At 45.5% G+C, this 144,179-nt stretch overlaps 1 protein-coding gene and 1 long non-coding RNA gene across 2 annotated transcripts; both read right to left on the minus strand.

Moving 5' to 3' along the window:
* Nucleotides 1-5,051: 5,051 nt before the first annotated feature.
* On the minus strand, nt 5,052-96,585 carry DAP (death associated protein). The gene is made up of 4 exons (XM_003821951.5): nt 91,380-96,585; nt 78,561-78,657; nt 13,907-13,949; nt 5,052-6,990 (listed from the first exon to the last, which is right to left on the minus strand). The coding sequence occupies exons 1-4, from the start codon at nt 91,432-91,434 to the stop codon at nt 6,877-6,879; spliced, it is 309 nt and encodes a 102-aa protein (XP_003821999.1). The 5' UTR covers nt 91,435-96,585; the 3' UTR covers nt 5,052-6,876.
* An 8,275-nt stretch (nt 96,586-104,860) lies between these two features.
* LOC134730418 (uncharacterized) lies at nt 104,861-118,417 on the minus strand. Its single transcript, XR_010112177.1, has 4 exons — nt 117,179-118,417; nt 115,665-115,799; nt 107,192-107,289; nt 104,861-105,829 (listed from the first exon to the last, which is right to left on the minus strand). It is a non-coding gene; the product is annotated as an uncharacterized LOC134730418 (long non-coding RNA).
* Nucleotides 118,418-144,179: the final 25,762 nt, after the last annotated feature.

Raw genomic sequence — 144,179 nt, forward strand, 5'->3', positions numbered from 1 at the left:
ATGTTATGAAGAAATTTATCAGCGAAAACATTCAAGGCGCTGTGCTTTGTGCTGGGGCCACCTGAGTCCAGAGACTGCGGTGGATGGCATGCGGGAACCAGAGGCATGCACGCGCCGCTGACCTCTGGGTGACAGGTAGCCCCTGGAGGGTCCTTAGGGCCCAGCACCCTCCTGCCCATCCCTGCTCTGCCAACACTCACCTGGGCCCCTGGCCTCCTCTCCATCTCCTCATTGTTTCTGAACACAGTCTTGATTGGCATTGATCCAACCATTCCTTTCTGGAATCTTCTTGCCAACTGCAAATCTCTGTACCCCTCTAGCACCCTTTGTCCATACTGGGACCCCTGTCCTCATGATCCCAGTCACGCCTCTCATTTACTGAGCATCTGTATTAACCATGAGGTTAGCGTGTATGACTTCTTTTCATGCTCACAAAACTGAGAATGCAGAGGTGCAATTGGGTAGGTGGAGACTGGGGTCCAGAGACGCTGATGGAGGAGTCTCTTGCTCTAGCAGGGCTGAAGTTTGAGCCTGGGCAGGGGTGACTCTAGAGCCTGTGCTTGCCCCGGTGCAGTGCCATCCCCCCTCTCCCTTCCTCAAGCCTGCCATTCACCATCTGGCCTTTACCACACATAGGTGCTCACGACCCTGTCTTCCCTGGCTCTGCACAGCAGAGGACAGCTTGTCCCCTACACTGTGTCCCTAATCCAGGGGCAGCAGCTAAGCAGAGCTTCTTGCTCCCTGTGGGGGTTTTTAGGTCACCATTTGTCCTCCTTACAGGTCTCCTTTCTCCGTGTTTTATGCCTTCTGTTTAAGCTCAGCCTTTCCCGGTCCTTACTGCTATCATCTAATCACCCCTGGGATGTGCTGCTTCCCTGAGGATTTCAGTATCAGTTTCATAGTCTCTGGGGTCTCAGCATCCACACTGACCCTTCCAGGTTTTCTCATTTCCTCGACTTTCCTCAAATGGCTCCTTGCCATCCTGCTGACTAGCTCCCCTGAGTTTCTCTGACTGCCAGTCTCTCTTGCCTCCTTCAGACCCCCGAGCTGCCCTTTCCATGATATCTGTCCCTTCTGGGCTAGCAGGTGATAACGTTTGTTTGGTAATTGAACATAAGCCTTTACGGTGACACTGCCTGCGTGCAAGTCCCAAGTCTTCCAAGCCTCAGTTTCCTCATCTTGTAAATGGGTATGACAATATGGGGATCCATCTCCTGGAGCAGATGGTGCGCGTCTATGGCTCAGACAGTAACGCACGCCTGCACAGAAGGAGCACCTGGTGTGAGTCAGCCATCCCTGTCCCCTGGGCTGGGTCCCGGGCTCAGTGATTCTGGGCACTGTGGGAAGCGCTCTTGATCCTTCGGCCCATGGCCATGCTCTGGCCCCGTGTTAATCCCCACACTTCACTGCAGGCAGCCTCTACCTCTTCCAAACTCCCCTGGTCATGGCTAGAGAAAGTCCTAAGACTGGATGCATCACTTCCACTACAGATCCACTCTCCTGTCTCAGCTCAGTCTTTCCAGGCTCAGTCATCTTTCGAATCATCCGTTAGTGGCCTTGCATCTCAAACAACCTGATCTTCTCAGCGCCCTATTCTGCAGAAGCTTTCTCATAGGTTTGTTGAGAAGGCTGGCTGTACATCTGCAGTGGGTGCTCTCTGCTGTCCTCTTCCCAACCTCAGTGTGACTTTCCTGCGTCCACATTGACTTCTGTCCCTCTCGCCTCCCCTCAAGGGTGACCTTCCTGCTCTGGCTCATGAATTCACCCTCTGTGGGGCCCCAGGACCTCTGCTGTCAATGAACATCATGCAGTTGTTCTCTTTCTTATGCCTTAAATCACTCTGGGGCCTTTCCCCACAACCATGTCCAAGTCTCCCTGTAGCTCAGGCTAAAAACAACTTTTCTTCTTCAAACCTACCCTCCCCTCCAGTGAAGGTCTTACCTATAGGTTCCCATTATAGGCAAACTTTTCCATTCCTAATTTTGCGAAATCTGGCTTCCATCTCTCCACTTACCAGAAGCCCCTGCTCTAGGGTCACAGGGTGATGGAATGCAGTCACCTGTCTGCAGCTCCCTGTGTCCCATCTGCCAGAGCCCCTGGCACTCATGACCTTGTGTGTGCTGGTGTGCCTCTCCAACTTTCCCTCACCTGGCACCTCTGCACTCACGCCTTCAGTGTGTCTCCATGGCCTCTCCGTCACTGAGTCCCTGCCTTTATCAGCATCTCCAAGCAGATGGATCCCAGATGTCTCTCCAGCCCTGGCATCCCTCCAAGCAGTGGTCTCACCTTGTCAAAGCCCTGCACAGTAGCTCTGCTTGGAGGCCACGTGGGCACACTGGAGTCTGCCCAGAATGGTCTCTTGCTTCCCACGTTAATTCCTCCTCCATTCACGCTGGCTTTTCTTAACACCTTCGCCAACATCCTGGCCATCCAGTCTTGAAACCGCAGCATGCTCTTGACCCCCTTGCCCTTCACATCAAACCACATTCTGTGTTTTCTGTTATTTAGTCCCTAGACCATGGCAGGGTGAGGTGTGATGTGTTGTGGGATCAGAATGATCTGGATTCAAGCCTCAGCTCTGCCATTTGCTAACAGTGACTTTTAAAAGAAACATCTTTATTGAGATGTATTTCCCATACCACACAATTCGCCTAAAGTGTATAATTCAATGGCTTTTAAAAAGCATATTCAAGGTTATGTGCAAGTATTAACATGGTTGATTTTAGAATATTTTCATCACCTCAAGAAGAGACTCTGTACCCTTTGGCCATCACTTCCCTACTCTCCCTGCCCCCCACCAGCCCTAAGCAAGCACTGTCTCTACAGATTTCTCTGTTGTGGACATTTCATATGAATGGCATCACAGAAGTAATCTTTGGTGACTGGCTTCTTTCATTTAGCATGATGTTTTCAAAGTTCATCCATGTTGTAGTGTGTATCAGTCCTTCATTCCTTTTCATGGCTGAGTAGTACTCCACTATGTGGCTATACATTTTGTTCATTCATTCTTCAGTGGATGGACATTTGTGTTGTTTCTTCCTTTTGGCTATTATGAATAATGCTGCTATAATCATTTGTTTACAAATTTTTGCATGGACATGTTTCATTTTTATTGGGTGTATATACCTAGGAGTGGATTGCTGGGTCATATAACTCTATGTTTAATTGTTTGAGGAACTGTTTTCTCACTTGAGAAACTGTTTTTCTGTTTTTTCACTTGGGACTGTTTTCCCAAGTGGCTGCACCATTTTGCACTCCCAACAGCATTGTACGAGTTCCAATTTCTCTGCATTCCTGTCAGTACCCTTGTGCCATAGACTTTTTGGTTCTAGCCATCTTGGTGAAGTGGTATTTCATTGTGGCTTTGATCTGCATCTCCCTGGTGACGAAAGACGTTGAGCATCTTTTGATGTGCTTATTGGCCAACTGCTAACAGTGGCTTTGACACTGGATGCTGAACTTCAGTCTTTCCTCCTGTAAAATGGTACAACCACCATCCATGGAGCACAGTGGCAACACCGCGACTCTCTGGGCTAAGGACACATGCGACAGCAAGTAATCCCACAGCCACTGGACCCAGGGACAGGCAGCCTCTGCAGCCAAGGGTCCTGTCCCTTCATGTCTCTGCTTCCAGTCTTTTCTCTGTACATCCTGCAGCCAGGCTTGGGCTGCTGCACGGCTAGAGATGCTTTATCATGAAACCTGCAGCAGGTGAAGGTTCTCCCAGCAAAATTTTTGCAGAAAAGTGATGCACTAAGTGAACTGTTCTTCAAATGGTGTGAGCTGGGAGTGAGGTTTCTGGCTTTTCAGCACATGGGTGATGTTCTTGGGTGAACGATGTTTCCCCAAAAGATATGTGGAAGTCCTAAATCTCAGTGCCTCTGAATGTAACCTTAATTGGAAACAGAGTCTCTGCAGGTGTAATTAGTGAAGGCGAGGTCATAGTGGAATAGGGTGGGCATTCATCTAATGACTGGTATCCTCAGAAAACAAGAAAGATTTGGAGACAGACACACAGACAGGGGATGGCCATATGACAGCGGAGTCAGAGACCAGAGTGATGCTGCCCACAAGCCAAGGAACGCCAAGGATGGCCACAGCCGCCAGGAGCTGGGTGAGGCCAGGTACTCCCACTGAGTCTGCGGAGGGCGTGTGGCCTGGCCAACACACTGATTTCAAACCTCTCCCGAACTGTGAGAGAATACATTCCTGTTGTTTTAAGCCACCCAGTTTGTGGCTTCATTTGTGGCTTTGTTAAGGCAGCAATAGAAAACTGACACGGGATAATGATGTTCAGGAATGATGTGGAGAGCCCTGGGGGTGGTTCTGTTCCATGCTTGTTGGATGCTTGGCATTTCTGGCCACCACAATGTATTTACTGAGAATGGACTCTCTGCCCAGTGACAGAAAATGAGTATGGCCCTGGTTCCTGTCCTCAGCTTAGCATGGGAGACAGGAGGCAGGAATACAAGCAGCAGCTTCAGAGGCAACACCAGGCAAGGCCAGGGTTGTTGGAGGCGTGGGCTCCAGCCACTCCCAAGCCGGGGCTCTGAATGTGGCCCCTGGTGCTCTCTCTGGTGCTCCCTGACAAATATGGCCCTGGGTGAGAAAACCTTAGGCCCCTCCCACTCAAATTCCGATTTGATTCTGGATTGCCACTGTAATAGTTGTGATTATTTTCTCACAAGGGTTACAGGAGACCTTCTGATTAAGGCAAACGTCTTGTACATCAAAAGCTGCTCACTGTCACCCCTGGGCTTACTATTCATCATTCTCTCTTAAATCTGTTCCCAAAGGGCCTACCTGGCACAGGCCAGCTGCTGGGCCCAAGTAATATGTTTTAATCAATGGTATTAAGCTTTTTCCATGTTCTGACATTTTAAGTAGATAATTAGACTCCAGTCACCAGGTGTCCAACAGTTCTACTTTTCTATCTGGAAAATAAGTTTTGAAAATACCTATCATGTACACGTTTGTATTTCTACTGAAACCATCTGGCAACCCTGGTAAAATGTAAAAGGGAATCTCTGATCTATAAGAAAAAACAAAGCTGGAGAGAAATGCAGGAGCTTTATTATAAATCATTAATATTCTTGAAGTTAACAACTGATAAACTCATTTAGGCAAACATTTTGGATTTAATGATCTAAAGCTCACAGATGCATGCCACATCTAGCTAAAAGTACATAAAAAGCGCACCTCTGGAAATAACAGCCCTCCCTCCGGCTGAAGTCTGCGAAGCATTAAGGATGCTTCTGGATTTCTGCAGTGGCAGGGCAGGGGTCTGCACAGGCCTGACCTGGTGTTGCTGGAGTGCGGCATCCCCTCCTGGGTGCTGCTCCAAAAGGCAGGCTGGGAGGTGCTTGCTGGGGTGTTCCATGGCAGCGCTGCCGACCAAGTCTGGGTCTCTAAAAGCCACCCTCAGTTTATACCAACTGATCAGGAAATAGGTGGTGACAGGGCCTTGAAGGGTACATGCCGGCTTCCCTTAAGTTGATTAGATGGGAAACCAAACACCGTCTTTCAAGTGTGAGGCTGTGCCATGCTCCCTCAGGGAGGAGGGGCGCTGGGTCTGACCAGGTCTGCCTCTGCCCTCACCAGCTGGCAGACGTGAACTGGAGAACAGCACCAGAAAGGCTGGTGGTTGGCAGCTGCTCATGACACAGTTGCTGACCTGCAGCAGATCGGCTGTGGGTGAGCAGGACAGTCAGGCCCTCCACAAGCACTGTTCTGGAGTTTCGTCTGACTAGGTGAACCCTCTGGCTTTTCGAAGACGCAGGGTACCCTACTGCCACCAGCCAGTGAGCAGACTAGGACATCTCTAGACAGGAAACTCATCTAAAAATCAGAGGACAACCTGATGCACCCAAGTGACAATGGACCCAGGCAGCTGTGCACACCGGGTGGGAGGCGTTTGGAACAGTTAGACTCATCAGTGGATAGGTTTTTCTAGCACAAATGGAATGTGGTGTCTCATGTCCCTAGGGAGACAAAGGGCAGGTTTCTTATCTGGTCTTTCCAAGCTTTCAACTCTCTGGCTCAAGTGTCCCAGAATGAACTAGAAGTCTATTCCTCCACCCTGGTCCGTGGTCACTTCCAGAACTCTGAAGTGGCTCAGGAGGTGACTCCTGAAAGGCAGCCCTTGCTTGATCTCCTGGTGGAGCCTGTCTGGGCTGAGGTGATGCTGGGCTTGCCGTGCCGAGATCTCATGCCAGAAGTCCTCCCTCGGAGCTACCTGTCTCCAGCCTCATTCTTTGGCATGTTGACTTCTGGAATTCAGGGGCTATTTCTAAGATGCATGCTTTTTCGGCTTTTCACATGGGTGCCTCATCAGCCTGCACAGGATCCCCCATCTCACGAGAGAGGGAAATTTGGCATTGCTGTTGCCTGCCTCTAAGGTCCTTTCTGAGGGGCCGGCCAAACTCATTCCCTTAGTTCTTACTCTCCCACAGGTGTTAAGATTTTATTGGCCCATACTAAAAAGCATGTAATGACTGAGGTTTTCTCCTAACCTTAATCTCATCTTCTCAAATGTGTGCCTTCTTGTTTTGAAGACCATAGACAAGGACGTCAGGTGACTGCTGAAACAGAACTAAAGCTAAAGTTTTTCTCGGATCTTGGCAAATTCTGCTAATGGCACCTCTAGGGGCACAATGATCCTCAAATGACATCCAACCGGACTCCCCATAAACAAGGTTTGGGCTGGAGCTGTTTCTAGTTTTAAATACGGAAATGTAAGGCAAAGGACAGAGCACTTGGTTTTGCCTTAGATTTCCCAGCAGAGTAGGATTTGGGAGAAACTGCTGGTTCTCTCTGTCGGGGAAATACCAAGTGCAGCAGAGCCGGGGCTGCGGGGCAGGCTGGTGGACTCCAGGCTCACTTGCGTGGCTGCTGGATGTGCTGGGTTCTTGGGGAAGGATGCTTGTCCATGGAGGCATGCGGCTTCTGGTGAGCCACCTGCGCAGCCGCCGGGGGGAAATCTTTGTCACCCTGTCAGGAAACACGGAAAGCTCAGGTTAATCAATAAGGAAGCATGGGGTTTGTGGGTGAGGAAGCCCCAGGCCAGAGCCCACCAGCGTCCCTGCAGGAAGGATAGCAATTCTGTGTGAGGAAGCCTCAGGCCAGCATCCACCAGCGTCCCTGTAGGAAGCATGGTGTTTGTATGTGAGGAAGCCCCAGACCAGCGCCCACCAGCATCCCTGCAGGAAGCATGGCGGTTGTAAGTGAGGAACGTCCAGGCGAGCGCCCACCAGCGTCCCTGCAGGAAGCATGGGGTTTGTATGTGAGGAAGCCCCAGGCCAGCGCCCACCAGCGTCGCTGTAGGAAGCATGGGGTTTGTATGTGAGGAACCCCCAGGCAAGCATCCACCAGCGTTCCTGCAGGAAGCATGGCGGTTGTATGTGAGGAAACCCCAGGCCAGCGCCCAGCAGCGTCCCTGCAGGAAGCATAGCGGTTGTAAGTGAGGAAGCCCCAAGCCAGCGCCCACCAGGGTCCCTGTAGGAAGCATGGCAGTTGTATATGAGGAACCTCCAGGCCACTGCCCACCAGCGTCCCTGCAGGAAGCATGGTGTTTGTGGGTGAGGAAGCCCCAGGCCAGCGCCCACCAGCGTGCCTGCAGGAAGCATGGCTGTTTTATGTGAGGAAGGTCCAGGCCAGCACCCACCAGCATCCCTGCAGGAAGCATGGGGTTTGTATGTGAGGAAGCCCCAGGCTAGCGCCCACCAGCGTCCCTGCAGGAAGCATGGGGTTTGTGGGTGAGGAAGCCCCAGACCAGTGCCCACCAGCGTCCCTGCAAGAAGCATGGGGTTTGTATGTGAGGAAGCCCCAGGCCAGGGTCCACCAGGGTCCCTGCAGGAAGCATGGGGTTTGTATGTGAGGAACCCCCAGGCCAGCATCCACAAGCGTCCCTGCAGGAAGCATGGCATTTGTATGGGAGGAAGCCTCAGGCCAGCGCCCACCAGCGTCCCTGCAGGAAGCATGGGCTTCGTATGTGAGGAAGCTCAAGGCCAGCGCCCACCAGCGTCCCGGCAGGAAGCGTGGGGTTTGTATGTGAGGAAGCCCCAGGCCAGCGGCCACCAGCATCCCTGCAGGAAGCATGGCGGTTGTATATGAGGAAGCTCCAGGCCAGCGTCCACCAGCGTCCCTGAAGGAAGCATGGGGTTTTTATGTGAGGAAGCCTCAGGCCTGCACCCACCAGCATCCCTGCAGGAAGCATGGCGGTTGTATGTGAGGAAGCCCCAGGCCACCGCCCCCCAGCGTCCCTGCAGAAAGCATGGCGGTTGCATATGAGGAAGCTTCAGGCCAGTGTCCACCAGCGTCCCTGAAGGAAGCACAGCAGTTGTATGTGAGGAAGCTCCATGCCAGCGCCCACGAGCGTCCCTGCAGGAAGCATGGCGGTTGTATGTGAGGAAGCCCCAGGCCAGCGCCCATCAGCGTCCCTGCAGGAAGCATAGGGTTTGTATGTGAGTAAGCTGAAGGCCAGCAGCAACCAGCCTCCCTGCGGGAAGCATGGTGGTTGTATGTGAGGAAGCCCCAGGCCAGCGCCCACCAGCATCCCTGCAGGAAGCATGGGGTTTGTTTGTGAGGAACCCCCAGGCCAGTATCCACCAGCGTCCCTGCAGGAAGCATGGCGGTTGCATGTGAGGAAGCCCCAGGCCAGCACCCACCAGCGTCCCTGCAGGAAGCATGGGGTTTGTATGTGAGGAAGCCCCAGGCCAGCGCCTACCAGCGTCCCTGCAGGAAGGATGGTGTTGGTATGTGAGGAAACCCCAGGCCAGGGCCCCCCAGCATCCCTGCAGGAAGCATGGGGTTTGTGGGTGACGAAGCCCCAGGCCAGTGCCCACCAGCGTCCCTGCAAGAAGCATGGGCTTTGTATGTTAGGAAGCCCCAGGCCAGGGTCCACCAGGGTCCCTGCAGGAAGCATGGGGTTTGTATGTGAGGAACCCCCAGGCCAGCGCCCAGCAGCGTCCCTGCAGGAAGCATAGCGGTTGTAAGTGAGGAAGCCCCAGGCCAGCGTCCCCACAGAAAGCATGGCGCTTGCATATGAGGAAGCTCCAGGCCAGTGTCCACCAGCGTCCCTGCAGGAAGCACAGCAGTTGTATGTGAGGAAGCTCCAGGCCAGCGCCCACCAGTGTCCCTGCAGGAAGCTTGGCGGTTGTATGTGAGGAAGCCCCAGGCCAGCGCCCATCAGCGTCCCTGCAGGAAGCATGGGGTTTGTATGTGTGGAAACCCCAGGCCAGGGTCCACCAGGGTCCCTGCAGGAAGCATGGTGTAGGTATGTGACGAAGCCCCAGACCAGCGCCCACCAGCGTCCCTGCAGGAAGCATGGCGGTTGTGTGTGAGGAAGGTCCAGGCCAGCACCCACAAGCGTCCCTGCAGGAAGCATGGGGTTTGTATGTGAGGAAGCCCCAGGCCAGCATCCACCAGCGTCCCTGCAGGAAGCATGGTGTTTGTGGGTGAGGAACCCCCAGGCCAGCACCCACCAGCGTCCCTGCAGGAAGCATGGGGTTTGTATGTGAGGAAGCCTCAGGCCAGCGCCCACCAGCGTCCCTGCAGGAAGCATGGGGTTTGTATGTGAGGAAGCCTCAGGCCAGCGCCCACCAGCGTCCCTGCAGGAAGCATGGGGTTTGTATGTCAGGAAACCCCATGCCAGCGTACTCAGCGTCCCTGTAGGAAGCATGGGGTTTGTATGTGAGGAACCCCGAGGCCAGCACCCACCAGCGTCCCTGCAGGAAGCATGGTGTTTGTGGGTGAGGAACCCCCGAGGCCAACACCCACCAGCGTCCCTGCAGGAAGCATGGGGTTTGTATGTGAGGAAGCCCCAGGCCAGCGCCCACCAGCGTCCCTGCAGGAAGCATGGCGGTTGTATGTGAGGAACCCCCAGGCCAGCGCCCAGCAGCGTCCCTGCAGGAAGCATAGCGGTTGTAAGTGAGGAAGCCCCAGACCAGCGCCCACCAGCGTCCCTGCAGGAAGCATGGGGTTTGTATGTGAGGAAGCCCCAGGCCAGAGACCACCAGCGTCCCTGCAGGAAGCATGGGGTTTGTATGTGAGGAACCCCCAGGCAAGCATCCACCAGCGTTCCTGCAGGAAGCATGGGGTTTGTATGTGAGGAAGCCCCAGGCCAGCACCCACCAGCGTCCCTGCAGGAAGCATGGTGTTTGTGGGTGAGGAAGCCCCAGACCAGCGCCCACCAGCGTCCCTGCAGGAAGCATGGCGGTTGTATGTGAGGAACCCCCAGGCCAGCGCCCAGCAGCGTCCCTGCAGGAAGCATGGGGTTTGTATGTGAGGAAGCCCCAGGCCAGAGACCACCAGCGTCCCTGCAGGAAGCATGGGGTTTGTATGTGAGGAACCCCCAGGCAAGCATCCACCAGCGTTCCTGCAGGAAGCATGGGGTTTGTATGTGAGGAAGCCCCAGGCCAGCACCCACCAGCGTCCCTGCAGGAAGCATGGGGTTTGTATGTGAGGAAGCCCCAAGCCAGCGCGCACCAGGGTCCCTGTAGGAAGCATCGCGGTTGTATATGAGGAACCTCCAGGCCACTGCCCACCAGCGTCCCTGCAGGAAGCATGGTGTTTGTGGGTGAGGAAGCCCGAGACCAGCGCCTCTCAGCGTCCCTGCAGAAAGCATGGCGGTTGTATATGAGGGAAGCTCCAGGCCAGTGTCCACCAGCGTCCCTGCAGGAAGCATGGCAGTTGTATGTGAGGAAGCTGCATGCCAGCGCCCACGAGCGTCCCTGCAGGAAGCATGGCGGTTGTATGTGAGGAAGCCCCAGGCCAGCACCCACCAGTGTCCCTGGAGGAAGAATGGGGTTTGTATGTGAGGAAGCCCCACGCCAGCTCCTACCAGCGTCCCTGCAGGAAGCATGGTGTTTGTATGTGAGGAAGCCCCAGGCCAGGGCCCACAAGCATCCCTGCAGGAAGCATGGGGTTTGTATGTGAGGAACCCCCGGGCCAGCGCCCCCCAGCGTTGCTGTAGGAAGCATGGGGTTTGGGGGTGAGGAAGCGCCAGACCAGCGCCCACCAGCGTCCCTGCAGGAAACATGGGGTTCGGATCTGAGGAAGTCCCAGGCCAGCGCCCACCAGCGTCCCTGCAGGAAGTATGGTAGTTCTACGTGAGGAAGCCCCAGGCCAGCGCCCACCAGCGTCCCTGTAGGAAGCATGGGGTTTGTATGTGAGGACGCCACAGGCCAGGGTCCACCAGGGTCCCTGCAGGAAGCATGGGGTTTGTATGTGAGGAAACCCCATGCCAGCGTGCTCAGCGTCCCTGCAGGAAGCATGGGGTTTGTATGTGAGGAAGCCCCAGGCCAGGGTCCACCAGGGTCCCTGCAGGAAGCATGGGGTTTGTATGTGAGGAACCCCCAGGCAAGCATCCACCAGCGTTCCTGCAGGAAGCATGGCGGTTGTATGTGAGGAAACCCCAGGCCAGCACCCACCAGCGTCCCTGCAGGAAGCATGGTGTTGGTATGTGACGAAGCCCCAGACCAGCGCCCACCAGCGTCCCTGCAGGAAGCATGGGGTTTGTATGTGAGGAAGCCCCAGGCCAGCATCCACCAGCGTCCCTGCAGGAAGCATGGTGTTTGTGGGTGAGGAACCCCCAGGCCAGCACCCACCAGCGTCCCTGCAGGAAGCATGGTGTTTGTGGGTGAGGAACCCCCCAGGCCAGCACCCACCAGTGTCCCTGCAGGAAGCATGGGGTTTGTGGGTGAGGAAGCCCCAGGCCAGCACCCACCAGCGTCCCTGCAGGAAGCATGGGGTTTGTATGTGAGTAAGCCGAAGGCCAGCAGCAACCAGCCTCCCTGCAGGAAGCATGGTGTTTGTATGTGAGGAAGCCCCAGGCCAGCATCCACCAGGGTCCCTGCAGGAAGCATGGTGTTTGTATTTGAGGAAGCCCCAGGCCTGCACCCACCAGCGTCCCTGCAGGAAGCATGGGGTTTGCATGTGAGGAACCCCCAGGCGAGCGTCCACCAACGTCCCTGCAGGAAGCATGGCGGTTGTATGTGAGGAAGCCCCAAGCCACGGCCCACCAGGGTCCCTGTAGGAAGCATGGCGATTGTATATGAGGAAGCTCCAGGCCAGCGCCCACCAGCTTCCCTGCCGGAAGCAAGGGGTTTGTATGTGAGGAAGCCCCAGGACAGAGCCCACCAGCGTCCTTACAGGAAGCATGGCAGTTGTATGTGAGGAAGCACCAGGCCAGCGCGCACCAACGTCCCTGGAGGAAGCATGGCGATTGTATATGAGGAAGCTCCAGGCCAGAGCCCACCAGCGTCCCTGCAGGAAGCATGGGGTTTGTATGTGTGGAAACCCCAGGCGAACGTGCCCAGCGTCCCTGCAGGAAGCATGGGGTTTGTATGTGAGGAACCCCGAGGCCAGTATCCACTAGCGTCCCTGCAGGAAGCATGGCGTTTGTATGTGAGGAAGCCCCAGGCCAGCACCCATCAGCATCCCTGCAGGAAGCATGGGGTTTGTATGTGAGGAAGCCCCAGGCCAGCCCCCACCAGCGTCCCTGCAGGAAGCATGGGGTTTGTGGGTGAGGAAGCCCCAGGCCAGCACCCACCCGCTTCCCTGCAGGAAGCATGGGGTTTGTATGTGAGGAAGCCCCAGGCCAGCGCCCACCAGCATCCCTGCAGGAAGCCTGGTGTTTGTGGGTGAGGAAGCCCCAGACCAGCGCCCACCAGCGTCCCTGCAGGAAGCATGTGGTTTGTATGTGAAGAAGCCCCAGGCCAGCCCCCACCAGCGTCCCTGCAGGAAGCATGGGGTTTGTATGTGAGGAAGCCCCAGGCCAGCGCCCACCAGCATCCCTGCAGGAAGCCTGGCGTTTGTGGGTGAGGAAGCCCCAGACCAGCGCCCACCAGCGTCCCTGTAGGAAGCATGGGGTTCGTATGTGAGGAAGCTCCAGGCCAGCGCCCACCAGCGTCCCTGCAGGAAGCATGGCAGTTGTATGTGAGGAAGCCCCAGGCCAGCACCCACCAGCGTCCCTACAGGGCAGGCGTGGACTGTGAATGTGTAAAGGAAGGTGGAAGTCTGTCCCTTGTGGGTGTTAGGGGGCCTGGGCAATCAAAACCAGGGAACGGCAGGTGGCACTGAGGCCCACACACTGGCAGGACAGCAAGAATGCTCACTGGCTCTGCCCCATGCCGTGAGACACAGGAACATGCGACTCCCACAGAAGTGACTTGGATGCTGCAGGGTTTCTTCTGCTACATCTGTATTTGTGACTATTTAAATTGGCAGGACAGAACCAAATCCAGGATCTTAAGTTCAGATGTGCCACCACAGCTGTGAGCCAGGCCTGGGACGCTGGCTGGGAAGGAAATGCACAGGGTGCCTACGAGACAGAGCCAGGTTCGGCCTGTCCAGTCTCAGGAGGGACTCCCTGTTTTCCAGAGGGATCAATGGGCTTCTGTGCCAACTGTGGGTGTTGCCAGGGTGGGGTCCACATGGGCAGGCTGGAGCCACACTTCTCTGGCTGGCAGGTTGGCTGGCTGCGGTCACAGCTCCACCAACAGTGGGCTGTCCCGAACACTGGCACTTTCTTCAGGCATCCTCTGATAAGAAAGTGAATGTTCTGAGAACAGCAGCCCTATGGACGGCAATAGTGTGGGGTTCACTGTGGGGGTTCGCTGGCGGGGGTTTGCTGATGGGAGTTCACTGGTGGGAGGTCTGCGCTTAAGTCACAATGTTGGGTCTCACCAGACGGCGGCTCTGGAAAGGTAAAGGATGCGCGTCTGGCCTGCGGTCTGCAGAAGCAGCCTCTGGGGAAACGCGGCAATGAAGAGAGCCATGGCCACAGAGGAGATGAGCAGTGGTGCTGGGTTATTCCAGGTAGAGTTTAACAAAACCAGAAGCAACCAGGAGACTCCATGCTGCCATGCAAAAGCCTCAAACCCACCGCAGACCCTCCCAGACTTACCCGGGCGATGACCCCAGAGATGAACACAGTGGGTTTAGGTGGACTGGAAAAAAAGAAGGGAAAAGGCAGATTTAACAAAACAGTCCACAACAGGGGACACGGTGGCAGACAATGTGTATGTGGATGAGCCAGGCTGGAGGGCCTGGAGGCAGAATGGGAAGCAAACCTCTCCTCTGCGTTATTTGTTGTAATGATCACACTACGGGGCTTGGGAGCCTCCTTCTCCTGAGGCTAGTTCAGCCCCAAGTACGAGAGAGAAACAGACTGCAGCCAACTGCAAGTGAATTGCCTTCAACCACTTTCTATTTGTGTTTTTTTTAGGGACAGGGTCTCTGTCACTCAGGCTGGAATGCAGAGGCACGATCATAGCTCACAGCAGCCTCTACCTCCTAGACTCAAGTGATCCTGCTTCAGTCTCCCGAGTAGCTGGGACAACAGGTGTGCAGCATCATACCTGGCTATTTTCTTTTATTTTTGTAGAGACAGGGTCTTGCTATGTTGCCCAGGCTAGTCTCAAACTCCTGGCCTCAAGCCATCCTTCCACCTTGGCCTCCCAAAGTGCTGGGATTACAGGGATGAGCCACCGTGCCCAGCCTATTTTTGTTTTTTGGTTAAATCAACACATTTTTAACTATGGGCAAGCCCATTTATTTGGATTTAATGAGATCGTGAAACAGGCGCTTCCCTAAAGCAGGGGAGAAGTAGCTTTACATGGTGTGGACTTGGAGACTTTCTCACTGCCTCCTCAACCCTAGGCTTCCCCTTCCAGCGTCCTCACAGGGGAGATTCCAGAGCCAACACAAACCTCCCGTCCCCATCAATCCCTGAGCATTACAAATATAAGGTCCTTGGGAAACATGTCACCTCTTGACATGTTAACTCACACTGAGCTCACCCAAACTGTGGAGTATTGAGGGAATGGATGCAGTACAGCTCAGTGTGAAAAAACAGACAAGCCCAAACAGGCTCAAATCGCCAGCAGGTCTACCACCTGGAAACACACACTGTTAACGTGGGGCTATCCTCCCAGGCTTTCCTTCTATGGACAGATGTACGTGCTTGTCTTCTTATTAACTGTTTTCTTACAAAAATAGTTATACTGTTTTGTAATCTGCCTTCTGAACTAAGGCTATGGCAAGCATCTCTCCATGTAATTATATACTCTTCTGTACACTTATTTTTTATGGCTACGTGTGCCATAATTCAAAAACATCAGGACACAGTTTGAGGTAGTGGACAAGGTGTGTGCACTTCCAAATGCCTCCACCAAGAGGTACAGACACCCAAGACCAGGAGGTGAATACAAGGTCAGCCCAGCTGGGACAGCGCGATCGATCGGGGACACTCATGGAGGTGGGTGGAGGGGAAGCATCTCCCTCTTAGTTCAGTTTTGCTTAAGGCCAGTCCTGCTGGGCAGAGGGGGTAGAATTTATCCCGAGCTCACCAGCCTGTCTCTTCCCAGCTCTGCTTCTCCTCTGCTGCCAGTGGTCTTTTTAAGGAATCCACTTGTCTTAGCTTTGTTTTGCTGCAGGCAAAAGTCCCAGCATTCCGAAAGTTCACTGACTGTTTACTTCCCCAAAGAGTTTACCAAAAACACCTGAAATTCCCCCAAGTAATTTCTGTTACTTCGCGACATTAAGAAACTTCAAGTTTTACTAAGCAGCACAGAGATGCCCCATACATTACCTTGGTTTTATTTAGTGTTTGTTGTGTGGTTACCCAGGTTGGATTTTTTTCCCCTTCCTTTACGTACATGATTTAGCTATAGGATTAATAGCCGGCCAGAAATGAGTAAGCTCAGCTCAAGTTTAAAAGTCCCGCCACGTGGTATAACTGAATTCATTTGGATTCTTAAAGCACATCCTGCTGTGATGGCTGATACCATCCACAGGGGAGGGCTTCCAGGGATTCAGGGCCAAGGAGTTTGCATCCAAAGCTCAGGAACTGTGGTCTGAATTCTAACATTTTAGAAAAGATTTGGAAAGGAATACACAAATGGCAGCACAAAGTTTCTTAACGTCGTTTGGAATGTTCTTTTAAACATCTAGGAACAGCCTGAAGCAGGGATGGCCCCACTCTGGTAGCGAATCATATAGTATCATCTTCAACAAGGCACAGCCGTCTTTCCGTAGCAGGAGTGCACAGTGGCTTCCACTGTCTCCATGTCTTATTTGTTTTTTAACCTGTTGAGGCTCTGAAAGGCGGAAATGCAGGACATCACCCCACTCCAGAAACTTGATATAAAATGTCATCCATAGAGAGTCAATCTAGTAAGAATACATGCATAATAAAGGGAATTAGCTTCCTCACCAAACTGAGCCCTAAAAGGTGGCTGAGGAAGCTTGAGTAATTATATACATATATAAACACCCTCCCCTCTACAGACATACACACACACAAACACCTTGTTTTATGGCATCTGCTTATTGCACTTCACAGGTAATGTGTTTCTTTAGGAATTGAAGGTTTGTGGCAACTCTGCATAAGCAAGTCTATGGGTGTCCATCTTCATTATTATTATGTCTGTTATGGTGATCTGTGGTCATTGATCTTTGATGTTACTACTGTAATTGTTTTGGGGCACCATGAACTGTGCCCATATAAGATGGTAAACTTAATCAATACTTGTCGTATGTGTTCTGACAGTTCTACTGACCAGCCATTCCCTGTCTCTCTCCTTCTCTTCAGGCCTCCCTATTCCCTGAGACATAGCAATATTGAAATTAGGGCAATTAGCAACTCTACAATGGTCTATAATGGCCTGGAAGTGTTCAAGTGAAAGGAAGAGTTGCATGTCTCTCACTTTCAATCAAAAGCTAGAAATGACCAAGCTTAGCGAGGAAGACATGTCGGAAGCTCAGACAGGCTGGTCTCTTGCACCAAATAGCCAAGTTGTGAATGCAAAGGAAGAGTTATGGGAGAAAATTAAAAATGCTACTCCAGTGAGCACTGGAGTGAGTGACAAGGAAGTAAAAGAGCATTATTGTTGATATGGAGAAAGTTCGAGTGGTCTGGATAAAAGACAAGCCACAACATTCCCTTAAGCCAAAGTCTAATCTAGAGAAAGGCCCTAACTCCCTTCAGTTCTATGAAGGCTAAGAGAGGTGAGGAAGCTGCAGAAGAAAAGATGGAAACTAGCAGAGGTTGGTTCATGAGGTTTAAGGAAAGAAGCCATCTCCAGAAGATAAAAGTGCAAGGTGAAGCAGCAACTGCTGAGGAAGAAGCTGCAGCAAGTTCTCCAGATCTAGCTAAGATCATTGATGAAAGTGGCCACACTAAACAACAGATTTTCAATGTTGACAAAACAGCCTTTTATTGGAAAAAGATGTCATCTAGGACTTTCACAGCTAGAGAGGGAAGTCAATGACTGGTTTCAAAGCTTCCAAGGGTAGGCTGACTCTTAGTAGGGACTAATGCAGCTGATGACTTTAATTTGAAGCCAATGCTCATTTACCATTCCAAACATCCTAGGGCCCTTACGAATTACATAAAATCTACTCTGTCTGTGCTCTATACATGGGATGACAGAGCCTGGATGATGGCACATTGGTTTACATCAAGGTTTACTGCTTATTTTAAGCCCACTGTTGAGACCTACTGCTCAGAAAAAAAGATTCCTTTCAAAGTATTACTGCTGATTTATAATGCTCCTGGCCACCCAAGACCAAGTATACAAGGAGATTAATGTTGTTTTCATGTCTGCTAAAACAACATTCATTCTGCAACCCATGGATCAAGAAGTAATTTTGACTTTCAAGTCTTATTATTTAAGAAATAAGTAATTCCACTGGTAGATTTGGGCAAAGTAAATTGAAAACCTTCTGGAAAGAATTTACTACTATAGATGCCACTAAGAACACTCATGATTCATGGGAGGAGGTCAAAATATCAATATTAACAGGAGTTTGGAAGAAGCTGATTCCAACCCTCATGGGTAACTTTGAGGCGGTTCAAGACTTCACTGGAGGAACTAACTGCAGATGTGGTGAAAACAGCAAGAGAACTAGGATTCGAAGTGCAGCCTGAAGATGGAACTGAATGGCTGCAATCTCGTGATTAAAATCCTCAGGGATGAGGAGTTGCTTCTCATGGATGAGCAAAGAAAGTGATTTCTTGAGCTGGAATCTACACCTGGTGAAGATGCTGTAAACACTGAAATAACAACAAAGGATATAGAATATTACATAAACTTAATGGATAAAGCAGTGGCAGAGTTTGAGATGACTGACTCCATTTTTGAAAGAAGTTCTACCATGGGTAAAATGCTATCAAACAACATTGTATGCTGCAGAGAAATCTTTCCTGAAAGGAAGAGTTGATCTATGTCACAAACTTCATTGTTGTCTTTTTTTTTTTTTTTTACAGAGGGAGAGGGTCTCACTCTGTTGCCCAGGCTGGAGTACAGTGGTGTGATCTCTGCTCACTGCAACCTCTACCTCCCAGGTTCAAGTGATTCTCATGCCTCAGCCTCCAGAGTAGCTGGGATTACAGGCACACACCACCATGCCTGGCTAATTTTTGTATTTTTAGTAGAGACAGGGTTTTGTCACGTTTGCCAGGCTGGTCTCGAACTCCTGGCCTCAAGTGATCTACCCACCTTGACCTCCGAAAGTGCTAGGATTGCAGGCATGAGCCATCACACCTGGCCTGTTGTCTTATTTTAAGAAACTGCCACAGCCACTCCAACCTTCAGCAACCACTACCCCAATCAGTCAGCAGCCATCAACACTGAGGCAAGACCCTCCACCAACAAAAAGACTGAGCCTCACTGAAGGCTCAGATGATCATTAGCATACAGAATTTTTAAATTTTTAAAATTTTAAATTAAGTTATGCATTGTTTTTTAGACGTAATGCTACTGTACACTTAATAGGCTACAGTGGAGGGTAAACATAACTTTTATATGCACTGTGAAACCAAAAAGTTGTGGGACTCACTTTATCACAATATTTGCTTTATTATGGTGGCCTGGAGCAGACCCTGCAATATCTCTGAGGTCTGCCTGTACATATTCATTATTGAAACGCAGACAAGCAAAACAAGTTAAAATCACTTGTACTTCTGTATTACTGTATGTGTGTATTTATAAAGATTGACACACACACACAACTACTGTCCCATCACAACTGCTGAATGGCCATGGAGACTCTGGAGGCTAAAGGAGATCCCCAGCAATGAGGGTGGTCTACCCTGTGAGTACGCCACCCTTTGCAGAGGTGGAGTGGAACTCCAGGACGCAGAGGCGCCATCCAGCAGCAGGGCGCCAGCCTGGAGAGGCCTCCATGTTGGGTGTTCCTGACAGGCTCCTTGGTTGAGCCCAGCCCCACTGTGTAGTAGCTGCCACGTGAGGCTCTCAGGGGACCTGGCTATCAGGAGTCTGTCTCCAGCACTGGTCCCCTGTGTGCACTGAGGACGGGAGTCTGGAGCCCAGGGGCCTGCCACAGTCCTGCCCTTCCTCCCTGCCCTCGGTGCTCCTCAGAGGTGGTGTCCTCTGGGCGTCTCCTGCATTGATCACGACAAGGGTGGGGTTCTATGCCTCGAGTATGTACCCGGAGAAATGTGTGTGAACAGTGATGATATGAGATCATGACAGCTCTGCTCTAGCCTGAGTGCTGGAAAGCACACACGGAAGCTGAGGCCTAGAAACCAGCCTCTGACTCCCGGGGCACGCTCTTTCCTTTCCTAAACCCACATTTAGCACCTCACTCCCATGTGAGCTGCTCAAGACACTGTCCCATCGCAACTGCTGAATGGCCATGGAGACCCTGGGGGCTAAAGGAGACCCCCAGCAGTAAGAATGACCCTCCCCCCACAGGCCCAGCTCATTCCAGGAGTGTCCAGGGCCATGGTTGCAGGTTGCAGAGTCTAAGAGTCCACAGGAGGCATTCACAGATGGCGCTGTCCTTGTGAAACCCCACATTCACGGAGATAGCTCCTTTGTGGTGAGTCATGACTGAATCTGCTGAGCTTTAGTGGCTTGGTGGATTCTGCTTATAAAGACAGAGGATGTCAATGAAAATCATGCTAGGCTCAGCATAAGAAATGTGCCTCTGCCAACCATTGGGTGGCGAGGGGTGAGGTGAGGCCCGCCGGGTGCGACGATGAGCCAGGGACTGGTGTCCTTTGTGCTGCATCCTATACAAAGTGGCTAGTCATTCTGCTGGATGTGGTGCTGGCGACTTGGCTGAGTGATGGCAAGACTGAGGGTCTGGTGCCGCAGTCAAAGGGACTCACTCAGGATGGAAAGGCCGTGAACTTGCCCTTGTGCACACCTTGAGGGCTGACTCTGAGCTGAGGAGCAGGGACAGGGAATGTCACTCAGTGGCAAGCTTAGGTCAGAGCAGTCTTTTGGGGCACAACCAAAACAGTGTGCATTCCACCTAATTAACCTGGGGAAGGACAACATGAAGGCCTGAGACTTCATCCTGCACTGCTGTGCTCCAGCGCCCCCATCTGTTTGGCACTGGTAAGAAATAAGGCACTGAAAGAAAAGAACCCCATGTGTCCAGCACTTCCGCAGGCGAGGTCCTTGCTTTAAGACTGCACTTTTTACACAATATTCAAGAATTGTGTTGCATGAGAAAGTCTTATCGAGCCTCAAGAGGCGACTCGGCGGGAAGTGACAGGACACCAGACTGAGGGTCTCCTTTAGCTCTGGTCTGCTCAAGGCAAACGTTCTTCCTAAAGACAGTCCAAGCTCTCCCTCCCTTCTAACTTCGCTTTGAAACCCCAGCCAGCTCAGCAACTAATTACAAAAAAATTATGTACCATTTTAGCCATTTTTAAGTATACAGTTCAGTGGCATTAAGTATATTCATATTATTATGCTATCATCACCTTTATCTATTTCCAGTACTTTTTCATCATTCCCAACAGAAAGTCTGTCCCCATTAAACACTAGCTCCCCATTCTCTCCTCCTCCCAGCCCCTGGCCATCACCGCGAGTTTAACTGCCCTAGGGATCTCATGTAAGTGGAATCATACAGTACTTGTCTTTTTGTGTCTGGCTTATTCCATCTAGCATAATATTGTCAAGGTTCATTTATGTTGCAGAATGTGTGGGAATTCTGTTTTGAGGCTGAATAACATTCCACTGTACGGACAGACCACATTCTGCTTATCCATTCATCTGCTGATGGACACCTGGACTGCTGCGAATGGTGCAGCTATGGACGTGGGTGTATAAATATGTGCTCGAGTTTCTACTTTCAATTATTTTGTGTGTAACTCAGAAGTGGAATTGCTGGGTTATATGGTAATTCTGTGTTTAACTTTCTGAGGAATCACCAACCTGTTTTCCACAGCGGCTGTTCCATTTTAGATTCCCACCAGCAACGCACATGGGTTGCTATTTCCCCATATCCCTGCCAACGCTCGTTGTTTTCTGTTTTGTTTTATTCTGTTTTTTTGGATAAAGGCTCTATTCTAATGGGTGTGAAGAAGTATCGTACTGTGGTTTAGATTTAGCAACTAATTTTAAGAATAAGCTTCCCTGCCACAGAATAATAAATATCAATCTGTATTGATCATTCATTAAAGGTCTTTATGAACCAAAAGTCGCCCCCAAAATTCTTCTCTAAAACTGAAAAGGCCATAATTGGCTGTAAGGACATATGGCAGCTGCCCATGAAAAGACGGCAAAAGGCAGGCCTCTTCCAAAATGTCTAACAGCGATATGTATTTTCATGTAACTTGTCCCGTGACAGAGCGTATGTTGTGTTGAAGGTTTTCATCAAGTTTGGCCCAAAGGCTTCAGAGCCCAATCCTTTTTTCCAACTATAATTAACAGCAACTTAAATTGGCAAATAATTATTTATGACGTTTATAAAGTAAAAACAGTTACTAAACTCTTTGAGATGTGGTAGCTTGAACAAAATCTCACAAGCGAGAAACCCCAGTCAAAGGTCTGGGTGTAAGGCTGTACATGCAAAACACACCTATTTTAAATGCCATTAGGCTTCCATGCAAAGTATAACCTACATTTCTCCAGTCTAAGAAGTATGATAGCTGCTTTGAGGATTTATTTAATCTGATGAAAATCATTCTGACAGATGCTGTTTTGAAGATGCAACATTATTTTCTCTCAGGAAACAGAGAGTGAAAACTATCAACCCTGCCCGCCCCATATCCTCAGGCCTTTCCAGACTTTAAAAACTACACTTATTTAAATTGAAAAGAACTGCAAGCCAGGCAGAATTAGCCAGGATTAGAATCCAGATAACACTTCCTATACACTAGCAGAAACTGCAGCTTTTTCACACCCAGACTAAGCAGCCACCTGATGTCCGTGCACGTGGGTCTCTATTGTCCATCTGGCAAGGACCACATCAAACTCTTAAAACGACCCTTTGTCCTTAACAGAAGTTTGCTATTACTTATTTTCTAAATTTTCTTAATGAAGATTTATACCTTTTTGGCATTCTGTGGAAACTGCAGACAGACAGGATAAAATGCCAGAAACGCTCAGTGACTGAGTAACCCTGTGGAATGCAGATATCATCAAGACTGAGTTTGATGGTCTCATCTTTAAAGGAATGTGGAAAGGGCTGAGAAACCCAAATTCATAGTTTTAAAACTTCCCTAAACTCCCAAACAGCAACTATTTAACTCTACCCCAACATGTAACTCATATAAAAATTGAGAAGACTTAACATTCTTTTGTGTTCTAAGGCTTTACACCCTCCCTCATCATCGCGGTGCTCTGACAGCCTGGTTTCTGCCCCAGTTCTGAGAGGTGTAAAGCGATGCACTCTGTGAGTTAGGGCTGGACAGGAGGTTCCCTACCAGGCAGACGGCTGCTGCAATCTATACCTTCATCCTTTCGCAGTTGAAAGCTTAAGGGCCTTCAGTGGGGGCCGCCTGGATGTCTCCCAGGTGGGCCGGATTCTGTCTCCCTGCACTTAGTCCAGCGCCCATCCCAAGTCTAACGCTCTTCCACAGGACAGTCCTTTGGTATTTGAAGAAGGCTACCACAAGCCCCCAGAACATCCCTTTCCCAGACTCAAAGGCATGATTTCAAATTCCTTCACTCTCTCAGCTATTCTCCCAACTGCATTCCAGTGCGGTTTCTAGAGTTTTGCCTAGAACTGTACGCGACACCCCACATGTACCTACTCAGTCCCCACAGGACACCGATATTGCAGTAATACTTTCCCCTGGGCTACAGAGAGCAGGTCAGCCAGGAAATGAATCCGGGCTCCCCAAAAGGACCGATTGCTAATAATCTTCAAATAGGACTGCTACTGACAGGCAACTTGTGAACAAAGTAATTTGTATCTGCTGCCCTGCTCCAGCCTGGCTCACCACAGCTAGTTTTGTGGGGTCCTTACCCTTCTTCCCTTAACCCTGGAGAGCTTCTGCACTCTTAGAAAAATGCAGTGCCCTTCTTCACCCCAAAATAGGATTCTGTGCAACAGGGAGGGTCCGATGTGCATCTGACTGGTCAGCCTCTTCCTTCCCAAGCATCCTGGTAGGGATTAGGGTCAGCTTAGTTACCACGAAGGTGCATTCTGGGATGGGGAGAAACATGCACACACACACACACACACACACACACACACACACGTGCATAGTAGTAGTGAAACTGGGAATCTGGTCAAATCTCTGATCCCACTGAAAGTAATCAAAATGGCAGCAAAGGCATTACTGGAGAGTTGTATGTAACAGAATCATTTTCATGTTAGTTTTGACCTGGGTTCATGGAAGTCTACTCAAGTTATCCTCTGCAAATGCTGTCTCCTTTTCATGTAAATGTACTCTATCAGCAGGAAGCGTGTACACAGAAGGCAGGGACACATGGCCTTTAATAAGCCACTGGTGCTCTATTTTCCCTAAAGGATAGAAATGATCTCAGGTTGATAAAAGCTACTGTTTATCAATCACCACTATGTGCTATGGACCAGGTGCTGAGTTAGGCGCTCCCCTTAGAAGTGCTGTATCTAACTCTCTTGGTCCTGTGAGGCAGGAACTGTCCATTTCACAGATTAGAATGGTAAATCAGAAAGGGCCAGTCATTTGCCCAAGGGTTGCACAGTAATAAGTGCTGGGAACCAGACTTGGAACGAGGGCTGTATAGTGCATGTAATCTTGGCTCCAAGCCCAGTCCCCTCATTTTAAAGGGCTCAGCAGCCTCGAGTTTTAGCTTGTCTTCTGTATACGATTTAGAGATGCAGAGTTTTAAGGTAAGCAATCTAAATGTAACCTGAGAGTCCTTTATTCAACCAGACAGTACAATATATTCAAATCTACCTAAAGATTTACTTTCTGACTTGATAGTGGATTTTTTTTCCTGAAAAATGATCACTTATGTCTCTAGCATTTAACTAGCATACAAAGCACTTCCACATAAATCATTAGCTCATCTGAGTTCCTTCGGCAGGTGATGTTCTATTTTACGGAGGAAGAAATGGTGCCTCAGAGAGGCTGGAACCTTGCTTGGGGTCCTGGGGGTGGAGCCCGGGAGGAAGCGCAAGGGCTGTGCTCTTCAGTCGGGTTGTCTGAGATCTCCACCATCTCAGACGACTCTGTTCCTCAGTCTCGGGAACAAAATGCAGGGGAGGCTTCAAACCACTCAACAGATTCGAGGCAGCCGACAGGGCCAGAGACGATTCAGAACCAAAGAAAGGATGGACCGTGGCAAATGGACACCATGAGTGTGGGCTAGAGTGTTGGATGATCCCGGTTCAAATCCTGACTCTGCCAGGGACAAGCTGGTGAGCTGGTGGTTGACTTTTCTGAGGCTTAGTTTCCTTGTCTATAAAACTGGACAGCAACAGACCCTACCTTCTTAGGTGACTCTATATAAATGTGCATACACACACACACACACACGCACATACACACAGCAGAAAGCAACAGATTCTAAACAGGGTCGAAACAGAGTTTCCGAATTTGCTTCTAGGCTGCCTGGCGGGCTCTGTGCTTTCCTGAGGAGGGTGGGCAAAGAGACTGCTTTTCCAGGGTAATGACCTTGAGAACTGGGCCGCACCTCAAATCAAACCCTCTGTCAGTGCAGAAGAAGAGGCCCTTGGGCCTCACCCACTGTGTGCTGATGAAAGGTAGTCACAGTGTGTGCTTAGCACTTGTGTAACAGAGAGGACACGACACTAGAGCACTGCAGTGGGAGGACGGGGTACCCTCGATCAGCTTCTGCCCATACAAAGTGAATGGGGCCGGGGGCTCTTCTCATGCACTGATGAAGGGGGTGACATAGGTTGTGGCCCAGCACATGCGCTCATTGACCGGGAAAAGCAGTCTCCTCAGGAAAGCACAGAGCCTGCAGGGCAGCCTAGAAGCAAATTCCAAAACTCTTGTTTTGACTCTGCTCAGAATCCATAGCTTTGTGCTTCCAGAGTTTACAGAAAATATATTCCCAGCTGGGGTGACTTTTTAAACATTTCCCAGTAAGTCGATGGAAAACAAATCCGTTCCTGCCATTTTTAGTTCTTGAAATACCTTCTTGGCTTGGTCTTAATTTATTTGGGCTATTAATTTTCTGGACAGCAAAATAATAATTAGCATGGCTGGTGAGCAGAGGGAAACGTCTCACTCGACTGCACCCAGACATTTCTGGATAACGTCATTCTTCAGAGTGTGACAGTCGAGGCTGTCTCCCTTCTTCAGCCTGGCTTCAGCACTGACAACATTTCCACAAGATGGCACTGCTGGTCCTCTCAGCCCGCGAACGCTCCGGCCAGCTCAGCCACCTCAAGGAGAAATGGAAGCCGGCCAGGCACTGCAGGCGAGGGCTGCTGGCACCTGGGCACGAGGGTGCCCCTTCTCCCCAGGAGTGGCTAATTGTCACGAGTCTGACCAAAGGCATATAAAACTCAACTCCAGTGTCGTAAACACAATTCTAAACCCGAGAGAAAATAATCTGGAAACTAATTCCTTCTAAATTTGGCATAAGAAATTTATAACATTTTTCAAAAGGGCACAACCAGAGGTGCTTTTCTAGGGGAGAATGCTTGAGCCCATGTTCACGTTGGTCTAACAGCACCTTCTTTGCAGTGAGATGCTGGTTTCATACAACTGGAATCAGCCGTCAAATCCTTCAGTGAAGAGGCTGGGACGGCAATCTGCCCCTTCCTCAGAACTACTGCTTCCAGGACACTGTGATTTCAGGACAAAACTTCATCCCAACCTGTTCTTCTGGGTCTGGGCCAGGTCTGGGTCTGTGTGGGAAGGATGCTCTCATTTGGGGGTTCTGAAATATTTCTCTCCAGGTAGCATTCCACCCACAGATATTTGGCTAATTGTTGATCCAGATGTCAAAACTTCACAGAGATTTTTTTTTTTTTTAGTTAGGAAAGGCTAAACCCCCAAGTTCTGAGTGTGTTGGGTGAACAGGGCTCATCAGTAGATGACATGTTCCACACTCTGCATGTAGTGTGAAAGCCACAGACTGGGAGTCTGGTTTAAACAGGAGGGAACCTTCATTTTCCCTCTAGACACAGATCCAGAAAGCTCCTGTGTGCCCAGAACTCTTCCCATTCCAGACCACTTCAGCTTCTGGCGTGTGGATCTTCCCTCCCCCTCCTCCTGCTCTTCCTTATTGTACCTCTTTCCCTGGATGCAAAGAAGGGGAAATAACAACAGGAAGTGTTAATTACCCTTCTCACATCTTATGGATTTAATACGTAGTGATGGTCCTGGGCCACTGAGAGTCTCAAAATTCATCACATATACAGAAGCGACCACATCTGAGGGGCACAGCCCAGGCACCACTTCCTGAAAGTGAGCCAGGGAATAGGGGGTGTGGCGGGGGGGAGGCCTCAGCCTGGTGTAGAAATCCCAGACATTCTGCTGCCATCTCCACAGGAGTCATAGGCGATTCAGAACCACAGACAAAAGCAGTGTCATGGCACGTTTGAGGGCTTGGGCTTAGGAAATAGATGGTTCTGGGGTTGAATCTCAGTTCAGATGAGCAGCCTCTCAAAGCCTCAGTGTCCATCTGTAAGATGGGAATGATTCCTACTTTGTAGAATAGGGAGTTTAAAGAAAATAATGTATTCACTGTGCTTGGAATAGGCCTCCACTGACAAGCTCATGTTTAGTGGCAATAAGTAATGAATTAGTTTCCTATGTAAAGAGAGTCTAGAAATTGCTTTTTGTCTTCTAAAGCATAACACTTCCTTTCTCTCTCTCTCATTTCTTTCAAGACTGGGGAATTTCAGAGTTTCTCAGGGCTTCTTTGAAGAATGCCAGCGGGCCCACCTTGAGTTTCCTCACTCCTTTGTTCTAAGCATTGCGCTGTGCCATGGCGCAGGGTTTCAGGGCATTACTATGAGAAAAGGTTCCCCCAGCACCAAAGAGTGGGAATCCGTGTCCACCTCCACTGCCAGCAGCCTGAACAATTCAAACAGTATAAAGCAGCAAAAATGACTGCTTCCTTTCCTTAATGAAATGTTCCAGAGAAGGTAACTTTTAGGAAGAATGTAGGTTATCATTAAGGGCAAGGGGCAAATTTTAAAAAAAGGGTGCGTGTTTAACTACATGGCAATGTGGAACATACTGGGGGGAAGCCTGCCTAGGCTTAGCTCTAAAGCTACATTGTTGGGAGACCTTGGCTGTAGGTGGGCCATCTCTAAAGACGCTAGATCAGGCATTGGACATAGTCCTTTGCAGTATTCAGAAAGGCTCCTGGCACTGCCCTAGGAAGTGCCTGCTCACCGTGCTTTATTACATGGTTAGCTCGTTACAAGACAGATGCGCGGCTGTCCAGCAGGGCCTGAGGACAATTGGTATGATTATTAGTCTGTATAACGATCATCTATGTATTAAAAACTTTACATGTTGCTTGATTTCAGTATGTAACATTTACCCTAAAAACCGTTCCATCTTTGATTCTGAACACGTCCACGCTTTAGAGTCATTCTTTGGAATTTCAATTATGGGGAGGTGCTGGTGACTGCTTAATGCTGATTAGACAGGTGCTTTAAAAATCACTCTATTTATTGTCTATATTTTGAAATGCAATCTTCAGGCTCAAGGGTCATGTTATAAATGGTTTAATTTTTGGGAGGTGGGTGTCCATGGTTCAAAGTACAAAGTATTTTAAATAGGATAAAACTATGGTGGCTCTAAAAAGGAAAATGATCATGTAGGTAGAAAAAAATCCAACAAGACAACTGTCATTGGAATTCCTATTAGAAAGAAGTACACATTAATCCAATACAGACACCAAAAAACTCATCTGGTCTGAGTCTACTTCCATCTCCGGAAGCACAGGTGGCTGACCTTAAATGGGACCAGCTGTCACTAGGATGTTTTTGTGTCGAACCCAGCAACAGAATTAGAGAGATGCCAGAGTTAACTTGCACTGAGGATACTTTCCAGCCAGGTGTCTGGCTGGAAAGTCACGGAGCTACGCATCTAGCAAGAATCAAAGCCTGGCCTGTGAGAACCACGCACAGTGTGGACTCAGGTCAGGGACACTGCGTGATGGACAAGGGCTTTCTGAATTCCTGAATTCACCAGGAATTATGTCCTTAGTCCACCTTTACCACACACAGCAAGGGAGGGAGTTGGTGAGCTGAGAGCACAGCTACTCACCAGCCAGCCAGGCTGATGCAGTAAGTGTCCTCAGTGGTCTCTGGATCTGCAAATTCAACTGCTACCTGACTGGAAATGCTAGCTCTGGGGACCCTCCTAAGGCCCTTCCTCAGATCATACCAAGTACTTGGGCCTTTTCCAGACTTAGCAAATAAAAAAAAAAAAAAAAAAGAGAGAGAGCAGGGTCAAGTAGACAGAAAACTAAACTCACAACCAATTCTGCTTACTTTCCAAAACCAGCTAGTGAGTTGGGATAACTTACATTCAACCCAACAACCCTACCTTCACCCACGTTTATAGCAAACACCGCAGAGTATTAGAATAGAATGGGAGCACAGCAGGGCAGGCTGTGGTATAGACCAGCATCAAAGGCCCCTAAAGTTTGGGTTTCGAGAAATGCACTGTGAGCCACTAATTAAAGTCTTCACTCACTCCCTGATACTGACTATTCATGATGCCCTGATCTCTAGTAACTGGGTCTCTCCTGGGTAAATTAATATTCAGGGCCCTAAGGTTTATTGTGGTTTATTTATTAGTTGGTTTCATTCATTTATTCACACACATACTATACATATATATGCAGAGTGTCATCCTATCTATCAATCATCTATCTATCTGTCAACAAAAGTTCTCTGAAAAAGGAATTTGGAGGAAAGAGACTTTATTCCAGTGAACAGTTTGCAAACCAGGGAGACACAGCCTCCAATATAAAATGAAGGTATGTTCCAAAGAACAAAGGAAGGCTTGGGTTTTAGAGCAAAAGTTCCCACCCAGGTTCCCAATCAGGTCTGTTTATTCAAATTTTAAAAAATGAAATTTGCTTAGTTCTGGTTGGCTGATACGGCTGAGTACTGGTTGGTTGGTTCAGGTGAGCTCTAAAAGTCCCAAAGATAAAAAGGTGCAGGTTTGGGGGCGATCTCAGCATACCTGTATGACCCCTAGTCGGCAAATGGCCACTTGGCTCTATTTCAAATCTGGACCCAGTGAGCCACTAAGGATCTATATTGGAAGACTGGCCTTCCAGGTTCACATTTGTTCACATCTACCTACCTACCTACCTACTTACCTATCTGTCTGTCTGTCTACGGTGTTTATAAGTATCAAGCATACCTGAAAATAAGGAAGCATTTGCACAATCTCTGGAGCATCTCCTACTTTTTCCTGCCTGTCCAGTTGCTGGAGGGACATAGGAGCTTGTCTCCGCTTCTTATCACTGTCACCTTCTTCCTCCTCTCCACTAACAGGCATTTGGTGTTCACACACTGTATAGGATGCTGGGTTAGGGACTGAGGTGAAGACTGGTCCCAGAGGGCTCCCTAAATAGCAAGAGGCCAACAGGCCACACCTGTGAGGTTTACCAGAAGCTAATGCGAAAGCAGGTCACCATGGGTTTCTGGAAAAGTGGGCTGTCTCTATTTTCATGTGGCCGGTCTCTGTGGCAACCACATGAAAACTAAGAATGTCCTTATTGACAGGAAGGACTTCCACAAGACTGATCCTCCATCAGGGATGAGAATTCCCCCAGAGCTATTCCTGAGGACCTGCAGGGAACCACAGAATCTCTGTGAACTTGGTTAATGAGCCTTTCCAGAGAGGAATGAAAGGGCAGGGGCAGGAAGCAAGGGGAATGTCCAGAGTGTGCTGCACTAGGCCCCAGGCCCACGGCTCTCACTCCTTCCTGCTTCTCCCAAAGGTTCCCTGGGGTGTCCCCTGCCTTGAGGCAGCTTCCTTTGCTTTCCATGAGGACAACCAGATAATATGCTTTACCACCAGCAAATCTCACCAGTGAAGATATCTATGTGCCCTGTTATTCACAAAGTGAGGAGGCAGATGCTGGATGATGGACAGAGCAAGCTGCGACCCTGAGGGCTCCTCTCTGAGCTGAGATGCACCTGGAGGGCACAACCTCGAGCATGAAGAGGGTAACCAGAATGGGGCCCTGGGTGGGCCCCTCCGCGGGCAGGACGTGACATATTTCTAGGGAGCATTAGGGCTCAATGGAAACTTTGCACTAAGACGTCAGAGGGGTATTGATGTGTAGTGTATAATCCTCACTTTGAGGTGCTATGTACGCGTAGACATCTACATGAGAGCCTTCCTTCTTCCACATGGCTGGGCAGATAAGTCCACCCACCTGACTTCTGAGGCCCACTGAGAAGTGACAGAGAGTGCAAGAACAACACAGGTGCATTTCAGGAGAAATGCCACCACCATCTATCTCTAAGGACAGCTGCAAGCCACTCTGCAAATGTTAATGAATTAGAATGCAAACTAAGGTTGGGGCCAAAGGAGGAACTGGAGGCTCTTTATTCTCCTTTTCACATCTGCTGGGACCTGTAGGAAGGGGAGTCGTTAGGGATGGGAGAAGGGAAGGACATTTTCAGCTGAGGCACAGGTTCTGGTGGGGAGTTCTCACTGGCACTGTGGAGCCCCAGGGGCAGCGTGGATGTGTGGGGCATGGTAGTCAGCGTGCATGGATCTGTGCTCACCACCACTGTGCCTGGGCGCTTCCATCAGGTAAATATTCACTGAGCAACCACCCAGTGCCTGCCCAGTGCTAGGTGCTGGAGACCCAGGAGCAACCACCCAGATGGGGCCGGCCCTGCTGCGGCACGCGGGTGCTGGGCTCTCTGCAGCATTATAGGACTCAAGGCTGACTTGACCTGCTTTGCAAACTAACCCAGGGCCCTTGTTTCTCTGGGTCACGTGCTATAGGTAAGATGGCCCTACTGTTTTACATTCTGTTATCTCAAACCAGAATACATTGGCTGACCAGCACAAGGCAGAATGTGTGAAAACAGAACTTTCCCAGAAAATCTGGGCCATGGGGCCCCTGCTCTGAATAGACGGGTGTGAAATGCCTGTGTCTGTGCTGTTCCATGCATCTGATGAACAAGCTGTCACCTTAGAAACCAGAGGGAAGAAGCCCACAGAGAGGTGAACACCCAGGAGGCAAACCATGGCATCTGGCTGGGGCATCCGGGTACTTGGTCAAGACCTGAAGCAACCATTGGCTATGAGGGCTTATTTCCCAAGGAAACAAAAAACGCAGTGTTTAAAGTGAGATACATGCATAAAGCACCCAGAGAAGTCATCTGCCTCTGTGTTGCTTGTTTAATAAAGGCAGGTGAAGATGGAACAGGAGCACTAACTCACAACACCGATTTAAAAGAAGTCAGCTGTATCATGGAGAACGCAAGTCAAAGAGGAGTTCTTTTCAAGCTCAAGATGCAATCTGCTGCTTTTCCTCAGCATTTGCCTCAATAAGGAACCAATTTGAATATTTTTAAACCCAGCATCTTTATGGTTCAGTAACGGGGCTGAGAGCCCTAAAATGGTTTTCAAGGATATAAGTACAAACATACTGTGCATTGTAGTTTCCAATAATGATTGCAATGTCAGATGACATTGTATTTGTCTTCTATCAGTTTCTTAAAATAAATAAATAAATAAAAAGGTTGAGGGGGGCGGGGGGGCAGTGGGTGGTGCAACCAATCCCCTGCCATCTCATCTCTGACCAGTAGAGGGAGAATGAACTTCATTCAGGGCAGCAAATTAGGCCTCAAGTTATCCCTAGGATGATGGTTATGTCCCTGATTCCCTGGGACGGTCTGGGTTCAGGCATTGGTCCTGGTGTTATTACTAGCAGTGCTTTCTTTCACTCTCAAAGCATGTCAGACTAAATATGCTGCATGGTCACTCCAAGCTGAGACACAGAATTCTGGTATGATCCTCAACTTTTCCGGGACTCTTAAGTTTCATTTTTCATGGAAGAAATGCTCGGATTGCCTATGCTTGGTTCCACCTTGATACTTGAGCCAGCTGATAAACAGCAACTTCAAGGCTGGCTCATGTTCTCTTTCCATCACTTTCCTTCCCCTCCAAGGGCAAGACTTACACTTTCCCAGCTGTGTTGCCGTAAGAACTTCCCAACACGGCTTTAGGCTTATCACAACACGGCTTTAGGCTTCTGCACGCATGGCTCCCCTTCAAGGTCAAGGACCATGGTGGAATTTGTTGTGTGCCCAGCGCCTGGCACATGGTCTGGTGCGCACACATACTCAACAAATGCTTTGAGCACCAAATGACATCACCGGTCAGCGACCCTCAGCTTAGCACAAGTTTGTGGTCGTGGCCAGGCAGTGAATGAACCAGGGTGCTTAGCTGGAACTGTTTGTTGCTCATTTCTTAGGAATGAGTAACTCTCATGCCCTACCCGCCTCAAAGGCTTGCAAAAGAGCGATTAGAGATAGTGGATTTATTTTTGTGACCCGACAATCTGGCTGAGCTGGATCTGCTGGCCATGGGTTGATATCTGGAGTCCCCAAGCAAATGGGCCCTTCCTCCAGCTTTTGCCAGACTGACCTGGAAGATTGGCTTTTCTCCCTCTTTAGAAGGAGCTCAGGCTAACAGGTACTTCTTCAGATCTTTTCAAGGCAAACTTGAGAATGGTGATAGAGCCATGAGCTGAAGCTTAAATGATAAGCACAGTTAGCTAGAGGCGGTAAGGAAAAGAGGGATGGGGTGTTATCAATGACCACATTCATGAGCCTGAATTAACGAATTCAACAGGAAAAACTCCATCTACCTTCTTTATGGCAACTCCTGGCAGCTGCCAACAACAGCTGGATGGCTTTGCAGGACTCTTGCCTAAACCAGAGAAAGACTAAGGATCAAAGGTAGCTCATCTTGTTAAGAAAGCATGTCTTTTTAATAAAGTGCGACGTCACTCATGACCAAAAAAACCCTTGCAAAAGGGACAGTAACATGCAGACAGATGTGCACCCTTACCCTGAGCATAAACGATCTGGCATGCCTTGCCTCCTCAGCCAGAGTCTCAAATGCCTGAAGAATCTGGGTCTTAAGTTTTCAACTTTCGTCTCCTTACCTAAGGTTACTCCACAATTTCTGGGTTTAGTCATCTGCAAGTGAGTGCTGGGAAACAGCCTGTTTCTGTTGATTCCCCTTATCACCAAGCACCTAGGAGCAGGAGCCAGCTGCAGGCTTCTGTGAGGAATGACTCACTGTGGGCAGTAGGACACACCTTACAAAGCAGGGGTGCTCCCAAAATAGGGAGCTTACTTGTTGGGACACAATAAGATGTTTTTCCCTTTAGAAACAATATGGATGATGCTTAGGTTCCTAAACTGTCTCAGAAGACACGTAATCCAAGCGTAGGCTGTGAAATGCTAGTGTGCTGAGTTGGGGCTGAGAGCTGGGCCTGGCTGGCTGTGGGCTTCTACAGAGTAGTTGCAGCCCTGTGCACAGGCAGGGGGGGTGTCACCGACTCGCATGTGGGCAGGTCTGTTTGCTGCGCATCAGGTGCTTTAAGCTTTGGAACAACTGTGCAGGATTCTATTTTAGTATTCTGGAAGCATCATTGAGGAAGTAGTCCAGTGAAGTTAGCTCTAAAAAAACTCTTTACTCTAACAATTAAAAGAAATATACCAAAGGATCCATAAGGGATGAATAAATTATTAAACTATTAAGAAGTTGCTATAAATATGCAGTGTTAATTCAATAATTCATAACGGACTGGTACAACAAGATTTTTTAAGGCTCATAAAATACTGCTGGCTTTGGCAGTAGCTAGTGTCCTGAGGCTCATGCCAATTGCTTCTTTACACAGCAGCCTGGGTGTGGGGGGCACAGGGAGCCTTCCCCTGGCTGGCTGCCCAGGGACTCCAGGTAGAGGACAGCGCAGGGCGTGGCTGTGGGGATGTGCCTTCACTGCCTCTCCAGCCTTGCTGGGGGCCAGGCACTGGCTTGTCTCTATGGCTTCACAAAAAATGCAGCAGCGGTGAAGAGGGGGAGAATTCACAGCACCATGCTGTGGCAGAAAGCAGCATCCCGAGGGCTGGGCAACCTCTTGCCTGAACCCGGGAACAGGGCGTCCTGCCTGTCAAATACCAGCCAGCCTGGTGACCTTCATCTCCACAGGTGCCTTTGTACCCCAGAGTTTCCTTTATAGTCCCTGATGTCTTTTACCTGGAGCTCTTGGGGCTACATAGGTTTCAGAATTCAGGATTTTTCAAGTTTTATAAAGGCAATATGTTATAAAAATCATATATAGTGAACAGTTCTGGAGGAGCTTGGGCAGCACCCCATATTCAAACCCATTAATTTTTCTACAGCAAAATGTATGGATATTACACTAAGTAGGATTTAGGGACCATAAATATCCTCACATCAGCTCAATTTTTGCCACCATGAGTTTCAGTGTGAAAACATAAAGCCCCCTGCAGTTTTCTGAGTGCTCTGGAATGTGTATTTGCCTTGGAGACATGGGCACTTTCCGCTCACCACTTCCTATGTGTCTCTGTGCTGTCGCTCAGTCTGCTGCCAAGAAAGGGAAATGGATTAGAAACAGGTAAGACGGTAAAACTGTCAGGAGGTAAAAAGATTACTCCTGGATTACATGGAGATGCCATGGTCAGCTCTATACACTTATCTGTATAGAGTAAAATTGGATTCATTCAATTAAGTGAAACTCTTGGCAAAGCAGAATAGAACAAATGTAATCAGGGAATTTTCCCCAAATTGTATCTTGGCCTTTTCTGGGTTAATAGAACTGAGCACCAACACCTGTCTTCTGTTTGTGTGGCCTTTCACTGATTCTAGAGCCCGTTGCCTGTGATCCCTCAGTCTTTCCTGCGCAGTGTACAGGGCCAGGAGCCCACAAGCATCACTGACCTCCTTTTCATACAGGTGAGAAAGCAGCTTAGAGGTAGACAGTCCCTGTGGTCGAGGGAATGGGAGGAAGTGGAGCCAGGACAAGCACCTGGGTCCTCAAACTTTCTGGCTAGCTCTGGTCTTCCTACACCTGTCGGATGCAAAACCTCAGAACTGTGGCCCAAAATACATTCTGCCTGGCTCTCATCCTGCAATGCAATTTGAGTAACCTGTGGTCAACTAAATTCTGGAAACACTACTTCCTGTATCCTCCTCTGAGAGACTGAAATGCCCCTTAGTGTACTGGGGCTCTGAGTCATCTTAAGGAAACCAGATTAACTTCATTTCACCCATTTCCTGAGTGCATTTGAATCGGGAAGCCTTTTGGGCAGAACTTCCATTAGCATCAACCCACCGTGGCCCACACTACACACGGTTGTGACACATGTATTAAAGGCTGAGTTTCAATTGTGTTCCATATTTTATGTAGAGGTGAAGGTGGTTTACACATTTTGGAAAGAGTTTTACCTCGGAGGCTAAATAGGGGTCACAGTGATCTAGTGGGAGGCCCAGGCTAGGGAATCCATTTCTCCATCCTCCTTTTCTCCACCACTGGGTCACGTGCTGTTTGGTCACTGGAAGGACAAGTCTGTGTGGCAGAAGCCTGGGCTCTCTCCACTGCTGTGTGAGAACAAGGCTGTGCATTTGGCCCCAGCCTTTCAGCTGCCTTGTCATTTGTGATGAAACAGAAGCAGTTCCATGCAGGGCCACATGCCCTCATGGTGTGTACTATCTGGGCGAAACCTGTCAGACAACGGGCATTTTTCACAGAGAAAGGAGAACTCAACTTTGGTCTAAGATGCTCTCTGCCCTCCTGCAGTTTTCCTTTCCTACTCAGTATCATCTTTCATGGGGACAGAAGCAGATTTAAACGTAAGGTGCAGTCATACCTTTGAGTGCTGATTTTCTTTTGTTATGATTTGATATACCTATGTGTTGGAAAATTCCAGAAATTATGAAATCCTTGGTTAGGTGGGTATGCTGGACCAGGTGTGCTTGGTGAGACATTAGTTCCATGAGCCATAAAAAAAGTGACATTCCTTTGGGGATTTACTGCCCCTGAATCATGTGAGAGCCCTAGAAACAAAGCATTTCTCAAATATGCATCATTTTAGGTAGATGAGAAAGAAGCCACAGTCACCTCCGCCCTCTGGACTGCAGAGAGCTTAGCTCACGTCGGCATTTGCATCCAACAGCACAACATGGAAAGCAGTACACAACAAGAACAGGCAGAAGTGTCTTCATAAACACATTTTGCCTAAATATTCTGTATTAACCACAGCCATCCACTTACAGGGTGTTAGGATAACTTTTAGTTCTAGGTGCTTGACTATAAAATGATGGCAATACATCAACTACTAATGAACATACTACTAATAATAGCTAGTATTTCTTTCTGACTCTGGGCCCAGAACTATTCTATGTACTGGAGACACATTAACCCATGTAATCTTCACAACAGTCAGCTTAGGTAATATTATTAATAATCACAGTTTACAGATAAGGACACATGCACAGAGAGGTTGAATAACCTGCCTAAGGCTACACAGTGAGTAAGAGGAGAAGCTAGGAACCAAACTCACAAGTGTGACACCGAAGCCTGGGCTCCTAACTGCAGCTGATGCTTTCAAATCCAAAACTCAAATGCATTAACGCCTTATATGGCTTGGGCACAATCTTGAGAATTTATTCAAATGTTACCTGGTTTGTCAGAAAATCGGACAGAGACGGACTTGTTAAGACAAACTCACTTTACTAATCAGTGACGAGGCAGTTGAGAAACATTTTACCTGGAAGAATTTCTTGTCTCTTGTTTATGAGACAAAAATGATGATGGGATTTGATAAGGACACACTTTTACTAACCTAGAAACAGTATCCAAATTTAATACATTAAATTGTACCTAATGAAGAGGCCAACAGATGTGTGCACCTGATCCTATGCTGTAGGTGGGAGCACTGCCCTCGAGAAAAGGGCTCAGCATTCCAGAAAAGCCCAGAAAAACCCGATGCACATGGCATGCTTCAGGTCCATCTTCATGAACAACACGAACATCCTGTGTCCTCCCCTAATTAGGTAACCTGGTCACGCGCTTCCTCCTTTCTTGATCTGAATTCCCACAACTATAAGAGGGAAGGATGGCAGGCTAAGTTCAAAACCCACATGGAGAAGTCAGAGGGGACTGGCCTTAAAAAAAGCCATGGGTCTGTCCTCAAGTCAGTCGGCCAGTTTGCAACGTCTGAGGTGGGTGGGGCTCAATGTCAAATGAATAATGAAAACTCAACTGGGCGTTTACATTTAAGCCAAGTGCTATGAAGGGGAAGGCCAAGGTGCTAAAGGAGCACACAGCAGGGGTTTAAACTGGTTTGGAGGGCCAGTGAGATTTCAGCTGATATCTGAAAGGTGTAGCTTAGTCAGCTGAGCAAGTGTTGAGAGGCAGACATGTGGGTGGGTTCGGGAATGGGAGAACTGTCCAAGGGTGCATTCTGCCTTTTCTCAACAGCAGCATAAACTTGAGTAATTTAAAGATTCATATTCAAAACCCCGTAACAATGTGGCCCCAGCACTGAGCTGAGGGCAGGAGAGCTGGTGGTGTGATGCACAGGTGACGTGGTACATAAACTATGTGGTGCAAAGGCAGTGTGATGCATAGGTGACGTGGTACATAAACTATGTGGTGCAAAGGCAGTGTGATGCATAGGTGGTGTGATGCACGGGTGCTGTGATGCATGGGTGGTGTGATTTGTGATCAGTGTGGTGCACAGGCAGTGTGATGTACAGGTGGTGTGATGCACGGTTGTGATGCAGGGGTGGTGTGATTTGTGAGCAGTGTGGTGTACAGGTGGTGTGATGTACAGGTGGTGTGATGCATGGGTGCTGTGATGCATGGGTGGTATGATTTGCGATCAGTGTGGTGCACAGGCGGCATGATGTACAGGTGGTGTGATGCATGGGTGGTGTGGTGTGTGGGTGGTATGGCACACAGGTGGCGTGGCACAGAAATCATGTGATGCACAGGTGCTATGGTGCAAGGATGGTGTGATGGATTGGTGGCACTGGATGAGCACTGGCTCTGCTCATCATCCAGTTCTCTTTTAGATTAAATTCTCCATGAATCACATTAATTTGGTGCCTCACCCCATGCTGTCGCTACCTCCAAGTGGCTCTAATTCTTATTTAGGCTTGAAATTCTTAAGAGTTGGATGCTACACTGAAGAGTTGAATCATCCTTTAATATTAAGTACAAAGGAATTTCATGGGCAATACAAACTTGAGCATTGTTACAACTCCAGGCAGATATACCAACAGGCAGATTATAAAGGGCATATGCTGTCAGAGCAGAGAAATAACTTGGGAGAATATAAACTGAAATGACCACTTTGAGGAGGAAAATTTTAAAACCAAATTATTAATTCTTCTCTACTCTGGAATTGCTTAAAAGATTTTCTATCAAATGGCTTTCCAACATTTTCAGTATGACCCACAATAAAAACCTGGATCATTTTACATTGTGATGCAGTGGGCACAAGTGCACACACACACATAGAGACACACAGACACAGACACACACATATACACACACAGATACACACAGACGCACATACACAGACACACATGCACAGACACACATACACACACATGCACAGACACACACATACACACACATGCAGACACATACACACACACAGGCATACACATATACACATATCAGACACACACACACACACACACACACACACACATATCTCCCTAAACAAACAATTCTGCCCCTTGTATCCTGGGATGCACTAATCCCATGTAATATGGGATCTGCATGGTCCCATCCCTGCTGATCTCCATCCACTCAACTGACTTCATGACCCACCATCGGGCTATAGCGTACAATGTGAAAAGCACAGCGACTCTGAAACCATGTTATTAATGATAACAGTTTCCACACTTCCACTTTTCTTTGTCATCGTAAGCAATGGGGGAAAGTCCTTGTGCGGTTGTGCAGGTGGACTCCTACACTGCAGGCCCATATAGGAATGCGTTTGGGGTCAACAGATAAGGCTCTGGACGCTGTGAAATGTTCTCAGCACCTCTAACTAGGGTGCAAGAGCACAGGAGCACAGCTGTGCCTGTTGCTGGGTGAGTGATTTTTCTGACAGAGTAAAACCTTATTTCGTTGGATTTCACTAATTTGAAGTTCATGTTCATTGGGTCAAAGGTTATAAGCAACATAAACAAGATAGTACAAAGAATATTAAAATCAAAAGATCCTCAATCTACAAATAATTGATACGTTCATTATAAGTAATCCTCCCTTGTGCTTTCAGTCACATCTCCTCTACGAGGAATTCACCTGGCACCTCTGGAATAGACAAGCATGTGCCATGGCTTGATCATGAAAGTACCACCATATTTCTTTGTATTTAATAATCTGGATTTTTAAAAAGCACATCTGACTACCATTCACTATAATTAACACAAACAGCTGAAGTTCTACTGTATGAGGTATGCATTATAAATGTTTTTAGGTTTGCTATTCAGGACGTGTACATGCATTCCTATAAAAACCCAGGTGAGTTACTGGGGAAAGAAGATGAATAAAAGTCTGACTATGCGATGCTGCAGCCGTGGAGCTCACACAGTGTGACTACTGCATGGTGTGGTGTGCCAGACCCAAACGCAGGACACTCCCAGAGTAACGAGGTAGGTAAGGGAGCCCAGTACATCAATCCCACCACTGGGGAGAGCTTGGAAAGGATTTTCAATTCCAACCTCATTGCTTGGGTGTGTTCAAAACATCCCACTGCACTGCCCAGAGGGTTGCCTCGTGGTCAGATAGGTTTGGCAAATGGTTAAACAGGGCTGTGTGGCTTTCTCCGAGGCATGGTCTCCAGGCCAGGTCACAAGCTAAGGTGCATAATGAATTTCCAGGAGAGAATCCTAGAGGCTGCTTGCCTCCGACCACATGACAGGAAGCCAAGGAGCAGGCTTGGAACTCTGCTGCACAGCAGGGCTCCCACCCTCCACAAGGGCATTGAAAATGCGGGCAATGAACCAGAGGCTGACAGTTACCCACCTGGAACATGTCCCAGGGAATACCCCCAAAGGGAAGAGTGCTGGGCACTGCAGCCCCTCTTGTATTCTTTAGGGCAATGATGTCCTGGGACCCAGGGCATCGGTATGGATTCACCTGGGACTGGTCAGAATGCACATTTCTATATACTACATAAGCCTTCCTCAAACACAGAGGCCCAGCGATCTGTGTGTAACCAGCCCCAGGTGATGCTGGCGCTGCTCGAGGCTGATTGCCAGGCTCTGTGATGAGGGAGAAGTGCCCACATAAAGGGGCTGCCTGGGAGTTTCCGTCACCTCCACCTTCAGAAACAAAACAGGGAAAAATCACTTCCTCAGCAAACGACCCCTCCCCTTCCCTCGGCTCCAAAACAATCCAGCCCCGAAGCCTCAGGGAGAGGTGGCTAGGGCCCTTCTGAGGGCCTGCTTTTGGCCGGGGGCCATAAGGAAGCCTTCACAGCCTCAATCACACCAAATCCCCTGAAAAGTCCTGTAAACGGATATCACAGGCCCACCTCCAAGATGAGAAGCTGAGGCTCAGGGAGTTGCAGTTATCTGACCCAAGCCACAGAATGGCCCTGGCAGAGGCAGGTTTAGCTCCTGTTCTCTGTGTTCACCCCACTGCACTGAGAGGCCTCCTGGGAAATGTGTCCACAGCCCCAATACAGACAGAACCATGAGGGGGCCACAGAAGCCTTTCATGGGGCTTAGAGGCCACAGAGCGCTCTGAGTGAGGTCAGGAGGCCTCTGGCATCGGGCCTGGAAGCATGGTGGGATGATGGGTGTGCTCTGGAGGGTGCAGAGGAAGGCATGGGGGTCCACACCAATGGAGGGGCTGGTGGGAAGCACAGAGCCTGGGAGGGTGGCTGGAGAAGGTGCCCTGAAGGCAGGACGTGCCTTGACTTCTGCGGGTGACAGGGCAAGCAGGCTGGGAGTGTCCTTCAGCACTGCACCTGTGCCTGAGTCCCAATCACCGGGTGTTAAGGGACACCGGGGAGTCAGTGAGAAGCAGGTATGAAAGGGAGGGGCAAATGGAATTGTTTGGGACAACTGAAGGTATCTCAGGCATCTGCATCAAGCTGCCCAGTTAGCAATACCAAGCTGAGCCAGGGGAAGTGGTGAGGGCTGAGGGGTTGTCCACAGAGGCACGGTGTGAGAAACTGTGGCTGAAATGAATTTACCCTGGAGTGTGTTGTGTGAGGACAGAAGAGACAAAGAGAAAAGGCAGTGCAGCTAATAAATAACAACTGAGGTCTTTAATTAAACATCAGTGAATCTAAGACTTGAAATCTTGAAACATCTGAAGTTGTCAACATGAAATAAATATGGTCATGGGGTCCACACTTCCATGTTTTGAAACGACGGGAGAGAAAAGGGTTTTGCTCTTCTGTACACAGCAAGGGGAAGGTAGGTGTGAACAGACCTCGGGATCAGCAGGGCCAAGAGCAGCGCATGGCTCCCAGTTGGTGGCTGAAGTCCACCCACCCGGGGTGGCCTGGGGGTTTTACCTTCATCAGAATTTCATTTGAACTTTGCCCTGATGCCAAGCGATCCATGTCTGCATCCACCCTCTATGAAGGCCAGCCTCAGACAGGGTGGGACTGGAGACAAAGGTGGTCTCACCGGGGCATAACTGCCCTGGTTTGAGGAAGGAGCAGTGTTTACAGGATTCTCCTAATGACTGCCCCCACACTGGTCCTCTGAGGACACACGCGCACCTACCTCCAGCGTTTATGCTCTGTGAGAGCCATAACTTCTACGCTCTCTTACTCTATCGGCATTAAAAATCCTCTGAACTCTGACAGCGCTTCCTGTGTTTCCTGGAGTCGGTGCTTCTCACCACCCTGCCCTCCAACTGTCTATCCCCATCTTCCTGATGAGACCTCAGCCACCTTACTCTGGGTGGGACGTCTGTTTACTCTTTCTCACACAGTGCTCTGAATAGAGCCTCAAGAACTGCTGATTCGCTGGCTTCATTAAACCCAAGTTTGGGACTCAAGAGCAAGTCAGTTTTTCATTGAAAAATGACATGTGTCTAGCATTTGCAAGCACTGCGTGGGTGCAAAGTAATATACTACATAATCCTTCCTCAAACGCAGGACCAGGCAGGGCAGGAAGGACTTGAGGCAGGCAACCACTGTGTGCCAAGTGAGAGGCTGTTCTGGCTGAATTTCACCCCCGTCCTTCCCAGCAACACATTCCTATGTTGAAGTCCTAACTCCCAGAATCTCTGAGTGTGACTCTACTTGGGGACAGGGCCTTTAAAGAGGTGATTAAGTTAAAACAACATCATTAGGGTGGACCCTCACCCAATATGATTGGTGTCCCTATAAGGGGAGAGCAGGACACAGACAGGCAGAGAGAGGACTGTTTGAGGACACAGGGAGAAGACGGCCATCTACAAGCCAATGAGAAAGGCCTCAGAAGGAACCAACCCTGCTGACACCTTGGTCTTTCAACCTCCAGAACTGTGAGACAGCAAACTTATGCTGTTTCATCCACCCAGTCTGTGGCACTTTGTTAAGGCAACCCTAGCAAACTAACACAGCGACACACACAGCATGTGCAGAAAGAATTCGGATGGGGGAAGCTCCTGTGGGCTGGGGTCATAAGGGTGGGCTGGGGTCATAAGGGAAGGCTTTGAAAAAGCCGCTTCAGTGGGGCCTGGAAGGACCGGCGCAATTCAGGGTATGGAGGGACTGGGAGACCCCTCCACACAGGAAGGGCAGGAGAGGTGCGGAGGAGGACTGAGCACGGTGTATTCTGCCGAGTAGATTCCGGCCTCTCAGGTCCTGATTCATGGAAAAGGTAGACATTGATGTCTGTGAGGAGGGCTGGATGGGGTGGGGGAGACTGGGCAGGGCCTTAAATGACCGGTTACAAAGGGCAGGAACCCATAGGACCAACATGGCACAGGGGAGAGAGTTCTAGACTAGGGCAAGGGAAGCCCTGTGGGTCTACACATTAGCCTTGAAGCTGGCGGGAATGCCCTTAGCTTCTCAGGGCTTCTGTTATTCAGTTGCAGAATGACTACGTTGAACTCTTTCAGTGGTTATCAACTTCTCCGTCTGTAGCAGTAGATCCTGTTTTAAAACATCAAATCTGAATGGAACCTCAAGATATCAAATGGATCTAGGTGGGGCTCCTATTGAAGTGGGGGAGGGAGAAGCCTGAGGTGGACCCCAAGGCATCTACTCATTAGTGCAGGCCTCCATACGACACATGTACCCATGAACTAGGCTGAGGGAAAACCAAACCAGCCGACCAACCAGCCAACCAATCTGCCTTACATCTTTATCTCCGTTGACATCTGACTGATACATGCCCTCTCAGGATGAACTCCACAGGCAACCTTCCCAAGCCAAAGGCTCCATAATCGATTCCTAGGAAGCAAAGGTTACAGGGTGGGGAAACTGGAATCTCAGCAAGACAACCTAACATTGGAATCGAAGGTCAACTGACTAGGGCAAGACTGAGACAAGGTGACCAGTAAGAGGTTCTGTGGCTAACCAAGTCTAGGATCTGTGGCAGTCAGAGCAGTTCCTTGTGGGAGTTATGTTCCAGGCACGACAGCAGGACTGGGCTGGGCAGCAGAGGAGGAGATCACAATGACTGATTTTCAAGCCCAGGAGGAGCAGGGAATGAGGGAGGCAGAAGAGTGAAACAGAGAACCACCACCAACAGCCATTCATAACGTGCTTTATCTTGCTCAAGGCTGGCATCTTCTCATCTGAGAGGGGTTATTGTTTTACCCCCATTTTCCAGCTAAGAAGCCCCGCTGAGAGCTGAAGTGTTTTCCACAATCACACAGGCAACAGGTCCCAAAGCTGGTACTCAAACCCAAGTCTCCTGCCCCAAGCCCTGTGCACTCCGTCCACTAGAGGCTGAGGTAAAGCTGGACCAGCAAGGAGCCATCCCTCCAGCCAGCAGGCACGCCTGGTGTGCTCTGGCGGGGAAGCGGGGCTGGGCAAGTGCTGCTGTGTTTATTCCTCATTCCGGTGATGACAAAGGCGGGAACATGCAAGTTCTCTAATGGACGGTGAACAGAAGAAAGCAGAGGTCTGAGAACTGAACGTCAGGGAGCAGTCAAGATCCCATCAGGCTTCCCATGTATTTCCTCTTAATATTTGACAATGAAAAGGGTAATTAGGACTCACAGCAAAGCAGGCTTGCAATGGAATCACTTAAACTAGGCCATGGGTTCTTTCCACATGGAAAGGGCATATGGGGTGTAGAACCGTGAGAGTCACGCTGAGATCCACACCTTTGGAAAGTTGTCTGATGTAATAAAAAATTGGAGTAGACATACATGTTTTGACATAACACAGATCTAGGAGGTATAAGGTAAAGATTCTTAATCTAATGGGCCCAGAAATAAAATTCAGGACACCCATGAACTAGGCTGGGGGAAAACCAACCAACAAACCAGCCAACCCCACATCTTTATCTCCACTGACATCTGACTGATATTTAGCCGGCCTTCTCAGGGTGAACTCAGCAGCATCAGCAGTGCCTGTAACTTTTTCATCAATAGAAATCACAGATATTAATAGTTTTATATCACATTCCTGTTGTTGCACATACCTAGAATTACGGTTGACATTCATCACTACTCTAAAGTGATGGCAGTGATCAGACCTATCAGGAGACCTTGTTATTAAATCTTAAAAAAAATTACAATTTAAAGTAATATTTTGATAACTGTACCTCATACTTCTTACGGCAAGAAAACAGGTAATACAAATAAAAACAAAGTCAGGAAAAATATACAGAAAAAAATTCAAAAGGATTTGAAAAGTGAGGAAGCATAGATATGCAGATACATGGTGATATGGGGATCTGTGTCCCGCCAAATCTCATGGTGGAATCATAATCCCTAATGTTGGAGGTTGGGCCTGGTGGGAGGCGACTGGATCATGGGGGTGGATTTCTCATGAACGGTTTAGCACCACCCCCCGGTACTGTCCTCACAGTTGTGAGTGAGCTCTCGTGAGAGCTGGTTGTTTAAAAGTGTGTAATACTTCCCCTCTTGCTCTCTTGCTCCTGTTCCCACCATGTGAGACACCTGCTCCCCCTTTGCCTTCTGCCTGATTGGAAGCTCCCTGAGGCCTCCCCAGAAGCACAAGTTGCCATGTTTCCTGTTCGGCCTGCAGAACCATGAGCCAATTCAACCTCTTTTCTTATAAATTACCCAGTCTCAGGTATTCCCAGGTATTTGCACTGCTATAGGGCAAAAATGGACTAACACATATGAATATACAGATATGCACGCCATAAGGGTCTCTGTGTCTTCCAGAGTTGTGCCACAAATGTGACTTAAATTTGCTTGTGCCCAAAGTGCAGGGAGTTATATGGACAGTTGCTGAGTTCCTGTTTTTGGAGGAGAGGAGGAGGCCCCAAATGTAAAATGTTGGAGAGGTTAAAGACACAGTAGCCTGATGTCCCTTGGGTTTGGTCCTTGGAAGGATGCTGCTGTACTTGCACTAGGGAGTATTTGTGAAGTAATAGGAATGGCAGCCAGATTACAGGGCCCAGGACAGCAACAGGAGCAACTTCCAACCCATCAGGCTGATGCCCCACCCACCTCCAGGTGCCACTCACTCCAGTTCTAAACAGTGCCTGGCCACACCTTGCACCACTCCACCCTTGGGGACATGGAGTAGAAGCCTGAGCTGCCAGGGGCTTCCTACAGCAAAATCCTCTGAGCTTGAGAAACGCAGGCAAACTGGCAATGTCTTGTGGGTCAATTACCAGGCAGTTCCTGAAGACCCAGCAAAGGTACTTTTGAAGAAGCTGCTGGGTCATTTCTAGGTATATAGCACCTCTCAGAAGCAAAAGAAAAATGCTAAGAAGAATTAACACAGTTGTTAGGAAGTGAGTGAGTTAACTAAGGTCTCAAGGAAAACAGGGGTGAGTCTTCCGATGCCACGGAGAGAACGGGCAGGCTGCTGTAGGCAGGGAGGCCGTTAGCCTCATTTATCATTCATGCCCCCTGGCCCTGGGAACTCACCATGGAATTCCAACAAGGAGCTGGCACTGAGGTATTTATTGCTTTCTTTGCATGTCCGCTTGTCACATGTAACAATTAATTTGATGATCCCCAATTGGACCTGACAGGAAACCTCTCGATGATACACCATGCCTAGATTTAGCAGAGATAAACACTGCTGTTAAATTTCTCCAGCAGAGGATGTGAGTATCAACCCAGGGCTGCTTTCATTAATTTCCATCTCACACAATGTGGGCCCACCTCATATTGGCATTGCTCCTTTTAGCTGATAGCTGTGGCCAATTTTAGAAGTGTGGTGTCCTAGGGTTGCCTGCCAATCATTTCCCATTTTCAAAGTGATGAGAACGTGACAGGGGACACAGACATTGAGCTCCATCGGTGAAGAAACAGCAGGCAGAATGAAGCTGGATAAGCCCTGAAACTGCTGGTAAGAAGATAAAATGCGACTAAGAGAAATTGTGCTTTCAATGAACTTTTCAGGAACACATCTATCGTGCAAAGTAAACTCCTTTGAAGTCTAGATATCTGTGGGTAGTAAGAAAAAATAATATTTTTTCTCTCCCTCCACCCCTATACTAACTGTGATGGTTAGTACTGAGTGTCAACTTGATTGGATTGAAGGATGCAATATTGATCCTGGTGTGTCTGTCTGTGAGGGTGTTGCCAAAGGAGATTAACATTTGAGTCAGTGGGCTGGAGAAGGCAGACTCACCCTTAATTGGGTGGGCACCATCTAATCAGCCATCAGCAAATATAAAACAGGCAGAAAAACATGAAGCAAGAGACTGGCCTAGCCTCCCAGCCTACATCTTTCTCCCATGCTGGACGCTTCCTGCCCTCAAACATTGGACTCCAGGACTCCAAGTTCTTCAGTTTTGAGACTCGGACCTGGCTCTCCTGGCTCCTCAAGCTTGCACACAGCCTATTCTGGGAACTTGTGATCGTGTAAGTTAATACTTAATAAACTCCCCTTTATATGTATGTATCTACCTATTAGTTCTGTCCCTCTAGGGAACTCTGAGGAATACAGATTTTGGTACCAGGAGTGGTTCTAGAGGAACAGAATATTAAGGATGGAGTTCTTTCATTGGTTTTGGGGTTTCTGGAGTTGGTTGCTTAATATGATCAGACCCCAAAATGCTAAGGACTCTGCTTCTAATAGTATGGAGAACACTGATAGTCCTAGGCAGAAACTGTTTAGACTTATGCAAAATAAACGCATTTGACACTCCTGATTCACCGCTTGTGAGAAGCAAGGAGTTCACTGACTCTATACATAATACCTTTGACCATATGTGGAGAACCAAGGAACATAATGCAGCTTGTTGGTTGCTCCCAAGTTCAGTGGACAAACTGATGAAAGAAAATGATGAACTCAGGGATTCTGTCTCTGGGCTTCAGAAGCAGATACTGAACCTCAAATCTGCTAAGATTGCCCTGAGTGAGAGTCTTACCTCCTGTAGAGAAAGAGCTGAAATTGTGGAAAAACAGACACAAGCCCTTATGATGTGAGTGGCTGACCTGAAACAAAAGGTGCATGCACAGCCTCGCCAGGTGTCTACTGTTAAAGTGAGGGCATTGATTGGAAAAGAATGGGACCCGCAACTTGGAATGGGGACATTTGGGAGGACCCTGATGAAGCTGGGCACACTGAGTTTGTAAACTCTGATGAACCATTTTTGCCAGAAGGAATTTCCCTATTCCCAGTAGTGGCAACATCCCCTTCCCGACCCATGCTGCCACCAGCCTTTGCACCTCTGTCTGAGGAGATAAACCCTGCGCTGCCAGAGGGAACAGTGATGACCTCTTCTGAGGCAGTTGCCAGGCAAGATAATGTTGATTCTCCTCAGAATCCACCCCAACACCTCTGTTTGCTAATTAGATACCAAGGTGGCAGGGGCCAAGTGGCAGCACTCGACCATCAAAGGCAAGGTGGGTGCAGCTACGACAATGAACGGCAGAGGCAATGAGGCAATCAGAATAGTCTGACTAGTGTAGAGCTATGGCATTGGCTAATTAATCACAGTGTTCCTAGAAGTGAAATTGATAGGAAGCTTACTGCATTCCTACTTAATTTATACAAGCAGAAAGCTTCTAGGTGAAATGGACAAAAGACTAATTTGAATTAGAAAAACAGAATCATGGCTCCTCAATCAATTTCCAGACTTGAGCCAGTTTACACACCCAGAACCCCTTGAATGAAGGGGAGGCTGGGTCCCCTTGAGGAAGGACCCTACTACATTACCAACAATTTATGCAACAAATCTTTCTCCCATCTTTCCCCAAGGTGACCTCCGGCTTTTTACCAGAGTAACTGTGGATTGGAGAAAGGGAAATGATCAGACATTTCAGGGACTACTGGACACTGGCTCTGAGCTGACGTTGATTCCAGGGGACTCAAAACATCATTGTGGTCCTCAGTTAAAGTAGGGGCTTATGAAGGTCATGTCATTAACGGAGCTTTAGCTCAGATCTGACTTACAGTGGGTCCAGCGGGTCCCTGGACTCATCCTGTGGTCAATCCCCCAGTGCCAGGCGGCATAATTGGCACAAACATACTTAGCAGGCGGCAGAACCCCAACATTGACTCCCTGACTAATGAGGTGAGGGCTATTATGGTGGGAAAGGCCAAATGGAAGCCATTAGAGTTGTCTCTATCTAGGAAAAGAGTAAATCAAAAACAATATTGCATTCTTGGAGGGACTGCGGAGTCAGTGCCACCATCAAGGACTTGAAAGACGCAGGGGTGGTGACTCCCACGACATCCCTGTTCAACTCTCCCATTTGGCCTGTGCAGAAGACAGGTGGATCTTAGGGAATAACAGTGGATTATCATAAGCTTAACCTAGTGGTGACTCTAAGTGCAGCTGCTGTGCCAGATGTAGTTTCATTGCTTGAGCAAATTAACACATCTCCTGGTACCTGGTATGCAGCCATTGACTTGGCAAATGCCTTTTTCTCCATTTCTGTCCATAAGGCCCACCAGAAGCAATTTGCCTTCATCTGGCAAGACCAGCAATACACATTTACTGTCCTACCTCAGGGGTATATCAACTCTCTGGCTTTGTGTCATAATCTTATTCGGAGAGACCTTGATTGCTTTTTGCTTCTGCAAGATATCACACTGGTCCATTATATTGATGACCTTATGCTGATTGGATCCAGTGAGCAGGAAGTAGCAAACACATTGGACTTACTGGTGAAAACATTTGCATGCCAGAGAATGAAAAATCAATCCGACTAAAATTCAGATACCTTCTACCTCAGTAAAATTTCTAAGGGTCCAGTGGTGTACAGCCTGTCAAGATATTGCTTCTAAGGTAAAGGACAAGTTGCTGCATTTGGCCCCTCCTGCAACCAAGAAAGAGGCACAACGCCTAGGGGGCCTATTTGGATTTTGGAGGCAACACGTTCCTCATTTTGATGTGTTACTCTGGCCCATTTATCAAGTGACCCGAAAGGCTGTCAGCTTTGAGTGGGGTCCAGAACAGGAGAGGGCTCTGCAACAGGTCCAGGCTGCTATGCAAGCTGCTCTGTCACTTGGGCCATATGACCCAGCAGATCCAACGGTGCTGTAGTTGTCAGTGGCAGATAGGGGTGCTGTTTGGAGCCTACGGCAGGGCCCCATAGGCTAATCACAGCAGAGGCCACTAGGATTTTGGAGCAAGGCCCTGCCATCTTTTGCAGATAACTACTCTCCTTTTGAGAGACAGCTCTTGGCCTGTTACTGGGCTTTGGTGGAAACTGAACATTTGACTATGGGTCATGAAGTCACCATGTGACCTGAACTGCCTACCATGAACTGGGTGCTTTCTGACCCATCTATCCATAAAGTGGGTCATGCACAGCAGCATTCCATCATCGAATGGAAGTGATATAAATGTGATTGGGCTTGAGCAGGTCCTGAAGGCATAAGTAAGTTACATGAGGAAGTGGCTCAAATGCCCATGGTCTCCACTCCTGCCACCCTGCCTTCTCTCCCACAGCCTGCACTGATGGCCTCATGGGGAGTTCCCTATGATCAGTTGGCAGAGGAAGAGAAGACTAGAGCCTGGTTCACAGATGGTTCTGCACAATATGCAGGCACCACCCAAAAGTAGACAGCTGCAACACTACAGCCCCTTTCTAGGACATCCCTGAAGGATGCAGTGAAGGGAAATCTTCCCAGTGGGCAGAACTTCCAGCAGTGCACCTGGTTGTGTACTTTGCATGGAAGGAGAAATAACCAAATGTGTGATTACATACTGACTCATGGGCTGCAGCCAATGGTTTGGCTGGATGGTCAGGGAGGTCATTCCAAGCGGTCTGATTCACCGTTTGTGAGAAGTAAGTTTATTGACTTTATACATAATACCTTTGACCATATGGTCTGACCAAGGAGACCATGGGCATTTGAGCCACTTCCTCATGTAACTTACTTGTGCCTTCAGGACTTCCTCAAGCCCAGTCATACTTACATCACTTCCATTTGATGATGGAATGCTGCTGTGCATGACCCACTTTATGGCTTGATGGGTCAGAAAGCACCCTGGATGGCTAGGGACTTCAAAGAAGCATGATTGGAAAATTGGTGACAAAGAAATTTGGGGAAGAGGTATGTGGATGGACTTCTCTCAGTGGTCAAAAACTGTGAAGATATTTGTATCCCCTGTGAGTACTCACCAATGGGTGACCTCAGCAGAGGAGGATTTTAATAATCAAGTGGATGCGATGACCCGTTCTGTGGACACCACTCAGCCTCTTTCCCCAGCCACATGTCATCGCCCAATGGGCCCATGAACAAAGTGGCCATGGTGGCAGGGATGGAGGTTACGCATGGGCTCAGCAACGTGGACTTCCATTCACCAAGGCTGACTTGGCTACAGCCACTGCTGAGTGCCCAATTTGCCAGCAGCAGAGACCAACACTGAGCCCTCAATACGGCACCATTCCTCGGGGTGATCAGCCAGCTACCTAGTGACAAGTTGATTATAATGGACCTTTTCCATCATGGAAGATGGCATCATGGCAGAAATTTATCCTCACTGGAATAGACACTTACTCTGGATATAGGTTTGCCTATCCTGCATGCAATGCTTCTGCCAAGACTACCAGCCGTGGACTCATGGAATGCCTTATCCACTGTCATGGTATTCCACACAGTATTGCCTCTGACCAAGGCACTCACTTTATGACTAAAGAAGTCTGACACTGGGCTCATGCTCATGGAATTCACTGGTCTTACCATGTTCTCCATCATCCTGAAGCAGCTGGATTGATAGAACAGTGGAGTGGCCTTTTGAAGTCACAATTACAACACTAACTAGGTGACAATACTTTGTAGGGCTGGGGCAAAGTTCTCCAAAAGGCTGTGTATGCTCTCAGTCAGCCTCCAATATATGTTACTGTTTCTCCCACAGCCAGGATTCACGGGTCCAGGAATTAAGAGGTGGAAGTGGAAGTGGCACTACTCACCATCACCCTTAATGATCCACTGGCAAAATTTTTGCTTCCTGTTCCCACAACATTATGTTCTGCTGGCCTAGAGGTCTTAGTTCCAAAGGGAGGAACGCGGCTACCAGGAGACACAACAATGATTCCATTAAACTTGAAGTTAAGATTGCCTGGACACTTTGGGCTCTTATTACCTTAAGTCAACAGGGTAAGAAGGGAGTTACAGTGTTGGCTGGGGTGATTGACCCAGACTCTCTAGATGAAATCAGTCTACAACTCCACAACGGAGATAAGGAAGAGTATGCATGGAATACAGGAGATCCATTAGGGTGTCTCTTAGTCTTACCATTGCCTGTGATTAAGGTCGATGGGAAACTACAACAGCCCAACCCAGGCAGGACTACAAACGGCTCAGACCCCTCAAGAATGAAGCAGGGAAAAAACCACAACCTGCTGAGGTGCTTGCTGAAGGCAAAGGGAATACAGATTGGGTAGAAGAAGGTAGTCATCAATACAAGCAACGACCATGTGACCAGTTCCAGCTCCAGAAATTGGGACTGTAATTGTCATGAGTATTTCCTCTTTCTTTTGCTAAAAACATGTTTGTGCATGTATACACTTGTACTAAGAAAATATCTTTATTGTATTTCCTTTTCCTTTATTGTGTGACATAAGATTTATTGACTTCATATCAGCATTTAAGTATTGCTAATCTTATGTAATAGTATTTGGGTTGGGGATCAGTGCGTTTCTGGTAGTACAAAGGATAGTTGTATTATGTTAGGTGTAATTATGATCTTATTGTATTTGAAGATTATGTATGATCTCAGGAAATGTGTATGGGTTCAAGTTGACAAGGGATGGACTTGTGGTGGTTAATAATGAGTGTCGACTTGATTGGATTGAAGGATGCAATATTGATCCTGGGTGCATCTGTGAGGGTGTTGCCAAAGGAGATTAACATTTGAGTCAGTGGGCTGGAGAAGGCAGATCCACCCTTAATCTGGTGGGCACCATCTAATCAGCCATCAGCAAATATAAAACAGGCAGAAAAACATGAAGCAAGAGACTGGCCTAGCCTCCCAGCCTACATCTTTCTCCCATGCTGGATGCTTCCTGCCCTTGAACATCGGACTCCAAGTTCTTCAGTTTTGAGGCTCGGACCTAGCTCTTCTTGCTCCTCAAGCTTGCAGACAGCCTACTGTGGGACCTTGTAATTGTGTAAGTTAATACTTAATAAACTCTCTCTCTATATATACACATACATATGCATACATATACATATACATATACATGCATATATATACATATACATGCATATATATACATATGCATATACATGCATATATATACATATATACATATATACATATGCATACATATATACATATATACATATGTATACATATACACATATACACATATATACATATATACATATACATATACATATACATATACATATATATATATATATGTTCACGACTGCAAGTGGTCAGATGCTGGCTGCTATACCCTGCCCGGACCCAGATGCCACAGCAATGTCACCTTAATGAAAACTATATGGGGGAAAATGACAACATCTAAGTGACAACACTTCACCCACCAACAGCAACGCCCTTCTCACACCCACCACCCAACGACTGATACTCATGCCAAATCTTTCTTGAAATTACTATTCCCCACCATCCTTTACAGGCTGCACTTAAGAAGGAAGGAGCCCACAGAACCGAATATCAATCACAGAAGCTGCATAGCCAGACATTCAGTGTTCGATGTACCGAAAAATCCTCTTTACATGTCTTTATGCTTCTGGCCACTGCAGCCGCAAAGTCCAGCCATTAGAAGGGACAGCCATCTTTCAGAGTCATGTCCCTTGATGAAATGTCAATGCCAAAGAAATATAGACAGATATGCCTTATGTATTTTGCCATGTCTCCTCCCTCTTGCCATCACAGTCTCCTCTAAAAGAGTAAGCAACTAAAAAAGAAAAGCTAAATGTTCAGTCCCTGTAAAACACCATTTACAATAACAAACTCACACTGATAGAAGAGGGAAGATACTGTATTAATAGCACATCAGGTCAAAAAATTAGAAGATAAGAATGATAAAAACCATGGCAATTAATTCAACGCCCTATATATAGTCTATCCTGTAAATATAATTTGATTTGCACAGAGCTGCTCAGCTGGCTATTAGTGCAGCGGTCAGCTCAGGTCTTCTAGGCCGGTCCTTGCTTTGCAGCACGATGCCTTGTAAGAACAATTCAGTGGCTACAAAACCTTGGAAATAGTACTTAACTCCTTTGGGTCATCTAAGCAAAACTACTCTCGTGAAGCTCATTTCATTGGGATATTGGGGAAAGAAATAGCAGAGAAAGGATGGAGGCACATAAGAAACAATCATTAAGAAGACCCAGGCAAGAAACAAAACAATTCTTGAGCATTTTAAGTAAAGAAAAAGGCAGCATGTTACAGTCACTAATTAACACATAGCCCTTTCTGAGGAGAGATTCTATCACAGGCTCCAGGCCAGATACTAAAGCAAAAGAATGTGTGAAACCAAACTCCTACCTCATTAAAGATCTCTGGTCTGAGTTGGCCCTACATGTTATTATATGCCATTATCTTCATCTTCATTACAATGCTGAGTTGTGACACCTTCTATGTTGACAGAGCTCCTAAGGATACAGAAGGAGAGTCGCACATCTTGCTCTGTATCTTAGGGGACTGTCTGCTATCCAAGTGTACTTGCGGGTGTCTATTTGGAAGATTATTGAAGTAAATGCCAAAATACAAACGGTGCATTGTTTGGGTGCAGAAAAAAACATATAGCAAAAAAGTAAACCTGTGGGATGTGTTCAAGGCACCATACAGCAAAGGCAATCCATTTCCTTGTGCTACCCTCAAAATGTTATACAATAATTTCTGGTAAAAACTCTAAATTAAAACGATTTAAAAGCACAGCACCTCTAATCCTGTTTAAGCCTGAAATGATTTATAAATACCTACCCAGGAACTACTCTGCCACCAAAGGAATGCAGATGGCCTCAGTGAGGATTAATCCATCTCTGGAAGGTTCTTGAGGACTGACTTATCCTTTCTTATTTTCTCCAGAGTCTAGCAAGGTTCCACCTCTATAACAGAAACCCCATGAATATGGGACTGCTGTTAATTCACGCTGTGCTTTTAGTTCTTTTCAAAGCTTACAGATATTCATATTTTTCCCTCATTTTCTTTTCTCTATAAAAGTCCCATAAGAGAAAGAGACACATGCTTGTCTTGCACTACAGATGAAGAAACAGGCACCAAAGGTTCATGATTTACCAGGGGCCACCCAGGAGCAATAGGCCAGCACCCCAGGGCCCATCAGCTTAGGGCTTTCCTAGACTAAATGCTTTACACACATTTCAGGTAGACCAGGGGAGGCTGGCTCTTGTGGACTATGTGTACCTAAATTGCTTAAGAGTCATAAATGTGGTCCCAGATTTTCAAAAAGTCATAACCAGCACATGAACTAACAGACCAAAGACTCAGCCTAGGTGGGGTCAAACTAAAGCTGCAGAGGAAACATTCCTCCTTTCTGGTTCTGTGTCCCTAATGGATGAGGGCTCCAGTGACTTGGAGGGAAGAGTGCTGGTGCTCCCCAGGGCCTCTCAACCCGGGTGCGCAGCCATCTGGAGAGAGTCAAGCTCTGACAAACCCAACAGCCGCCAGGGGGTGTAGCTCTCTCCTCCCCCCAGGAGGAGAAGGTGGGGGTTCTGCAGCTGTGTGCTGACCTGAGCTTCTTCCTCCCCCCTCTCCCCTTCAGGCTCCCCTCTGACCCAACACCCCATGGGCTTGGCCTCGCTAAGGCTGGGAAAGGGCTGCATTTGTTTCTATCTCTGATCACATTTGGAATCCCTGGCAAAGTGAAAACAAACCTTCCATTCTTCAGCCGTGTTTGTTTTGGGCCCATTTGGCACCACCCTTCCCATTTCAGGTTTATGTTTTTTCCACTTATAGTCATCATGAATTTGGTAGAGGTGAGTCATTGGTTTTAACCCTGGCTCCAGCTTCCTCTCGTTTGTACTTTTCCAGTCTAATTTCCTTTATTTGCAGCGCCTTGAAAGTCTCCAATCGCTAGCCTCTGACATGGTTATGCCAGGTCCTGAGCTCGGGCCGTCTCCAGTCCTGAGGCGTGTGGGCTCCTGCACACTGGGCCAGGGGTTTCTGAGTGGTTGTTGTGTTCCTAGTTCTGAGGCTCCTGCCCACAAGATCCGAAGACTCACCAGGGCAGCTGCTGACCTTCAGGTGGAGGCAGGGAGCCTCTGCAGAAGCTGGTGCCGCTGCAGAGCTGCTCCAACACTGCCGTGGTGTCTTATAAAGCCACAAAGCTTGAGTTGACAATTGGGGTAGAAGGCAAATCACTGAAACTCCTCTGTCTTAAATGAGCTTGATGGAAAGCAGTCCCTAATAATACAATCCTAGTGCTGAAAAGATGTCTCTCAACTTAAACATTTGAAGTAGGATTTTAGGCTTTCTTCTCAATAATTTCCCCACAACTCTTTGGGAAAAGATGACTAGTTAACAGAGCAGAAATGGTGGGCAGGAGACTGGAAGTCTTTGGAGTCACACATTTGGATTCACATCTTATTTGTCAGTTATTTTGGTAATGACCTTAGGCATGTCATTAGTCTTTCTCAGTAGATATACTTGACCATAAAAGAGAGTCCCACCACTTACCTTGTAGGATGTGAAGACTAATAAGACTAAGTATATAAAGCACCTGGTCTAAAGGTAGCTGTATTTGCTGTTATTTGGCTATTAGACTTCCTGAATACTGCTGAATTGCTTAAGTCACACTGGGGACAATCTTCTAAACTTCTCATTCCCCAAGGACCGATTAAGTTGAGACATAATCATAAAGTCAACAGGACACATGACAGATGCTTTCAAAATAGATTCAAGTCCCATGGAAAAAAATGTTCAATTCTGCCTGTTGGACAGTTGTCATTTATACTCTCTTCCGCCTCCCCTCTGGAGTCCTTATAAATATGGTGGCCAATTAGGAAGTTATCATTACTCACCCACAGTGAAAGAATAAACTGTTCATGAACCATTTTCTCCCTTTAACACAGTGTTCATACATTTCTGAAATGTGTAGGCTTCACTTGCATTGCAGAGACTGGGATGGTGTGTGTGTCTCAGATAAGTGCTGCTCACAGCGTGGTGGGGAACAAGCAGCACCACTAACTCTGGGAGCTCATGAGAAATAGTCTCAGGCCCACCCCAGCCCTGCTGAGGCAGAATCTGCATTCTGACCAGATTCTCAGGTGATCTGCAAGTGCATTCAAGTTTGGGAGGCTCCTTGGTCACACAGAGGAGGCAGAGGTGTGACGGTGAAGGTGCCGGCCCCGGCCCAGGAGGCAGGGTTCTGACTGCTCTTCAGCCCCTGCCACTTCAGCTTAGCTGAGGGACAACAGGCGAGTCATATCACCCTCCAAGCTTACCCTCGTTACATCCAAAATTGTGAAGGGCCTGAGGTTTTATGTCACTTGTCAGCTAATACGTCAGCCTGCCACTGTGTGTGCATGTGTGTGGAAAAGTGTGTGTGTGTGTGTGTGTGTGTGAGTATGAGTGTTCGCAACAGAAGGTGCAAGACCTCTGAGTCAGAGAGAGCAGAAAGAACGACATCTTAGCACTAGTTTGCTAAGTGCCAGTCCCCACAGTGATGTGACATGGTGAGGGCCAAGTGTCACTTATGCATGTAGTGGAATCATCACAGAAGAGAAGCCCCAGAATTAGGGAACGCTGACCTTGTACAGGGCTGCTGGTGACCTTCCCTCTCCACTGTCGAGAGGGAGAGACAGAGACTTAGCTTGATCCTGGAATGTAAGCAACTGTTTTAGGGAAGTGGAAGGGAGACTTCTGTAAGCTGTATTGTCCTAAAATGTCTCCTTATACGAACATTATTAACTTGGCTGTAAATGTCTTTGCTCAGAGGACCTGGACTGTGCAGAAACATGACATGTCCATAGGAACTGTCTCTCCAATGTGCCCATGTGTCAGGAGAATGGGTGGCTGGCACACAGCAGGCAACAGTACCTGGCCACTGCCCCGGGGGAGCTTGTAGTCTGAGAACCACCCACAACGGAACCACAGTGTCATGAGAGGGGAAGTCCCAGGTGCTTGTGGGAACACACAGGGATCAGCACACCCTGATGAAGGCAGGGCTGTCAGGAAAGGGTTCCTGGGGCTGGCTTCCAAGCTGAGACTTGATGTTTGGATTGGCTGGTTCTGAGTGCCAGGCAGGGAGCCCTGACAGTCGGCTGTGAGAGGGTGGTGGTGATGGGGCCTGCTGCCTTGCTCCTGATGCTCAAGGGCCCGACTTCATTCTGAGGGTTTAGATGGGGGGGGGACTGGGGAGAGGAAGAAATACATGTTGATTCCCTGGTTCTGGCTTGGACAACTCGATATCCAAGTTATGAGAGCCTAGTAACAAGACGGAAAGGGGAGCAGAGTTTGAGGGACGAAAATGGTGTGCTGTTTGTAGGCAATCTGTTATGTTTCTGGGAGTATAAATTGAGATATCCAATCTATGCAGTCATCCCTTGGCATCCATGGGAGAGTGGTTCCAGCACCCCTGTGGATACTACAATCCCACAGATGCTCACATCCCTGATATAAAATAGTGTAGTATGTGCGTATAACCTTCACACATCCTCCCATATACTTTAAATCATCTCCAGTTACTTACAATTCCTGATACGATGTAAATGCTATGTAAATAGCTGTTATCCTGTATTGTTTGGGGAAGAATGACAAGAAAAAAAAGTCTGTACCTGTTCAGTACAGATGCAATCATCCATTTTTTTCCTGAATATTTTCAGTTCACAGTTGGGTGACTCTGCCGTGGGTTGAACCCTTGGATGCAGATCCCACAGATACAGAAGGCTGACTGTCTATGATTAACAGGCAAAGAAAAGAACATGAAGGCAGTCGTAACTTACTTTTTTTTCTGGATATCAGAAAGTGAAATGTTATTTTTTGTATTTATTTACTAACATTTGTTTACAAATATTTATTCTTTTGAGAATTATTTGTTCATCTTCTTTTGAATTCACTGGGAATTTGATGTGTTTATGACTGATTTATATGAACTTCCCATTCATTTTCAGTCTGTATTAGGTTTTCAGCTATCACTGCTACTTTTTAGAAACCTTAAGTGTGGAGTTACTTAAAATCCTGGGGGAAAGATTTAGACTGAGCCCAAGGGATAGGCCAAAAAGACAACAAAGAAGTCCTCTGATGGACCAAGACTATGTTCTTTTGCCCTATTTTCAGAGCTTCAGGGAAATTAAATATAAACGGATATATGGACAAGTCAATTCTGAGTTTAAGAAATTAAAGCAGTGCTACTAATTGATAATTTTACTGATTTGTTAATGTTCTTGAGAAAACTTGACCTTCCAGTAAGTCCAAGTAAACAGATACAATCACCAAACTCCTGGGTTCAAATTAATCACACACTAGGAAAAACATGTCTTGCCTTAGATACAACTTTCGATCACGACCACAGCACTGGACAGGAGGCTGCGGGGCTAACCCACGAAGAAGGTCTGGAGAGATACTCTTACGTGGCACCCTTGTGTCAAAGTGTGAATGAATTGGGGGGAGAGATGCGGAGAGGAAGAGGCAGGGGGAGAGGGCCAGTCAGCCCCATCCCCAGAATCAGTGACATCATATATTCTGCTTTTTTCAAAATGAACATTGATGCTGTTCCCCCAACCAGTACAGATTCACCATATTTCCACCTATCAAAATTCTATGTGCTCCTTTAGGTTCAAAGAGTATCAACTTTCTCATGTTAATTAAACAGCATGTTAATTGACAACATCCATGTTGTTAATTGTCCTAGTTTTTTTCTCAACCCACGGAACTTATTTAATATTGCAGGGTATCAACAACCCTTTTCCCACAAAGAGTGTAGGTTTCAAAAATGTCAAAACAATTCCCTCATGTCCACTTTCCACTGAAGCCAGGTATAGCTGAAAGTTAACCTTAGCTACAGAGGTCATGCTCTGCTGTTCTGTAGGTAGGAATGTTAGATAAATGCAATGAATTCATGCTCTTATAATCAAACAAACTTTATACCCAACCACCATCTTTGAAAATAGGCACCCATATCAGAACATGTATATTTCTACTCCATCATCTTAGCTTCCCTCCCCTTCATTTCCTACCTCCCACGATGCTCCCCCAAAAAGTAAACAGCAATTACTTCTCTTAATTTAGATTGGCCAAGATTGCCCTAAATTTCATTATCACTCTGAAACTGCTACAAAGGAATGCTCAACAGATGTCACTTATAATCTTCTTTATTCCTGACTTAGACAAATTCAAAGTGATCTAGTTAGAGGTTTTGTAAAATTCTTGGAATACCAAAGATGTCCCCTATTTTCCAGTGTTCTTTCTTCGGTTGTCCCTACCTAGAATGCCAGAGCAACTATAGCCAACCACATTCTGACTAGCACACCAAACACTCTTGATCGTGCCTAGTTTGCAGGATCCTTAGCCTCAGGCTTGCCCATACATCCTGAAGCCATGTCCACAGAGATGCTACTCCAGTTCCCCTTAACAGAAAATTCATCCTTACAGCGACCCCAAGTTAACAGTGAAGCAGAAGTGCTCAGACATCCAGGAACTGCCAGAGCCTGCCTGGCGAGCTCCAGCATGCACTTGTGGGCCCACGAGGACCCTGCCTGCACAGCTGTGTCCTGGGGCAGCTACCCTAGCATCTGTCTTCATTTCCTCTTTCCACATGCATTCTGCAGAAGGCCTTGGCTACCATTAATGGTGGTTACGAAAATTCAATCAGGCTGTCCTCACAGGCGGTTTTCTCAGGAGATAAAGACCCTTCACTGCCCCTTGCCTTCTGTGCTTTCTTTGCAGCATTGCTAAGTCTACTTGCCACAGCTCATCTTCAGCTGTCCATGTGCTTATCATCTGTTGTTCCCAGCGGCATGCCTGCCCTGTGAGAAGAGGGATTTTGTTTTGCTCACTAATGTGTCCCCACTGTGTAGAGTACCTGGCACGGACAAGGCACTTACAGACATCAGGGGAATAAGCAAATGCCCACGTGCAGCGAGTGGATGCTCAGATGTGCGTGCCAGGGAAAACAGCTAAGGGCTGCTGCTGAAAAAATTATGAGGACACGAAACCCTGTCCTATACAAATCTACTACAAGAGTGGGGGACTGAGAGCCCCGGTGGGGGGGAATCTTTCTCTACTGAGAGCCCTGGTCAGGAGAATTTTTCTCTACTGAGAACCCTGGTTGGGGCAATCTTTCTGTACTGAGAGCCCGGTTCGGGGGGAATCTTTCTCTATTGAGAGCCCTGGTGGGGGGAATCTTTCTGTACTGAGAGCCCGGGTTGGGGGGAATCTTTCTCTATTGAGAGCTCTGGTAGGGGGGAATCTTTCTCTACTGAGAGCCCTGGTGGGGGGGAATCTTTCTCTATTGAGAGCCCTAGTGAGGGGGAATCTTTCTGTACTGAGAGCCCTGGTGGGGGGAATCTTTCTCTACTGAGAGCCTTGGTGGGGGGAATCCTTCTCTATTGAGAGCCCTGGTGGGGGGAATCTTTCTCTACTGAGAGCCCTAGTGAGGGGGAATCTTTCTCTATTGAGAGCCCTAGTGAGGGGGAATCTTTCCGTACTGAGAGCCATGGTGGGGGGAATCTTTCTCTATTGAGACCCCTGGTGGGGGGGAATCTTTCTCTACTGAGAGCCCTGGTGGGGGGAATCTTTCTCTATTGAGAGCCCTAGTGGGGGGGAATCTTTCTGTACTGAGAGCCCTGGTGGGGGGAATCTTTCTCTATTGAGAGCCCTGGTAGGGGGAATCTTTCTCTACTGAGAGCCCTGGTGGGGGGAATCTTTCTCTATTGAGAGCCCTAGTAGGGGGGAATCTTTCTGTACTGAGAGCCCTGGTGGGGGGAATCTTTCTCTATTGAGAGCCCTGGTGGGGGGAATCTTTCTCTATTGAGAGCCCTGGTGGGGGGAATCTTTCTCTACTGAGAGCCCTGGGGGTGGAGGAAAGGGAGGAATCTCTCCATGGCTTTGGCTGGTGCCAGTTTTACCTCAGACCCTGGACCTGGATTCTGATCTCTTGCTACCAGCTGCATTGGCTTTGGATCCCGAGCCCTGTGTGAGGGTTCCTGAACCTCACTGCCCAGGCTCCAGGTCCTAACATCTGGCTCAGCAGTGCTCCCTGCACTTCATTCCTTTTCTGTAAAGACCTGGGCCACCTGCTCATCCCCACTACTCCAGGAGACCTCCCTAGCCTGGCTTCTGCCCCGCCACACTGCCTGTGGTGCTGGTCTTTGTGCCTGACTTCCCAACCTCCATGCCACTGTAAACCACATATCTAAGGCAATCTTAGCAATGTCTGACTTAGGGATAGGCAGGTCACCTGATTCTGGCCAATGAGTTTGCTAGGGGGCTTCTGGCGAAGCTTTACTTGCTCCTAAAAAGAGATGAAAGAGGAGATGCCTGTTTCTTCCTCTCAATGCCACTTGTCTGGGTGTGAAGCATGGATCTACTATGGCCAACCCTCTGCCAGCCTGTGGAGGCAGCTGCTCTAGGAGGAGGGCAGAGAGGTGGCCCTGGAAAAGCCCCAGGCACCCACCTCTCCTGTGGTCAACCCCATCCTGAGACTTCTTCAAGGAGTCAATGTGTCCTTGCTGCCTGGGCCTGCAGCCTGGCTGCATGAGATGCCTCTCTCCCCAACCCTGAAGAGTCCTGATGTCCCTGAGGAGTTCAGCCATGGACCTCCAGAAAGTCCTGTCACCACAGTGAGCTTCCGCTTTCTCAGTGATGACAATGTGCAGGCTGAACCTAGCCATGGTTCCCAATTTTCATGCATAAGGACTTCCTTTTTATTGAGGTAACATTCATAGAACATAAAATCCATTTTAACCACCTTAAATTACACAATTTAGTGGCTTTTAATACATTCACTATGTTATGCAACCACCACCACCATCTAATTCCAGAACTTTCATCATCCTCAAAAGCAATCGATACCCACTAAGCTGTCACTCACCATTCCCCTTTTTCTCCTCAGCCCCTGGCAATCAGTCATCTGCTGCCTGTGTCTATGCATTTGCTTATTCTGGATATTTCATATAAATGGCCTTGTTGAATATGTGGCCTGGTGTCTGGTTTCTTTTATGTAGCACAGTGTTTTTAAAGTTCCTCCATGACTGTATCGTTAATCAGCACTTCATTCTTTGTATGACTTACCATGTTTTGTTTCTCCACTCATTGGCTGATGAGCATTTGGGCTGTTTCAATTTTTTGGCTATTGTGAATAATGATGGGATGAACATTCATGTACAAGTTTCTGCTTGAGCACTTGTTTTCAGTTCTCTTGAGTGTATACCTAGGAAGGGAATTGCCAGGTCACATGGAAATGCTGTTTAGCTTTTTGAGGGTCCATCAAACTGCTTACCACAGCAGCAAGGGCCTTGTTTTTTGTTTTAAAAATATTTTTATTATGGTTAAAAAATTTATCACAAAACTTACCATCTTAACCATTTTAAGTGTACAGCTTAGTAGTGTTAAGTATATTTACATTGTTGAGAAACAGATCTCCAGATCTTTGTCATCTTGCAAATCTGATACTCTGTACACATTAAACACTAATCCACATTTCCCTTTCCCCCAGTCCCTGGTAAGCACCATTCTAACTTTCTATGAGTCTGACTACTTTAGATACTGCATATACATAGAATCATGCAGTACTTTTCCTTTGGTAGGTGGTTTCTTTCACTAGGCATAATGACCTCCAGGTTCCCCCGTGATGTGGCATATGACAGGATTTCCCCCTTTTTTAAGGTTGAATAATATTCCTGTGTGCGTGCGCGCGCGCGCGTGTGTGTGTGTGTGTACCCTACATTTTGTTTCTCCATTCATCTGTTGATGGGCACGTGGGTTGCTTCCACCTCTTGGCTACTGTGAACAGTGCTGCTATGAACACAGGAGTACAGATATCTCTTGGTGACCCTGCTGCTTTCAATTCTTTTGGGTATATGCCCAGAAGAGGACGAGGGCTAATTTTTAACACAAAAAACTTTGTGGATTGCCACCCAATATATGTTTCACTTTTGGTATCTAGATCCTTCTGGATCTTTAGCAAAATCTGACATCTCACCTCTCAAGGCCTCCATTTAGGAGCACCTGGATTAAGTGATCCTCAGGTTGTGTCCAACTCTAAATCTGCTGATTCTATGAGAATCCCTTGGGTAGAACAACACCCTTGATACTCCAGCCCGTATTAATTCCACAGTAATGACTATAGTCCTGCCTTAGGGGATGTGCACTATAAAAAATCAAAGTAAACATCTGCCAAGAGAGAAGGGAAGGCCCAACAGAACATGTGAGGATAAAGAATTTTCTTCCCCAACATGGCTACTACTGCATTCACCTTTTTTCACCAACTGGAAAATAAGAAGTAATCAAATTAATTGACTATTTTATCTTTAGAGAATCAAAGTCCAAGATAATTATTACTGATTTACCAAGTGTTTTCTGAGTGCTTTGCCTTCTGAGACAATTGAAGTCAACAGGGCTTATTTAGATAAAAAGGACTTAAAAACTTCAGGCCTAGTCATTTTAATGTAATAAACTCAATAAGGGCTCTTACTTTGATGTGGTTATTATTACATATTTCATTCTATAAAATCCAAGCACTGGAGAGTTGATTTAAATTCAGTTCATATGTTTATGTAATAAGAAAACACTCCTGATAAATAGTGCAACCTTTCGAGTCACACCATAAAAACAAAGGAGCCTCCGTTCCAAGAGGATGACTGCGTGCAGACACACAGAGCAGAGCCTGGAAGGGAGAACTGACAGCCCCATTTCCTTTCTTCCCTCCTTCCATCAGATCAAAACAGTCCTGCCGGTGTAGATGGGAGTGTGACAATCTTAGAAGGAGGCTGGGACCTGTGGAGGGAGAGAGAGCAGGAAGGGGCCATTCGGAAGCTCATAAATCACACCTGGTTTCCACATCCGTTATGTAGCCAGAGTTGTACAAACACTGTCTCAAAGCCTATTACCAGAAGCCACTGGCCCTAAAGGAAAGCCTGGCCGCCCGCACTTTCTTTCTTATCCCCAAATCTAAGGAGTTCAGCCAGGATCTCGGACATATGGGTACCCATATGCTGTGTTCCTCTGTGGCGAGGCTTTGATTCACTGCCTGCCAGCCTCAAGCCTTTCTCTGGCATCCACCTCCAGGACAGGAGGAATCAGGCTAGATTCACTGGGAATCCTGACAGTGCTATTACCCTGTGTTCATAGGGCGACTCTGAGCAAAACTCCTTAAAATACTCACAGCGTCACTTCTACTGAGCATGCTAAAATACACATATCCACAGGTGTTGGGAGAAATGTTTAATTTCTATTATATACAACAACAAAAGTGGTATTGGGCCATGATGAATTAATCCATGATTAAGGCAGTCCCATGTGCTTAAGAAGGCAATTATTTAGCTGGGAAAATGAGCTAAACATGAAGATATATTCTATTTACATTTATTTTTTATCTAAAGAAACAAAACGAATTAAGCTTTGCCACTATTTACTATGTGGCCCCCAGGCAGACTGTCCCTCACCGGCCTCCTGGTCCTGAGAGCTCCCAGGGAAGCCGCGGGGCCGCCACCCAAAGGCCTCCATGCCCTTCACCTGCTTTCAGTGTCTTGCAACATATCCATGACTCCATCTGGTTAACGGGGTAATGAGTTCAATTCTCTAGTATCATCCTCAATATATCCCAAGTGCCTCAAACTGTGCTCAGATGTTGAATTTAGAGTGAATTTAAGCTAACTTTTACAAAATGGACAAGTAGCTTAAAAAAAATTCCTGAAAAAATAACCTCTGGAGGCCAAAGTTAATCTCAATACAAGCACAAGTGAACATAAGCAAAGGGAAGCGCTCCTGCCTGTCGTCATTGGTCTCCATGTTACAAATACCAACAACCTAGTCACATGTGACAAGAAGCAGCTCTCCCCAACAAAACCTGAAATTGCCTGGAAGCCCATGAGAAATTTAGATTTACATCCTGAATCATTAACAAGAAATCCCATCTCAAGGGTATCTGGACCTTGAGATTAGCTAATGATAGTACCAAGTCACTAGAAATAGCAAGACATTTAAAATACTGCTGATTTCATCTTTACCAAATATCTTACCATTCATTTTGTATATGTTTCATAACTTATATAGTGGTAATGCAGTGCACATGTATACTTTTAAAATGAATACTCATATACTGGGGATGCATGCAGAAAACATTTCTCTTAATTGATGGAGTGTGTGATCAAATTTGGGGCCACACCACTGTACACAGCATGCCCTTGGTCAGGAAAATGGGCTGCTGCAGTGCTCAGCCTGAGCAACAGTAAACACTGGCATAGGGGAAGAGAGAATCATCTGCCATGTAAGCATCACAGTTAATAAATTATCGTGCTGTCATTGCTGTTGGAATGCCAACAGAGGCGGGTACTGCCAGCTGATGCCTAGTAGCACAAGGTGCTGCTTGCTTGTTGTGGGTTGAATTTACGTTTCCCCCAGAAACAGAGGTTGAGATCCTAGGCTCCGGTACTTAAGGGCATGACCTTATCTACAAACAGAGTTGTTGCAGATGTAATTAGTTAAGAAGAGGTCATACTGGAGAAGGGTAGGCCCCTAATGCAATAGGACAGGTGTCTTTATAAAAAGGGGAAGTTTGGTCACAGCCAGGCACACAGGGAGAACGTCAGGCAAAGGCAGCAGAGTGAGGCTGCCACCAGCCAAGCACTATCAGAAGCTGCGAGACAGGCCTGCGACAGACCTTCCCCAGCGCCTGCAGAGGGAGTGTGGTCCTGCCAACACCTTGATCTCAAGCTTCTGGCCTCCACAACTGTGAGACGAAACATTTCTGTTTTTAAACCACTCAGTTTGTGCAACTGTGTTATGGGAGCCCTAGGAAAACTAACGTGCTGCTTCTTGGCGGAGAGGCAGCCAGCCTGCCTGGAAGTTCTGCCCACTCTAACCTGGGTGGAGATGAGCATGGCTTTGTCCTAATGGCAGATCTCGAAGCTGCCATTAGGACAGCTTGCAGCCTCTGGAGAGGCTGCCAGACGCCAACCCTCCCTGGGTAGCCTCGCTCGCACAGATGTCATCCTGCGTGGGGCTTCACACGCAGCGGATGCTGCCAGCAGACTCGGCTGCCGTCAGGGGGTTTGAGGGCTTGTGCTTGTTCTGTCAACTTTCTGCCACCCAAGTTGCCACAGGCAAAACGCTTCCTTTTACCACTCCCTTGCTGGCACATAAACGGTGACACTTCAGCAATGCCCCATTTTGCCTAAAAACTTGGTCTCTGAGTCTCAGTCTGACAAACCTGACAGGAAGAGCTGCCCAACAGCAACGGGAATCTTCCTGATTCTCCTTCCCAGGGCAAATGGGCTATTTGTTACTATTTTATGCTGCCATGAAATCAGGCCTGCTTTTTATTCTGAGGGTCTTGCTGTACCTTCCTTACAGCTTCTCCCTGGAAGAGGCATCTCAGTCCATAAGCAGTGACAACCAGTTACCCCCTCAAACAGACATTCCATGTCACTCAGGGCCTGGGCCATGTTGCGGCTCTGCCTTTGGCCAGTGCAGGGCTCTGTGGCCCGTGGCACTCCAGCACCTGGGTCAGCTGCTGCTGGCAAGTGGTGGGCCCTGTCTGCCAGCACAGGGCACTCACAATATTGGAGCTGAGCCAGGTACGGTGGCTCACGCCTGTAATCCCAACACTTTGGGAGGCTGAGGCAGGCAATCACCTGAGGTCAGGAGTTTGAGAGCAGCCTGGCCAACATAGTGATATCCCGTCTCTACTAAAAATACAATAATTAGCTGGGTATGTTGGCATGTAGCCTGTAATCCCAGCTACTCGGGAGGCTGAGGCAGGAGAATCACTTGAACCTGGGAGGTAGAGCTTGCAGTGAGCTGAGATCATGCCACTGCACTCCAGCCTGGGCGACAGAGCAAGACTCTGTCCCAAAACAAAAACAAAAACAAAAACAAAACAACAACAACAACAACAAAAAAAACTGGAGCTGAGAGCTGGCCGGTGCTCAGCATCCCTGGTCTGCTGAAATCTCCACACACATGGTAGAGAACAGGGACACGCCCCTCTTAAAAGGCAGCTGGCAACTAGCCTGGATATAAAAGGTGACATTAGAACTTAAGGGTAATGTTGAAATTGGTTCACCAAACGGCTTAAGGTTCAAACATGCAGATCATGGCTAAAGATAAAAATTCCCAGGCATACAGGCTTGAGATTTAAGCTGGCACATTGCTGGGCCATCTTTTAACTGAAGTTTAAAATTTTCTATTTATTATCTTAACAATGAACTTGACTGACAGAACCATTAAAAATTGCTATAGACCACCGTTTGGCATCTGCTACGGGTTGACTTGTGTCTTCCAAAAAAGGCATTCTGAAATCCTAACTCCCAGTACTTCAGAATGTGAGCTTATTTGGAAGTGGGATCTTTATTAATCCAGTTAAAATGAAGTCATCAGGATGGGTCCTAATCCAGTATGACCAGTGTCCTTATGAAAAGGGGAAATTTGGACACAAAGACACACAAAGAGGAAAGATGATGTAGAGACACAGGGAGAAACCATGTAAAGGCACAGGACTGGAGTGATGCATCTACAAGCCAGGGGATGCCAGAGATTGCAGAAACCACCAGAAGCTAGGGGAGCAGCATGGAACACATGCTTCCCACAGCTCCCAGAAGCTTTGCCAACCTGCCAACACCTTGCTTTCAGCATTCTGGCCTCCAGAACTGAGATGACGAATGTGTTATTTAAAGCCACCCAGGTTGTGGCATTTTGTTAAGGCAGCCCTGGGAAACAAATACAGTATCTCTGCAGTAGTTACTGTTTCAGGCAAGCATCATCAGTGAATGCTCAAAGTAGCAGGCAAAAGTTTGATGAGAAACACAATACTCACAGAGTTGCAAAGTATTCCCCCATGAGATACGTATGAATTACAAAGGGTAAAATAGTAAATTGATAGTGGAGAAACTTGGCAGATGCCATCTTAACCGAACAATCAAAGCTGGCATCACCGGCCATGAGATGGGGAGTGTCGTGTACCTCCTGATCCAATGCATCAAGAAGGACACGACCTCGCTTCTGTGCAGTCCCTGCCCTGAAAGCAGGACCTGAATCCAATCATGAAGGCACATCAGAAAAATTGAACTGAGGAAAATCCTACAAAATACATGACCTATACTCTTGAAACATGTCAAGGTCATGAAAGATTTTAAAAAGCTGGATAACTGTTCTAGATTAAAGGCGACTAAAGATATATCACTAAATGAAGGTATAATCCTGGACTGAAATTTGTGGCAGTAGTGGGAAAATGGGCCAAGTCTGAAGAGTCTGTAGATTAGATAACACTACTGTTTCAATGTTAGTTTCCTGATTTTGATAATTATACAGTACTTGCTTTTAGTAAACACACACTAAAGCATTCCAGAGTAAAAGAGCTCTTCAGAAGAAAGTTCGTATAAACAGACAGATGTAGATTTAGATATATGTGAGCGTAAGAAATGGGAGGAGCAGGGCCGGGCGCAGTGGCTCATGCCTGTAATCCCAGCACTTTGGGAGGCTGAGGAGGGTGGATCACAAGGTCAGGAGATCGAGACCATCCTGGCTAACATGCTGAAACTCTGTCACTACTAAAAATACAAAAAATTAGCCGAACGTGGTGGCATGTGCCTGTAGTCCCAGCTGCTGGGGAGGCTGAGGCAGGAGAATGGCATGAACCTGGGAGGTGGAGCTTGCAGAGAGCCGAGATCGCACCACTGCATTCCAGCCTGGGTGACAGAGTAAGACTCTGTCTCAAAAAAAAAAGAAAGAAAGAAAGAAAGAAAGAAATGGGAGGAGCAGCAAGTGTGGTGAAATTTTACCATATGAGGAATATGGTGAGGGGTAGATGGGATTTTTTTAGTATTTTTTTTTTTTTGGCAATTTTTCTGTATGTCTGAAATTATTTCAAAACAAAAAGTTTTAAAAATCACCACAGATGTAATAACAGCTATCACTTAATACGTGACTGAGATGGTTGAGGTGTTTTTATATGTTGTCTAATTGACCAGTGAATTATAATCACATGAGGCAAATATTATGATTCCCACTGGCACTCTAGGCCTCACCCAGGACCAAGAAGAGGTCCATCTTGGTTGGAAAGGGATGAAGGAACTGAAAGGCTCTTGCCCACAAGGCTCAGCACACACACAGAGCCTGCTGAAGTCCAATGGCAGGGCAGGAAAATAGACACACCTTCCAGGCATGCATATCCTAAGCCACTACAAGTGGGAAGGTTATAATCCTACCTTCAATTAATTTGATATTTGTGAAGTCTTGAATCTAACTTAAGCAGCAATAGAGCCCAGGCCCGGTTCAACTATAAATACTAAATTAACTCACACACACACACACACACACGAATGGGTTCAAACAGAAAAGGCATGCTGTTTTCTGGACTGATGTAAATATTATTTACTTCAGCTTCTAGTGTTATTTCTGTCTCTGTCATTCTTTTACACACCAGGTTTTACTTTACTTAAAAATTAAAAGACCCTTGAAGAAGTGATGTGACCCACTGTAAAGAAACAAACAGTTAACAGAACGAGGGACGAAGCCTGGATGTTGGATTCATCAGATGAAGATTTAAAATAACTGTGACAAATATCTGTGAAAAGACAGGAAATTTCAGCAGAGAAATGGAAGCTATATATTTTTAAAAGCCAAATGGAAGTGGAAATGAAAAACAGGATATCAAAGATGAATTCTTTCACTGGACTTATTGCCACACTGGGCACAAGAGAAAGGAGTCAGGTTCAAAAGAAACCATCTACACTGAAATAGAAGAGGAAAAAAGAGTCGGCGGCAGAGAGGAGAAAAACAGAGCATCTGAGGCCTGTGAACATATCAAATGTTCACTATGGGTATAACTAGAGTCTCAAAAAAAGAAGAGAAAAATGAAGCAAGGAAATTTTTGAAAAGACAATGGCCAACAATTTTTCCAAGCTGATGACACCAAACCATAGATAAAAAATGCTCAGTGAATCCCAAGTAAGATACATACAAAGACAACCAAACTCGGTGCATCACAAACACACTGTTGAAAAACAGAAATAAAGAGAAAATCTTGAAAGTAACCATAGGTAAACAGAAACATTACATACAGAGAAAAATGACAAGAATTATGGCTGACTTCTCGCTGTACACAATGGAAGCCAGAAAAAAATGGAATGCCATGTTTAACACATTGAAAGAAAAAATTTTTAACTAGGAATTCAATATATAGTGAAAACATCTTTCAAAAGTAAAAGCAAAACAAAGACATTTTCAGAAAGACAAAACCTGGAAGAATTCATCTCCAGCAGACATTTACTATCACAAATATTTTCAGAAAGAGAATAAAACAGATAGAAACCCAGTGGGAAGAAATAAAGGACACCAGACAGAATGAACATTAGATGTGCATAATGAATCTTTAAAAGATATTTCATATCTATCTTTCTTTAAACATCTTTAAAAGGCTACTATTAAAAACAATAACAATGTAAGTGGAAGTTGTAGCCAGTGGTGTGTTGGAGCTGACTTACACTGGCATGTAGAGCTGACTGTTCACATGTCTTCACAAGTCTATGTTTAGTGATGTCATGTTGTTAGTTTAAAATTGGCTGTAGCTGGGTGTGGTGGTTCACGCCTGTAATCCCAGCACTATGGGAGGCTGAGGTAGGAGGATTGCTTGAGCTCAAGAGTTTGAGACCAGCCTGGGCAATGTGGTGAGACCTGGTCTCTACAAAAAAAATTTAAAATTTTGCTGAGCGTGGTGGTGTACACCTCTAGTCCTAGCTACTTGCGAGGCAGAGGTGGGAGGACTGCTTGAGCCCAGGAGGCTGAGGCTGCGGTAAGCCAGGATTATGCCACTGCAATCCAGCCTGGGTGGCAGAGTGAGACCCTGTCTCAAAAAAAAAGCAGGTGCGGTGGGGGGCTGTGGTAGGAGTATTCACACCATAAAATTAGCAAATGCTACAAATTGGGCTTTTAAAATTTTTTCTTGGAGGGCCAGGAGATAAGTAATCACCAGCACATTATTTTTTATAGTATTGGTAGAAGTAAAGTATATGACAAAACACAAAGTGGGTAGAGTGGTAATTAGAAGTATACTGTTGTACGTTTCTTAAGTTGTTTATGAAGTAGTAGACTAGTTTCTGAAGGCAGACTAAGTTAAAATGAGGGTTGGCAAAGCTTTTCTATAAAGGGTGAGATAATAAGTTCAGTCCATCATTACTATTTATTTATTCCATTTTTGTAAACTTGCCTACTTGCTAAAATTTATTTGTAACCCCAAAATCAAACACACGTAGCACCTTCGTGGTCATTCACAGACACAGGCAGAGCAGCGAAGGCTTTTTGTAGTATTTTTTGTGACAATCAACCTGCATTTTCCCAGCTGAGGCTGAAGGTGGTGCTCTGCCTTCTTTCCGTTTTCATACTGTACACAATGTGCTTCTCATGGCTTCCACGGTAAAGACACTCTTTTCATTTTGTTTTGTAATTAATAGATATATTGGGGAAGATACTTTGAGACTACGCAAATATCCTGTTGACTATGTAAATATCGTGTTTTTCCTCAAACTTTTACCCATTAATTCTGACATCCATCAGTGGATCTTGTCTATAACAATTACTGTGCTGTTTGCCTCCTGGTGATATTCTAGTTACCTCCTTTCTTATACATTAAGTAACTGGAGTTCTTCTACAAAAAAGAGCTATCCATTCTCCTGGCTTGTTAATTCAATTATTTATGTCAGTATGGACTCATGGATATTTATTTTACCGTATGGGTTAAAATCTAACACTATCGGCCGGGCGCAGTGGCTCATGCCTGTAATCCCAGCACTTTGGCAGGCTAAGACGGGCCAATCACAAGGTCAGGAGTTCAAGACCAGCCTAGCCAACATGGTGAAACCCCGTCTCTACTAAAAAAATTAGCCAGACATGGTGGCAGGTGCCTGTAATCCCAGCTACTCGGGAGGCTGAGGCAGGAGAATCACTTGAAACCGGAAGACAGAGGTTGCAGTGAGCTGAGATCATACCACTGCACTCCAGCATGGGCAACAAGAGTGAAACTCCATCTCAAAAACAAAAACAAAAAAATCTAATACTATCACTTTGTTGCAAATTATTCCAGCTAAGGCCATAAGGAGATTCTTCAGGTGGGCTTCTATAACATTCTGCCCTGCCCCAAACCTTTCTGGAGAACTTCCTTATGTTCTGGCACTACAGTATATTCCAGGCTCATCTAGTATTTTTCCTGTCCTGGCCTGGAATCAACTACTTCTCCAAGGAACCGTGGTTCCTCTGACTGGGGAATGGTGTTTAGACACCACAGTCTGGGCCCTAGGGATGCTTATGGCTGCATGGGTGTCAGTTCTTTAGGCCCTCTCAGTGAACAAAGCTAGGAAATACAGGTATGACACTAACCCTCTCATCCATATTCATTTCTGTATATCTGTATAGGTATGTTTGTATCTACCATCCATCCATCCATCCATCCATCCATCCATTCAGAATCATATGTTCATACAGATACTTCTAGTTCCCATCCAACAGCACCAAGTTCATTTCAATCTTCTCCCTTTCCTATTTGTAACCTCTTTCTCTGACAGTGAGGAACTTGGCTCTTTGTTTGTTGAATCCTAGTATTCACATAAGGCAATTTCAGAATTGCTAAACCATGCCCCTTAAGAAGCCTGTTTACTAACTGAAGTACACCATTTATGCATAGTTTTTTATTGTCTTTAGCCTTATAGTATCCACTTAAAAATGTTGTTTTCCAAAGTTAATTAGGTAACTCCCTACTCCCTTAAATATGGTTATATCAAGCAATTGCATTTCCCACTCCCTTCAATCCGTCAGTGCTTGTATGCCATTCTGGGTCCCTCCCACCTCTTGGTTGATGTGAATTGTTGGCTTACTTGTCAGGTGTGTGAAACAGTGCCATGGTTCTAGGTCAGAACCATGCAAAAAGTCAAGCTCAGGGAAGAATTGTTCCTTATTCCCCATTTCTGTTTCTTCCTTCTTTCCATCCCTTTTCCATCCACCACTTGTCAGTGACCAAACCCGTTCTTTTCTGGTTTACCCCTCCTGTTATCCATTCCTTTTTAATATCTTGTACCAAGCCCAGATCATGGCAGAATGTCAGCAAATGTTTGACATTAAACTGTTTTCTCTAGTGAACCTTGACTCCTAAAGTCCATTCTATGTCTGCAGTCTCTCCTTTACATAATGAAACTGGCTACTTTATCTTATGACACTCGACAAAAGGCTTGGAAACCACCACTTTCCTTAATTGGGTCGGCTCGAGATGGAATCAAGCAGCCACGCAGGAAAGTATTAGCTAATAATAATGAAGACTATTACTCTTCCTGGACATGAAGAACCACCAGTAACTAGAACTCAGGTTGACGGAAATTCTTTGGCAGCATTTTCACATTTCGGCTATATTTTTTTTAACACAGCATCTCAAAACAACTTGGTAGCATAAGAAATTACGTTTAAGTCTGTGGAAAGCTACAAGATTAAAGGGAATAAGAGTTGCATAAACAATTGCAAGAAAAATAACTAGTAAAAGTTGCAGGGCTTTTTTTTTCCTGTCAACACAATAACATCTTTAATCTTCCACTTGTCCCTTTTCTCTGTAATCAGTACTTGATTTTCCAATTAATGGGGAAGGAAGCCACCAGAGATGAGTCAGTAAATTTAAAACTAGTCTTGAATGTCTGGCAAGGAAAAGAAAGTTTTGCAAATGTACATCTATAGCTAAGAAGGAAACTGGCATTTGGTGTTAGGTACTCATTTTCATATCTGAACAACACTGGGATCAAAATTAAAGAATATAAAACTTTAGGATCAGGGTAATGTGGATAGGAAAGTCACATGCCATAAGACATTTCCAAGAGGATAATTAAGTGTTTTATACATTCTGCAAGTAAGTAGGCTTTTCCATACCTGAAGTAAAACCAGCCTAGTCCCCTGAAACCTTATTGTAAAGTGATAATTAGACCACCTACTGATGGTGAGGCTGCAAAAGGGTAGGATTATGGGTTTGAGGAGCGTAGACAAGGTTATGGGCAACCCCAGAATCAGTAAGTTTCATTTACAGAGAGATCAGGATTGCAATCTATGTGGATCCAGGGACTTATGTGACATATCAGGGGCAAGGGCTTCCAAACCAAGACAGACTCAAGGCTGAATCCTGGCCAGGCCAATGACCGACTACATATCATTGGGTTGGAAACCTCCCTAAGCTTTGCTTTCTTCATCTCTATAATGGACACAGTAATACCAACTTATAGGTGCGGTGAGCATTAAATTCAACGTGAAGCACTTAGCAAGTGCCCAGCACAAAACAAGAGCTCAATGGGTAAGCAAAGCCTCGTGGAGGAGCGTAAGGAATCCAGAAGCTGCCACCAGCACTGGAATGTTGGCGCTGCCACTTACCCACCATGTGCCCTTGGAAAAGTCACTTCACTCTCAGAGCTCTTGAAGAGGGAGTAGTAATTCAGAATGGGAGTAATAGCCAATAATAAACAGCTCTGAGATAGGGATGATAACAAACTGAGCAGTAGCACAGATCAAATGAATTAATATGAACAGAGCAGTTAGAACAGGGCCAAGCTCATTGCACTCTGTAAGAATGAGTGATGATGATGATTAACTATGATTATTCAATCAGTCCACCAGAGAAATGGGGAGTGGGAGTGCATGGTGGTAAAAGTAAACTATTACACAGAGTACCAGGCCTCGTGGAGTGTATTAGAAAGAGCTGTTTTGGCAACTTACATCAATAGCTAAAGAGTGTACACAGGCTTACCCCGTTCTGTAAATGCTGTGTCGAGTTGTTTAACCCACAGCAGTAAACAGCCAAGCCAAAGTCAAGAGGACAAGTGCTAACACACTCATCAGGAATGTATCCTAGCAATTTGGCTGCAGGGAACAACAACAACAAAAGCCTTGCTCATGTGCTTTGCAAACCATACCCTGCAGTCGGCCTGCTTCAAAATATCTGGTTCTCTAGAGATAGAGAACAAATCTTTAAGGTAAATAAGATGCTACAATCTACAGTGCTGGGGTGCTCGATCTTTCCTCTTCAACTGTTCATCCTCTGGCATATTTATTTAAATTGATCATCTTCTAGAAAAGCTGCATGTCAACTCACGAAAAAAATCAATAGAAAGAAAACTAGTGGGCTGTTCTGTCCTTATTTCTAAACTTGCTAATAAATTGCTATCTCTCATTGTATTGACACTGTGTTAGGTAGGGAACTAGCTATCTGTACCTTATTCCACTTAAACTCACCAAGAAAAGCAGTGTTTCATTAACTTTCCAGGACCTTTTTTTCCAGGCAAGGCGTTATCTCTTGCCCTCTTTCTTCCTTAGGGAAACAGATGGTTATGAAGAAGGGCAATGACACCCCAGGTTTCCTAGAGGGAAATTACTACAGGCTTACACACTCTTAGCCTCGATTCCCAACTCAAGAATGCTCAGAAAATGGAAGGCTTCCTCATAACTTGTACGGAGGCAAAACTTAACCTGAAGTGACACTAGTCCCTAAATTTAAAAAAATTATCTAATTCAGTTTGAACATCACATATAGATTACAATATACTGCCTGAGACCCCACTGGGGGTACTATGTGGTATATGCAAGGTTTTATTCTCCTAGGGGGTACTATGTGGTATATGCAAGGTTTTATTCTCCTAAAAGCAGTAATATCCTCCTAGACTCCCAAATTTCTCCATTCTAAAATACGTCGGGCCGCAAGTCCTACAGATATACAATTGTGAACTTACAGGAGAGTTGCTGATGCTGTTACGTTCCAAACATAGCTTTGTGAATACAGTAAGTGAGAAAAATAATTCTAGCGTTTTTTTTTGTTTGTTTTTTGTTTTTTGAGACAAGAGTTTCGTTCTGTTGCCCAGGCTGGAGTGCAGTGGCATGATCTTGGCTCAATGCAACCTCCGCCTCCTGAGTTCAGGGGGTTCTCCTGCCTCAGCCTCCTGAGTAGCTGGGATTACAGGCACATGCCACCACACCTGACTGATTTTTGTGTTTTTAGTAGAGACGGGGTTTCCCCATGTTGGCCAGGCTGGTCTCGCACCCCTGACCGCAAGTGATCCACCCACCTCGGCCTCCCAAAGTGCTGGGATTACTGGCGTGAGCCACCGTGCCCGGACAATTCTAGCATTTTCTTTAAACTGCCTTCTTTTAAACCAGAACTGGGACTGAATCTTTACACTGCTAATCTCATGATTTAAAATGGACAATAATCACTAATAATCACTCAGAAATGTCACCCAAAATGCTGTTCTTCCCTCACGTGGCCGCTCCGTAACTCATGCTGTATCAGGTTTTATAGACAATACTCAATGGGGAAGGCCACTTAGAAGCAGACAGGCAGGGTTACCAAGAACATGCACCACTTCCTCATGTGGGTGCCTACTCTTGGCAACTATCCATTTGGAAGCCTAGCCCGCTGAGCACTCCATGAGAACTGGGTTGAACTTCCTGCTACGTTACCTAGCACGGTGCATGATATGGGCAAGCTGATATCCTCTTTGGGGTTCTGTTTCCTTGTACATAAACTGGGGAGAATACCACCTACTATTCAGGACTGCTGGAATGAAATGAAATAAAAGCATGGGCCTAATCCACAGGAATCAAGGTTAGCTTCTTTCCCCAGCCTCTTTCCCCTTCCATACCCTCTCCTCTTCTGACTGAGACATCATCTGGAGACAGGCTGTATAAGTAGAGAGCTTAGTGCTTTCTTCTACGTGGACGAGCTCCCGCAGAGGTATGTTAGTGGTGCCTGTTTGCGTATTGCAAAGTCGAGAGAAATGGATTCCTTTCAAGGTCCCTGAACCCAACTGGAAATCTGAACCTTTAAGGAAAATAGGTGTTGAGCAGGGGAGGAGGGGTCTGCAAGGAGACCCCTGTGCAGGCCCCAGGAGGGTTGGCAGCAGAGGTATCATATAAGGACATCCAGTCACTCATAAGGGCATGGCCTTGTAATTCTAGATCTGGCTGATGATCCGAGGGAGGAAATGCTTCAACCATTCTGAAATCAGAAGTTCTCGCCCCAGCTACACAGACAGCCAGGTCCACCCCTGAGGTTCAACTAGTGTGGCAATTCTCAAGGGTCTCCATGTGATTTCAGTATGGAAGCCTAAGTTGCAAACTACTGCCCAGAAATTGTTAGTATTTATTTCTCTGGAATGACAACAGAAACCTGGAGTACAAAAGACTCACAGGTGCAAGAATTTGCCTACTTCGTCCACTCTGGTGGTCCAGCCTTGGGAAGAGGGTCCACCATCAGAAAACCAATGAGCCACAGGAAGCTGCTCCTGCTTGGCTTGGCTTGCCCTGGCTTCCAGGAAGGGAGGCACACTGGCTAAACCCAGGCACCTGGGCAGGTGGAGGTAGGTCTCTAACTGTGCAGACAGACGGGGCACCAGCCCTGGGTGTGGGGTGGGGAACAGGGTGGGCGCGTGGGAACTGGTCAGGAAAGAGGAACTCTAGGGGCTCTATTTTCTCCCCTGACTGAAAACAAAGCCCCCTCCTCCCTGATTAGGAAGGGAAAAATACACAGAACAGGGCCCCACATAGCCCAGGAGTTATCAGAATTATAGAACAGAGAACAAATGTTAATGTTTAACCGAATAGGGTTTTTGGAAAACATGCTCAAGAGTCGCTAGCATCATCCCACCTGGGGCTTTCCCATTCCTGGTCATCCTTGTCTTTCTCTTCTTTGGTGTCTCCTGTATGTGGGTGTTTCTGCACAATTCGCATTCCACCAGCTTTCACTGAAATGAAAACAGAGAGTGTGGGATTAATGTGGAAATGGGGCTGCCTGTGGATCAGGGGGACCAGCTGGAAAGGTTTTGGTTGCTCAGTGGCCACAAGTCAGTCTGGAGAATCTGGCAATGAAAATGATTAACTAGGGAAGGTCAGGGTTGTCGGGGTAAATTCAAAATGATACAGCACTCAACATAATCTCTTACTACAGATCCACTCAGAAACTTTCCAAGGCTCTTGTTTTTCTATCTGGTCACCTTTCAAGTATTTTGTCAGAGCAGCAGTGTAACGAGGGCACAAACTACACAAAGAGAGTGGCTGCTGCTTTCAGTTCTCCACAGTCTCAACACAAGGGCTCACCTCAACCCTCCCCTGTGAAATCTACTTTCTCAAATATCGAAGATGTTTTTGATGGGGTGATATGGTGATGGGTGACATGGGACAGCTACTGTGCCTTCACAGAGCCCAGGCAAGTGGCAACAAAACTTCTACTGCAGCTTTGCCCAAACTGTGCTGTGAAACCCTACCGCTGGCAGATGTTAACTTAGTTTTAAAAAACAGCTTTATTGATATGTAATTCATGTAGAATACAATTCATTCATTTAAACTGTATAATTCGATGGTTTTGAGTGCATTCAGAATTGTACAACCATTGCCATAATCAATTTTAGGAGATTTTCATCACCCCAAACAGAAACCCCACAGCCATGAACAGTCACCCTCCATTCCATCCCTCCCAGCTCCTGGAAGCCAGTCACCTGGACTTGCTTATTTCGGACATGTGATATAAGTGGAATTATAAACTATGTGGCCTTTGGTGACTGGCTCCTTGCACTTAGCGTGTTTTCAAGGTTCATCCATGTTACAGCACGTGTAAGTATCTCATTCCTCTTCTTGTCAAATATTCTATTGCATGGATGTATCACATTGTATCTCTCCACTCATCAATTAGACATTTGCGTTGTTTCCACTTTTTTGGCTATTATGAACAATGCAGCTGTGAAGAACTTAGACATAAGTTTTTGTATGGACATATGTTTTCATTTCCTTGAGTATATACCGAGAAATGGAACTGTCAGGCCACATGGTGACTCTGAATTTATCCTTCTGAAAACCACCAAGCTGTCTTCCAAAGCCTCCACACTATTTCACATTCCCACCAGTGTGTGGGTTCCAATTCTCCACATGTTCCCGACACTTACTATTGTGTGTCTTTTTAATTATAGCCATCCTAGTGGGTGTGAAGTGGTCTCTTATTGTGGTTTGATTTGCAATTCCTTTATGGCTAATATGTTAATACTGTGTTGTAAGGGGTCGGGTAATCTAGCATCTAATAAGAGTGGGAAATGCCAGGTTGAACAAAATTAAATAGGTTTCCCCAAGAGAGACCTTCTTGGCCCTTAGTGTGCTACCTGCATGAGGAAGACTTACAGGAGGCATACAGCATGCCGGCTCTCCCCAGCCTATCTGACCACACAACTTTTTTTTTTTTTTTTGGCTATAATACCAGTTATCCTCCATCAGGGCTACAGTGTTCCAAGAACAGAATTTGGAAATGCTGGCTGGCCCTAAATCCAAAAAGCCAGCCTCGCATGGTGGCCACCAGCATGTGTTTGGGGTCGGCACGTTCCTCCACGCCCTCAGCTATGTGGTCTCAGACTACTGTCTCAGATTCTCAAAGATTCCCTGCTTCATTTGCAGAAAGGAGATAAACCTCCTCAGACTATTAAGAAGAGAGAGGCGTTCGGGAGAGTGGGGTGCTGGCTAGAAAGCAGGGTCATTTTCCTTGCAGTCATTGGCCCCCCAGGCTCTGGATGCGGGCCTTACTGAGCTTTACCCTTCAAGTCTCTGAGTCTCTGCCACAAGACGGCTAACATCACGATACAGTCAACTTGCCACACCATGTCCTCTGGCATTTTAAACTGAGTGGACCCTGCCGAGTCACGAAAACCCAGGCCAACTTTCTTTATGCTGCTGATGAACGGGAAGGAGAATGGGAGAGGCAGCCTGGGGCTTACATGCTTCAGGTGTACTAGTCTTCAATTTCCCTGGGAGACTTGGCCAGCCCGACTGGAGGGAGATGGTGACGTTTGCTCCCAGGACCAGCACTGCCCCAGCAGCTGGCTGTTAGAAAAGGGCAAAAGAGAGCAAGGAAAATGAAGGACTATGTTTAAACCATTCCTCTGCTGGCTTGGGTTTAGAACTAAAATCTCCCCGCTGCCCGCACCTCTTCTCAACGGAGAGGACATTCTACTTGGGGCAGAAGGAAACAGAATCCTATTCAGTAATCCTCTCAAAAATCTGCTCTATATCCCATCAATTGATTTTTAATCACTCTATTTTTCATTCCTACAGCTTTTGTCTCAAATTCACCAGGTATTTGATGGGGTCTTATTCTTTTCTTGTGCGTTCAATTCCTTTATATATTTAATCATTTTAGTTGTATATCCAATTATTTGATTTTATGAAGTCCTCTGGAGTCTAATCCTGCTGTCTGTTTTTGCCTGTGGATTCTTGCTCTTGTCCTGGGAGACTTGGAGGAGGAATCTGTCTTCACTGGGCTTTACCAGTAAGGATCTTATGGGGCCTGTGATGCAGACAGCAACCCTCTGGGGAGATGCTACATGTGTTTTTGTCAGGCCAGGAGTATAGGTGTCTGAAAATCCTTTTCAAGGCAGATTTCTCAGAAGACAAATTGCCAAACAGTACAAATACGAACTGAACTCATGTAAAAGCAAGCCTTTGTTTACAAATTCTCAAGGAGACCTCTGCCCCCATGTGGAGCCCAGCCTGACACAGTCCGGCTTCCTGGCCCTCCTAGGGCCACTGGGCAGGTTTCCCTCTTCCACCTTTCCCCAGGGGTGTGGCCTCTGAGCATCCAACTTTGGCTACTCCCTGCCTCCCGTGGGCCCACCTCTCATGCTAAAGGTCTGAATTTCGGTTCCTTCTTCGTTTTGGGTTTCCAGGAATTCCTTTCACTTCAAGGTCAAATTCTTTTAAAAAAGCAAAAAGCCAAAGACAAAACAGAAAAGACCTACCATTTGCAGGCAGCTTTTTAATCTAAGATTAAAAAGATTTCCCAGCCTATGTAGTTGGCCTCCCAGTCAGAAATGGAGACTGAAAATACAATTATCTACACCTTAGGGTCATTTTCCACTCTCTTGAAACACAGGATCTCAGAGTTATGAATGTTTTGGGCTCAAGGAAGAGCTTAGAAGAACTGTCCCACTAAATGTTTTTTAAAAATTCATTTCCCTCCCTGCTCTATCCCACCTCTTTCCCATGCTCATCAGAAATTGATGAAAGATGCTATTATGGGCTGAATAGTATCCCCCCAAAATTCATAGGTTGAAGTCCTAACTGACATACCCTTAAATTGTAATTGTATTTGGAGAGAGGGTCTTAAAAGATAATTAAGTTAAAATGAGGAATTGAGGTAGGGCTCTAATATAATAGAAATGGTGTCTCTATAAGAGAAAGAGACACCGGGTTGTACACACACAGAGAAATGGCCTGCAAGGAAACAGCAAGAAAGTGCCATCTGCAAGCCCAGGAGAGAGGCCTCAGGAGAAAGCAGAGCTGCCAACACCTTGATCTTGGATTTCAGCCTCCCAAGCTGGGAGAAATAAATGTCTATGGTTTAAGCCACCCGGTCTGTGGTATTTTGTTAAGGCAGGCCAAACCAACAATACAGATGCCCATTTAAAAATGATCTCTGAATCTTTCCAACTTGGCACACATAAAACTTTTAAACTGTAACTCATAGATGTGTTCATAAAGTAAAAATAAAAAGAGCTGTGCAACTAACTACAAAGAAAACTAATGATGAATGTGAAGGTGACATTTGAAATGATCAAGTCTTCTGAAGCTCCTGCAGGGCAGCCTGTCCACTCCTCCGCTGAAATAAGCACACAATGTCAAGGCTCAATCACCCAGCATTAGCACTTGCATTTAATTTAGTTTCTAAAAACAATTAACTTCATTAATCCCTCTCAGTTATGTTTGGTGATTAATGTAGCAATAAAAAGTGGCAATAATAACAATAATAACTCAAAGCTGAGACAGATTCATTTTAACTTACAATACTGCCAAAAAATATGACAGCACATATTTATTGTGATTGTTGTATCACTGTCTCTAGAACTCTTCATTTGTAAAACTACAAAAGAAGAATTACTTTTGCAGAAATCTTTGCAGAATTATTTGCAAATCAGTATTTTTAGGAGAAACAGAAAAACCTTAGATTTTTGTTGTGGTGGTTGTTATTCAAATAAGAGCTTCAAATGTAAAGAATAAGCTTCCTCTTAGCAGAAGTGCTGTGCAGAGGATAAGAACACAGATGCTGGAGCCAGAACCTTGGGATCAAATCTCAGTTCTGCCTGTGTGTGTGTGTGTGCATGTGCCTGTGCATAAGTGTGTACACATGTGTGCATACATATGTGCTTGTGTGTGTGTGTGGCTGTGTGTGTGCCTCAGGGTCTTCCACCTATGAAGAAAGAGTGAAAATGTTCCCCTCTCCCAGGGCCAGCTGAGGATTACATGAGTTAGGACACATGAAATGCATCCAACAGGACCTGGCACACAGGATGTGCTCAACTGTTAGCTAGTCTTATTAAATGGGTTTTTAAGTTAGCATTTAGTACTTAAGAGAGGCCTCTGGAGTCCTCAAATCGTTGGTGCTTTTCCAGCTCTTCACCCTCTCTTCACAGCAGTTCCTTAAAGAGTGCTGCCCTATGGGTTGCTGGGGAATGAAAGCCATGCCCTGTAAAGCACCTGCCCATCATGGTGCTGACCACCACCAGGACCTCCGTCATTACATCACCACCTGAGGAAGCTTTGGGAGAATCACAGATCCAACTTCTGCTCCTCATCACCACTCTGTGGCAGGCACCGCTCTAACCACTTGGAGTCCACGCATCTTTCACTGCACAGCAGCCCCACGGAGTAGATCCTGAGGCAGGGAGAAGGGGAAGCCAGCGGCCCCAAATTGCACAACTGGCAAGCAGCAGACTGGGTTCCACCCTTAATCGTAGGTAAGCCTTTCCTTGCTCAGACTCCCTCCAGGAAACAGAGCACCATGGCTTCTGAGAGTAACTCAAAGGAACGGCCTATAGACAGGGCCAGGTTATTACACTACCTAGATAAGGGAAGGTGAGTTTGAAATGAAAAGCTCTCCACAGAGCAGTTGCCTGCCCAAGTGGGAAGGGGAGTGGAGGAAGCTTTACCTACGGTCACATCTGGGAGGTAAGCAAACACCAAGGAGGCAAATGACTATGTGGGACCCTGGGCCAAGCATCCGTCCTCAGGTGTCAGGATGCCTGGCTGTAAGACGCAGTCACTGGTGGCTTGCTATCTGCTAGTGCCAAATAGCACACTAGAAAATGCTACTGCGGGAAGAAGAAAGGGGAAATACCGGAACAGTCCCATGAACCAGGGAGCAATTTCCAGCGGGGAGCTAGGAAGGGCTGTTAACTCACACAAATGTCCCAAAAGCATTCACTGCAGGTACTGGAGTATGACTCACAAGTATATGCTACCTTTGTTCTTGCCTGAGAAGAGCTATGGAAATGTTATTCAAAGGGAAGCTCTTCTACCTAAAAGAAGTGACGAAAGGTTCTGAGGACTGTTCCGGTGGAAGGAACAAAACAAAACAGAAAACAACCAGTGCTGCAGGTTATGATTAAACCAAAGGATCTCAGGTAGAGCAATGTAGTGGCAGGTAAGCAAAGGGGCTGGTGAGATTAGGTGGGTAGAACTTCCCAATGTGAACAGGGCAAGGGACTATGGCCTATCTTAGTTAAGAAAAATGACTCCACCAGGAGAGAAGAGAATCACTGGCAAGTGGAGACTCACATCTATGGAAGCCCCTGCACCTGAAGGTGGGAACCCTAAAAAGTGGAGAGGATAAAGGGGTGAGAGGTGGTAAGAACGTATGCAGAGAGTGGGTACTGACAGTCTGGCCCAATAACAGACATGAGTTATAGAAGACCCCAATGAGAACCTTGCCCCCAGACCAAGTGGAGCCCTTACAGGAGCTTTCAGGTGTGCATACATAAGGTAGAAGTAATGGTTTGTGCTAAAAAACGAGCTGGAGCCCCAGATACTTTCCTGAATTTGCACTCTCGTTGGCTTCATACTGCTATTCTGTGCTCAGAATCATAGACTGTGAAGGTGAGAAGGCTCTTAAATTACACGGAGCAACCCCGTTAAAGAATGAAGTTCAGAGACATAGTGGGACCCCCCTGGGCCAAACACTCCATCTTCCACAGCAGTGTGTGTTCCATCCTTGACATAGTTTCTGACCCAAAGGACAAAATGAGTACTGACTGGGCCAGGATGGGCACCCTGCCGGACAGCTGACTGGGCCCCTTTCAAGCTGGGAGGTACATGGAGCAGCTACATGTATATCCTTGAGTGTAGGGAGGCTGATTTCAAAAAGTTCAGGGGAAAGTAGGATCGGCTGCCTGGAAGTGCTTTGGAAAAGCTGTCATTGGGAATTGGTTGAGGCAAGGACTAGTCAGGTGTTCGCCAGTCTCACTCCCAGCTTCCCCATAGTTGGATTGGGGGCATCAAACTGGGTCCTGCCCAATAGTATGGGGAAAAGTGACTTTGGTGGGCAGCATCATGTCATCACGTCCCCCCACTCTGGAACCTGTGAGTGTGCTGGGCTACATGGCCAGGGGAAATGAGGGTTGTAGATGGAATTAAGGTTGCTCATCAGCTGACTGTAAGCTGAGGAAGAAGAAGGGAAACTGCTATTCTGTGCTTAGAATCACAGACTGAAGGTGAGGAGATGATTCTGGATTACCCAGGTGGGCCCATGTAATCTCAAGGGTCTCTGAATGTGAAAGAGGGAGGCGGAAGAGTCAGGGCTCTGAGTGTGTGATGTGAGGATGTGACTGGTCATTGCTGCCTTTGAAGAAGCTTTCCTTGGCTCGTGGAGGAAGGCGCCACGAGCCAAGGAAAGTGGGCGGCCTCTAGAAGCTGGAAAAGGCAAGAAAATGGGATTCTCCCCTGATGATCCTCCAGAAGGAACCAGTTGCCCTGTGGATACTTAGATTTTAGCCCAGTGAGACCCATCTTGGACTTCTCACCTCTAGAACTGTAACATAATAAAACTGTGTTGTTTAGAACCACTAAGTTTATTGTGATTTGGTACAGCAGCCATAGGAAACTGATGTGATGATGCATACCACTTGTGGGCCACACCATACAGACCCCAGCACGGCGACCTACACTTGTCCCGTCTGCAGCAGCCACACAATGAAAAGCTAGTGTTATGCAGCAAGGGGTGTCTGGGCCTCTGAATTGCTCTTTGTTAAGAAGACCCCCCCCAGAAGAGAAATAAACCTGGATTAGTTTGGCCACTGAGAATTTAGGTTGTTTGTTACAACAGGAAGTACCATTCTCTATACCTAATATAGTACTTTATACAAAAGTGAATATTCTCTATAGAAACAAAAAAGACTTCTGAAGCTGGGAAGGGAAAAGCAGTCACAAAACCAAGTAAGAATGCACAGGGCACTGGCCGAAATGAAAAGGACACTCACCAAAGATGTTAGAAGTCACAGATAACCAAAAATGGCTAGGGAAGGCTGGGTGCGGTGGCTCATGCCTGGAGTCCCAACACTTTGGGAGGCCAAGGTGGGCAGGTCGCTTGAGCCCAGGAGTTTGAGACCTGACTGGACAACATAGTAAAACCTTGTGTCTACACAAAATACACAAATTAGCTGGTTGTGGTGGTGCACACCTGTAGTCCCAGCTACTCAGCACACTGAGGCGAGAAGATCTCTTGAGCCCAGGAGGCCAAGGTTGCAGTGAGCCAAGATCACGCCACTGCACTCAAGCCTGAGAGAGACCCTGTCTAGACCAAAAAAAAAAAAAAAAAGGCTAGGGAAGAGGTGAAATGCCATGGGCCACCTTGACAGAAGGCTTCTGAAAAAACATAGTAACTAAAGGGTCTTGTTTTCCTTGGCATGTTGGGAACAAGGGCAGACCTCTTACCTGGACCGTTCAATTTCTGGTCCTGACTGGTTGACACTGGGACTATGCTTAGCAAATCTGTGACCACAGGGTTAATAGAAGACAAATTAGTCTTCCGTTTCTAGCAATGGATAATCTGAAAGTCTTTCTGCAGGGAGATAATTCAGGGAGAATTACACTAGACTTTTGAAAGGCATCCTTAACTCATGTCTGACGTATCAATTAGTGTAAGAGAGAACTAAGTTACTCTGAAGTTACTAAAAAAAGTAACATGGTTTGAAATAAATACAATCATGCTTATATTTCCATTTGATTCACTTTGAGAGGGGATGTAGAGTCTGCTTTTCAAAGAAAACCACATGTAAGATTAGTAACATTCAAAGCTATCATGTAGCAGATTTATGAGAACTCTACTGACACATGGTTTTGGCTCCACTGGGAAATGGAGGGGAACAGGGCCAGCAAAATGTATTTAACAAAGAGATTTTACCCATCTCACTGCCACAGACTCACAAAGACTGGCAGAAATGAGTAATAGCGAGGCTTATAATTAGGTCCTCTTTTCTGCTGTGGAATGCTATGACTGCTGTTAGATGAAACAGAAAGAATCTCGCTAATTCTAACTCTGCTAATCTGCATTTGCAATAACTCATCAAACAAGCAGTCTCACCCCATTTCTCTGCAAATATTTTGTAGTCAAGAGCAGTGGTGAGGTCTCAAATCATTAAGGCTGGATTACTTCTACAGAGGACTGCAGACGACAGCACATTTGCCAGGACATGATGCAGTGCCATCCATCACTTGTAAATAACAATACCTGTATTTGCACAGCACCTTTCTCTAACACTCTTCAGAAGCCTTTACAAACTGCCTCATTCATCTCCCACCTTGGCAGGAGGCACCTGGCCAGTGATGGAGTCGTCTGTCGGGCCGCTGAAGTTCCAAAAGGCAACAGCCTTTCCGGCCGCTCCCACTAGGTCACTAGCTCAGGGGAGTTGGCAACAGACACTCCAAACAATTTGGTCAGGTTTTTTTTTTTTTTTGACGAAATATTCGCTCTTCTTGCCCAGGCTGGAGTCCAGTGGTGTGACCCTGGCTCACCACAACCTCTGCCTCCCAGGTTCAAGCGATTTTCCTGCCTCAGCCTCCAGAGTAGCTGAGATTACAGGCACCCACCAGCACACCCGACTAATTTTGTATTTTTGGTAGAGACGGGGTTTCAACATGTTGGCCAGGCTAGTCTTGAACTCCTGAGCTCAGGTGCTCTCCCCACCTGGGTCTCCCAAAGTGCTGGGATTATAGGTGTGAGCCACCGCACCCGGCTCTGGGTCAGGTTTTTAAACGGCACTGTCCTCGGTATCTCAATGTTAAGATGACTGGTGATTTCATGAGTTAAACGTGCCAAGCGCTTAGAAGTGTGTCAGCACATTGTGACACTCAACAAACTTCATTAGTGTTTCCACCAGTCTGCTGCCTGAACCGGCCAAGAGGACCACCTGCAACCCTGCGCACAGTACAGAGAGCTCAGAGTTGAGGAAGGTGTGGGCCCGGTTTGCTATGGGGGCAGTGAGGGGTGAGAAGAGGCCCTGGGGAAACTCTGGAGTGCTTATTGAGTATTTTGTGCCACCCCGGGAATAAAGAGATCAAGAAGACCCAGCCCTGGAAGCAAGAAGACAGGCAGAGAGGCGAAGGTTAGTGCACGAAGGAAAACAAGGGGATTGTGGGGAATGTACAGGAGATATGGGCCAGACAGCAACAAAGAGAAGACACAAAAGAACATTAAGATAGTCACTGTAAGAGAATTTTATTATTTCTGATTGAGCATTGAGGCACAAGTCTGTTATCCAATTTAAGCACTTAATGAAAGCATTCTCAACATTTTTAAGGCAGTGATTTTGATTTATGAACTGTGCTCTTGGCTATCCTTGATGATTACCCTTTATTGTAGTGGGCCGCCTTTTTTTTTTTTTTTTAAAAACTGTATCCTTCAGAGCTGCCTACTCTCTGGCAATGCCAGACTAAACAAGAACACCAGAGCTTCCTGCCAGAAAAGGTTCACACATGGTCCTCTGTAACATCTGGGAAAGCACATTTGAGGGGTGCTGTTGGCATCTGAGGGGTGCTGTTGGCATTTGAGGGGTGCTGTTGGCATTTGAGGGATGCTGCTGGCATTTGAGGGGTGCTGCTGTTGGGCCCCTCCTCTAACTATGGTCTTGGAGACAGATGACAGATGGTGACAGCCACCCGCAAGAGCTCACCCCGTAAGTCTAAAGGGGTTGCCCTGAAGTTACTAGAGGAGTTTACCTGGGGGATGAACAGTGCTGGTACCCTGATGCTGAAGCGGGACGTGAGACTCACTGCAGCAAACACAGCCCCACCCTGCGACTTGCCCCGAGGCCCAAACCTCGAATTTCATAAACGAGAAAAACTGAGCCCCAGTGAAGCGTGAAGTGATGTCTTCAAACTTAGAACCCAAGCTCACTGCTACACTAGCACAAATAAGCTGCCTCTTCCCTCCTCAGGGGTAAATAAACTACTTACTCTGTAATTCACAAAGCCTAGCTGTTTACTCTGCAATTCAAAGAAAACCAGAGTCCAGCAAGGAATTTCTCCCAGGGAGTGAGTATGTACAGTTTATACCTCTGACCTTAAAAATCTCCATATGGGCACTTTGGAAGGCTGAGGCGGGTGGATCACCTGAAGTCAGGAGTTCAAGACCAGCCTGGCCAACATGGCAAAATCCGGTCTCTACTAAAAATACAAAAATCAGCCAGGTGTGGTGGCAGGCACCTGTAAACCCAGCTACTCGGGAGGCTGAGGCAGGAGAATCTCTTGAACCTAGAAGGCGGAGGTTGCAGTGAGCCAAGATCGTGCCACTGCACTCCTAGGTGACAGAGTGAGACTCTGTTTCAAAAAACAAAACAAAACAAAAAACTTCTATATGGGTGTGTCTCTGTATGCAATTTAATTACTGTACTTTGGTTCTGTATCATTCCAAGAGATACTCCTTAATGTAACCCATGTCCTGGGGAGTGGAGGGCCAGAGCAGGCGGCTGCTGCAGTTCCTGGAGGCAGCCCTGCCCCGGGTGGAAATCAAGGCGCTCCTCCCCACAGTGGACAGGGACCCGCTGTGGTAGAATGGAAGTCAGTTACCCTTAAAGGAAATCCCATTAAAAAAAAACAACTCCCTTTGAAGTACTTTTTTTCTTAAAACCAATGCAACACAAATTCCCCCAAAACCATTTTCCATCACAGTGGAATGATTTTCTAAAACCCCATGCCTCTTAAGTTCTCTGGCATCAGTTAGACATTTTTCTTTCCCAGTGCCAGTTAGTTTTGTTGTAGAGAGCCTCCGTCACCACTGAAAAATATTGCCTACTCTGGACTGCAACATATTTAAAGAACCGCTCCTATTCATTGTGCTGGTGCAGAGAATTCCCGCCCTATAGCGGAGGACAGCAGAGAAGGATAATGGGAATCTTTTTTTTTTTTTTTTTTCTGAGATGGAGTCTCGCTCGCTTTGTCGCCAAGGCTGGAGTGCTTTGGCTCAATCTTGGCTCACTACAACTTCTGCCTCCCGGGTTCAAGCCATTCTCCTGCCTCGGCCTCCTGAATAGCTGGGATTACAGGCGCTCGCCAACATGCCCAGCTAATTTTTCTACTTTTAGTAGAGACGGGGTTTCACCATGTTATCCAGGCTAGTCTTGAACTCCTGACCTCAAGTGATCCACTCTCCTTGGCCTCCCAAACTGCTGGGGTTACAGGCATGAGCCACCGCGCCTGGCCAAGAATCTTTATTGTCAAGAAAATGGCACAAATGTGCCACCAAAAGAAGCCATGTTTCTCAAAGACTTCTGTTGCTAAAAGACTGAGTTTATGACACTAAGGCGTGCTATTAAGACCTAAAAGAACCTCACGCATCCATACATTGAGGGGACTTGGCTTCTGAGACCCAAGGCCTTTGATCTTCTCACCAGTGTCCCTCCATATGGGCCGACTGCCACTGGAAAGGAGAGTAGAAACGGAAACAGACCCGTCTGGACAGAATCCAAAGTGCAAACAGGAACTGTGCCCAGAGAGAGGAGGAGGTGGCAGAAGCATGAAGGCTGCTTAGATCCCTATGTTCTAAGAAAGACCGCTCTTTCCTGGCTTTAACTTCCTTGGCTCAGAAGTTTAGGATTTGCTCAAAATCAGAAAAGGCAACTTTGGGGGTAAAAAAAAATCTGGATGTGGAAGAAACTGGCGGTGAAAGTCATATTGAGTGATTAATGATAAAAATTATTTCCGCTCCTTGGTTCTTGAGTCGGTATGAAACGCTGGCAGCCTCTAATTAATCACCACCATGATATTAACACCACTTACTTTTCATTGCTTCTGCTACTTTCTTTCTAGACATCTGTATCCTCTAAGTAAATATTATCCGCCAAAACTTTGTTATAAGTTGTGCAACTGGGTTCGCCCAAGGCACCGGAGGCTGCGCGCAATCGCACAGGTACGCGGCCGCCCGCGTTCCTCAGGAAGAAACGCTTCGCCGCCGCCGGCAAGCGGGGCCGAAGCTCCGGCGGGCTTGTCCCGGGCCTGGGCGCCCGACCTCTCCGCGGCCCGCGCCCCTCGGGCGGGCATCAGGGCCCGGAACCCGTCTCAGCGCTCGCCGGGGCCCTCCCCGCGGAGCCCCCGCCCGGCGCCCCCGGGTTCGAGCCCGCCCCCGGCACCCGCGCGTGGAGAGAAAGAGGAAAAGAGTCAGTACCGGCGGGCGGGTGTCCAGCTTTAGTCTCTAGTTTCCCTTCGGGAGGCGAAGACATGGCGCGGCGGAGCTTCCGCGGGGCCGAGCGGGAGTGCGCGAGTGAGCTCAGGTGTGAGCGCCGGGGAGCGAGCGGGCGGGAGAGCGACGCGCGCGCGTGGGGGGCCGGGGCCGCGCGAGCCGAGTGAGTACCACTGCCGTTAAGGGGGCGCGGCCGCCGCGCGCCGACGTGGCGCAGCCGAGCCCACCGACGGCATGCGCACTGACGTCACCGCGGCCCGCCCGCCCTGCCGGGCCGCGAGCCAAGCATACGGTGCCTGCGCAGCCGGCCGCGCCACGTCGGATGCTGTGGCCGAGGGCGGAGGCGGGGGAGGAGGAGGGAGGGGAGAGAAGGGGTGAAGAAGTGAGAGGGAGAAGGAAGGAGAGGGAGGCGGGGTCCCCGACTGGCTGCGGGGACTGGAGTTGCGGGAAGTTAAGTAGGGCCCAGCTGAGGATGGCTCCTGCAGCGAACGCGCTCAGCCGGGCTCCTGGCTACGCGGCGACGGCTGGGTGACGGCGCCCCACAGTGCGGGCCAGGGCCGGGGCGTCCCGGCAGGGAGGCGACCGTCCCCTGAGGCCCTCAGCCCCTGCCGCGGCAGCGCCTAATGAAGCGCGGAAAGGAGAGCCCAGATGGCAGCGACGGGGGCCGAGAGAGCAGGAATTTGTTAAAAGACGATGCGAGGGGAGAGCCTGCTTTCCGAGTGAGGGCCAGCGCTGGGGAGCAGAGACGGTGGCTTCTGTCCCTGCCCTCCTCCGTTATGAACCAAAAATAAAATTCTAAGCCCTGCAGCCAACGGATGGACCCTCCCCTCCGCCTGTGGCCTTCTAAGTTATCTTGAAAAACTAGTTCAGGCCTTGATGGGAAGCGGAAGTCAAACATGGCCTCACAAACATCCGCACGGAGACCCTAAGACTAATAGAGGACTCTGATAAGAAACATTCGCAGTGTATTCCCGGCTTCATCTGCATGATAACACCTTGGTCTCCACAACTCCTTCATGCAACCCGGACATTCCCTTCTACTGAGTCCAGGTCTTTAGATGATAACTCTCAACCAGTTGCCAATCAGAAAATCTTTAAATGTACCTATGACCCGGACGCCTCCACTTCACATTTTACCTCCTAAATAGCCAACCTACATCTTACATATTGATTGATGTCTCATGTCTCCCTCAAATGTATAAAACCAAGATGTTTCCTGGCCACCCTGGGCACATGTCATCAGAACCTCCTGAGGTTGTGTCAATGCACGTCCTTAACCTTGGCAAAATAAACTTCCTAAATTGAGACCACTCTCAGAAACTTTTGGTTTTCACCATCATCTTCCTGTTGCCGTGGCTGACCCCTGGCTCTCGTGCCTTGGATCGTGTTCTTCCCGCCTGCCCCAGTGCTTTGCAACTGCTGTTAACTTCCGCAATGCCTTGCTGGATTCGCATTCAGACAGGCCTAATCTCTTTAGCGAAGGAAACACCACCCCTCTCTTGGCTGTACTTTTCCCTTTGACAACAAAACTGTTCAGGGAGGCTGAGCTCCTCATCTCTTGTCACTCCCTCCAGTCCAGTTTGTCTGGTTTTCATCAACTTCTGCTGCACTGCCCTCAACCATGGGAGGTCCTTTTGTGGAAGTCACTTATAACCTATGTGCTGCCAGATCCAATGGTCATTTTCTACTTTCATTCTATTTGAGCTCTTAGCAGCACTTGATGCAGCTGGCCGTCCCCCTCCTCCTTTGCTCCAGAGGTGCCACATCACTGCCTTACCCTCCAGTTCTCTGGCCACCCTGGCTGCTCACTCTGTCAGCTTGGCAGTTTGCCCTCTTCTAGATTTATAAACATTTGAGTATCCCAAGGCTCAGCATTGGCCTTCTTCTCTATCTAGACTTCCCATAGATAGTCACATGCAGCCCCGTGTGGATGACTATCATGCAGATGCTTACAGATGCCAAATCTGCAACCTCATTTCTCTATTTCTGCCCCTCCACTGAACTCCAGACTCACCACCGCCACCTTGGCTTCTCTATTTGTTGTCTAACTCAGTGCTGCGCAACTCTGTGCATCAGGGCACACATGGAGATGCACATAGCATACATTGGTCTTGCATTCCCCACTCCATACACACATTTCAACACCGGTAATAGGATAATTGTTGGCCAGGCTGCAGTCATGATATGCTTGCCATTGTCTTGCATTCACATCCAAACTTCCAAGTGGGTGCCACAGTTTAGAAGAGAATCCTGAAATTAATACTGGGTTACTCTTTAAAGAGATAGCACATCACTCGCGTTCTTAAAGGTTTAAGGATACCTAACTGATTAATTTCATGAGTAATTTCCTTTTTATGTATGTGCAAAAGTGCTATATAGTTAAAAACTTGTCTTATGTCTTAAGCCTAAAGAACTATTTCTTGGAAGTATAAAATGAAAATTTTAAGTTGAAAGAGCACATTGTGGTATCATTTAATTGGTAGTGTTTTTACCCTTAGTGGTACCTAAAACAAAGTTGCATGTTATGAGCCACAGCATCTTAGACTCAATAACAAATGCTATTGGTAAGGAACCCTGGGGGGTGGGGCAGAAAGCCTTCACAGGAAGGAGCAGAGCTCCAGAGGGGCCCTGGTGGCCCCTGGACTGCCCTGAGGTCTGACAGGTTGTGTCTCTTTGCCTGTGACCTGTTCTCCAGGGTTGTACTGATTGGGAAACTCTGGTTGTCTTACAGTAGGTAGTTAGTCGGCCTGAGCAGGGCAGGAGAGGACTCTTCCCCCACAACCCACACCACCAGAAATGTTGTGTGACCATCAAGTGATGGTCAGGAAGTTGTTACACTGTTTCTCTAAAATAATAATTGGTTGCAGTCAGTGCCAGGGAAAGGCAGTCTCCCAGTAGGTAGAAAAAACCTGAAAGTGGTGATCAGCAGCTTCCTGGTAAGATCTCTTTGCCACACATCGAGAGGCAAAATGGCAACGTTTGACTGGTATATGACCTTCTAGGAACATGGGGCTGGTAAGGGAAGATTGCCTCAAGTGAGCACGTGTACACCTCCAAAAAACACACTGCCCCTGCTCACTTTCCAAGTGCTAGCAAGTCACTGCGCATGTGGACAGCCTACCCTAAGGGAACAATCAGGGGACGAGGGATGCAAGACTCCAGAAGTATGCCAGTGTATAAAACCCTAAGTCAGAGGTCAAACCGTGCACTTGATCTCTAAAGTTACCTGCTTGGCCATCTTCCAAGTGTACTTTCCTTTTGTTCCAGATCTAAAGCTTTTTAATAAACTTTCACTCCTCCTTTAAAGTTGCCTCAGTCTCTCTTTCTGCTTTATACCCCTCAGTTGAATTTTCTTCTGAAGAGGCAAGAATTGAGGTTGCTGCAGACTCTTACAGATTCACTGCCACTAACATATTATATTTGGGTGCTATGTGATTCAGATACATTCTGCTCCTGACAGTGTGACAGCGAAGTTAATTTCACATGTTCAAAGAACTCCTGATTCTCCCACCTACCAGCAAATAGCTTCTCCTCTAGAATACAATCCAAGCTACTCATTACAGTGTGGAATAATCTATCTACTCAATAGCATTTCTAATGAAGGAAATACCGTTAAGAAGGTAGTGAACTTCGCAAAAAAAAAAAAAAAAAAAAAAAAAAAAAGACATTTATTTTTCAGCTTCATTTGTAGCTAGGGGTAGCCAAGTGACACAGTTCTGACCATGGAAATCTGCTGGGGGGTTTGGGGGGAAATTTACATTCTTAATATGGGGACACCCCTTCCTCCTGGTGACATCATTTGTACCACCTTGAATTCAGACAGAAGGCCAAAGGTAGAACAATCATATCGCAACTGTGAGGCAATCAAAGGCATGAAAATCACATGCTAAAGGTGACAGAGCAGGAAGGTCAAAGGCATGTGGGAATCTGAGGGTCCATGGAGGCACTTCAGAGCTGTGGACTCCTCGTCCAGACTTTTTTGTTGTGTGGGAAACAAATTTCTATTAAATAAAGTCCGTGTGGTTGGTGTCTTCATGGGCAGCCAAATGCAATCCCTAGCACACATGGCCTACCAGACCCTGCATGATGGGGGTCCTGCCCAATTGTGAGCTCCTCCCTCTTGGCTCCTCTGGCCACACTGGCCTTTCTGAGGTTCCTCTAGCAGGACAAGCCAATTCTTCCCCTTGGGACTTTGTGTTAGCCACTCCCACTGAGACAGCCAAGCATAAAGGGGTCTGCAGGGAAACTCTGACTACCTGCACACCGGAAGATGGGGTGGAGCCACAGAAGTTCACGCCCTTTGCAGGGGACAGGAGCCTGACCTCTTCTCTTCCCGGGTGGAACCTGGGATTCAATCTGTGACGCGGGAAACCGGCTAGCAGGACTCTTGCTTTGCTGAAAGTCCCTGTTTCCTTTTTTTCCTTTTTGCCTAATAAATTCCATTTTCCCCACCCTTCAAAGTGTCTGTGAGCCTAATCTTTCGTGGTTACGTGACAAGGATGCTGTTTTTAGCTAGGCTAACAAGAAAGTCCTACAACACCACTGGCGAGAACTGTCTCTTCCAGATCCTTGCGTAGTTAAGTTCTTCTCATTCTGGAATCAGCTTTTCAAGGGGCCTGCTCTGTCTTACTGTCTTTATAGCACTCTATCCTCATCTGAAATTCCTCATTTATCTGTCTGCTGGCTTATTGTTTTTCTCCACTGACTAGAATGTCAGCTCCATGAGGGGAGAAACCTAATCCATCTTGCCCACTAGGTATTCCCAGCACCTAAAACCATGGTGGGCACAGAAGAAGCATTCAACAGTTATTTTCTCCCCATAATTCTAGAACATAGATACATTTAATTTCTTACAACTGCTACCTAAATGAAGAGTAGCCAATGATGACTAAACAGAGAATGAAAAATGTATATAGCATATAGATGGCACATGGCCACTGATCTTTTCTGACATTTGCTTTATCTTGTAAATACTTTGTGTGTGCATATGTGTGTGCACACGTGTGTGCATGCATGCATGGGAGTGTCCAGCCCCTCCAGCCCTAGATGCTGAGGATAAATGTCAGGCATCACCCACTGGTGATATAGATGTACTATGTAGATGTTCTATGTAGATGTACATACTCAGTAGATAGGATGAGAATTGTTGAATGATCTTATTTGCATCTCACAATAACAGTAGGAGTAAGATGTACCAAAGAAAACAAAAACAAACAAAATGGAGAAGAGAAGCATTGTTGGACTTATGTGGGATGCAACTCTGGTGAGTGTGACCTGGGACCCAAAGCTGGATTTTCTAAGCCCCAGTTCCATTCCCCCAAGTGGGGGCTGACTTCTAAATAGAGTTTTGGGACCATTTTCTTTTCTTCTCTAAATAGGCTGTTTTCTCTCTCTCTCTCTTTTTTTTTTTTTAGATGAGGTCTCTTTAGATGGGGTCTCACTCTGTCACCCCTGCTGGAGTGCAGTGGCACGATCTCGGTTCACTGCAACCTCTGCCTCCCAGGCTCAGGTGTTTGTCCCACCGCAGCCTCCCAAGTAGCTGGGACTACAGGCCCATGCCACCACGCCCAGCTAATTCTTCGTATTTCTGGTAGCGGCGGGGTTTTGCCATGTTACCCAGGCTGGTCTTGAATTCTTGAGCTCAGATGATCCACCCGTAAATAGGCTGTTTTCTAATCCCAACTGGTGGTAAATTCACTTAGTGTGAATGTTGTAAGCGCTAGAAAAAGTATTTGAAGAAGAAACGGAAAATGCAGATTCTCTTCTCCAGACGTGTATTTTGTGTCCGTGGCTACATCACTAAACCTTTCTGAGTCTCAGTGTCCTCATCTGCAAGTCAGAGATGTGAACGCTAATGCCTCTCCCAGGAAGGTTGTGAGAATTAAGGGCTTTGACTAAACATGATTATGCCTGTACAGCTCCGTGTCACCCCACTTACCCCCTACAGGATCCTGAGACACAGGGGGTTCTCTGCCCTTTTTTGATGGAGAAATTGGATCTGTAGCTGGATTTTTTAAGCTTGGTGCAAGGATTGGTAGCTAGTGTGGGGAGACCCAAGAGAACCCAGCTCTTGCTATCTTATCCATTGTACATTTAAAAGTGTTTTGTAAGCCATAATGTACTAGAGAATGTACTGTTATTACTGCAAAGGGAGTTTCTTTTTATCAGCATTCATGAAATATATGAATAGTCCCAGTGTGTATTAAAATAATCCCACATAACAATCACTTCAATGAATATTGCTTTCTTATTCCAGGCTGGTTTCTGTTTCCTGTCTTCTTGTGCTGTTGTCTGATAGATGAGAATTTTGTATTCTTATTTACTACTTCTATGGCTTGAATGTGTCCCCCAAAATTCATGTGTTGGAAACTTAATCCCCAATGCAATGGTGTTGAGAAGTGGGATCTTTAATAAGTGACTGGCTCATGAGGGCTCTGTTCTCATGAATGGATTTATGCTGTTATCACAGGAGTGGGCTCCCGATAAGAGGATGAATTCAGCCCTCCTTCCTCTTCTTTCATGTGTTCTCTTGCCCTTCCACCCTCCGCCATGGGATGACACACCAAGAAGGCCTTCACCAGATGTGGGGCCCTTGACCTTGGACTTCCCAGCCTCCAGAACTGTGAGAAATAAATATTTGTTTTTTATAAATTACACAGTCTCAGGTATTCTGTTATAGCAGCATAAAATGGACCAAGACAATGACCCAGGATTTCTCTGATTTCTCCTCCATTGTTAATTTTGCTCATAAGGGGAGAGCGTCAGTCATTCTTGACTTTGCTTTGTAACATCCAGGATATTTCTTATTATACTATGTAGTGTAGGCTTTAAATTAATTTTAATGTAATTTTTTGACATACACACATACACATAAAACACTTGAAGAGGATATACATATCTCAAAATCAAATAAAAATGATAGAATATATTTTACACACACACACACACACAAGTGAGGGATCTTTGGGATTTCATTGGGCCTCAACTTATCACTCAGTGACAGTTTCAGGCATTTTTCAAAAGTAATTCAACAGCTAATAAAGAGCATGGAGGTCCATTTTAGTCACATATGAGGTTATACTTTAGTTAACAGTATTCGAAGAAAAAAATAACCAGGCTGAACCTTGGCAAAATATTCCTCTTATCTTTATTTAAAAGTTAGAAAATAGAAACTGCAAAAAAGTTGAGAGTAACACAACCATGAATATTGATTTTCTAGGGAATTTCGAATGCTTTGTAAGTTATTTATAAAAAATGTGTTTTAGCAGAGAAATGGGAAGTGGTAAGGAAAATTTTATGTCTAGCTCTTGCATTGAGTCATTATTTGACCTTGTGCAAGCTACTTATGCATTCTGTAATTACATTTCCATATTGGAGGCCACAATACCTATCTTACTTAAAGATTCAAATAGTTATTCAATATTATGTCTTAGCATTTACAGCCCTCGTGCTGTACTATGTGCCTCCTAGAGGTAGTTTTGGCAATCTCAGAGTTTTGATAGCATTAGTGACACCATTTTTCAGAAGGGCTGTTTTCACAGGCTTTGAAATGAAGAAGGTCTCAAAGAAGAGGCTGTTGGCCTGGGTTATTTTTTCCTCCAAAGGAGCATGTTGTATCTTCTCTTACTGGCCATATGGACGTTTTGACTACATTCAAGAAAGAATTAATTTTTATGAATAAGTTTTTTTAAAAGTACAAAAAAAATACACTTTGGAAAACCTAAATAACAGATTAATGTCCAAAGGAAAAAGCAAGTCACCACTTCTCAACAATCCTACCAGCAGGTAAAGTTGACTACTTGTAACATTCTGTTGTACGTCCCTCCAGGCTTCCAGACAAAAATAGACAAGGATTCTTTTTAGCTATCTTATTTTGTAAATTGTCCCTTAATTTGTGTTTGATGTTTTTCTCATAGTTAAAAACAGGAGTTACAGGTTTTTGGAAGGAAGACCATAGTGACCTTTTTTTTTTATCACATTATGTTAATGTGATTATTAACATAATGTTATTAATATGACTAATCACTGAAGATGTCAACCTGATCACCTCATGATAGAAAGCGTTTTTAAGTATGGCCATTTTATTAGATTTAAGTTAATTTATTGGTGAGTTCAGCTCTATAATAGGACTCAATATGAACATGGGCTAAATTCTTTGTATCACAACCTTAAAGTTCCCCAAGAATTGCTAAGAGTCTATATTAACAAGCCTATGCCTGGTCATGAGTCTGGAAGATACCTCTGGGCTCTTGCCATCTCAGCTTTATTTGCTCTCACTATTCTAGGGTTAGAGATGGCAAGTAATTTCCTTAAAAAAATTTAGAGCTTTTTTTTCCTGCTGAAATTACTTGGTTTTTTTTTTTAGACCATCTTTCTTCTCAGCAAGTGATTTCCTATAATTGATTAATTATTCCATTCAGGGTGAAGTATCTGTGTGTGACTTTGCAGGCTAGAGAGGGTTGTAAATAATGACTTCTGTCGGATCCTAGTCCTCAGTGTGTTTGCAGAAAAGCCAGCTCTGTTCTTGCTCAATTTTAGAAAAGGTCCAAGCTTGGGAAGTACAATTGCTGTTAATCCAGATAAGAACAAATCCCAAAGCCATCCTTCAGGTTTGGAGGGACCCTCTGGGGCACCATTCACAAGCTTTTCACTGACACAAGTTAATAAAATGCCTTTGGCCATGGAAAAAATAAAAGAAAATATACAATTTCAGTAGCTCACTGGAGACTTACAACATGACTATTCATGGCCTTAACAAAGAACCACAGGGCATTTGGGTAAAGAAAAGCTACACTTAGCATTCCAGGCAAGGTTGTGGCAAAGGTATAGCTTGACATGACATCACTCAGCACAAATATTGGGGAATAACATGCTGGGTCAGGCTTAGTTTGGGTTTGGCTTATTTACTGTTCCTCTGTCCCTTAAGAATGTTGTTATTCGCCTTTTCTTTTCCCTTCTCTTTTCATTTCAGAAGGAGAAACCAACTCCAAGTTCTGATTGGAATATTTACAGGGTACTGGAGGGGCTCACAGTATTAAGGAGAAGACTCCGGCAGCCTCTGAAAGAAAGAAAACTAGGGAAGCTCTGGAAACACCAATAAACGACCTCTGTCTAGGACACTGCTGGTGGATGACTCAATGTGATGGTTCATTTCATGTGTCAGCTTGGATGGGCTATAGGGTGCAGGTATTGGGTCAAACATTATTCTAGATGTATCTGTGAAGCTCTATTTTAGATGAGATAGACACTGAAATGGGTGAACTTTGAGTAAAGGAGAGCACTCGCTATAATGTGGGTGAGCCTCTTCCAATCAGGTGAAGACCTTAGCAGAAAAAAGACTGACTGTAGGCGTCCCAATCTCATGAGCCAACTCCTTAAAATAAATCTCTCTGTGTGTGTCTCTCTGTCTCTCTCTCTCTCTCTGTCTCTCTCTCTCTCTCACACACACACACACACACACACACACACACACACACACCCCTGTTGGTTCTGTTTCTCTGGAGCACCCTGACTGACATGCTCAGTTATGACTTTCCTCTCTCCTGGATCTCCATTCCAGACCTGATGCAGTGAGCATGCAACATTCTTGGACCTGAACCTACTTTGATTCAGGTGCTATGCTGTACATGACCTTCCTGGGTGTAAGCTGAAGTGGAGAGAACATTTACAACTTAGTGAGCTAATCAAGCAGCCCTGTCAACTGACAACAAGGATGGATGGCCTCATACCATATCACATTTGGCTATATTCTGTTATCTATCATAAGTTACTGATCCTTCTGCCAGGTTTTTCTGAAATTTGATTTCAAGAGATGAGGGCACTCCTATTATCCAGTGTTTTACCCCAGAGCCTATCTTTACCCATTAGGAATGTAACCCCTTAACCTCATACCTTGTGTAACTCCAAGTTGTAAAACACATTTAACATAATTGCATCTGTTCCTAAACCTCTCCCTTGCAGGGAATAGTGTTCATAAATTGTGCCTATTGTTAAAGACTTAAGCTGCAAAATGACCTCGTACTAATTTAGTTCATCATCGCAGATTATATCTTACATAAATTCTCTTGCTAATCAGATTTTCAGAACTCAGTTCTAGTTTTTCTCCTTTCTAACTTGCAAACTGCACATAAACAAAAAGCAATAATGGCTTTTTGTTTATTATTGTTGGTAAGAACACTTAATGAGACATCTACCCTCTTAACAAACCTTTGAGTAATACTGTATTGCTAACTACGGGCATGACGCTATGTAGCAGATCTTTAGAATGTATTCATCTTGCAAACTGTAAGATACACCAAGAGATATGTCTTCCCCTCTCCCAGCCTTTGGCACTACCATTTTACTCTGTTTCTATGAGTTTGACTGTTGTGGCTTGCTCATGTAAGTGGGGTCTTGCAGTATTTGGCCGAATAGTTTCCCACTGCGCACAGATGTCACATTTTCTGTATTCATCTGTCGATGGACACTTACATTGCTTCTGTTCTAACGAATTCATTACACAACAGGAAGTCTTGCTTTCCACCTCCTTTCCCCCCAACTCCCACCTACCTTGCTGGCCTTTCTGATACTAAAGTCTGCCTGTCCCATGGAGCCAGCTCTTTCCATCAACAGCCCTACGCTCTCTGCTTTGTTTGATCTCAGTTCCCTGGTGTTTGTTTCCATTTCCAACTTTCACTTAGGTGTCTGGAGAGCTGAGTGGTCCTTGAGGGTCCAAACAGCAAAGTACAGGAGCTGAGAGACTGAAAGGAAGTCTGTCCTTATCATCAGCCCAAGTGTGGTTGTCATGGTAGACATCTTCTGACCCTGAGCCTTCCTCCTGGAGTCTCTTTTCTGTTCCTACAGTCCCAAGGCTGTAGTAACGGAGAGGAGGGAGGCATGGTTGGCTACTAGGCTCTGAAGGTAAATCTAGAAATCTCAAGGCCGGGAAGGGAGTTGTTGATTTCATAGACTTTCTTTTATTCAAGAAAATATTTTTGAGCACCTTCCTTTTGCCAGGCACCTTTCTAGAAAGTGAAGATAAAGTTTCAGCTCTCTCAGAGCTTATACTGTAGTCCAATGGAGGCCGACACAGTACATGGTGACGAGTAACAGAGGTAGGCTTCTGGTATTCTCCTCTAAAACAGACTGAAATGCTGAATAATGATCCAGTTTCTAAAGCTTTCCAATATTAATATAATGTGTTGTTTCTGGACAGTTCCTTGGAACACATTTTAAAAGATGAAAGTCAGGTGCCAAGGCATTCATGCTTTATGTTATGTGCGGGCAAGATCTTTCAGGAAGCAATTTTGGGTAGGGAGAGGCTGGCTTGCATACACTTTATCCCTTTCGGTTATTCATGCCAGAGAGATGGGGCAAGTCTTTTGAAGATAGTCCTTCATTCTCTCTAGCAGGTGTCAGTAAACTGTGGCTAAAGGACAAGTCCAGTCCACCACCTATTTTTGTAAATAATGTTCTAATGGAACACAGCCACATCACTCACTTAAGTATTGTCTGTGGCCGCTTTTGTGCTACAAGAGCAGAATTGAGTAGTTGCAACAGAGGTGGCATGGGCTGTAAAGCAGAAGTATTAATTTGACCCTCTAGAGAAAGTGTGTAGGCCCCTTCTCTACAACAGTGGTTTTAGTGTGGTCCCTGGAGCAGTAGCATCTGCACCACTGAGAGGTTATAAAGAAATCCAAGTTCTTATCCTACCATAGATCTGCTAAATCTGAAACCCTAGGCTGGGTCCCAGCAATCCATGTTTTCATAAGCCCTCCTGGTGGTTCTAACGCATGCTAAAGTTTGAGAACCGCTGAACATCGCTAATCTGTAGTTTCTAGGGGACTATTGCCTGCTAGGAAGTCAGAAGCCTGCAGCAGTTTTGAAATACTGATATCTCCTTATTCTTTTACGTGATTGCTTATAAACTGAGTGCTGTGTGTCATGATGTATTGGGTGATGCATTTCAAGAGAAGCTATGTGTAATGGCGCTAATGATTAAGAATTGTGCTTACAGCAGAAAGGATCATTAGCTGATTTTATAACACTTATGAGGACTAATATTTAGCTCATTGATTTATGAACATCGCATCAATGTTCCTTTTTAAAGTTAAATCTCTTTAAATTAATTTCGATCACAGTTGAGGAGAAGACGTTGACTGATGGCATTGTGTTCGTGTGCTGTGATTGCGAACAGCTCCTGGTGTTTTCCCAGGTGGCCATGAATGGGTCTGATTTATGGATTCCCCTGAAAGGCACAAGAAAAGCATGAATGTCATGGTGTCCTTCTTGGCTGGGGTCAGTTGTGATGCTGCCACTGGAGGCTGCTGCCTCTTGCCCACTGTTACCCTCCTTTAAGGAAGAAAAGGCTGGCAGGCAGGGCACACACCAAGTCAAGTTTCAGTTTTGGGATATCTGAGATGTGGTGTAAAGGACAGAATGGAAGGGCAAGCCCCGGGAGCTGTCAGCTTGAGGCCTGAAATAACAGACTTCTCTACTTCTGTGAGTGGATTAGGAAAGAGAAGACTCGGTCAGACTTCTTCAAATTTTCGACTTGGCTGACTCTTGTTTCTGGACATTCAGACTTAAAACATCTTCATGGGCAAGTGCCTTCCTCTACCTTAATTTCAGGTTTAGTAATTATTATTATGAGCTTTTTTTTTCTCATTTATATTGCCTGTATCTCCTAAATAGATGGGATTTTCATGGACAGCCTCATGATTTTTTTTTTGCCATATTATCAACTCAAAGAAATGTATGATATCACTGTTCCAACTGATTAGGTAGACATTCATCATTAGGGTGACAAAGAGAAGATTTCACATCTTACCACTCTCACCCCAGTGGTTCAACAACTTTTTAAATGATTGTAGATGACAGGAGAAGTCACAGGTCGGGGGTCACTACTTGGATGGTGATTGCCAATACAACCTTTTAATATAATCTGCCCATATTTATGTTAAAGCGTTTTATACACGTGGTACTTTAACGCTGTGTCAGAAATAATAATGTTCTAGCTGTACTGTACCATTATCGCTAATTTTAATTTTATTCTCAACTAGAGTACATTTGAGTATTGTTTACTACAGGGTTGGTAAACAGTAGTCTGCAAGGCAGGTCTGACTTGGTGCCTGTTTGTGTAAAGTTTTATTGGAACACAGTCATGCCCATTTCTTTACATATTGTTCATTGCTGCTTTTTGGCTACAATGGCGGGGTTGAGGAGTCGTGGCAGACACATTTGGCCCCCAAAGTACAATAAATTGACTCTAGCCCTTTGCAGAAGGTTTGCCATCCCCTGCTCTGCTGCATCACTTCACACACCAACAAAGGCAGCAGCTCAAGGTTAGGCATAGACATTTGTAGACACAAAATCAGATCACAAATGCCTTCCTTCACATTTTAGCTCACATTTTAGCAGGTATCAGCAAAGAAGAGGAAACAAAGTGCTTTGTACTCAGAAAGTATTTCAGATAATGAATCACTTTATGATTTTCCATGATTTACTTTTAACTCTTACTTTTCCATTTATTTATTTATTTATTTATTTATTTATTTATGAAATGGAGTTTCGCTCTGTCGCCCAGGCTGGAGTGCTGTGGTGCGATCTCGCCTCACTGCAGCCTCCACCTCCCGGGTTCACGCCATTCTCCTGCCTCAGCCTCCCGAGTAGCTGGGACTGCAGGCGCTCGCCACCACGCTCGACTAATTTTTTGTATTTTTAGTAGAGACAGGGTTTCACCGTGTTAGCCAGGATGGTCTTGATCTCCTGACCTCATGATCCACCTGCCTCGGCCTCCCAAAGTGCTGGGATTACAGGCGTGAGCCACCGCACCTGGCCAAGTATTTTAAGGCTTCTATTCAAAACTAAAACGAACTGTTAGAAAAAATGTAATATCTGAAATGTATCATTCTGAATATATTTTTGTAAATATCTAATCACAAATGGTCATTTTTTAATGGAATAGTAAAGGCCAGACTTGATCTAACACCAGCAACAGTAAACAAGTGGGAGAAAAACAAACATCTCTCCATGAATCCAATTGCGTGAGTGCCCTTGTTCACTACAGAGTGCTTTTCTTAATGATGAAATAAGAATGTCTACCTTTAGAACAATTGTCATTCAGTGGGAGGTATGGAGTCAGCCTGGAGCACCTCTAAAAATAAAAAAATTATGAAATTCAGAAACTTATAAAATTCAAACATATTCCCTTTTCCTAGCAGGCAGTAAAATGACAGCCATGTGAAACTCATGATTACAGTTAAGAAAGGAATAGAACAGAGGTCCCATTTGATCACTGTTGGGGTTAGACCTATTAGAAGATGCATGCTCTGGAAAAAGAAGCCAATGAAGAGAGCAAAAGGGCCGAGCAGCCAGGGTTGTTGCTGTTTATGTCTTTGTTGACCTATCCATCCATAATCATATATTTTGAGCACCAGCTTTGCACGAGGCATCACCTTAGAGGTAAAAAAGAAAAAAATGAAATAAAAATAAGTCTTCCTCTAGCCTTATCATAGTTCTGCGAGGTCTTGGGTCTTTGGGGAGAACAGAGAGACCCCAGCCCCAGTGTTCACATCGCTTTGCCAATGCCCGCACTTATGTGGGTATCTATCTGCAGCTCCATCATGCCCTGGAATGGCTCTAAGACATGCTTCTGTGCTTCTTGCTGCAGCTCCTCCCAGTGGCCAACAGCAATGATCTGTCCCCTGTCTAGGGGCTCCCATATGCCCACTCTCCACCTGCCAGCAGAGCCCAGTCTGCACCCTCAGGTGGAGGGACAAACACAAGATGGGCCTGAGACGGGCTGGCTGAGCCTGAATCCAGCATTCTACCTTGATGAATCTCCTACTCTCTCGGCTTGAGATTCCCCCAGGGTAGAGCAAGGGGCTCTGTTCAGAGATGTATGGCTCCTCCAGCTTTAACCTGTTGAGTCTGCACAGGGAGCCATCTCCTGGTTGCAACCAAGTCAGGCCATGGAGTGGAGCAAGAGTTAGAGGCCCCACAGCAGGAGTGGATTCCACACCAAGATCCTCAGCTTAGCCTGGGAAGTTTGGATTTCTTTGGTTACGTTTAAGACACAAAACTGATTGAAGAGAGATTCACAATAGAGATTATAGAAACTAGCAAATAAACGGAAACATTGCTTCCGGCCCTTGAGTGGCAGGTTAGAGATTTAGCTGGGAACCTGGAACTTTGTCTTCCAATTCTGCTTCTGCCACTTGCTGGCTGTAAGATTTGGGGCAAGTTACTTCACCTATTCATACCTCAGTTTCTTCAAGAGTGAAATGGGAATATGAGGGGCCTGCCTCAGTGGGCCCTTGTTTAAAGAAGCTATTATGTTTAAAGACTATAGAACAATACAGGGAAACTGTGAGCACATGTTAGGCTGGTGCAGCACAGCCTCAGGGAACAGAGAGAAGGCCAGGGCTCTGGCCCTCATCTCTAACCCTGAGTGGTGACTCAGGCTGCTGCCCCAATGGCCTAAACAGTAGCTGCAGAGGCCTGACAAAACCCAAAAGCTATACAAAGGCTCAGGTCTTGGAGATCAGTCTAGGTTTTCACTGGTGAGAAGGAAGAGGCCCTTCAGAAGATCCTACAGAAGCCCCCAGGCTCTGACATCCACGGCCAGTCCACAAACTCTCTACCACTGCTGGGCAAACAGGCAGCAACGGCTCTCCCTCCTTCCTCATTCCCACCAGCCTCCCAGTCCAGGCGTCTTTTTCTCTTTAAAGGTTCCCAGATGTGAATTTGAAAGGTAAGGAAGGAGAGGCAGACAAGAGAAGGGAAAAGATATGGTTGGAGTTGCCCCTGATACTCACATTCTTCTAGAAAGAACATTCCTCAGCCTACCACTGTATGCAAGGCTCTGAGCAGCTGATCGTCCAGACTAGTGAAGGCCCAGCTCTGTTCTGATGGGCTGAGATGGAAGAGAAAGATGTGTTAGGCAGAAAGAGAAAATGTGTGTGTGGCAGAGGACAGAGGCTGCTTCAGACAACTGCTTGCAGGAGCTACAGGGCATGTATGCACACACATGCACACATGTAGGTGTACATGCACATATATAGGTACACACATGCACACACATGGGCACACATAGGTGTACACCTGCACACATGCATGCACACAGTCACATGCATGAATGCACACATAAACACAGGCACACACACACAGGCCTTCTGCATACATAAATACACACACAGGTATACACACACTCAGGCAGAGCTACTTTCAGCTGCATGATGGTAGGCAGAGGCAGTGACAGTAGGAATGTCCAGCTTACTTATCTGCTGGTGAAGACCCAGACCAATTTCCCAGATGGTGACTTTCTGTCCAACATTAGTCCCCTGTCTTCTAGGGTTTGAGGCATTGAGAAATTGACAGCCATGGGCCCTGGAGGTCTGTAATTGTTTAGCAATCAGCTCTCTGGGGGTCAGGGATATGGGGGAGAGCCCTGATTTGTAGAGTTTGCCCATTTCTGTGGTGTAAACACTCCACTCATAAATGATTTCAGGCTACCAAAATGATGTCACTGAAAACAGTGTTGGTAGGAGGCACTAGTAGTCCACTCTTGTAAACAATACAGCTGGCTTAGGTACTAAGGAATCACAAGTTGGGTAAAGTGAAGGAATGGTTTTCCAAATCAAAAGACCACCATGATACCAAACACCAACAAGAAACAGAACTGACACACCATCTCATCTACTGGCCGAAATCTACTTGTTCAATTGATAACATGTGCTCCAGTCAACTAAAACAATGGAGAAATCTTAGAAAGAAAACATTCCCTTTTGATTTATGACACAATGTATAGTTAACAAATGTAGAATTTTTTCCTGTCTGGAAATTGGCAAAATGATAAATATTACTGTATAAGCTCTGGGAGACATCTACTCTGATGAGATTTTCAGTTGTTTTGTTTTGGTTTTGTTTATAATAATTTTGAACAGCTTTGTATCACACTGAGTTAGGGGAAAGGAGAATTTACTAGAAATGCACCCTAAGTGAGGCCAGTGTATAAGGATGTACCACCTCACATGTGTGGGATAGTTTTGCAAGAGGGATTAATGGTCATCTGAACCTTCAGAAAGACTGGAGTGGGCAGCAGCAAACTCCCCCTTCTTGAGAAATTGCTAAGTCCTTCTGCAAGCAACAGCCTTGTGCCATCATTTGGCAAAATCCTCATCAAACAACTTCTTTCATTCCTCTGCTTCCACCCAGTTGTTGCAGCTCAAATTTTTATTAGGTTTTCTGGATGTAAACTTGAGATGGCTCCCAGTGCAAACAGAGAAAGCTCCTGTTACAGTCCATTTAAAAAACTGCCCACTTGAATAGGGGAAGAGGAAACACATTCTGTATTTATTCAAAAGCAATGGAGCCTCAAACAATAAGTGAAGATTATAATATTCTTGAGGGAGGCAAAATTTTCAGTTTCAATATAAACTACACAATTGGTTATCTCTGTACCACTCAGAAAGTATCCCAGCCAAATGAGTGAAATATGCTCTGGACAGCCAAGATCCTTTACAGAACAGCAATCAAAACAAAGGAAAAAAAAAGAGATAAAAATAGAACATCTCTCCCTGACACTAGCCCCCAAGCACAAAGCTATAAACCTATCAGAAGCATAAGTTTAACATCTCATCCTTCAGGAAAATATTAATGAAGCTATAAGACGATCAGAGCTTGGATTTATGAGGCATCAGCTTCTTTCCAACTCCAGATAAACATTAAGCTCCAGCTTATAAGAGGAAAGGAGTTGATGAGTCTGGGTGTAATCACTTTAAGTAAATGTAGTATCCAAAGTCTCAAAAACAAACAACTCAAAAAACAAATAAATACATAGGAAAGGGGCAGCAAACAGCTGGCTACTTTACATGTAATCTGGTCAAGCTTCACACACCTCCATCTGCAAGAGGCTCCTGAGGAGGAAACCAGGATTCACAAAGGCAAACTTCCACCCACATTCTCACAGCTGGTCAGTGGAAGAGACAGAATCAAACCTAAGGCTCTTCTGCCTTTTGCCATGAAAATAGCATATAGGTCTGAAGAAGATAATAAATTCTTGGAGCAGGAATAGAGGCACCCAGCACTTGCCTCCTCCACAAAGAAAGACCAAAACAGCAAACAGATAACCACACGTCGAATAGTGCATCTAGGATAATACACTGGAATTCAGCAGGGAAGTGGCAGGGACACTTTGAAGCATGGAGGTGGGGAAAGCAAAGCAGCTGGTCCACCTAAGATTGGTATAAAGCCAGAAGGAACTCCCCATTGTGGGGAAAAGATAGGCAAGAGATTCCCAACAGTCCACATTCCCACCACAGACTCCTGCAATACTGGTCATGAGAGAACCCCTTGGCCTTCACAGGCCCTTAGACTAGTACAGGGAGCTGCCTGGAGTATGCATGACTGCATTGTCCTAGAGAGGAAATGCTGGGTCCTTCTCATCCCTTAAGACCCAAGCTGCTATGGCATGGCACCATTTTGAGAGTCCAGCCTCCACCAGACTACATTCTGCCCTGGAGCCCAATATCCCCTGCATCTCCACATCCATGGAGTACCCCCTGAGCTGCCCCCATGTCCACCCAGAGGTCTTTAGCATCACAACACCATCTGGACCCAGTGGTTTGGCTGGATCCTCAGCACTCTAGCCCATGCAGTGTCCTGTGGCCACACAGAGAGCAGGCAGTGCACCACACAGGAAGGCTACCCTCAGAACAGAGGGAGCCCAAGTGCATGCTCTCCAGAGCCTGGGAGCCACCTGCCCAGGGCTGCTGCCACCAGAAGCACCCCACCCCTCCAGTAGTGGGGCCACTGCACACCTGCATGCTGTCCAGCTCCAGTCTACAGCTCCCAGCGTGAGCAACGCAGAAGATGGGTGATTTCTGCACTTCCAACTGAGGTACTGGGTTCATCTCACTGGGGCTTGTTGGACAGTGGGTGCAGCCCATGGAGTGTGAGCCAAAGCAGGGCGGGGCATCACCTCACCTGGGAAGTGCAAGGGGTCAGGGAATTCCCTTTCCTAGGCAAGGGAAGCTGTGACAGACAGTATTTGGAAAATCAGAACACTCCCACCCTAATACTACGCTCTTCCAATGGTCTTAGCAAACAGCACACTAGGAGATTATATTCCGTGCCTGGCTCAGAGGGTCCCATGCCCAAGGAGCCTTGCTCACTGCTAGCACAGCAGTCTGAGATAGAACTGCAAGGAGGCAGTGAGGCTGGGGGAGGGGCGTCCGCCATTGCTGAGGCTTGAGTAAGTAAACAAAGCATCTGGGAAGCTCGAACTGGGTGGAGCCCGCCGCAGCTCAAGGAGGCCTGCCTGCCTCTGTAGACTCCACCTCTGGGGGCAGGGCATAGCTGAACAAAAGGAAGCAGAAATTTTTGCAGACTTAAACATTCCTGTCTGACAGCTTTGAAGAGAGTAGTGGTTCTCCCAGCATAGAGTTTGAGATCTGAGAATGGACAGAGTGCCTCCTCAAGAGGGTCCCTGACCCCCAAGTAGCCTAACTGGGAGACACGTCCCAGTAGGGGCTGACTGACACCTCATACATCTGGGTGCCTCTCTAAGATGAAGCTTCCAGAGGAAGGATCAGGCAGCAACATTTGCCGTTCTGCAATATTTGCTGTTCTGCAGCCTCCGCTGGTGATACCCAGGCAAACAGGGTCTGGAGTGGACCTCCAGCAAACTCCAACAGACCTGCAGCTGAGGGTCATGACTGTTAGAAGGAAAACTAACAAACAGAAAGGACATCCACACCAAAACCCCATCTGTACGTCACCATCATCAAAGATCAAAGGTGGATAAAACCACAAAGATGGGGAGAAACCAGAGCAGAAAAGCTGAAAATTCTAAAAATCAGAGCACCTCTTCTCCTCCAAAGGAACACAGCTCCTCACCAGCAACAGAACAAAGCTGGACAGAGAATGACTTTGATGAGATGAGAGGAGAAGGCTTCAGATGATTGGTAATAATAAACTACTCTGAGCTAAAGGAGGTTGTTTGAACCCATCGGAAAGAAGCTGAAAACCTTGAAAAAAGATTAGACAAATGGCTAACTAGAATAAATAAGCATAGAGAGTACCTTTTTTTTTTTTTTTGAGATGGAGTCTCGCTCTGTCGCCCAGGCTGGAGTGCAGTGGCAGAATCTCGGCTCACTGCAAGCTCTGCCTCCCGGGTTTATGCCATTCTCCTGCCTCAGCCTCCTGAGTAGCTGGGACTACAGGTGCCCACCACCACACCTGGCTAATTTTTTGTATTTTTAGTAGAGATGGGGTTTCACCGTGTTAGCCAGGATGGTCTCAATCTCCTGACCTCGTGATCCGCCCACCTCAGCCTCCCAAAGTGCGGGGATTACAGGTGTGAGCCACTGCGCCCGGCCCGAGAAGACCTTAAATGACCTGATGGAGCAGAAAACCATGGCATGAGAACTACATGATGCATGCACAAGCTTCAGTAGCTGATTCAATCAAGTGGAAGAAAGGGTATCAGTGATTGAAGATCAGAAGAAAGAAATGAAGTGAGAAGAGAAGTTTGGAGAAAAAAGAGTAAAAATAAATGAACAAAGCCTCCAAGAAATATGGGACTATGTGAAAAGACCAAATCTACGTCTGATTGGTGTACCTGAAAGTGACGAGGAGAATGGAACCAAGTTGGAAAACACTCTGCAGGATAATTATCTAGGAGAACTTCCCCAATCTAGCAAGGCAGGCCAACATTCAAATTCAGGAAGTACAGAGAACACCACAAAGATACTCTTTGAGAAGAGCAACTCCAAGACACATAATTGTCAGATTCACCAAAGTTGAAATGAAGGAAAAAATGTTAAGGGCAGCCGTAGAGAAAGGTCGGGTTACCCACAAAGGGAAGCACATCAGACTAACAGTGGATCTCTCGGCAGAAGCTCTACAAGCCAGAAGAGAGTGGGGGCCAATATTCAATATTCTTAAAGGAAAGAATTTTCAACCCAGAATTTCATATCCAACCAAACTAAACTTCATAAGTGAAGGAGAAATAAAATACTTTACAGACAAACAAATGCTAGGAGATTTTGTCACCACCAGGCCTGCCCTACAAGAGCTCCTGAAGGAAGCACTAAACATGGAAAGGAAAAACTGGTACCAGCCGCTGCAAAAACATGCCAAATTGTAAAGACCATCAATGCTAGGAAGAAACTACATCAACTAACAAGCAAAATAACCAGCTAACATCATAATGACAGGATCAAATTCACACATAACAATATTAACCTTAAATGTAAATGGGCTAAATGCTCCAATTAAAAGACACAGACTGGCAAATTGGATAAAGAGTCAAGACTCATCAGTGTGCTGTGTTCAGGAGACCCATCTCACGTGCAGAGACACACATAGGCTCAAAATAAAGGGATGAAGGAAGATCTACCAAGCAAATGGAAAACAAACAAACAAAAAAGCAGGGTTGCAATCCTAGTCTCTGATAAAACAGACTTTAAACCAACAAAGATCAAAAGACTCAAAGAAGGCCATTACATAATGGTAAAGGGATCAATTCAACAAGAAGAATTAACTTTCCTAAATATATATGCACCCAATAAAGGAAGACCCAGATTCATAAAGCAAGTCCTTAGAGACCTACAAAAAGACTTAGACTCCCACACAATAATAATGGGAGACTTTAACACCCCACTGTCAACATTAGACAGATCATTGAGACAGAAAGTTAACAAGGATATCCAGGAATTGAACTCAGCTCTGCACCAAGCGGACCTAATAGACATCTACAGAACTCTCCACCCCAAATCAACAGAATATACATTCTTCTCAGCACCATATCACACTTATTCCAAAATTGACCACATAGTTGGAAGTAAAGCACTCCTCAGCAAATGTAAAAGAACAGAAATTATAACAAACTGTCTCTCAGACCACAGTGCAATCAAACTACAACTCAGGATTAAGAAACTCACTCAAAACTGCTCGACTACATGGAAACTGAACAACCTGCTCCTGAATGACTACTGGGTACATAATGAAATGAAGGCAGAAATAAAGATGTTCTTTGAAACCAATAAGAACAAAGACACAACATACCAGAATCTCTGGGACACATTTAAAGCAGTGTGTAGAGGGAAATTTATAGCACTAAATGCCCACAAGAGAAAGCAGGAAAGATCTAAAATTGACACCCTAACATCACAATTAAAAGAACTAGAGAAGCAAGAGCAAACACATTCAAAACTAGTGGAAGGCAAGAAATAACTAAGATCAGAGCAGAACTGAAGGAAATAGAGACACAAAAAACCTTTCAAAAAAATCAATGAATCCAGGAGCTGGCTTTTTGAAAAGATCAGCAAAATTGATAGACCACTAGCAAGACTAATAAAGAAGAAAAGAGAGAAGAATCAAATAGATGCAATAAAAAATGATAAACAGGATATCACCACCAATCCCACAGAAATACAAACTACCATCAGAGAATACTATAAACACCTCTACGCAAATAAACTAGAAAATCTAGAAGAAATGGATGAATTCCTGGATACATACACCCTCCCAAGACTAAACCAGGAAGAAGTTGAATCCCTGAATAGACCAATAACAGGCTCTGAAATTCAGGCAATAATTAATAGCCTACCAACCAAAAAAAGTCCAGCATCAGATGGATTCACAGCTGAATTCTACCAGAGATACAAAGAGGAGCTGGTACCATTCCTTCTGAAACTATTCCAATCAATAGAAAAAGAGGGCTGAGGTGATGGGGTTTTCTAAATATACAATCATGTCATCTGCAAATAGGGACAATTTGACTTCATCTTTTCCTAATTGAATACCCTTTATTTCTTTCTCCTGCCTGATTGCCCTGGCCAGAACTTCCAACACTATGTTGAATAGGAGTGGTGAGAGAGGGCATCCCTGTCTTGTGCCAGTTTTCAAAGGGAATGCTTCCAGTTTTAACCACCACACCTGGCTAATTTTTTGTATTTTTAGTAGATACGGGGTTTCACCATGTTAGCCAGGATGGTCTCGATCAGGAAAGGGAATTCTTATACACTGTTGGTGGGAATGTAAATTAGTGCAGCCATTGTAGAAAACAGTGTAGAGATATCAAAAAAACAAGAATAGAACTACCATACAATCTAGCAATCCTACTACTGGGTGTTTATCCAAAAGAAAAAAAATCACAGATTGCTTGAGTTCAGGAGTTCAAGATCAGCCTGGGCAACATGGCAAAACCCCGTCTCTACAAAGAATACAAAAATTAACCAGGTGTGGTAACATGCGCCTATAGTCCCAGCTACTTAGAGGGCTGAGGTGGTAGGATTTCTTTAGCCTAGGAGGTAGAGGCTGCAGTGAGCCATATTATGCCACTGCACTGCAGCCTGGGTGACAGTGAGATCAGGTCTTTAAACACACACACACACACACATACATGAAAGGAAATTAGCATATCAAAGGGATAACTGCATTCCCATGTTTACTGCAGCACTATTTGCAATAGCAAAGATATAGAATCAATGTAAGTGTCCATCAACAGGCAAATGGATAAAGAAAATCTGTATATATACACAATTGAATATTATTCAGCCATTTAAAAAGAATAAAATCTTGTAATTCATGGTAAATGGATGAGCTTAGAGACCACAATGTTAAGTGAAATGTCAGGCACAGGAAGATATGTACTACATGTTCTCACTTATGTGTGGGAGTTAATAAAAAATTTGAGTTCATGGAAGTGGAGAGTAGAATTGTGAGTATCAGAGGTTGGGGAGAGTAAAGGGGAGAGGGAGATAGGGAGGGTCTGGTTAATGGATACAAAATTACAGCTAGACAGAATAAGTTCAAGTGTTCTATATTGCTGTAGGGTGACTACAGTTAACAAAAATTTATTATATATTTTCGAATTAGTAGAAGAAAGGATTTTGAATGTTCATGATATGAAGAAATAAATGTTCGAGATAATGGGTATGCTAATTACCCTGATTTGATCATTACACACTGTATACATGTACTGAAATATTTCTCTGTATCCCATAAAGATGCACAACATATAGAATAAAAAAAGAATCAAACCCAAGTTTTCCTGGCTCAAGATTACTTATCTTTTCACCATGTCAGGAGGGTGCCCCATTATCAAAAGTATTATTTATATAACAACCTTTTAAAAAAATAACTTCCCCTTCATCAATTTAAAAGCTATAAGCATTTCATTTTGTGCACTTTCTAGAAACTTGTATCTTAAAAGCACTGAGGTGAATTTATTTTCTGAGTTGCAGGGGAAACAGATAGAACAGGGGTAGAGAAAGATACAACCTTGTGTTCACCAGAAGGCTGAGACATTAGGATCCTGAGGCCTTCAAGTTGAGTCCTTCCTCTACCATTTTGGAGCTGTGTAATCTTCAGCAAGTTAGTAAACCTCTCTGAATCTCAGCTGTCCTCCTTTGTAAACTGGAGTGAATAATAGATATCACTGCATGTAATAGGCATCACTGTTCAAAGTGTTTGATTAGATAAACTAGGTCTTGCTTGGCACATACAGAAGGCTGTGATTTTCAGCTATTATTTCTGTATTCATCAATCCTAAGATGCATTTTTTTTCACAATTTAACATTTTTTCAGTGCATCTGACTGCCTATGGCATCTGTGTCAAATTTTAATGTGTCACTGTGTCAAATTTTAATGATGCATCTTACAATCAGTGGAGTCTTGATTTGATGAATTGTGGTCTTGTAATTATCAGTACTATTATTACCAAAGAGATCTGGCCATAAAATAATAATGAGACTGTTTCCACAAGCTGTAGACAATAAGCACCTTATTATTTTATAATAGCATGGCACAAATTTCCCGCTGGAAGACTCTCCTGGGGGCCTCCATGTAATGGCTAAGATGGATGAATATTGCCTTCTGGCAGTAATGGACTTTCTGTAGATCTGTCTTATGTTAAGCAATCTCAAGATGTGAAAATCCAGATTTCTGTTTTAAAAATTAATTAGAAGGTGACACTTCAAAATAGAAGAGCTTCACAAAAGTATCCATTTGGAGCAGTATTTCTCAATATTTCTTTCCTCATTACCTCCCTCCCCAATAACAAGGCTTTTTAGACATTTTTGTCCTAATCACTCCCCCAATGAAATTTTAATATTGAAGACATACTGTATACCTATTTATGTATTGTTTGTATATTTTTTCTTAACACATGAAATGATATATAAAAGATGTATAAAAGAGTACCATTTGTTGCACACACCCTCTCATTCAAATTTTCACCCCCTTGAGTACAATATCTCCTCTTTGAGAATGCATACGTTAGAGACAGACCTTAAAGGACATTTAAAATATCGTATGGCTTTGGAAATTTTAATTTGCACTCAATTTTCCTAGGACACATCAACTACAGATAGGAAGGCATACAAGTATATTAGATAAAATGTCACCGTGGGGTGTCCACTCTATGTTGATTACAGGCTAATGTCTGCCTAGTTGTTTTTTAGACCATGCTACCCAACCAAAACACCAAGAGGAAGGGACACCTGTGAGCCATTTGTAATTCCTATAATGGAAGAAAACTTGTCTCAAAGTTAAGTTGACTTTTAAAAATGTGCCTAAGTGTTATTCAATCACAGAATTTCATTTGTTAACGTTATTTCTACAATGGCTCCCAAATATTTTTTCTTTTCTCACATTATTATTTCTTTAATACCAGAAATCAACACCCTGATCAAAAGTTTCCAGAAATATTCCCTACAGTTGAACCCCAAGGGAAGGATTCTTTATATCCATCATCTTAAGGGCCATGGCCAGACGAAAGTTCCCTGGGCCCTCACCTGCCTTCAGGCCCCGGGCCTTAGAGGAAGGACTCTTGAAGCAGCACAAAAAGCTGCTTCCTGTTTCCCACTTCCCACTTCCTGCTTCTGGCTTCCCACTTCCTGCTTCCTGCTTCTGGCTTTGGCTGAGCATCCGAAGGAGGAACAATGCTGGGTTCCTGGGCTATGGTGCTTTTGCCTCAGAGTGGATGGGGGAAACCGTGGCAGAGGCTTGGTCCAGAAGATGGGCAGAGGTACTCAGGGGGCCAGGCTCAGGCCACCCCACCCCACTGCTCAGGAGATAGGCAGTTTAGTTTGATGTTTGAAATACCATTTCAAGAGGCCCGCCACTCCACTATGAGGTAAATAGCCTAAAATGTTAAAAATAAAACAAACATCTCCACTAAAAATACAAAAATTAGGCAGGTGTGGTGGCACGCACCTGTAATCCCAGCTACTCAGGAGGCTGAGGCAGGAGAATTACTTGAACCTGGGAGGTGGAGGTTGCAGTGAGCAGAGATTGCACCATTGCACTCCAGCCTGGGCAAAAGAGTGAGACTCTGTCTCAAAAAAAAATAAATAAATAAAAAATAAAATAAAAATAACATAATAAAACAAAAAACACAGGCTGTGAGAATTTTCATCTGAGTTTTAGCTTAGTACAAGGACTCTGGAAGACTCTGAAGCATTCACCGTGGCTATCATCTGTGTCTTTCTGAGCCTTGGGAAAAGCAAGGTACCTGCTTAGAGGCTTTTCTCCTTTCTGGGGCTTGATGACCTTGTGTCACCCTTCCATGCAGTGGAAGGACTGTTCCACTGTGACAGTATTTACTCTGTTATGTACCCCAAACCTGGCTACCTCCATGCCTCACTGAAGCAGGCAGGGCCAGGGCTGTCCTTGACACTCCTTTTTCCTTGTGCAATGCTGTGTTGGGGTCTCTGACTTGGAAGGAGGTTGGCCAAGTTCAAGGTTCACAAGGATGCCTGTACCCAGCCATTCTGCCAGCAGACTGCAGACATATGAGCCAGCCAAGCTGAGAACGCTGAGCCTGGCCTAGGTCAGCAGAACCTCCCCACCCAACTCAGAAATGACACACTGACACATGGTTGTGTGTGTGTGTGTGTGTGTTTCAGTGTCTCACTCTATTGCCCAGGCTGGAGTGCAGTGGCGTGATCTCAGCTCTCTGCAACCCCCATCTCCCAGGTTCAAGCAATTCTCCTGCCTCAGCCTCCCGAGTAGCTAGGATTACAGGTACGTGCCACCACGCCCGGATAATTTTTGTATTTTTAGTAGAGACAGGGTTTCGCCATGTTGGCCAGGCTGGTCTTGAACTCCTGACCTCAGGTGATCCACCTGCCTCGGCATCCCAAAGTGCTGGGATTACAGGCATGAGCCACCACACCCGGCCAGTTGTGGTTTTCAGGCAGTGTATTTGGGGGTATTGTGTTGCTCATTGATAACTAATTGAAACACCTGGAGCACAATAAACATTGAGTAAATGTAGCTAGCATCTTTAGCTTTTTATTCAGCTCCCCACGTAAGTACTGGTTTCTCCATGGTGAGCCTCCGCCCCTACCTGCGTGACTGTCCTCGCTAGTCCCTGCTGGCCTCTGCTGTCCATGCTAAGCACAGGTATCACCCAGCTTCATAGGCACTGAACATCCTCTGCGTCCTGCTTTTCATTCCTGACACACAGTTCAAGGAAAAACAAACCCAAAGTGGCTTTTCCTAATAGAAGAAAGCGTAGAATATATAAATTCCCAGAACCAGATTTTCACACAACGAAGGCAAGGTGAGAACTCCTTGATTCCAGCCACTGCTGTCTGATGTCAGTTTGACTTCCTTCTATTTCTTTTAAGCAGGGAAATGAACATTAATCTTCACCCTCACAATTGTCCCAGGCAAGCCACAAAGTGCTGAGCACAAGGGGAAGGCTGGCTAAGTATGTGTGGAGTGGAATTGGATTAGATGGGGAGAAACTCTGGTTGCCTCTGAACTTGATTTCTACTTGGGCCAGCTATGTGCCGTTTGACCTTGGCCCAAACAGCCCTCCTCTCTATCTGTGCTGCTTCTTCTGTAAAATAGGAATAATTACGTCAGCTCAACTCATCTCATCCATTGTTGCAAGGAGTAAATTAGATGGCACGTGTGAAAATGCTTTGTAAACTACTGAGAACTGTGTAATGCATTGTAAGGCATTGTCATGATTGCTACTATTTCAAGTCCAGTGGGGGAGATTGGATCGAAGAAGAATGGCAGACAGCCCAGGGTTGTGGGGGCAGTGAGGCTGACTTGTTTATCAGTAGAAAAAGCATTCTGACTCATCTCAGAAAAGAATCTTGGCAAACACAAAGAAAATAGTCTGGAGAAAGCTGATGAGCCCACAGTTGGAATTCTGTATTGGGGTTTAGAAATGTGAGCACCAGGATGCTGAAAACATGAGCACCAGGATGCTGAAAACATTGAAAAGAGTCCAGGCAAAAGCAGGGCAGTTACTAGAGAACAGAAGTCTCAACTTGCGAAGAATTCAGTGTGAAACACATGCGCTTTGGCCACCAGGAAATTATACTTGTTTGCCCAAGTTTTTTCCAAGAGGAAGATGCTTCAGGGATATGTAACATGCTCTTGTGGGAAGAATGCTGGTTTATAGGCCTCTGCACAGGGACTCCCCTAAACCTCTACCCCAAGTCTGGATGAAGAAAACAGTGAGAGGTGCACCAGATGAGGAGCCAAAGCTTTTCACAAGAACCAAACAATGTTTTACCAGTTAGGGTGGTTTTGGCTGTAAGTAATAGACCAGATAACAAAGAAGCTAAGGTCATTTATTATTTCCTTCACAAGAAGTTCAGAGATAGGCCAGTACCAGGCTTGGTTAACTCAGCAGTGCAACAAAATCCTCTAAAACTCAATTCCTCCCCCCTTCTCTCTCTGTGATCCTCGTGGGCTTGATTTATCCTTTTAGGGTTGGCTTCCCTCATGATGCAGAGATGGCTATGACAATTCCAGGCATGCCATGTAGATGACAACATCTCTGTCCCTTTTTAAAAGTAAGGGATAATTTCCCAGAGGTTCCCCAGCAGATTCTCACTTCCACTGCCCTTGACCATGACTGTGATCTCTTTCCAAGCTGTATTAGTCCGGGTTCTCCTGAGAAACAGAACTAATAGGAGATAGATATATTTATGTACATACACTCAAGTGTGTATGTGTTTGTGTGTGTGTGTATATATATAAAATAAGGAATTGGCTTACATGATTATGGAGGCTGAAATGTCCCCAGATCTGCAGTGCAAAGGCCTGAGATTCAGGAGAGCTAATGATGTTAAGTTCTAGCATGAGTCCAAAGCAGAAGAGAGACGTCCCAGCCCAAAGTCAGGCAGGCAGAGAGAGCAAATTCTGTCTTGCTCAGCCTTTTATTCTAATCAGGCCTTCAACAGATTGGATGAGGCCCATCCACATTGGGGAGGGCAATCTGCTTCACTCAGTCTACCAATTCCCATGCTAATCTCACCTGGAAACACCATCACAGACACACCCAGAAATAATGTTTACCCAAATATCCAGATGCCTCATGGCACAGTCAAGTTGACACAACAGTAACCATCACACAATCTTAAACTAGCCACCAACAAGGGGAGTAAAATGACTATGAATGGCCTAGACCAATCCCAATTCACCCTAGGGCTAGAGGGGGAGCTCAGCCCCCAGAAGCTCAAGGCCTTCCAGTCCCTGGACACAGCTGGGGTTCTGTTGGCAAGTAATAGGGGGAAGAGCTGTGGGGCAGTGACCAAGAATGGCTGCATCCTCTGCTCCATGTAACTCACCGAGGAGGTCCCCAAAATGTAATGCATGACAGGATGTTAGCTAACGCTTGCTGGGCACGTACTCTGCACTAGGTGTGGTACTAAGCACTTGGTAGGTGTCATCTCATTCAATCAGTTTAACAACCTGAAGCTCCTTGTATTGGGCTTTGTTGGGAGGTGAGATGGACCTTAATAACTGAATCTTCCTGGAAGAGCCCAGGGTTAATCCTCTTAATATCAAATTGCTCTCCAGAAATAACTGATTTGCTGTGGTTCTTGTGAATTCCTTCTTCTTTTCTTTCTAGTAGTTGACTTCACTTTAGACAACTGCAATTTCTACTCTGGCATGATTTCTCAGAGGGGGTCCTCAGCAAACCTGCCTGGGGTCAGGGAGAGAGTCCAGTGATATGAAAAACTAGCCCAGAATGGAAAACTCCTTGAAGTTCTGCAATTATATATTATTTTTTATTTTGTTTTTGATTTTTTGAATTGGATTTGATTTGTTGAATAAATTAATTCAAGCAATACAAAAGTACTGTTGAGAGCAAGTGTGCCTCCCACCTTAGTCCCTGCCCAAATCAGCTCTCCCATGGATCCATTCATCCTTCCCTTCCTAGTTATTGATAAACTATTGTTACGCAAAGGTCTGTGCCAGGTTCAAGCTGACTCGTGGAGTTCCAATGGAGTTATCTTTAGTTCTTCCCTCCCACACAGGAAGCACCCATCAGGTGCCAAGTCCTAAACATCCATCTTGACAAAATCTCTGAAGTCCTCATTCCCTGTTTGTTTATTGTTTCTCCTTGGACTCATTCTGCCAGCCTCCAGTGGCCTCCGTGACGACATTGCCTCCTTCTCTGTTGTCTCCGTCTTCTTTAAGTGCATTTTTTATAAAGATACACTACGTTATAGGTGGAATACTGTGTCGCTCCAAATGCACACGTTGATGTTCTAACCCAGTAACTCAGAATGTCACTGTAGTTGCAGGTAGGGTCTTTAAAGAGGCAATTAAATTTAAATGAGGTCTTTGAGGTGAGTCCTAATCCAATCTGACCAGTGTCCTTAATAGTAAGAGGTGATTAGGACACAGACACACACAGGGATAGACCATGTGAAGACACAGGGAGAAGACGGCTATCTACAAGCTGAGGACTGAGGCCTCAGAAGAAACAAGACCTAGTGACGCTTCGATATTAGACTTCCAGCCTCCAGAACTGTGAGAACATAAATTTGTGTTTGAGCCACACGGTCTGTGGCACTTTGTTATGGAAGGCCTCGCGGGCAAACACAGACTATGTACAATCCAGCCACTCACTTGCTGAAAGCTCTGTAGTGGCTTCTGGCTGTTTAACAGTGAGGCAGCACTGGCCCACCTCTCAGGGCCCTTCTGATCTGGCGTGGACCTGCCTCTACTGTCCCGCTTGCTTACCATCCATGCTCTGGGCTTCAGCTCACACTGGGCTGATTCCCATCCAGGGAACACGGCTGTGCTTCCTTGCCTTTCGCCTTTGCACAGGCTGTTCCCTCTGCAAAAAACATATTTGCATTTCCCATCACGCCCCTCCCATTTCTACCTGTTGAAATCACGTCCATCACTCAAACCCAGCCACAGTGCCATCTCCCTTAGAAAGGCATATGCTTTCCTAAAGCCACAATCTAGTTGGGTCCCTCCTTTTCACCTCCCTCATTGTTACAGGTAGTCAGACAGCATGAGCAGGGCAGAAGAGGGCTCTCCCATCCACTAGGAAGGTTGGGTAATGGTTCAGCAATGATCACAATGCCTCTCTAAAAATGGTAAATTGGCAGCCAGTGCCAGGGAGAGGCCATTTCCTGCTGGCCCACACCTGTTGCACTAAAGTGTTCACTGAATGCAGACACCAGGGAGAAGCAACTTCCCGGGCATATACATAAAGAGACAAAATGGCAGAGTATGACCTTCCAAGGGCACCCCACAGGAAAAGGGAAGAAAGCCTCAGATGGGCATGTGCACAGCTTCCTAAACACACTGTGGGTGCTCACTTCCCAAGGGTAAGGGCGGCACTGTGTATGTGGGCAGCCCAGCCTAACGGAAGAATCGCGGGACAGGGGCAGCCTATAAGGCCCTAGCATCAAGGTTAAACACCGCACTTGTTCTTCAAGTCACCCGCTTGGGTTTCTTCCAAGCCTACTTTCCTTTCTTTCCTGTTCTAAAGTCTTTTAAAATAAACTTACACTCCTGCTCTGAAACTTCCTTGCTCTCTTTTTCTACCTTATGCCTCTCAGTCAAATTCTTTCTTCTTCTTTTTTTTTTTTTTTTTAGATGGAGTCTTGCTCTGTCTTCAGGCTGGGGTGCAGTGACGTGATCTCGGCTCACTGCAACCTCCGCCTCCCGGGTTCAAGCAATTCTCCTGCCTCAGCCTCCTGAGTACCTGGGACTATAGGCATGTGCCACCACGTCCAGCTAATTTTTGTATTTTTAGTAGAGATGGGGTTTCACCACGTTGGTGAGAATGGTCTTGGTCTCCTGACCTCATGATCCACCTGCTTGGGCCTCCCAAAGTGCTGGGATTACAGGTGTGAGCGACCGTGCCCGGCTAAATTCTTTCTTCTGTGGAGGCAAGAATTGAGGTTGCTGCAGGCCCATATGGATTCACCAGTAACTCAGACATCTTCCACCAGGGTAACACCATCATCATTTGTAAAAGTCTCATGCCGGGATCAGACCTGCCCCATGTTCTATTCAGGTGTGCACTCAGTTGCCTTCCTATTTGACTTGCTCACCTTTCAGCGTGTCATCTAGGAGGACTAGACAAGTAGCACATTTTCACAAACACGAATGGAATGAACATGACAGGCCAGATTGGAAAATAGGATCAAAAATAAGTCAAAAAATGAAAACTATGTCTATGGAAAAAAAAGAAATAGGAAACACGACTCAAATTGTGTCAACCCTAGGATGACCTGCAGGAAGTTGAAACCCTGGGTGGGAGAAGTACAGAATAGAAGAGAGAATGCTGCTCCCCTGACACTGCAGCTATATTGGAAAATACATTCTAAGTCTACTTAAGATAGAATTCCGGTTGAATATTCTGAAATGTGTTCTTACATGGAAGACATTTGACCCCTGGAGACAACTCAACAGAAGCTTTGCCTTGGAAAGCTGGTTGGATGGAGAGGTTTTGTGAGGTCTTTTTACTCTGGAATCTGAGATGCCTCGTAGAACTTGAGCAGCACTGTTCAGCAGGGAGCAGGCCTCCAAGAGCACACATATACCCTTAAAAACCATCTGCTCTGCAAACATGCAGAAATCATTAATACATTGCAAGCGTGCTTTTGCCCAGACCTGCTGCAAAATGATCACAGGCAAAGTGGTTTGTGTACTCTCCCCCTCACTGATGGCTGTTTGGGCCGTCAGTTGAACAAGGAACCCACACAGAGCTAAAATGTACAAACGACAAATAAAATGTTGCCTCTCTCTCCAGACTCTCACAAAATCAGGAAAAACAAAAAAAACTTTTCTTTCCATTTCTGCAAGAAAGAAATGAGAGCTAAAACTGTTAGCCATGTGAAATCTAGTGGGGAAACATGTTTTTTTTTTCCTATGAGTCTTAAAGCAGCAATAATTTGTTTCCCTTTCTTTTCCTTTCTTTTTTCTCCCCTCTGCCACATTAGAGAGGCTTGCTGACAAAGACTTGAGTAGGTTCTATAACGAGCCCCAGGCATCCCCAGATGTGGTGCACATTGAGATGGATGGAGAAGTTGCGTATGGCGGAGGAAAGGAGGAGTGCCGCAGGATAGAAATCCACTGGGAGTAAGACGGGTTGGTGTCCCTCTGGAATCCGTGTTGCTGCCACTGCTTGGTAGAGAAGGGTGGGTGGAGTCATGTCCCTGGAACCTGCCTGACAGTGTTGCCAGTTCTCCTGCTTCACTTCTGGGGCTGCCCCCGTGTCCCTGATGTCAAAGCCATGAAGTTACTTCTGGGAGGGGAGAAATCAAGCTGGAGACCCTGAGACAGGGGTGAAATCAGAACCTGCTGCGCTGGTGGAATTTGGCAGATGCCTCCATGCTGTGAAGGGGCCATGGGCACCGAAAGCTCTCCCCACCCCTGCACCCTCTCACTCTGATGCCAAGGGCCTTTAGTTCCCCAGAAGCAGAACTGGAGCTGGGGAAGACTACATGAGGGATTCATGAAGCCAGAATTCTTAGGAGGAGGAGGGATCAGGAAGACACACGGTGGAAGGCACGGGGCTAGGTGGGGATGTGGCCTCTGCTGGAGACCAGCTTCTGCCGGATCCCATGGCAGCTCCATCGGGTCCCTTTTGAGGTGAGGACATCGGCCTTTTGTATCTCTATGTTTTGTCTTTGACCACTGGCCATGGTGATGGTGTTGGGTGACTGACAAGGTAGCTCCGTGCTGGGCTGCACTTCCTTCCGCTGAAAGTCATTAGGATGCCTCGCGGCTCCTTGTGAGGTTGGACATGGCGGATGAGCACTGAAGGTGGCAGGATGCTTCAGTACAGAGACAGATGGTAGATGTTCTGGCTATTCAGGCCACCTGATATGGTTAGGCTTTGTGCCCCCACTCAAATCTCATCTGGAATTGTAATCCCCATAATGCCCATGTGTTCAGAGAGAGACCAGGTGGAGGTAATTGAATCATGAGAGTGGTTCCCCCATGCTGTTCTCATGATAGTGAGTTCTCACGAGAGTTGATGGTTTTATAAGGGGCTCTTCCCTGCTTCAGTAAGCATTCTCCTTCCTGCCACCTCGTGAAGAAGGTGCCTTGCATCCCTGTTGCCTTCCACCGTGATTGTAAGTTTCCTGAGGCCTCCCCAGCCATGCAGAACTGTGAGTCAATTAAACCTCTTCTCTTTATTAATTACCTAGTCTCGGGCAGTTCTTATAGCAGTGTGAGAATGGACTAATACACCACCTGTGGTCTCTGTTGTATATTCTTTTTTGTTTTATTTCACCACTCTTTATAGAAACTCCGTCGTTGGCCTGAGAGCCACACAGAAACAATCCCTGATTGACTAAATCCATTAATTCATAAGGGATTGCAAAATGGTGATGGCCTAACTCTTCATGCTTCATTCACTAGCTGAATTATTTCTATAAAGAAAAAGATTCCGCCAGTCACGTATTTAATACCCTGAGGGACAGTTCATTTAGGAAAGACACGATAAATGCTTGGATTTTTCTGTTTACTTACTATCTTAGCCCGTTCCAGGCTGCTGTAACAAAACACGTGAGACTGGGTGATTGATAAAGAACACACACTCATTTCTCACCATTTTGGAGGCTGGAAGTCCAGGATCAAGGCACCTAGAGTTTTGATGTTTGCTGAGGGCCTGTTCTCTGCTTCCAAGATAGAGCCTTGTTGCCAGAGGTGATCAATACTGTATTCTCATGTGGCAGGAGAGATGGAGGGGCCAAAGGCCTGGCTAGTTCCCCAGAGCCCTTTCATAAGGGTTCTAATCCCATTCATGAAGGCAGAGCCCTCACAATCTAATCACCTCCCAAAGGCCAACCTCTTAATACTGTTATCACACTGGGTCTTAGGTTCCCATGTATGCATTTTTGGGGATACATACATTCAGATCATAGCATGTACTGATTTTAATAATAATGAGTTTGTTTCTAGACATTCTCCAAAGATAATCAAGATTTTTTTTTCTCTTAGTATAATTGTGAACTTAGGGATGTAAGCATATTGACAGGTTCAGGATCAAATTTGCCATCTTTGGGCAGTTTGGCCTCTGAATATTTTTCAACATTTTTATTGAGATATATAATTCACATACAGTACAAACACCCATTTAAAGGGCACAATTCAATGGTTTTTAGTATATTCACAGAGTCACACAACCATCACCACAATTAATTTTAGAACATTTTTGTCATCCCCGAAAGAAACCCTGTACCCACCAGCAGTCATTCTCCATTTCCCTCCACCTACCTCTTCCATCCCTGTACCCCACCCCCAGACCTAGGCAACCACTAATCCACTTTCTAGATGAGACTGTTCTGGACAATTCATATACACTGAATGATATAATAGGCGGTCTTTTGTGACTGGCTGCTTTCATTTAGTAAAATGTTTTCAAGGGTCCTCTACATTGTAGCATGTATCAATATTTCATTTCTTCTAATTGCCAATTAATATTCCATTCTGTGGATGTACCACTTTTTATTTATCCATCCATTGGTTGATGGACATTTGGTTGTTTCCTCTTGGCTCCTGAGTCTTTTTGATAGCTCCCTAGCAGTCTTTGGCAGCTTCCTTCCTTTCTAGCATAATACGAAGTTCCAGACTCTTCTTATATATGTCTACCGCAGGCTTGGGAAAACTCACTCTCCAAGGAGCACATATTCGTTTTAATGGGAAATGCAATGTCAAGATAAAACCTGGGTGCTAGGGATGTTTATTGTTACTGGGCTGGTCATTGATTCTAGGACTTGCAACAGACAGAGACAAAACATTTTTTTGGTTGTTTACTTGGTTGTTTATTTGCTGTTTAAGATAAACTTTACCTGGTGTATGTCCTGAAGCTTCCAGTTCAAAGTTAGGACCACAGAGTTTTTACTTAGCTTCATCAATATTACAATTGTATTTTTTTCTATGCTAAAATGTCCGATTCTCAGTGACACCAAAGTAATGACTCATTTGCATTATCCCATAAGACACGCAGACACAAGTTTCATGTCGCAATATCAAAACTTGTGGGAGCAATATATTTACTGAAAACAGTTTAAAATTTCTTCAAAGTTATTTTTGCCTTACAGATTTGTCACTGGAGATGTACAGTTGGAAATGTATTTTAACGGCATTTGGAATAGTTCCTCTTTGTGGTTATGCTATCAACTGGTTGCCACTTAAGTTCATTTAGTTCACTTTATTTTTGATTTTTAGAGATTGATTTTATAGAAATTAATTTTGTTTTCTAATTATGTTCTAAAGTTAAAACTACAAGGTAAGATTTATTCAAAGAAGTCCAGCTTCTATTCCTGTCCCTTCTATTTTATTCCCTTTTGTTTCGATAAGGCAACCACTAAAAACAATTATCTTCTTTTACTTTAAATTTTAAGCAAATTCTATATATATGTTCAATCCCCCTTCTGTCTTAGACTACTGTATTTACTATTCTCCATCTTGCTTTTCTCATTGGACCATAAATCTTGGAGATCACTTCATAATGGAAATCTTTCTTAGTCTTTTTTAACAGCTGCATAGTACCCTAATACTTTCTATATGCACCCCAGTTAATTCACCTTGTACCTGATTGACAGACATTTGGATTGTTCCAAGTTTTATGCAGTCTCACAAATAGTGCTGCAATAGTGCCAGAATATCATTGGCTAAGAGCATAGAAGTGGGATAGCCAAGCTAAAGGAGCATACTTTGTGTAACTTGGGTTTTTCTAAGGCATGATTTCCGTTAGGGGTTGCAAAACGGTGATAGGTATTTAAATTTTATCATTCTTTATTTATTAGCTAGAACAGCTCTATAAAAAGAAAGCTCCCCTTACCACCTCTTTGACTACACTAAGGGACAGTCCATTTAGGAAAGGCAGGACAAATGCTTGATTGTTTTTACTTACTGATTTTCACAAAAATGAGTTGGTTCTCAGGCAACTTCCAGAGGTAATCAATGAAGATGTGTTTGCCCACATGTATCATTATGAACATATAAATTCAATCATATTTGATGTGTTTAAATCCAATGTCATCTTAGTATAATATTAATTTCCTTTATTATAAGTGAGGTTGGGCACCATTTCATGTGCCTAAGAGTCAGTCACATTAATTCTTTCATAAACTATCTGCTCATATTTCTAGACTACTGTTGGTCAAGTTGTGAGCCTTTTTTTCTCTTTTTAGAATCTCTTTTATATATTGTTTATTGACTTTTGATACATGTGTTTTTTCTTAGTTTATCATTTCCCTTTTCTACTTTGCTTATGCTGTTAATTTTTCATAAAAAATGTTTTTTGGTGATCAAATTAATCAAATGTTATATTTAATGCTTCAGATTTCAAGTCATAATTAGGAAAGTTTTCTTCATTTGCAGGATAAAGAGGAATTCAGCCACATTTCCTTCTAGTACCTTATGGTTTGGTTTCGTTTTTACATTTAAATACATACCATTTGAAATTTATCCTATCATATAGCATGAGTAAAGATTCCATTTTATTTTCTCCCATATGGCTATCCAGTTATCCTAACACCACCTGTGAAAGAGTCTATCTTTTCCCTACTGACTTCAGATTTTGACTTTATTGTATACTACATTTTAATAATCACATAAGTCTGTTTCTAGAGTTTATATTCTGAATCATGTGTACCTATTTAAGCATTAATATAAAGCTTTTGAAATGATGGCAGCTTTGTAGGAAGTTTTAATATCTGAGAGGTCTTTCCACCACCCTCCCTGCCATTCCTCTCCTTTCTTAAGCTGCTATGCTTACTCGTATGTTAATACAAATACATTCTATATAATCAGCCTGTCTGGCCTAGGTAAAAAACTTGGGAATTTTTCAACTTTGTATTACATTACATTTCATTTATGTGTTAGCTTAGTGAGTTCTGATTTTTTTTTTTTTTTGATGCTGAGTCTTCCTATACAAGGACATGGAGTATCTTTCCATTTGTTCAAGTCTACTTTTGTGCCTCTCTCGTGAGTGTTTTATGGTTTTCTTCATGCAGGTTTTGGGCACTTCTTTGTTAGATCTATACCTAGGTATTTCCTTCTCATTTTTGCTACCACAAATGTGGTGGTGTCTTCTATCTTCTTACTGGTTTTTGTTTACAATATATGATGAGTATTTATTTTTCTTTGTTAATTCTAAAAATTGCTCCCTTCCTAACACTGCTCTCAGTGTTATAGTATCTTTTCCTTTGATTCTTTTGAATTTTCCAGATACATAATCATAAAGTGAAAAATTTTTTATATTAGAAACTCCAAGGGAATGTTTGCAATACGAATCTCTGAGAAAGTGTGTCCCTTGTGAACCATGGGAATGAAGTCAAGGCAGTTGCCACAACTTGTTGGCAACATGCTAGGAACAAATATATTCAAGGAAAGGAAATATAGCTTTTTAAGTACTCTAATGACAATCTCAAAGCTTTAAGGTTGGAGACAACATTGCAAAAATATATAATTATTAATTGTCTTTGTCTCTCTACTGTTTCTCTGACAGCCCTTCCTTCTCCATGTCCTTTACTCCTTTGTTTTATATATTGCCACAGCATACAGAAATGTTCTTCCCTCACAGATCCTACATCTTTCTACCTTCTTAGCTTCTTCTTTTAGCTCCTCCTTGCTCTTTTGCCTGCATCCTCTATTCCTTTTATTCCTCTATTTTTTTTTGTCATATGTGTTTATTTCCCATTGGTAAGGACATTGGAGTATAACTAGTATTAAGCAAAAAAAAAAAAAAAAAAAAAGTCAAATCCAGAAAATGTCTTGAAATACTATTATAAAACATTACACTATACATGTCTTTAATAATGTTCCTAGAAAAACTTATTTTTGTGTAAAACACATAGTACATAGTACAGCTTATCCTAAAGATTGTAGATAATAAGAATAATGGTGAAAATCTCCATTTAGTGGGCAATTCCTAAGTGCCAGATACAATGCTGTGTACTGTACTAAAAACTCATCTATTCATTCTATAAATATTGAGTTCCAGGCAGTATTCATTCTGCTGTGGATAAAATAGATGAAATCTCTGCCCTCATTGAACTTACATTCTAGGAAGAAGACATAAAATGATGAAATATTATAAATCAATAAGATACGATCAATGCTAGCTCTACTCTTCTAGGAGGCAGAGGTTGAAGCAAGGATTTGGGAGGTGCAAGGCTGGACTTGGAGAATATAGAAAGGAGAGGAGAGAGATAAGAGATGTGAGGCTGGGAGACTCAGGCAGGAGAATCGCTTGAACCCGGGAGGTGGAAGTTGCAGTGAGCTGAGATCACACCACTGCACTCCAGCCTGGGTGACAGAGCAAGACGCCATTAAAAAAAAAAAAGAAAGAAAAGAGAGATGTGAAGCAATGTGATGTATATTGAGTTGGCTGCAGCATCATGAGCTGCCAATAGGCACAGCAGGTTGCATCTTCTTTGGCTTGTCAGAGTTCTAGGGAAGGATGGCAAGGAGGAGCTGCATCTTGGTATATTCACAAAAGGCAGGGGTTTATTAGCCCGGCTCCCTCCCATCTTCTCTTTTGCATTGGTGAAAGGCCACCCTATGTGGAATTAACTTCCTCACATTGCCAGATTGTACCTTCTGGACCTCTGGTCATCTACTGGAAAGCCACACCCAACCCAAGTCTAGTGGCAGATGGGTGACCCAGCAGAAGTAGGGTGCTGACCAAGAGAAAGGAAGAAGGGTGAAGTCGAGGTGAACAAAATGTGCTGGCTTGTGCCCATTGTGGCTGACACAGTCCTCAGGAGGGAGAGACACAACAGATGAAGTCAGAGAGGTAAGGAGGGTGGGGAGTGGACAGATCCTGTGGAAACTTCTAAGTTCTTGCAAGGACATTGCTTTTTACTTTGCATGAGCTGGGAAGCCATTGAAGGGAGGTGTTGGAGCAGAGGAGTGACATGATCTGACTCATGCTTTTAAAGGACCATGACAACCCTGCAAAGTTAGTAATTCAGGCTTTAGAATTGAAATAATTTCCTGATGGTCACAGAGAGAGGTAGTAGAGTCAGGATTTGAACCCAGGTCCTCTTACTCTAAAGTCCTTGCGCTATCTAGTAGGGGCATTTCCTTTCTAATATATTAGTTGCAAACTTTTTATTCATTTATAAATTTATATATTGATTTTATGCCTCCTTTTTGAGCCTGTACATTTCTGCTTGATGGAGAGTAGAATGGTGTTAGGTCTGTATTTCTTCATTCATTCCAAAAATATGCATTCATTCCCTGCTGTGTGCATGGCATCATAAATTGTGCTACAAAGAATAAAAAGGTGGACAAGGTCCTTTCTCTCAAGAAACGTATAGACTAGCTGTAAAGAGAAGACGGGATTTGTATTTAAATTATTTAAGTCCAATGATTTTCACTTTTGGGGGGGGTTCTTGCTTATTTCATAGAATTCCCTAAAATAAAATTGCTATTTCTTTTAAAGAACAGCCCCATCTGAGAGCTGGCAGCAGACAAAATATGGGATTCCCTCTTCGATTTTATAGATTTTGACTTCCAGCTTGACTGTTCAGTTAGCACATTAAAAGATGACTCCTTCCCTCCCCAACCCTAAGCCTCGCAAACCCAACCTGTGATCAGAAAATCCAGCTGTGCGCTTTCTATTTCTCGCCTCATTGCCAGGAATAAAGATTCAGCAATCTCTGCCTAACCGACAATGTTGTCAGTGACACCTGAGGCAAAGTAAAAACAGCTCAGCAGTTCTGCAGCCGCTGAGCCGCTGAGCTGCTGTGGCATTGCATTAGTCAAAGCAAGGATTCCTAGGCAGCCCCCTCTCCTCCCTCCCATCTCTCACTGCGGGGGCAGCTTCTGCTGCAGTGGGCAAGAATATTCAGTATCAGAATCTGCTCCTCTCATTTTGATGAGGAACTGTGACAGGGCTAAATGTCAAATCTTGATCCAAAGACTGTTCTGTTTGCCTTCAGCCAGTATTTCAAGTATTTTCAGGACTTGAGTCGTACAGTCATGCCCTTGGTTTTCCTGCAGAAGACTCAGGCAAGCAACACATTTTAGGACAACAGCCCTGGATAAGGATTCAGGACACATGGGCTTCAGATCTGCCTCTAGCACCATCTGCCTGTGGACTGCACACTCTCCAAGGAGTACGCCATGAAGGCCTCTAAGTCCCTGTACCCAACATGAGCTTTGTTTGGGTCTTGCAGAGTCCCCAACGGGAGGCCAACAGAGTCATACCTGGCCTTTGCAGCTCTGAAAATTCCCACATGAGAAAGCGCATCCATATTGCGCTTGAGTTTGCCTCCTTTTTCTATGTGAACATGCAAACTCTCTCTGGCTCTACAGATTAGAATAAACCCTCTCATGACCCTTACCAGAAATACACAACGACTTTCATCTTAGCCAGTTTGTTCTCAGCTAATACATCCTTTTGAGCCTCTTTGTTTTTTTGTCTTCATATGCATTTGTTTATTTTCCTTTGGTAGAAACACTGGAGTATAATTAGGACTAAGCTGTGGTTTTGTATAGCTCCCCTTAACATTCTATATCCTGGACTTGTTATCCTTTGCTTATGACTGTTATCCACAGCTTCTTCTTACATGGCTGTGCAAGTTGCTTATTCATTCATTCGTTCAATTAATATGTTTATTGAGAGTTTATTACATGCCAGGTGCTATGAAACCCAGCATCCACCCTGCCTCTCTTGGGAGGCTGATGGTTCTGGGGTTTATATATATGCCTATTTGAGTATCTTTCCTATTTGAATATCTTTGCTGTGATACTCAAATAGGAATAGATACTATTTAAGTGTCACAGGAATAGGCATATATATAGACCTATAATGCCTATTTGAGTATCTATTCCTATTTGAGTGTCTTTTCTGTGACACCTTTACAAAAAAAGACGACTTTCAGAGAGCTATAACTTTTTCTTCGTTTTTACTGATCATGTTTCTATACCTTAAAACTTCTCCAAGATTCAGTATTTAGAAGTTATTACAAATTCTTCATTTATTTGTATGGAAAAATCTACTTAGCAATGGTGAACTTTTTTTTATCCCCAAAGTACCAAAAAAGATAGAAATGATTTAAAGAAAGATTACTTTTAATTTCGATTTTTTGTTGTTGTTGAGACGGAGTTTCGCTCTTGTTGCCCAGGCTGGAGTGCAATGGCATGATCTTGGCTCACTGCAACCTCAGCTTCCCAGGTTCCAGCGATTCTCCTGCCTCAGCCTCCTGAGTAGCTGGGATTACAGGTGCGTACCACCATGCCTGGCTATTTTTGTATTTTTAGTAGAGACGGGGTTTCTCCATGTTGGTCAGGCTGGTCTGGAACTCCCTACTTTAGGTGATCTGCCCACCTTGGCCTCCCAAAGCGCTGGGATTACAGGCATGAGCCATTGCGCCTGGCCTTAATCCACGCCCCCCCCCTTTTTTTTTTAAATAAGTTGTTTGGACAAGTTCCTCTGAGCTACAAAATCATAAACAATAGTGATATCAGTTTTGAAATAAAACTGAGGATTTCTACCTAGAATAAAATACACTTGAAGCTGCAGAACTTGGCCTGCCAACCAAATAGTTTTGCACTGATTATGAAAAAAGCATCATTCTTTTTCATGTGTAGCAATTGAATTTACTTATGTATCTGCCAAATCGCATATAAGCATAAACATTTAGTTTTCAATTCTCATATCCTTTCAATTTATTTGTCATTAAAAATGTATTTTTACTGTCAATTCCCATTTAAATTAAATTGTGCATGTATGTGAAGCGTGTATTCAAATGAAGGTGATATAGTATATTGTGGTAGTAGAAGGATACTGAGGCTTGGGATGAAGAGTTTAATGTGTAATCTAGACTACCACATTTCTTCTGATGAAAACAGTCCCACATCTATCCTAAACCATCAGGCACTTTCAGATTTCTTCTTTCTTTCCTATGTGTGGCTCAGCAGAAGTGTAGTGATGATAGAAGTAAGAACGGGCAGAACTAAATGCAGGGAGTGTTAACAATACAGGCATACTTATTCTCTTACACCTCACTGTGCTTTGCAGATAGTGCGTTTTTTACAAACTGAAGGTTGGTGGTAACCAGGCATGAAGCAAGTCTCTTGGTAACATTTTTTTCCAACAACATGTGCTCACCTTGTGTCTCTGTATCACATTTTGGTAATTCTTCCAATATTTCAAGCTTTTTCTTTATTATTATACCTGTTATGGTGATCTGTCATCCTTGAGTTTTGATGTTACTATTGTAATTGTGTTGGGTTACCATAAACCGTACCCATATGACAGTGAACTTAATCAATAACTCTTGTGTTTTCTGACTGCTCCACTGACTGGCTGTTCCCCTATCTCTCTCCATCTCCTTGAGCCTCCCTATTCCCTAAGACACAAAAATATTGAAATCAGGTCAATTAATAACTCTACACCGGCCTATAAGTGTTCAAATGAAAGGAAGAGTTGCATGTCTGTCACTTTCAATCAAAAGCCAGAAATGATTATGCTTAGTGAGGAAAGCATGTCAGAAACTCAGACAGGCCGAAAACTGGGCCTCTTGCACCAAATAGCCAAGTTGTGAATGCTAAGAAAGAGTTCTTGGAGGATATTAAAAGTGCTACTCCAGTGAACACATGAATGACAAGAAAATGAAACAGCCTTATTGCTGATATGGAGAAAGTTTGAGTGGTCTGGATAGAAGATGGGTAGAAGATCCAAGCAGCCATAATGTTCCCTTAAGCCAAAGTCTAATCCAGAGCAAGGCCCTAACTCAATTCTATGAAGGCTGAGACAGATGAGGAAGCTGCAGAACAAAAGTTGAAAGGTGGCAGAGATTGGCTTATGAGGTTTAAGGAAAGAAACCATCTCCAGAACATAAACGTGCAAGGTGAAGCAGGACGTGCTGATGGAAAAGCTGCAGCAAGCTATCTAGAAGATCTAGCTAAGACAATTGGTGAAGGCGGTTACACTAAACAACAGATTTTCCATGTAGATGAAATAGCCTTCTATTGGAGGAAGATGCCATCTTGGACTTTCACAGCTAGAGAGAAGTCAGTGCTTGGTTTCAAAGCTTCAAAGGACATGCTGACTTTTTTGTTAGGGGCCAATGCAGCTGGTGACTAGGTTGAAGCCACTGTTTATTTACCATTTGGAACATTGTAGAGCCCTTAAGAGTTATGCTAAACCTATTCTGCCTGTGCTTCATAAATGGAACAAGAAAGCCTGGATGACAGCACATCTGTTTACAGAATGATTTACTGAATATTTTAAGCCCACTGTCGAGACCTACTTCTCAGAAACAAAGATTTCTTTCAAAATATTACTGCAGATTTACAATGCACCTGGTCACCCAAGAGCTCTGATGGTGATATAGAAGAAGATTAATGTTGTTTTCATGCCTGTGAAGACAATATTCATTCTGCAGCCCATGGATCAAGGAGTAACTTTGCCTTTTGAGCATTATTATTTAAGAAATACATTTCATAAAATTATAAGGCTATGGATAGTGATTCTACTGATGGATCTGGGCAAAGTAAATTGAAAAACCTTCTGGAAAGGAGTCACCTTCTAGATGCCATTAAGAACATTTGAGATTTATGGGAGGTGGTCCAAATATCAATATTATTAGGAGTTTGGAAGAAGTTGATTCCAACCCTCATGGATGACTTGGAGGAGTTCAAGACTGCAGTGGAGGAAGAAACTGCAGATATGGTGGAAATAGCAAGAGAACTTGAATTAGAAGTGGAGCCTGAAGATGGGATTGAATTGCTGCAATCTCCTGATAAAACTTGAATGGATGTGGAGTTGCTTCGTATGGATTAGCAAAGAAAGTGTTCGCTTGAGATGGAATCTACTCCTGGTGAAGATGCCTTAGGTGCTGTTGAAATGACAACAGAGTATTTAGAATATTAAACAAACTTAGTTGATAAAGCAGGAGCTTGAGACAATTAACTCCAATTTTGAAAGTTCTACTGTGGGTAAATTGCATGCTACAGAGAAGTCTTCCATGAAAGGAAGAGTCAATCAATGCAGAAAACTTCATTGTTGTCTTATTTTCAGAAATTGCCACAACCACCCGAACCTTCAGAAACTACCATCCTGATCAGTCAGCAGCCATCAACATTGAGGCAAAGCCCTCCACCAGCAAAATGATTTTGACTTGCTGAAGGCTCAAATGATCATTAGCATTTTTAGCAATAAAGTATTTTTAAATTAAGGTACATGCGGCTGGGTGCAGTGGCTCACGCCTGTAATCCCAGCACTTTGGGAGGCCGAGGTGGGCGGATCATGAGGTCAGGAGATCGAGACCATCCTGGCTAACACGCTGAAACCCTGTCTTTACTAAAAATACAAAAAATTAGCCAGGCCTGGTGGCAGGCGCCTGTAGTCCCAGCTACTCAGAAGGCTGAGGCAAGAGAATGGCGTGAACCTGGGAGGCGGAGGTTGCAGTGAGCAGAGATTGTGCCACTGTACTCCAGCCTGGGTGACAGAGTGAGACTCCATCTCAAAAAAAAAAAAAAAAAAAAAAAAAGGTATGTACATTTTGTAAAAGACACAATGCTATTATACACTTAATAGACTATAGTACAGTATAATTATAACTTTTATATTCACTGGGAAATGAAATCTTTTGTGTAACCTGATTTATTGCAATATTCACTTTATTGTAGTGGTCTGGAATTGAACCCACAATATCTCGGAGGGATGTCTGCAGCATAATTCACATTCTACCACATCTGAAATCAGAATGTGTCTTACAGTTGAAAGGACGTGTCTTAGATCCGATGAAATATAGTTATTAGTGGGCTGGACAGCAGGAATCTTACTGCTTGTTGATTGGGTAACTGTGATGATGCCTGTTTCAGCTTGGAATCTCCACCATCTCTAGTATATTGCCTTACACACACACAGTAGATTCTCAAATATTTGTCACTGAAGGCAAATATTGATAAAATATACATGAATAATACTGAATTATTAATAACTTTAGAGAATAGTGTTAGCTAATTTAATTAGTTAGAATGGAGGACTGTTTGTCTAGGTTAGGTTAATAGTCTCATTTGAATACTTTTGAATACATTTATGTGGTATCAACTTATGGCCTCTGCTTTGATCAGTGAATTAAATATACCCATTAAAATGTTTCCCAGTTCCCTTAAATTTGAAAGTCTTAGAGATATTACTTTTGGGCCTTCAGAGCATTCCCAGGTATGATGATTCCTGAGAAGTCAGCTGATTTCTAGGATCACCTGACAGTGAGAAGATACCTGGGGGTCTACTTAGGATGGAGATGACTCCTAGGGTTGTTTAGTTAGCCTTCAAAACAAACAAACAAACAAACAAACAAAAACAAAACACCTTTTGAGTGCCTCTCATGTGCACTGGGATACAGTGGTGAGCAAGACAGGTGAGGTCTGTGTTCTGGTGAATGTTGGCATGATGTATGCAAACACACCAGTGCGATGCTCACCATTCAGTAGGTGTGCCATAGGTGTTAGTTTCTTTGTTCCAGAGAGAGTTTCCAAGCTGAAAATAGCAGGGAAACCAGCTTCTCCCCATCCACATTCTCAACTGGACTTCAATCCCATGGTACTGTTTTCTTGTGGCAAGACTTTTGCTTTGGTACTCTAGAAAAAGACATGTGCCTGCTACTTATGAGAGCCTGGCGGGAAGAAGCTGCTGCAGACATCTGTACACATTAAAATCTAAGAAAATGCTCCCAATCCTTTAAGAAAACCATTACTTGGCTCACTGCAAGCTAATTGCATTTGTTCAGTCATTGTGAAAATGGATGCAGATTGGGATAAGCTAAGAAATACCCTACTTTTTAAATCACAAAATAGAGCCACTTCTTCAGGAGACACCATGGCCTGAGATGAGGCTTTCTCCAAGAAGTGGGAAATTGCTTGGTAAATTTCTCTTTTCTGCTTAAGTAACTCTTTTAATTAATTTTTACTGACCTACTCCTCCTTTGACATAAAGGGAGTGGGCATATAAAGAATTGGGCTTTGCTGGCAGTACCTTCCAGAGTCAAAAAGTGAAGATAAGGGAGATGGATTTGTTCTTTCAATTTGAAACAGAGCTTTGGTGTGTTAGGATCTGCAACTTTGTTAATTAGCCACAATGGACACAATGTTATTTTATTATCTTATTTCTGCAATCATCTGATAAGAGCTTACTTTTGAAATAAAATGCTATGATGCAATAACAATCACATTTTAATGGAAAGAAGTACACAACATTAAGATAAAAATACTTGAGATATCTCTATTTAAAGGAGAGGGGTTAAAACATGTATCTATGATTCATAGTCTGACCTTGAAAAGTTAGCCACCTTGTTAGCCTCATGGATACTCTATTGTGAAAAGATTGCAAAAGTCCTTCGGCTAAAACCTTGTTCAAAGTTTGCCCATATATAAAAATAGATATTATAATTTAAAACTGATGATAGTTTTGTACTATTGACCAAATGAGACACACAGCACTGAAGTTTATGGACTTTATAATTATTTATGCTTTTCAGAGTTTTAATGATTCAGTAAAGGGTGAGGACAGTCTCTCCAAATCACAGCAGGTCTAACAATTCTCCTTCCTGGGTAGCAAAGTCCATCTGTTTTTAAACTGGGAGGGAGCTGCTGACACTTTATTAAGCTGTTGTTTTGCTTAAATTGCAGTTATCTAAAGTGACACTTCCCCTCCAGTCCTGCTTTCCAAAGTGTAGCAACTGTAACATACACAAACATACGTGGCTGCCCCTCCAGTTGATTAATATACAGAGTCAATATTTTTGCTTTATTTTAAAGCATCACAGCATGTGGCTGTGTTTCTTGGATATTTACTTTTTCTACCTCTCTTCTCTTTTTTTCCTTTCACTCCTGACATAAGAGTGGATACACTGAATATTCTACTTCTAGCAAGAGGAAGTCCTGTTTGCTGTTTGTGTAAACACTTATGCTGATTACAACCTCCAGAATCCTTAGACATATTCATCGTTGCAGGTCTCAAAATGATACAGAACAATGGACTTCTAGACTCAGTGACTTACCTCCTTAGTGAAGAAATCTTTTCCTGAAATTTCAGCTTCATTCTTTTTCTTCTGACTGCGGTTTTCCTGCTTATCAGTTTACGTTGATCTGGTCTGTGAACCTGCACCTCTCTTCTGCAGAGATGCCTTGCTGATCCATGTGGATGGACATTTCATGCACAAACAGAGGTGCTTTAAGTGCCGTGGTCTGGCTGAGCCACCGCATCTAAACAGCATCTGCTAGGAATAGTTTTCAAAGGAATCATCAGATTCTAGAGATGGAGCCTCAGTTGCATGCTCTTGATACTTATGTGCATGTTTTTTATTTACAGATTTCTTTTTTTTTTCTTTTTTTTTTTGAGATGGAATCTCACTGTGTCACCCAGGCTGGAGTTCAGTGGCGTGATCTTGGCTCATTGCAACCTCCGCCTCCCGGGTTCAGGCGATTCTCCTGTCTCAGCCTCCTGAGTAGCTAGGATTACAGGGGCATATGACCACACCCGGCTGATTTTTGTATTTGTAGTAGAGACGAGGTTTCACCATGTTGGTCAGGCTGGTCTCGAACTCCTGACCTCAGTTGATCCACCTGCCTCAGCCTCCCAAAGTGTTGGGATTACAAGATTTCTTCAGTTAACTTTCAGCCATTGTTTGCCGAAGAAAAATGAAAGACATAAAATAAAATGAGGATAAGTACAATGGTCTCAGAAGAATCAGAGAAGATAAACACTTTGCATTCCAAATGTTTGGAATCTTCCCTTCTCTCACTCCCTCGAGTTTCGTTATTTCCTTCTCATTTACTTACTGGTCAAAGCCCACAGTCACTGTGCTGGTGGCAGAGAACCTGACTTAGATGGTTTTCCATCTTCAGGTAAGAGGATTAACAGGAAAGATGTGTGGACAGAGTTCTGGGGACTTGGGTGTGTGAGAGGTAGGACTTGGCAGTCCAGGGAAGAACCTGGAAAATCTCATGGAGCCTGAGAAGCAGACTTTCAAGAGAAGGAAACTCCTGCAGCATGGTGTTAAATCCTCCAAGTGTGTTTGCAGATGTAGAAGTGCGTGTGAGTGAGATACTAGAATTAAATCATGCAAAAGAGCAGGCAAACTGTCCACGGAAGAAACCAGGGCACCAGCAAAGTGGGAAGCCAAAAAATGAGCACACCCTTATTCCTAGTTATTGTGAAGCCAAAATAATCCTTAGGTATTGTACTTCAGAATTACACTGCAAAAATTTATTTTTGCCTGTAATAATGCATTCTACACTAGCCTAGCTCCTGCATTTTAGAAAGGCACAGTCCCCTAGATGTGTGGACATCAAGGATGATATACTTTGCATGCTCAGGCTCCAATGGCAAGAAGACTCTTCTTACATCCTGTTTCTAGGAACTCTTCCCACGCTTCCTATCCTCCCAGGCCTCTCTTTCAGAAGGTATGGGGTTAATAGACAAGAGAGAGGGCAGGGAATTAGAGAGGGGGCAATCTTGCCCTCCACATTTCCTCTTTTGACCTAGCCCCACAGACTTTCTGAAATGATCCCAGCCAGGTTACCCACAGGACAAGTCTTAGCAAGAGCTAAAAGGTAGTTCTTGTGCCTCCCCTGTTGAACATCAAGTTGCTACTCTTAGCTTTGGCTGAAACTCCATTCATCAGGATAAATGTAGACTTCAAGGCTTGCTATATAAATACAATGGGAGACAGCAGGTTGGTATAAAAGGCTTTCCACCAAAGTACACATTATGGAATCAGATTCTATCCTGTTTTATAAAAATAAACTGTCTAGACAAAAAGAGGGGAAAAGAAAAGCTAGATTCTAGAGATCTTGGTTAAACCTAGGGACTTAACTATTTTTTTTTCATCAGGTTTGATTTATTGAAGGTCAGGGCAAAAACTGACCTTAAAGGTCAGCTAGTTCTATCCCATCATTTCGCAAGTGGGGACAGTGTGCCCCTGTCTCAGGTTAGTACCTTTTATAGAACATTAGGACAGTGAGGTTAGTACCTTGCTAAGGATCATCGAGCTGGCCAATTGCAGAGGTGGGTCTAGGACCAGGTCCCCTGATTAGCAGCCCCGTGTTTTTTTTTTTTTTTTTCATTGCAACATATTTCCAATGTCCCCAGAGGTGAAATGAAAACCATGGGTTATCTTACCTGCCCAGGCTCTTCACAGAGGTTACCTAAATGGGGATCAGAGTGGGGAGGGTAATGAATTGGGAAACCTAAGAAAGAATTGCAGAGCAAACCCATCAGCCACTCCCTAATTACCTCTTTCTGTAAATCCTCTCCAGGAGCCTACATCTACAACTCAGCTGGGGCTTAATGTGACTATATCTGATAACTTTAAAGTTCTCAATGCTTTAATACCTGTCTAAATTTGATAACTTTAAAGTTCTCAATACTTTAATATCTGTCTAAATTTGATTAATTTGGGGCTATCTGTTCTAGTTGGATTTTAAAAAAAATTCAGATTTTGTCTGAACCATTGTGTTATGCCTTGTCTTCCCCATCCTTCTTTTTTTCCTCTTAGGTTCTATGTTTTCAAACTCAGAAACCATACAGAAACCCACAGATCTTTGCAACCCCACAGGTTAGAAAATCTCTTGTGAACCCTCACTACCAGGGCCCTGGGTCTGATACACACAGCTGTGTAGAGTCTTAGCAGAACAGTCACTTGGGCTTACACAGAGACCTAACAGTTTTACAGACTCTGGCCCCAGGGATCCTGGCACGGTGGGAGTTCGACCTGTACATTCCCCTAAGAAGAGGACTGAATCCAGGGAGCCAAGCAACCTTGTTCCGCAGGCCCTACTTCTATGGCACCTCACAAGTTAAGATTCACTGGCTTGAAATTCCTGCCCACCAGTGCATCAGGCTGGAGACTGCCTGAGATGAATGAGTTCCAGGGGGAAGGGGTGGCCACCATTTTTGTGGTTAGGTCAGCTCAGCCATTCTAGCCTGCTGGCTCTGGGGAGCCTAGGTGGTCCTGATGTGGAGGAATCCCCCACAATGCAGCACAGCTGCTGTGCCAGATTGTGGCCAGACTGCTTCTTTAAGTGGGACACCAATCCATCCCTCCTCACTGGGTGGGGCCTCCCTGTGGGAATTTCAGCAAGTCCAGCCAGGGTTATATGGACAGAACTCTGATATCTCCTTGGGATGGAGTTCCTGGGAGGAGGGGTGGTTGAGGTCTGTGCAGTTCAGTTGACTCAGCCTTTCCAGCCTGCTGGCTGTTGAGAGTCCAGGTGGTCTAAACATGAAAGAGTTCTCCACAATGCAGCACACTTGCTCTACCAATAATCAGCCAGACTGCTTCTTTAAGCGGGTTCCCGATCCCGTCCCTCCTGACTGAGCGTGACCTCCAAATAAGAGTCTCCAGATACCTCCTACAGAAGTGTCTAAGCCCGCAACAGGTCAGTCCCACCCTGGGATGGAGCTCCAAGAGAAAGGAGCAGGCTGCTGTCTTTACTCTTTCACAGTCTTCACTGGTGATACCTCCAGGTAAAGGAAAACTGAGGCAACTAGGGTCTGGAGTGATTCCCCAGCAAACCACAGCAGCCCTACCGAAGAGTGGCTTGACTATTAGAAGAAAAACAAACAGAAAACAACAACAACATCAAAAAAGACCCCACAAAAACCCCATTCAAAGGTCAGCATCTTTAAAAATCTAAGGCAGATAAGCCCACAAAGATAAGAAAGAATCAACACAAAAATGCTGAAAACTCAAAAGCCAGATGGCTCTTCTCCAAATGACTGCAACACTTCTCCAGCAAGGGCACAGAACTGGGCTGAGGCTGAGATGGCTGAATTGATAGGATTAGGATTCAGAAGGTGGGTAATTGTGTAATTCACTGAGCTAAAGGATCATGTTGTAACCTAATGCAAAGAAGTTAAGAATCATGACAGGAGCTGATAATCAGAATAGCCAGTTTAGAGAGAACATAACTGACCTGATGGAGTTGAAAAACACAAGAAATTCACAATGCAATTACAAGTACCAATAGCAAAACAGACCAAGTGGGGAAAGGATCTCAGAGCTTGAAGACTATCTTTCTGAAATAAGATACACAGACAAGAATAGAGAACAAAGAATGAAAAGAAATGAACAACACCTCTGAGAAATATGGGACTATGTAAAAAGACTGAACCTATGATCGATTGGGGTACCTGAAAGAGATGGGAGAATGGGCCAAGTTGGAAAACATACTTCAGGATATCATCCAGGAGAACTTCTCCAATCTAGCAAGACAGGCCAACACTCAAATTCAGGAAATGCAGACAACCCCCGTAAGATACTCCACAAGAAGATGAACCCCAAGACACATAATCATCAGATACTCCAAGGTCAAAATGAAAGAAAAATGTTAAGGGAAGCTAGAGAGAAAGACCAGGTCACTTACAAAGGGAAACCCATCAGAGTAACAGTGGACCTCTCAGTGGAAACCCTACAAACCAGAAAAGATTGGGGGCTAAATTTCATATCTGGCCAAACTAAGCTTCATAAGGGAAGGAGAAATAAGATTCTTTTCAGACAAGCAAATGTTGAGAGAATTCATCAC

This window comes from Pan paniscus, chromosome 4 (assembly GCF_029289425.2).
Source record: "Pan paniscus chromosome 4, NHGRI_mPanPan1-v2.0_pri, whole genome shotgun sequence".
Lineage (NCBI taxonomy): Eukaryota > Metazoa > Chordata > Mammalia > Primates > Hominidae > Pan > Pan paniscus.

Excerpts from the sequence above, each read along its gene's own strand:
- DAP (XM_003821951.5), bottom strand. The coding sequence starts at position 91,434 with ATGTCTTCGCCTCCCGAAGGGAAACTAGAGACTAAAGCTGGACACCCG. Across the intron at positions 78,658-91,379 it reads AGCTGGACACCCGCCCGCCG|TGAAAGCTGGTGGAATGCGA; the intron begins GTACTGACTCTT and ends TTTTCATTTCAG. Across the intron at positions 13,950-78,560 it reads CAGGAATGGGAAAGCCCCAG|TCCACCTAAACCCACTGTGT; the intron begins GTGGGATGATGC and ends CTTTTTTTCCAG.